This window comes from Pelmatolapia mariae, linkage group LG23, assembly GCF_036321145.2.
Source record: "Pelmatolapia mariae isolate MD_Pm_ZW linkage group LG23, Pm_UMD_F_2, whole genome shotgun sequence".
In the NCBI taxonomy this organism is placed as follows: Eukaryota; Metazoa; Chordata; class Actinopteri; order Cichliformes; family Cichlidae; genus Pelmatolapia; species Pelmatolapia mariae.
The window spans coordinates 41,078,212-41,208,731 of record NC_086246.1 but is presented as its reverse complement, the minus strand read 5'-3'; the positions used below and the strand labels follow the sequence as shown (position 1 = coordinate 41,208,731).

The following is a 130,520-nucleotide window of genomic DNA, read 5'->3' as shown; positions in this document are numbered from 1 at the left end:
CCCCAAATTACTATCCAAAATATACAGAATGCTTTCTAAAATAGATGAATCAATATCACTTCCTATTGCAAAATGGGAAGCGGATTTATCAGTTAACTTAGACCAAAACTTCTGGTCTCAGATTTGCTTAAAAACCTTTCATCTAATTAGAAATCCCAGTCTTCAATTAATTCAATACAAAATACTACATAGAGTGCACTATACAGGTCATCGGATGTTCAAGATGGGCTTTACGTCTACCAACAACTGCTCACACTGCCAAACCAATTCACCGGACAATTATATCCACGCTCTTTGGTTCTGTCCACCAGTTCAGAAGTTTTGGCGTGAGATATGTGAAGACTTATCGAAGTGTCTGAAATGTAACATTCCAACTTCTCCTTTAGTGTGTTTGTTGGGCAGCTTAGATAATGTCACTTCAGAAAAGAATATAGCCCACATGGTTTTCACTGCCCTATGCATAGCCAAGAAAACAGTCCTCATGAACTGGAAAAATAAAAATAATCTTAATTCTAACCAGTATAGAAATTATCTATTAGATTACATTAGTCTTGATACAGCCTCTGCCACCACATCAGATCAATTGCTCTGGGCTCCTTTGATCAGCTCCATCACCTAGCGGGGGTGGGGGGTCATAGTTTGGTCCCACCTTCACTGTTGTGATTGGTGTGGGGGTAGGGACAGGCTTAGGGCGTCGGGGGGTTCCCCAGGAGCATCTTCCTTGGGGGGCTCAACCCGGGGTAGCGGTCATGGCCAATTAAGGGCTCTGTTGGCTCTTAGGTGACGGTTTCCTCGTGGCTGCGTGCAGCGGGGCTAGGGGAGGGTCTGTGCTGACGGACGTGGGTTACTGACCTGGTAGCCTGGCTACCCCTGGGTGGGTCCGGGACGGGCGTGAGGTTCTGGGGGCGCTCCGTCTCTGGGCTGGGGCCCTGGCCGGGCCTCGGGGGCTCGGGTCCTGGTTGGTGTGTTGCTGGGGTTGTGGGTGGGTGGGTATATGGGGGCCCAGTCCTGGCGCAGGGCGCCGCCAGTGCATCGAGCCACCTGGGGGACTCTTCAACTGGTGGGGGAGGTTGTCACATCTTGCAGGAGCTTTCCTCTCCTCAGGAATTCTCTCTGCAGGAGGGGGAGATATAGGAGAGGTGGAGGAAGATCTCAGCCTGGGCGTCTATTGTCTTGTGTAGTCTGGAAGATGAGTGGATGATGGGGTGGGTGCAGTTTTCTCTGTAGTGGGGTCGGGTGGGCTGTCCCGGGCTCTGTGGGGCCGGGCGGCGCTGCTGCACTGGGCCCTGGTCCGGATGGGCCTGGGCCCCCTTTCCCTGGCGGGTTGCAGAGCATGGGGGTGCCTACTGGGGTCAGCGGGGGAGCTGGCCCCAGGGAGGGGTCACTTGCCCCTCCCTTTCTTCCCTCCCCATCTCCAGCTGCCTCCCTCTTCCCGCTCCACCACAATCACCCACACATGCAGGGCCTTGGGGTAGGGGTGTGTCACCAGGGTGCAGAGGAGGCATCCCCCCCCTCTGTCCCCTTCTGGCTGCCTCTGCCTCAATTTTATCTCACAACTTAGACATTCACATTACTCACACTCTCATAACACATACATATAGGATCTTGGGGGTGGGCTCACAACACGGACTCCAAATTACCATCAGGGTGTACACCTCACCCCTGGCGTCGTTGCCCACCTCTCAATTTTAAATACACGTAGACATTGAGGGCTATCAGGAGGGGCTATGCGCTTACCTGCTGCTCTCTGGCAGGTAGCTCCATGCCCTCCTGGGTTTTAATTGCACCTTAGAACACATATACATCAACACTACATATGAGCGGGTAGAGGGAGGTTTGGAGTCTTCTCACACCCCCGGTCTCTGCGGCCTGCTGGAGCGGGGGGGCTAGGAGGAGGAGTTGGCCGTCCGACTGGGGTCTGGTGTGTGGGGCCTCCCTGCTGCTGCGGAGTCGGGGCAGTCTGCTTCTCCCCACTGCAGGGAAAAGGGTAACACCACCTGGGTCTGGGTGCAGTTTCCCCCTCCGGGGGCAAGGGTACCTAGACCCGGTTCTTAGAGTACGCTTGGGGAGTGTGATTGTGTGTACAGCGTCTCTTTATGTCTGTCTCCACGTTGGTTGAGTGTGGAGTAATTGCCTATGAGAGCATGAGGGTGGGAATGGATGTTTGTATTTGAGTGTGCCTGTATGTCTGTGTCTATATGTCATGTTGGGTATCAGACGCCACCTCTCTGGGGACATCTCAGGCCCTCCAAGGTTTGGAGGCCTATCTCCCCCCACCACTTCCCCTGCCGGTGGCAGACGCCCTCAGACATCGATGCGTTGGTGGTTCTTTGTGTCCGGGGGTGGGCGTCCGGGTACACACCGGCTCACTCCTTGGTGGCTGCTTATCGGGGCCTGGAACCTGGGGCTCGCTCGGGCCACTTCGGGGGTGGGGTGCCCTCGGCCTCTCAGCCTGGGGCTCGGTCACTCAGGCACAGCTGGCTGCCGGCGGAGCTCACGGGCACGTCACTGCAACCCCCCCTGGCTTCTGCTCCGCGGCTGCTGAGTGATCCCTCATCTGGGACTCTCCTCAGCTCTTTCTGGGACAGTGGCGCGGCTGCCCCTCTGTTGGTCTTCCTTGGTCTCTTGTGTTCTGGGGGCCTCTGGATGTCTGGAGTTTTGATCTCCTCCATACCTGCTTCATGCCCTGGAGGATGGGACTGTGGCCCCCCACACCCTCTAGCAGATCATTACATTAAGGAACCTTTTAAATACAAGCGCGCTCATGCTCACAGGTGTACACACAGGTGATCACACACACAAACTACACCCTTTTTGGCTCCTACGTCAAAGCACACTGTGCGCTGTCGATCTTACGTGCTGCACAATAATGTTTAATATTAAGTATTTAGTGTTATATTCCCATATATCATTGTGATGTTGTTTATTCTATTACTCTCGTTTTCTTCTGCTTGTTTTCTTTTTTCTTTCCCAACAGGTGATCCAGGTGATCGATATATGTATTTTTTGTCTGCTTATTTTGTTGGTTTTTGTTTTTTGCCCTTTATCCCCGTCCCTCTTCTTCGCTGTTTTTTTTTCTTCCCCCTCTTTCTTTCTCCCTTTTCTTTTCCCCTGTCCCGTATCTAGCAAGTAAAAAAATAAATAAATAAATAAAATAAAATAAACAATAAAAGGTAAATCAAATGGACCATTACGGCAAGGCTTGGATGGTCCATTTGGTAAAGTAAATCCGTTGGGCATCTTTCTTCGCCTTTAGACAATAATTCTGATGGCAAAAGAACCAAACGGGACAGGTTTAAAAAAAAAAAAAAAAAAAAAATTAAATAATAATGATAATGATGAAATGATGCTATGAGTGCAGGAATGTTGTTGCTGAGGTCGAGGCTCTGTGTCTGCTCAGCCCTAACAGCATTAAAATCTTTAACTTAACAGATTTAATCTCAGAGTGCCCTCTTGACAGCAGCAGAAACAGAACGAATAAATCTTTAAAAATCAAACTAAGCCGTCACAGACCCGCTGAATGGTGTTCAGCCACGAGCAGATCAGCAGGTAAAGCAATTGTTCTTACCTGAGAGCAGCTCTTCAGGTGAAACTTTCTTACAGGAGCTTTTAAAAAACAAGCTCACTGCGGCGTGATGGGTTTGAACTCTGAGAAACAAGATTACAGCCAGTCTGAGTGATGACGAGTCTTGGTTTTCATCATTAATGCTCATAACGAAAACAGGAAGTCTGACCTGCTGCTGTGGCAGTGATGGTTTCCGCTGCAGATGCTCACTTTAAAACGACAGAGTGGAGGTCAGTCAGTAAAAACCAGGCCAAAACTCCCCGTCAGCAGGAAGAGGCCTCGAGCAGAACCTGAACTAAAAGTCAGAGACCACCACAACCCACACCAGCCTCTAGCAATCCCCCACTCACTCTTGAGAGACAGGATGTGAGGCGTGTACTCTGTGCAGCGAACCCCAGGAAGTCCGCAGGCCCCGATGGAGTACCTGGGAAGGTCCTCAAAGCATGTGCCGAGCAGCTAGCACAGGTCTTCACTGACATCTTCAACCTGTCTCTGGAACAAGCCGTCATTCCACCCTGCCTGAAATCTACCATAATCATCCCCATCTCCAAAAAGTCACCCATAACCAGTCTCAATGACTTCTGTCCAATTGCACTAAATATAGTTAAATTATTGTATAGTTTTTATAATGTGCTACAAGCAGGTGTGCACTTTTATAGAGCTGTTTCTAATCTCGTTATACTATGTATAATGACAATAAAGGCTTTCAATTCAATTCAAGATGGTCAGTAAAATCCCAGGAACCCCAAAAAGATCTAAACTCTGAGTCTAATCAGTCAGAGCCAATAAAGCCCTTTTAATCATTTCACTGCTCTGAGGGACTCACAGGGGTGAAAACAGACTGGAGCAAAACACTGAACTGAACAAGAGCCATGTTTGCTGTGTGTGATAAAGCTGAGGTAAGGATAAAACAGACTGAATAAAAGAACTATAAAACAAAGTTAAAATTTTCCAGTCAATGTGGAAATGAGCAAGTCAGTTAAGGCGCCGGTGACCCCTTTTACAAACTGATTTGGAATTCTCATCAAAGTTCAGTTTTTCATTGATTATGGTCCCAAGATATTTATATGATTGCACTTGCTCTCTTTTCTGATCTTTAATTAAAGTGAATCCCATTATGTCAATCTGAGTGATTTATGACCCCAATAAAATAATTTATGACCTAGGAAGTAATAAAGGAAATAATAAAACATATGGTAGCCATAAAATTATGATATTAATACAATTATTATATTAATAGAATTATCATATTTTATAACTCAATAATTTTCAATAATTCAAAAATTATTTGATTATTAAAAAATATACTATTTTTATCATCAATAGCATTTTCTCATTTTTAAGCCAAAAAAAAGTTCACTTTTTTTATGCGCCAAAATGCCATCTGTTCGCGGACCTGTCCGCGTACGCGCCTGTGTGTCTGTGCGCACCTGTGAGCGCGCCTGTGTCTCTTTGTGTGTGTGTGTGTGAAAAATCTGTTAAACCTTACTAATGTGCTCAGTTAAACTTGTAGGCTAGACATACAGGCTGCATGCCTCCTTGCAAAACTTTATTTCAATTTATTTGCGTTTGCATTTTGCGAACTAGGAAATTTAGAATCAAAGTCCGAGTCACAAACTCTCAAGATCGCCCCCAAAAAACCCGCATCTCCCCTCTATCCCCAAAACCTTAGATAAGATAACAGCAAAAACTTCTGAAAAACCCTCCGTCTTCGTCCCAACTCACACCACTCCTAACCCCCGTAGGGACTCCCCTCTATCCCTAAAACCTTAGAAAAGTTAACAGGGAAATCCTGTGAAAAAACCTTAGTCTTTTCTACACAGGACCCCTCTTCTCACATCCAGCGCACAGCCTAAATTGTCCGTCTTACTCGCCCCGTCTCTCATCCAGCGCACAGCCTAAATTGTCCATCTTACTCGCCCCATCTCAGCTCCCGAATGATTCTTGCCTATTTTTGAAACTTTGCGCCCGAGACCAACCCCGCCTCCGAGGCGTGCCTAACTTCGCCCGCTGCCAATCACACATCAAATGGGCGGGTCCCGCAGCACCCCGGATAGCGAAAAGGCTACAGGTCCGGTTTACCTTCTCTGCGATAGGTTCGCTGGCTGGCTCTCATTCAGGATAAATAATGGTAAATGACCTGTATTTGTATAGCGCTTTACTAGTCCCTATGGACCCCAAAGCGCTTTACGCATTCAGTCATCCACCCATTTACACACTGGTGATGGCAAGCTACATTGTAGCCACAGCCACCCTGAGGCGCACTGACAGAGGCAAGGCTGCCGAACACTGGCGCCACCGGGCCCTCTGACCACCACCAGTAGGCAACGGGTGAAGTGTCTTGCCCAAGGACACAACAACCGAGACTGTCCAAGCCGGGGCTCGAACCGGCAACCTTCCGATTACAAGGCGAACTCCCAACTCTTGAGCCACGATTGCCGCATAATCTAACATTTAGGCTTATATTTAACTCTTTTTTCCCCAAAAAGAAAAAAGACTTTCTCTCTTTTCTTACACAACATGGATGCAAGACCTGCCAACCTGACCCTGCTCGCCCAGACCCCTGTAACCAACTACAGAGCTTCCGCGACGCCAGTGCAAGTTACATGAATGCATCTTTGCAGGGTTCAGCCAGCACCTGTTAACCCCTTGGAAGAGAGATTCTGTCTCAGCTCCGGCGGATTTTGGGGCTACGCCTTCTGCCTCAGAGAGAGCGAGCTCTATTTTTACCAGCTGAAAGCCGGTGAAAGCCCTCCGGTGCATCTGACCACACCGCCTCCGACCACCCCACCACCAGATCTGGCCGCTATGCTTGCAGAGACTCCGCCGCCGTTATCCCCTCAAGGCTGGAACTCACCAAGCCACCTGCAACTCGCGACTCTCGGCTGGCAATCCCCAGACCAGATCCCTGGCGACTCTTCGGGGTCCGGCGCCTCGCTTAAGCCCAAGGAGCTCTGGGCTTTGGGGGATCCTGTCTTCCGAGCTCTTTTCCGAGAGCCCGAAGAGAACGCTCCCCAGCCCGGAGAGAGCCGTGGACAGCCTTCAACCGTGGACGACGACGAGGCGGCAAGCCTGCTCCCCACGGCTGTTTTGGAACTCACTAAACTAACGATAAAATACATAATTAATTTGCTAATCCAGAAACACCGTCAAGATGTCTGTCAAGGATGTGAGATCTCCCACCCCTCGCAGAGACGACATTCTTGTATTTTCCCATTAGAAAAATATTACTTTTTATACTAAAAAGTAATACATACTCTGTTCGTGTTCAATATGAGTCCTTCAGATGACAGCCAAGCGTTATCACTGATAATAAATGGCAACTTGAGACTTGAAATGCGCTTCAGAGTCCTGCTGCCTCACACAACAACGCTGATTGTTTATGCTTGTTACGATTCAATTCTCGAGATCAATTCAAAAAGACAAGTTTTGGTTGATTATTACTGATAGGTTTCTGTTTTTTCTTGAGTCATGAACAATCATCATTTGGAGAGTATCATGAGGCTGCTAGTCAGTGACAGATTCTACGGCGTTGGGTCGTCAGATGAGTTACTGATGTTACTCAAACGTTCATTTAAACGGCCTGCATATCTGATCATAAATACAGATCCAAGGAATAAACCTGGAACTCATTGGCTGGCGATTTCATTAGAAGAAGATGGAGGTGCCAGTTTTTATGATTCGTTCGAATTCCCACCATGGGATTTCCCTGTTAACTTTTCTAAGGTTTTAGGGATAGAGGGGAGTCCCTACGGGGGTTAGGAGTGGTGTGAGTTGGGACGAAGACGGAGGGTTTTTCAGGAGTTTTTGCTGTTATCTTATCTAAGGTTTTGGGGATAGAGGGGAGACGCGGGGGGTTTTGGGGGATCTTGAGAGTTTATGACTCGGACTTTGATTCTAAATTTCCTAGTTCGCAAAATGCAAACGCAAATAAATTGAAATAAAGTTTTGCAAGGAGGCATGCAGCCTGTATGTCTCGCCATACTGATCGTTACAAAAGCACAAGTTTAACTGAGCACATTAGTAAGGTTTAACAGATTTTTCACACAAACACACACACACACACACACACACACAAAGTGTCATGGTCAGGTTATGTACTTTTACTTTTGATAGTTTTTTATTATGACTGTTGTTTTGGGTTTCCTAGGGTTTAGTGTTGTTCCCTCTGTTTGGTGTCTTCCCTGCTTGTGCATCCCCTTAGTGTAGTAGGTCTCTGTGTTTAGTCTGCGTCTCTGAGTCTGTGTCTTTACGTGTATGTGTTTCCTGTTTTATTTTGAAGGCCTCTGTCTTATGTCAGTGTGTTCTGTTTACGTTTCCCCTGCCTCGTCAGCTGTGATGTCTTCCAGGTGTGTTCCCCTTCTGTTTCCCATCCCCTGATTCCTGGCGTGTGTGTTACCTCGTACTCGTGGCTGGTTCGTCTGTGTTATTCCCCTCGGTCTTCCTACGTCTCTCCGTCCATCTTCCTGTGGATTTTCCTGTGCCTCCCTGCATCTGCGTTTCTGGTTTGTTTTGTTAGTTTTGCCCAGTTTAGGTTTTCCTGTTTCCCTTTCACCCGCGCCTTTGCTGTTTGTATTTTCTTTTGTTTAATAAATACTCACCTGCACCAGAGCTGCCGCATTTTGGGTCCTTTCTACAAACTCCACACGTCTGCCACACCGGACGTCACACAAAGAGACACAGCGTGCACAGACACACAGGCATGCTCAAAGGCATGCACGCGGACAGGCCCGCGAACAGATGGCATTTTTGCCCATAAAAAAGTATACTTTTTTTTTGGCTTAAAAAATGAGAAAATGCTACTGATGATAAAAAAAAAATTATATTTTTTAATAATCAAATAATTTTTGAATTATTGAAAATTATTGAGTTATGAAATATGATAATTTATTAATATAATTTATAAATATAATTTTATGGCTACCATATGTTTTATTACTTCCTTTATTACTTCCTAGGTCATAAATCATTTTATTGGGGTCATACATCACTCGGTTTGACATAAGGGGTATCCCTCCTCCCATCATAAAGTTTGGCGTGTCAGGAAAGAGTGCCTGCAGCTTCTGCAGTACCTCTGAGATGATGCTGCAGGTGGAGATGGGGTGAGCCCTCAGGTGAACATAAACTATGGTAATAAAAGGTTGTGGAAACTCATGAGAGATAAAAAATCTGGTGTACAAATACACTCTCTAACAGTCACAGTGCTACAGTAACGTTTATTGGGATTTCCCTGTTACCCGTGTGTCCCGATTCCGGTGAAAATGAGCTCCAAAACCATCAATTGAAAAATCAACGTCCTGGTCCTGCTCTGTCAGCCATGTCTCAAAAAGCCATCACACAGCTGTCCCTGAAGTCTTTCTAGAATCTGACGTTCTCCTGGAGTTCATCCAGCTTGCTCCTAAGAGACTGACTATTTCCCAGGATAGGGGAAGCAGGGGTAGGGGAAACCAAATGACCTGTTGTCTCCTCACACGCAATTTGACACCTCTGCGTCTCCCTCTTTTTCTCTTCCTCTTGTCACTTGTTCTGTTAGAGTGTCTCGGTATAAAATCCGGCTTACATGAGGTGAGGTCCTTACCATCATATGGGAAGTTAAGTTGTAGCAGTTCCTCGCGGGAATAAACAATCCTCAGCTGACTCGCGGCCTCGCACTCATCATGGGAAACAAGCCAGGCCAGCACAGTAAAAATCCAACCGCAATGAAGAAGAAAGACTCCATGACGTTGTCTCACTGTTAGTGGAGCATATATCACTTAGTAAAAGCCATCACTTATTAACCAAATACATACCAAAAAAAACTTAGGATGTCAAGCTCTCATTCACTGCCGCTTGCATGTGCCCTGGCACTATTTGAAACCTGCTGGTCCGGGATCAGAGAAAACAGCTGAAGGGATTCTGCTGACCTGACATCAGGACATGTGACAGGAAGTGTGGATTTAAACACCTGAGATTGAATGCACCTCCAAACCTCACAACCTTTTCCTGATGAAGATGTCATAACACTCCAAAAGAAGTGGAAACTGATTAAAATAAAGGTTTTACAGCATCAGCTTTCATGGAGAGATCACAGCATGTGGAGGAGTCTGCAGAGTTGGAGGTATGCTCTGGAGAGTAGAGGAATGACAGAATATGTGTGTGTGCAAGGGAGGGAGGTAGGTGAAAATGTGAATGTGAGAGGATGGTGGTCAACCATCCACAGAGAGGTGAAGAAGAAAGAGCAGGCAGGGTGGAGTGGGTTTGCAGTGAGACCTGCTGTTATGGTTTGGAAGGCGCTCATCTTATTCACCATAAATTCATGGGGGGGGGGGTTTCTGTAACGTCAACAGATAGAAAAAAAAATTAAACGCAGAGGCGTCAAATTGTGTGTGAGGAGACAACAGGTCATTTGCTTTAAGAAAAAGTCTTTTATTTCAAGAAGGCATTTTAACCTGCAGATGTTATCGACATATAGATGTGAGGAACACCTGTGAGGTAATCCTGAGAACATCTGTCCTGAGTGGCACTCACAGCGTTAAAGAGGAGCCCATCTTCAGATTAAAGTCCATTCACTAATAATTCAAGAACTGAACCGAAGATCAAGTTTAGCTTCAACCGCAAAACCCCCCCCCAAAAAACAGCCCAGCTCGGAGGCAGAACAAATGTCGAATGCACGGCCCTTTATTTTAGTAAGCAACAATGATGTATTCAACCTGCACTTTATGATCAAATAATGCCAGCTGCTGTTGATAAACCTAGAGAACCAAAAGCATGTCTCAGTTTTTTCTCTTGGTAACTTCCTGCAGGGTTTGTGGTCCAACTAAAACCACTGAAGCTGCAACCAGATGTCATCAAAACAGGAAACCACCTGAAACCGAGCTGCTGTCAAAAATAACACTAGGTGGTCGAGGTGAAACATGACACTGGCAGCTCGGCCAGTTTCCTGTTGGACAAAAACAATTCAGCACCTTGGCAAGTTGGCTTTTATTTTGAAAGTATCCATGTATAATGACTTTTTTTCTTGAAAGATTTTACAGGTAATGAGAAATTTCACTTCCTGCTACTGGTGTACGTCATTTCAGAATAAAATCCCTGTGTGTGGATGGTGTGAAAGAAGGGAGGCATTCACACAATGGGTGGCGACCACTGCTTTTACTGGTTTTACTGGTCTGACAGGTAAATACAGTTTGATGATCAATAATGAGGCTACAGTCCTCAGCAGAGAGGCACGAAGAAGAACCCCCCACCCCCTTAGCCAGAGTCACGCTCAGGCTCAGTCTACTTCACAGCAACAAAAACAGACACTCAGAGATCAATTGTTTCTGATATCCAATCAATAATTGATGAAGTTCACCTGATGGGAGGGATCAGTTCCTTTCCCCTCCTTCAGATTTGTAGACCATCATTTATCCAAAGAACGCAAACAGGTGTTCACTTTCAAAAACTTGCCACTGTCCCGTTGAAGGGACTTTGACCAAAATGCTGCTTTTAAATCAGGCTTCCTGATCGGTTCAGAGCATCTCACGTGTCCCATTCCCCTAAAAATGTGTTTGGCAGATGTCTGATGGGAGCGGTCAGAGAAAACACGCTGCCATCAAACCCACCACATCATTCACCATTTTCATAGATGAACAGATGGAGGAGGCGGAGCGTGAGTGTGACAGTCAGTCATATTCCACAACCAATCAGCTCGCTCAGCTGCTGACAGTCTGAGGATTACTGATAAGGCATCCATTCCAATAGGAAGTCCTGAATGTTCAGTCTGGCGCCACAGTGCTCCAAACTTCCTGTTCAATTATTTCCCTCAAGACAAAAGCAAAGAAAGGAAAAAAAAAGCAACTTAAGTTGAGTTCGTGCTTCAGTCTGTCAGAATCAATAACTGATCAGCTGATCAATAACTGAAAGGTTGCATCAGACTTCTTGTCTGTAGCTCACTGGCTCCGCCCCCAGGCACACCAGAACTGCTTGGCTTCATTCTTTCAGCCAGCAGCAGAAACCTGATTTTTCTTTATTGAATATTATTGATAATCAGTTAATTATTTGATCAATGAAGTGAAACCACTCAGGCCTGGTGTGTACCATGTGGCAGCAGCTTCCTGCTGTCAGGGCTTATATTGTGAAGCTTTTTCCTCTATAGACAAACAGATTCAGTTTTTACATGAAGTCTGAATAAACTCATCACGTAACAACACGTTCATGTTAGAAGGGTTTTCAAGATAAATAAAACGTCTGTTAACGCCATGCATTTTATTTTGAAAATCCTCCGGTAACAGCAGAGCTCTGATGAGCCAATTGATCGATCAGCTTCGTTTGAAGAATCAAAGAAAAGGCTGATGTTTGAGAAAGAGACACTCGGGTTTATTGATTAGAGGGGGGGGAAAAAAGTTTAAAAAAAAAAAAGTTTGCTTCAAGCTTCATTCGTTCAGGGTGTTGCTTTCGGTTTCCATGGCGATGGACCTCCAACCTCCAACACCGTCTGAAGAAAAACCATCCATACTCCAAAACACAAAGAAAAAAAAAAAAAAGAAAAAAAAAAGAAAAAAAGAAAAGAGCAGAATAAATTATCGCATCCCCGCCCTCTGTTCATGTGACCTGCAGGGAGACGCCACCCTCAAGCTAATCAATGAGTTTAAAAATCAAATAAAACCTGTTCATTCGATCAATGAGCCGATCAGCTGTCTCACAGGTGAGGCGATGTCAGCAGCCTCAGGATGGCCGCTGCCGGCAGTCTGCGCTCTGTGAGGGGGGACAGTCTGTGTGGGAGGGGCATTCTTCTGAGGGCCCTGCCTCCTCCAAGGCACCCTCTGCCTGTGAGGGCCCCGCATCCTCTGAGGGCCCCGCCTCATGCTGCTCTGTGATTGGAGGAGCTGGTGCAGGTTTAAATTCTACAGAAATAGAGTTTGGATCTTGACCTCCAAAGGCTCCGCTCCCTCCTAAGGACCTTCCTCCTACTGCTCCCCCTCCCATCCAGAACTCGGCCACCACATTGATCTCAGCTGGCCCCTGACCGCTGCTGGCTCCCGCATCCACTGACGACGTCAGGGCTTCAGTGAGGATGGCAGCTGTGTGAGCGACCCAGTTCAGCTCCGCCCTCACCTCCCCGCTTCCTGAGGCTCCACCTTCCGCAGGGGACGGAAGGGAATCTGTCTGAGGCCCCGGCTCGGCTCCACTGGTCGGCCCTGGTTGTGGGGCATTGGCGGGTCCCATTCCAGCGGCGGCAGTGCCAATGTTGTTGTTGAGGTTATCCTGCAGAGCCGTCTGGTTCTGACCAGCCTGCTGGTTCTGCAGGAGCATCTCCTGGATCCGGATCTGCTGCAGGATGGCCGGAAGCTCGTAGTGATGAAAGAAGTAGATCATGGAGTGCTGCGAGAAGACAAAAATGTTAGATTTACTGTCTGAGGGGAGGGGCTTAGCACAGGCATGAGGATGACGACACTTACCTGGATGAAGAGCCAGGAAGTGACGAGGGCGAGGCTGCTGTACTGGCCATTGAAGCGGTAGTGGTAGGCGTAGAAGGCGAAATGGTAAAGGTAGAAGAACCTGCAGGGAGAACAGATCACATGATCAGTCTTGAAGGTCTGCAGGCTGACAAGAGACATTCACAATAAAAATGGCTAAAGCCCGATTGATCTGGTTATTGATCAAATGACCAGGAACCCCTTCAACTTAATTCTGTAACAATGACCTCACACACAGGAAGTGACCTCACCTGAGCCAGTGGCGTTTGCTGGTGTTTGTGTGGCAGCAGATGGCGTCGTACTGATCTGCCAACCACACGATGAGGATAATGTAGAATGCCGTTGTTGTGTCATTGAAGAACTCTGACATGATGGCCTCCATGCCTGAGACAGAAAGTGACATCACAGGTCAGCTTTAAATGTAAGCCGCACCCCCCAACCAAGGCTAACGTCCATCCAGTCTGTTTACAAACATTTTTTAATTTGACACTTGTTTTTATTGCCAGGAATCTTCAGCGCTTTGACTTTAATCTTTATTTAAACTGAACAAACAGGATCCCAAAAAACAACAACAACAAAAAAAACAAACAAACCCCAAAACAAAACATCAGGTCACCTGGAGGTCACTACAGAGTGTCGGTACAGCAGAGTCACGAGCTGCTCTGAGATCAGCCGACTGACAATCAGGCCTGAGCAATCTGTGATTGACAGACGCAGCTACACAAACAAGCTCAATAAAAGCTTTAAAAAAAAGAAAAAAAAGGAAAAAGAAATGCAGTCACACGACTCCAGTGTAAGGCTGCTAACACTGGAGTCATGTGACCTCTCACTTTTGTAAAGCGAGCAAGCTAGCTGCAGCGTTTTGGACTGACTGTAAACAGCATCACAGCAGACACGCAGGCCCTAACCCTAACCTGCACTGTACCTGCTCACCTTAGATCAGATTTCTATGTAGCCCTGAGCCTGTTTAAATTCAGTTATTTTTAATCTTTACTATCAAACCATAGTTTTTATTCTCTTGCTGCTTTCTATTTATTTTGTTTTATTTAGAAAGAGGGGCAATACATATTAATGAACATTTTAACAAATGTAAATATGCCAGATTATAGCCTTGGGCTAATTTCCATCTGCAGACCCTCTGGCAGGTTAGTGTTAAACACAAGTTAGTAAAAACATACAGAGACACTATTTACAGGTCATGTGACAAGGACAAAAACAGTGATCACATTATACTAGAACCAACAATGACAAGAAGAGTGGACACAGAGGGCAATATAGATAACAATAACGGAAACATCAATTATATTGCACAAACCCCAGTATTGCACATGCCCTGACTGTCCTGATATTGCACTGACCCATTACACTAAGTGTATTACAAAAAGGGAAACAACTATAACTCTTTTTCACATCCAATATAAAGCATGATTATTAAACATGATCACATGTTTGTGTGTCCCTCAGCCGCCCTTTTAACTGACTCTTAAAGATCGGTAGACTTGTACTTTCCCTCACTGACAGTGGAAGACTATTCCAGAAGCTCACTCCCTGATATGACAGAGCATTCTGTGAAAAGTAAACTAAAAAGTATTTACTCAGCCATAAAACTACTGACTGGAATTAAAATGCTTGTGTCCAGATTAACCTAAGATGTTTCTGAGGAATTTATCACATCATTTTCACAACAGTGTTGCATTTTACTGATATATTTTTATAAGCTTTAAAGATTTTTATAACATCTCTGGAGCAAGGGGAACACTTTTCTTTGGTAGAGGAGTCATATGAGCTATGAAATACCCCTCTATGATTTGGCAGATGCTGCCACCCTTTGATGTGAAGGGGCACGTGGGCCTGGGTTGATAACAGGCCCCACGCGACCGCTTATCCTGACTGCCAGTGTTAGGGTAAGGGAAGCCAGATAACGGAAAGAACTCGGCCACGCGTCAGGACCCAGGTGACAGAGCTTCAGAAGCATCCTCAAACAGAACGGGATCTGGACTCACCTACGAGGGCCAGGATGACGGTGAGCAGAGGGGCTGCTGGGAAGGCAATGGTCATGTTCATCTCCAACATCTGCAGGAGGTCAACTGTAGGGGGTGAGAGAGAGTCAGAATAGACCTGAGGCTCGGGGTCAAAGGTCAACACTGAATGGTATGAGGAACTGACCAATGAAGACGAAGATCTGGTGGTGAGAGTATCTGAGCAGCATGGACACCGACAGAGTCTGAAACAGAACACGAGACTCAGTCGTGACATCGTGCGACTGAACGAACCCGAATGATCAGTGTGGGTCATTTACTGTATTTGTACTTACAAATATGACCATAATGACAAAGGCGGCCAGGTAGGAGGTCCTGGCCATCCACATGCTGACAAAGCGGTAATGCTCACCGGAGACCACGTTCCTCAGGAATCCTGCAGAGAACCACATAAACACCCGAGCTGTGTCACATGACTGGAAGTAAACACCTGCTCTCTGAAGCCAATCAGTGAATGTAGCATCACACCAAAGTGCCCTGCCCCACCCTCCATTTACAGCGCCCACCCCACCTTTGTTCTCCTCATTCTCGGCGAGCGCTTTCACGCTCGACATCAGGATGTCATCGTAGCCCAAAAACTCATCGAGCAGGAAGCGACTGAAGCCATCTCCGAAACACTCGTCCTTCATCGGATCTGCGAACAGACACAGACGCGGTTAGGGAGTGCAAGTTGGCCAACACTGAGGTCATGTGACACGGCGGCTCAGAGTCTGACCAAGTGTGACGACCATGACAGGGATGTTGAGTCTCTGTCTGGTGCTCTGAGAGAGGCGCAGGAAGCCATACTCCAGCGAGTACTCCACGATGTACTCCTCCTGAGGCCACACTGCGACAATGAACAACAAAGTAAACAACCACATCAGAAAAAACACAAAAATAAATACATACAAGCTTAAATTGTGAAACATTAAACAGCTCAGCGGGTGTTTCTGGACTGCATAAGGAGGTGGAGTTAGAGGAGGTGAGGTGGCAGGGGTGGGGTGGAGAACGGTTTACCTGCTCGGGTCATCATCTCCAGCTCAGACACTGAGTCCTGCAGCGGCTGCATACCTTTAGTGGTCTGGCTGAACGAGACGTCCTGGCTGTCGTTGGCGCCTCCTCCTCCTGAAGCTCCTCCTCCTCCTGCACCAACCAGAGATGGCTTCAGGCGGGGCTCGATGTCCAACTCAAACTGCAGCAGGACAGCAGAAGGTTTTGAGGGTCATTTCTGCTTTTAATCTGAGAGTATCCAGAGAGTAATATGAATACTGGCGGTCATCACATTACTCTGGCTTGAGGGAGTCCACTCAATGGGACACTGAGCAATGCTAAAACCATCATGACCCCCAACTGTGGGTTCCATACGAAAGGCTCCCGGTACCCTGTTGTTGCTAAGGAAACGTGTATTCACCAACCAGTTTGCAACTACTTGCAAACTGGTTGGTGAATACACGTTTCCTTACACATTTTGTTCCACCAAAAACATCCCTTTGATTGCTGACCTCCGACAGAACACGGCGATGGGAGGAAGACAGGACGAAAGAGTCATTTGGAGGTTGTAGTATGATTGGTATGATGCCGACGTGTCTGCAAACACCCGCCAAGCGGCTCTATGTTGGCACGGTCAGAAATGTGCGTTTCTTCCAGCGATCGGGATCAGTGCAAGATCCCGACTCGGGGCCCATGTGCACAAGGCCTGAAGTAGCCAATAGCAGTTTAAAGTTCACCTGAGTCAGGTGTTCAGGGTAGTTAAGTCCCCAGATAAGTCCTCAGACTACTCTGAGCTTACACACCACCAGAGGGCACACCTGCCAACAAGTGTTTTACCGCCATCCTCTTATTACTACTTTCCGTTTCTACTGGAAACCCAAAATCTGTGCGACTCTCAAACTTTATGAAGACACACACAGAAAACAAGAAGTGACATAAGCAGAGGATTTAGAACTCGCTGTAGCTCTGCAGGACCAGGATGTGAACGTGATTCAGAATCCTGATGCTAAAGAGGAAGCGCTCTGTTAAGGTCTGTCACTTCCTTTCAGCTCACCTACTCCAAGCCAAGCTTGTTTACACCTGTGCAGGTGAGCTGGCTGTCTGATGCTGTGGTTTAACACTAGAATCACCAACACCAGTGATGGCAAAGACATCATTTCTGTTCATTTTCTTCTAAATTTAAGTAAAATTTGAAAAAAACAAGTATTTAAGGTTAATTTTAGGGCTTTTATTAGTTTTATAAATTTATAAAATCTGTATTGAAAATATATAAAGTTCAAATACAAAAAAGAATAAACAAAGAGTACAACAAATAACAACAGCTAACACATCTAAAAAAATCCAACTATTACAGAAGAACGTGTGTGCATGTGAGAGAGAGAGAGAGAGCGAGAGAGCGAGAGAGAGAGAGAGAGAGAGATCACCTGCACTGAGCTGTTGTCAAACATCTCCACAGTCATCTCCTCCTCTTCCACTTCTTCGTCGGGCAGCATCGCCAGGCTGAGCCCGCCCATCGCCAGCCCCCCTCCTTCCTCCTCGGCATCCAGCTCATCATGGAGGCTCGCCGAGTCGTAGTGCTGAAGGAAGATGGGTGCCCGGCTCGAGTTTCTCTGGATCTCAACCCGCAGGATGCCGTCACGGGGCCAGCGCTCCCTTACCACCTCTAGACAGTTGATGGGTGAGCGAGAGAAGGCAATGTGGATGTAGGCGAGGATGAAGAGGACGAAGAGTGCCTGAGGATGGGTTAGAGAGATGTCAGCGAGCGCTGGTTGTGTCACCGTAATCTCATTTCTGCATCACATTTTTCTCACAGCAACCACAGTTTATAAAACACGTCACCAATAAAATAAAAACAATAAAATATACAGATAAAAATCAATAAATGTCCTCTGATCAAAGAAAGTAAACATCTGGCACCTGTCTGCAGAGTTACCAAAGACCCTTCCTCTGTGGGTTAGCAATTGTTTCTGGTCTCTGTGTAAAGCAATTCTGCTGGCTCCTCACAGCTTCACCTACATCATTCGCAACATAAACCTGCCCACTGAGAATGCTCAAATGTCTGAGACAACGTTCTGTAAGGACACCGCCGACTCCACAGAGGAACCAGCTTGTATCAGGACCCTGTCCCCTTCCTCATTCACGCTACTAAAGGCTCAGGCTGCTGGGAGACTTCCCATAATACTCTAAGGGTTTCTTCTCCACTTCCTGCCACCCCCAGCCCACTGCCCTTGCTGAGCCTGGCTCTGTTGTAGGTAGAACTTCCTCCTAACAGGTTCTTCCTCTCCACTGTGCTGTTATACCACGTGCTGCTCAGACGGGTTCATCTGATCGTCTAGGTTTCCTCTTCTATATTGCGGACTTTACGTTGCAGAATAAAAGCATGTAAATAAAGTTTAACTGAATTATTTGTGGAGAGGAGTCACCTGAAACATCTGTGATCACCTGAAACACCTGACCATTACCAATACTGTGAAGTGTTCCTGAGATCACTATCCAGAAACAGTCTGACTGATCAGTAATGTGATTACATCCTGCTGACAGGTGAGCTGTGCCCCACCTTGAGCAGAACGAAGAACTCAAAGACCCTCCTGAAGGACGGAGGGAATAGGCGTGCGTAGGTGACGGCCATCTTGAAGAAGAGCGCATGGAAGAGGCGGTCGCGGACATTGATAAGGGGGTTCTGGTTCAGGTTGGGATTGCGGAGGCGGTTGGGTCCCATGTTGTTGTTGTTGTTGTTAAGCGGGACATTGTTGTTGTTCGCCTGGTTCTCCGACATGGCTGCGATTGCCCGTCGTTTCTGCTCGTGCTCAGAACTCACCACCGCCAATGACGACTCTAGGTCAACATGGCTGCTACTGCGTCCTCAGAGCGAAGGTCAAGACCTGAGAGCCGCACCTGGAACACACAGATGAACTCACTGATGACTGCAGTCAGGGGGCAGAGCCTCAACCACTTCTGAAAACAGATCATTAAGGGATTTAGGTTCTCAGCTCAGAGCTGCAAACAATCAGTCACCTTTATTCCGATCAATAACTTTACACTAAACACGAGTATTGATTAACATGGCTTGTTTAGATAAAGTCATCTCTGTAGTTCACTTGCAGACTTTTTACCCAGAGTTCAACGGGACCAGCAGGCATCACCAACAACCGATCCAACCTTTCATCCAATCAGATGACATGAGATCAATAACCTGCAGGTAATTTTTTTTAATCAGCAAAGAGAAACAGAGACACTGATGATCTAATCTCTGCACTTTAGGACCTGAACCTGCTTAACACCAGAAGTCATCAGAGGTGTCAGCATCTGACCAATCACAGTGTTGAGTGCGCTGTCAGCAGAGTGGCTGATTTTAGTACAGAGAAAGACTGAGCTGAAGAACTTAACCCTCACCTCCCCACGGCAGTACTTTATTTTTTCTCAGCACTGCAGAGTCTGTACCGAGCAAGGCTAGCAAAGAGAACTGATACCAAAAACTATAGATTACTTTCCTCTGCATCAACAGCAGCATCAGCCTCACCTTCTCGAGCTGACACAACTCCTCCCATCACTAGCAGCAGGTGGACAGTAGTAAACCCGTAGAAGCACCTCAGAGACTGTCAGTCCATCTTTAGGAGGAGTTTCATGAATTCAGAGAAGCTCCTATTTTATTAAACATTTACCTGCCTGCGACAGGTTAGTGTTAGGATTAGCTCTTCCCCCATCCTAACTGTTATGATTAAGCTAGCAGATGACAAGTGGGAGTGAGGCAGGAAACAGACAGGCTCAATTTAATGACCGCTAGGGATAAGAATTGTAAAGGTTCTTGTAAAAGGACCAGTTCCAGGTTGTCCAATTCCTTAGAATTCCAGGACCTATCGATTCCGCTTACGGATTCTTGTACTCACACTATGATCAGCTGATTTCAGTTCTTGTGTCATAGGAAAATAGCAGCGTGATACCTGCAGGTCTGACAGCAGCAGGTGTACCACTCCTGTTTCTACCTGGAGACAGCAGTCGTCTCATTGTTCTGACACACAACTATCCACAACACTACACACCAACTACACACTCCAAACATGCTAAACGTTACAAATCTCTCTCTCTCTCTCTCTCTCTCTCTCTCTCCTAAAACTTCCCCCTCTTCCTAAACAACCAAATGTCATGTTGCAAATATCATTTTTTGATTGGTTGACATGGTACATTCTTCCACCAAAACGAATGGGCTGTTTTTTGTTTTGGTTTTTTAAATTTTTTGGTCATAAGCAGAGAGTGCTTGCTAGCGCTGTCCTTAGACAGCAAACATGACAAAACTATTGAGGAAAAACACCGCGTATATATTGTTTATCATCACTCTGGTTTTACATGGCCTATCAACACAAAAACTGGTATATATCACCTTCAATCAATAAGTGATATCATTACTTATAAATGTTCATCCCTAGTAACAGCAATAGTAAATAGTGAATCAGCCCATCCTCAAAACACAAGCAGTGAAATGGCAGTGACAGGTAAGTAGGAAACAGGAAGTAGCAGAACTGCACCTGAGTGTGCACGTCAGGATCGCTTCTTCATTTCATATTCTCCCCTCCCAGCATCCAAAATCCGAGCTTCACATTGAGTCCAACCAGCATTTCTTACTACCGTGGTAAAGGGAGCTGTTTTTAGAGGTTTAGATGTTTTCTGAGGGAACACTTTTAAATTCCTTCATGAAGGAAACTCCTGGAGCTCAGGTGAGCTCCAGGAGACCAGCTTATCCCCCCCCCCCCAACAGGTACACGTAAATACTGATGACCTCAGGAAGAACATCTGAGACATGTGGTCCATCAGCATCGGGTCAGCTGACTCATGTCTCCATTAATCTCACCTGTGAGCCACACACCTGAGGCCGCGCTCAATGACAGGTGTGAGAGGCTGTTCTTAGTGCGGGAACCTCAGCAGCCGCCCCCTCCTGGACATCAGAGAGCATGCAGCTCTCCATCTTTATTTACAGTCTGTGAGGTCTCAGGTGAAACAGGAAGTGGCGTTTAGTGCTTTTTGCCATGAAGACAGCAGGATTGGCACCATAGGACCACCATAACAAGACTCTGAGGGTCTCAGGCTGTGACATGCGCGTTCACCACGTGGCCAGCTCATGATTGCAGGGGACTCCTGGACATTGAAGAACGTGCAGCTACCTGTGAGAGTGGGAGGAGCCTCTGAGCTCAGTCTGATCCTCACTAACTTCCTGTCTGAATAAAGTTTAACGAAAATAAATAAAGTTTCTCACTGCTCAACTTGCTGCACCTCAGGACAGGTGATGTGATCAGCTGATCGTCAGCCCGGAAATGTGGTGTGTGTGTGTGTGTGTGTGTGTGTGTGTGTGTGTGTGTGTATTCTGATCAGCTGATCCTGATTGGCAGGCTCAGGTGTGCGGTGGCTGCTTCAAGCAGATGTCCCCCGCCCCGCCACCCCGTGTGTGTAATCCATAGACACCCTCACCAGCGGCAGGTGACGCTGACTCACCTGTGCGCGGCCTCCTCGTTGTTTCTCTCGCTTACCCACGAACGCCACAGTTAGCCGTTAGCAGCGCTAGCAGCAGGGTTAGCTCTGCGGCTAAAGGCGGAGTCCGGAGGCAGCCGGATCGGACAGAACCGGGAGCCGTCTCGGTCCCAGCCGACAGGTGAAAGGACGGAGGGTCCGGGTACACGGAGCCGGGGCGCGAGGTGAGCTCAGAACCCGGAAACTGTGGCTAAACGGCGGCTAACACAAGCTAACAGAGGCTAAGAGTCTGACTACTGTCAGCGCGTCACTCAGACCGGAAATACACGTCCTAATACCGGAAGTAATGAATCCCGGCTGCAGGTTCTTATATCCCTGAGCGCTGCCTGGCAGGCGCCTCGTGCTGGGCGGAAGCTTCTGCACGTTTATTGACGGTGAACAGCTGATACGTCACTGGTTACAGAGTCCAAAAACTGGGATTGAGCTGATGGAGGAGCCTCGGATGAGAAGGTGGGGGAAGAATCACAGAAGTAAGTTAAATGATGTGAGGTTGTGATCAGCTGACCTGCTGTTCTCTGTGGATCTGAGACGTCACACTGAACAGCTGTTCTGCATCAGCCAATCACTGTAGACTAACCAGCACTGAGCTGCCAGTACGGCGTGTTCTTCATATAACAGATCTAATGTCTGATTAAGACCTCTGACAGCATATGGGAGCTTTTCGTCCTCTCAGAGATCCTGAGTGGGTGTAAATACAGCAGCTGGATTCTCAGACCTGATGTGTGGCAAACTGCACAGACACAGTTTGTGTTGCTCATATTTGCTGAGCTGACTGATAACCTCACACTTAAACATTACACAGCTTCAGCTCCTGTCACACGTTTCTGTGAATGTGAATGTTTCACAGGGACGAGATGAAGACGTGACGAAGCTGATGTCACACATCATCATTACTTAACACGCATATTACAATCTAATCAGATTTAACCGTTCATTAACTGACGGTGTTGGGTTGTTCCCACCCACTTTGACAAGGTGAACTCTGCCCATCAGGATGGAGGTCGCTTCATCAAGCAGAACAGTAAAACATCTTCATACTTCATACGATATGCATTTATATCGTTCAGCTGATTGAGCAGGTGGGGGAACCCTAAGATCTGTGTGGGGAAAATACTCCGCTCACAATCATTTCTATTGACAGCTCCAGCAGATTTTCTTAATGTTTGAATTGTTTTACATTTATTGATTTAAAAGGGACAGTGTGTATTAATGAACATATATCAATGCAAATATACCAAAATTAGCCAGAAGGCTACTTTTCATCTGTAGTCCCTGACAGGTCAGACAAAAACTATAAATAAGAAATTTAGCACACCTTCAGACAAAGTACAACAAAGTAGTGCTTACAACAAATCCGTAAAGTTATGTACAGGCTGTGATCAGCTGACCGGCTGCTCTTTGTGGATTTACACACCTGAATTCAACCAGATGTGAGCAGATGTTTTGCAGCTGTCTCGGCTGATTTCTACATTAACAATATACTGAATGTCGTCTTTATACCAGACAGTATAAAGTTGGTATAACAACTGAATTCAGTGAACGAATCTAAACATCATCATCCTAAATGTAAATTAATTTCCGCTGCTGAACACTGACCACCACAGCACCATAGCAAAGTGCATCACAGCAAAGTGCTTTACTGTGAATTCACCACAATACTGCAAAGTAACCTGTTTATTCTACACAAAACTCCCCAGAATTGTCAGACAACATTTGAATAACACAAAATTAGTATACTTAGTTTGTTTTGCAGGAAGTTTCACAAAATGAAAATACATAATTTATAAAAACACATCAAAAACAATATGTGATTAAACACGAGGACACCAGTACTTTTCTTTAAATCTAACCTCTCTTTCTCCTCTCCTCTTCTGTCCTGTCTCTTTTTTCTATCTTTCTCCATCCCTGAGTGAAGTTAGCTTTCTTTCTCTCCCTGTGAGATACAGAAGCTGGACCTTTAACTAGCAACATAGCTCAGAGTTTGAAAGCGTGGATCTATCCATTGGTGCCCAGGCTGCTGCTGGTGATGGTGTGAGGGCCACACTCCATCATCTCGTACCGGTCTGTTAAACATGATGATGAGTTAGCTGCACTGCCATAGTCACCAAACTCAGTCCAATAGAGCACTTTCGGGATGTGATGAAGTGGAAATTCCCATCATAGGTGTAACAGCTGTGTGATGATGATGTCATGTCAACATGGACCAAAATCTGTGAGGAACATTTCCAGCAGCTTCTTGAATCTGAGCCACAAAGAGTTAAAGCAGCTCTGAAGGAAAATAAGAGTCCAACCTGGTACTAGCGAGGTGTACTGATGCCAGGTCTCTCTTGGAAATTAGATTTTTAATCTCAATGAGATTTTTTACCTGAATAAATAAGGGACTAATAATACTTAATAATGTGACCAGTGTTTCATCAATTTTTCCTGAAATAGACTGAAGATGTGAAATCCTCAAACCTGAGGTACTCATTACTCTCGTCATCTTTCATCATCATCCTCAGAGATCAGAAACAGGGCGAGTGTTTAACTGTCAGAACGAAAATTCTTTTTTAACTTTATTCTAGGTCAGAAACTCTGAGTTTTCACATCAAAGTTTATTCAAATTTAAATTTTATTTTTCACATACACAATCATACACAGTACGACATGAAGTGAAATCCTTATTGCTGTGCAATTCCCGACCAAATAGAAGAACAAAACTAATGAAATTAAAATTGAAAAGGCATGCAAATCAGCAGTGTGCAGATAATTGAGGTATATTATTGAAGTGAATTATATTAATTCAGATGAAGCTTCACAATCAGGTGAGATTACCAGGAGGCAAAAAGACACAGGAACTGAAAGCTTCAGTCTCCAGATTCATCACAGTCAGTCCTGATCAGCAAACCTGATCTAGTTATGCTGCTGTAGACTCTCATCCTCTCTCTGTACCTTTCTGCAGGTGGACCTCATGGTTTCTGACTCCACCCCTTGTCCTTTACAGAGAGGGTGTCTGCTGTGAGCTGACAGTGTGTAAATGAAGTTTAATTGAATGACATCACAACATGTGCTCTTATCAGACTCAACTCATAGTGAATCACTGATCACTGATCGATTCCTCCCTGGACAGAAGCTGTGTTTCCACTGTAAGACTGAAGGGGGCGCCATATGTCAGCAGAAAACCTGATCAGGACACACACACACACATTTTCCCAGTCTCTGTTGCCTTGGTAACACCCTGGCTGCTGGATGGCCTCCAGGAAATGAAGAGTGAGACGAGATGAGTGGGAGGGATGTGTGTGTGTGTGTGTGTGTGTGTGTGTGTGTGTGTGTGTGTGTGTGTGTGTGTGTGTGTGTGTGTTCATCCTGGTTTGATTCTAGTCGGAGTTTTTGAACTGAGGTCCTGCAGAGACAAAATTTGTGATGAACGTCTGCATCCAGCAGGGGCGCCTAAGCCATCCACAGAGAGGTGAGGAAGTGCAAGCAGGGTTGAGCAGGTGGAGATTAGTGTCAGGGTGATTCATGATGGAAGGATAGTAGCAAGACTGAAAGGGAAGGTTTAAAGATGGCGGTGAGACCTGATGTGATGAACAGGATCAGAAATGAGTCCATCAGACGGACGGCTCAGAGTCAGAAAGACTGAGAGAGGCATGCATGTGCAGAGGAAGGAGGGTGGAGGATGAAGATGGAGCTTCAGGGAGGGGGAGAAGAGGAAGAGTTCAGAGGTTCATGGATGTAGTGAAGGACATGGAGAGGGTCGGTGTGACAGGAGGAGATGGAGGCATGAGCGACTATAGGGACTGCTAAAGGAGGGAGTGATGTGTGTGTTTGTGTGTTAGATCTTATCTCAACATCACTGTTGCCATGGAAACTGCATAATGAGCTGAAGGTGCAGGACATTAGGCAGATTGTTTGTATGTGTGATTGGTTCTGCTGTTGATCCTTGAAGCTCTGTGAGACAGATGAGGTCACCTGACTTACCTGAGCACGGACCTTGGTGTCTCCAGCCAGCTCAATCCTCATGAAGCTGTTGATAGGTGGAGGACTGACACCACCTGTAATTCCCCTGTAACCCTGAGGCCCCTCCCTGGGCAACTTAACCACCATCTGCGCCCTAACCTGTGTGATCTTAATGTCTCGTATGATGATGTGGTGGGGCAATGCCGGTATTCACCGACACAAATGTAACTGCATGCAATTCTCTAAAAACCAACAGCTGTTGGATTTTAAGAAAATTCCAGGTTTTCCAGGCCGGCCATGACGCTGCACTGTGGTGACAGGAAACAGCTGCCACATACAAAGCTGGAGGTTGAACACCCGCGATTCCCCATCAGCAATCTACCTCAGAAGAGCTGAAACATGTTTAAAAGCCCAGCTGCTTCAGCTCAGCACTTTAACTAATAATCATCAATAACTGATTGATACTCTGATCAGTGATGATGCAGTTTCATGTCTCTTTTCTTTCCCCCACACTGTAAATAAAGACGGATGCAGATCGACGTATTCTCTCTAACGCCCAACAGGGGGCGACTGCACTCCTGACCTCTGAGATCAGTTTCAGCTTTTTTGTTTGAGTATGAGGGTTTTCACCTATGTCACGTTCTGGGCGGTAACCTGCATGCGCGGCCATATTGGAGGCACTCGGAGGTAAACACTGCAATGGATCGATGTCTGAAACTACAGAAAAGCTCCTCAAAATGCGTCATAGATGCAAAGGCATACAGGGAAGCACTTGGTCCACAGGAAAGGGCACGATATTTGGAAAAGTTAAGGTTTATTGGTAGAGCAGATCCATACGAGTTGACTCCTTTGTCTTGGATCAATGACAACCCGGAGAGGCTTCCGTCTATTGCGTATCCTGATATCGTCAACTACCTGGTTTTGTCGCCGAGCCCATACACAGGGGAAGACTTTAAATCTTATAAAAGTTTGGAGGCTTATAACCAGATGGTGTGTGGATGGGTGAGGGAGATGCAGTATCAAGTCATCAGCGACAGATGTGTTGTGAATGCCAAAGTAAGTAATGCAATAACATCTTTAATCAACCAAACCTTAACTGTATGATATCATCCCTTACCAAAAAGTAGCATACTTCGAGTATATTTTATTAAGTATGCTTAACTATAAAAAAAGTATATTTCCCCAAGTATACTTCTGTTCTCCAAGTACACTGATAGAAATATACTGGCAGTTTACTAGTATCCTTTTGATAAGGGTCAGACCTTTTATCTGTAATACAAGTCAATAGCTTGATATGAATTATATTATCATCATCACACTAGAAAATTAGTTAAGAGCTGCTGCTATCAATAATTCACTTACCTGACAACAAATGAGCCGAACAAATTCGGATGTTGTCCAGATTTTTGCTTTGTAGATCCTGGTTTAGCTTCACTAGGGCTGGGCGATATGGCCTAAAATCAATATCACGATAAATTGAGCAGTTAACCTCGATAACGATAAATGGACGATAACCACCCCAAGTGCCAAAAAAACAAACGTTTTTGTTGTTTTTTTTCATTTGATGGGGCTGTGGCAGGCAGCATAGTTCCTCCAGTTATTTTGATAATATTATTCCCCCTAGACCTATTCATTGCAATTATATTATTACCACTTTAAAGGACTGTAAAATGTCACTGAAAATAAATGAAGACAATAGTAGTAACTACTTTTAGTGGTTAAGATTTATTAACTGAACAAAATAAAAAGTGTAGGATACAATATGTAACCATGCTCTCTAAAAAATGTGTATCCCTTGTAAACAAAATAGTTTAATAATAAATATGTTTCACATTGGCTATTCACAAAGTAAACAATGATTGTGCAAATGTAATGCCATCATGGACAAAGGCCTATCTCTGCTAAGGCCTTGAGGTACTATAACTTGTAAACAAATAATGTCACAAACACAAATGTCAATTGAACACAGAAAATCGAATTCGAATTGAATCTCATGGTTGTGCTGCAGGTGGTGGAAGAGGTTGGTTGTGTTACCTTGACTTGACGCAACAGTCTTTTTGCAGAGTTTACATTTAACAATTTTTTGATCAATATCATCCTTGTTGAATCCAAAATGTTGCCAAACGATTGATGATGCATTTTTTTTGTTAACAAGCGTCTCCTCTTCCTCCTCCACCAGCTCTACCTCCGTCGCTGCTGCTTCAACATTTAAATCGTCCTCCATTTGTTCACCCATGTCTCGTCTTGTTACAGGTAGTAGAGTCATGTGACTCCACCCCGTCAAGTCTGTAACGTAGCACAGCGTCTTAAAGGGACATGAACATCGCCAACCTGCACATGCCTTTTCTTTTTTTTTTAAAATACCGAATTTACCGACATGGGCAAAATGACGTCGATGAGAGTCATAAATTTCGGTAACGATAAATTTTTGATATATCGCCCAGCCCTAAGCTTCACTAACCACAACCGCGTCCTTTCCTCTGATAACTTTCGGCATTGTTCTCACTGATTTGTAATAACTTTTGGCAGTCTATAAAATTCCAAATGTTTTTCACGGTCTGACCGATTGGTATAGCCAAAAACACGGCAATAATTCACCATTTCCTTTCGTTTGACGTTTGGAGTCTGTTTGCGTGTGCGCTCTTTGTTTACCTCCAGTATCTCTAATATGGCGACTTCCAGTTGATGATTTTTTCATGGTGTGTGATGACACACCGTGAAAACCCACTATAGCATGAGCCGAGGTTCAAAACACCATCGTCCTGGACTTGCTGGTCAGGTGCTTTCACTGTGATGAAGGCTGAGAACCAGAGACGGCATCACATCCATCATGGGGTCAGCGTTTGTTTCCTTTTCTTGTCTAGGATTTGAAAACATGAAGTTCCTGCTGAGAGTCTGTGACAATTCGAAGGGTCGAGCCATGATGGCAGCTCTGAGCGCGCCATCATAATTTATGATGAACAACTCAGGAGCGCCATCACTGTGGGAAAACCAGCGTCATCCTTACGCTGATGCTGAAGATGTTCTGATAATAGTGAGATGTTGAATGAGCTGTCCGTCCCACCCAGTTGAGCTGAGATTGGCTGGACTGGGGGTTCTTAATAGTGTCTCAAGGCAGTGCTCTGGCCTGTAAATGCCTTGCTGGTCTCTCAGCACTAATTGGTCAGTTTAAGGAAACTCCCCATGGGACCAAAACCTCCAGGAAGCTCAAATGATGGAGAGACTGAGAGAGGATGAAAGAGGAAATTAACAAGTTGACAAAGAGTCTGAGAGATGTCTTCATCACATCGTCTGTGGAAAAGTTAGTGCAACACACAAACGGCTTCATCCTCTGCATACCAGGAAACAACCGGGATTAACAATTATTACTGAGAGCCAAGAAGGCATCATTGTAAGAAAAGAGGAAGACACAGTGATGAAGAACGAGCTTTAATTGGAACCACAGAGCATGCACCTGAAACAGCTTCTTCAGCTCTTTTTATAGCAGCACTTTATACACTCATATGATGCTTCATGGTTTGACATTCAGATGAGAGCGCGCCGATTTAGAAACATCACATGCAACAACACACGGACACGGGAACAGCAGGACGGACCGCCTCGTATTTACAGACCAATTGTTTCAGGATGTTATTCTTCTGAGCTCCTGTCGTCCTCAAACCAACATTTACATGATGGAACGAATGAGCATGCGTGATGTCATCAAGCAGCTCTTTGATTACACCCCACAGCAGAGGGGTGTTTCCTATAGACGGCGTTTCAGTCACAAGACATTAGCGTGCAAGCCACTGTCTAGGCCTGCCTGAAACTCGGGAAGTGATAAACACAGGTGTAATGCTGCCAGAGGATCACTCCATCACTTTTTTCCAAATGCAAAATAAAATATTCACTGTTAGTTTAATTAGGTGAAATTTAGTCATGGCTTTAAGTGGATCTGAGTGATCGTAGCTCAATTGGTCTGCACAAAAAAAAAAAAAATCAAGAAAAAGCAGCAGTCACAAGCATGTGTCCATCGAGTGGACTGATATCGTCACGGAATAATCCAGTGTAAGCTCAGGTTTTACCACAGAGATGTGTGCGGTGTGTATGGCCCTGGGAGAGAAAAAAGCTCTCTCTGTGTGCACACTGCTGAGAAAAGTCACGCAGACACATTTTAATTACAAACTAATTGTCATGCAGAGCAATGCATAACTGCAGTGTTTCAGCACAAGTGCAGTCATACAGCCATGGAATCTTGAGTTTAATAAATACTCAGCATCACAGGCCATAAAGCCAACATTTATGGACGTAACATGGTTACTATGTAACTCAGGTACGTGGACAGGTCGGATTTCACTGTTAATCATGTTCACGGTTTAGGTCAGCAGTTCTGCTCTCCTCTGGATCAATCCTGCCTCTGTCTAAGCTGCAGATGTATTTATAACCCTGACTTTAACTTTACTAAGAAAAATTTCTGAGTGAGAGAAGACACATCAGGGAGGACAGAGCTGCGAGCAGCATGGAAGAAGTGATGAAGACTTCATGTTCAGTTGGCCTCCGTGCTGAAACAGTGATAGAAGCAGAAAACGTGCGCATCGGGTGCACAGCGGTCATTAAACAGTACTACACCTGTGGTGATGAACCAGCTAAATGATGAGATAAACTTTAAAATGTGAGAGGAAAAACAACCACACCCCTCTGTGGTGATGTGGTTGTATGGCATCCAATATATCAGACAAGTCTTGAGCAATGTGCACATGATATCACACAAGAATCCTGAATACAACCAAAAGTTGGTTTTTTTTAAACCAAATGTATTGCCCTCTGGTGGTCATAAAAGCAGAATGCAACTTTAAAAAGGATATGAAACGTTACACATATAAAGCATAATTTACACCACTGAGCCCTGCTCTCAAAAACTAACAGATGTAACTCTGTCTGTGAAGCAGGATTTAAGAAATAAATGCTTAAAGTTAAAAGTTGTTTAGAGCCATCTTCTGTCAGTGATGTCATGTGGTTGTCATTTGTGTTGCCCCTGGCTGCAACAATGAGTTTATGTTAAACTGAGGATATACTGTCCACTTTCACTGTCTGTCTCTTTAGCAGCAGTCTTTGCTGTTTGGCTAGCTGCACTCAAATTGGAAAATCCAGCCATTAGCCATAATATTCAGGTTTGTGTGGAGGAGAGCCTGTTTGAGCCAGGTGACAGGTGTTTACTTGACCTACACGAACTGATTTTTCTTCCTCTGACCAAGTGTACCAAGCAGCAGAATCAGCTGATGCGATCAGCGTTAATTTATGCAACAAAATAATTTCTGTACCCAAAAGTATCCAGACAGTTTACAACATAACAGCCCACTACATGCACAACAAAGCACAAATGTAAATATTTTTCTTACTGAAGCACAACTGGGAATACCATCAGCACGTCTGCAGGGAAAACAGGTGGATGTGAAAAAAACCCAAGAAAGTGGAGCCTCTGAGGAAGAGATGCCACACTTTTTGGTGACCCTTTGTTTCTTCCTCACATCATCTCACTGACTGGATTGCTTCATATTAGAAGTTTGGAAAAGCGAAGCCCAAATACACTACCAGTTAAACGTTTGACACACCTTCTTATTTAATGTGTTTTCTTTATTTTTATTACTGTTGACACTGTAGATTCTCACTTAAGGCATCAAAACTATAAATAAACACATGGAATTATGTAGTAAACAAAAAAGCGCGAAATAACTCAAAAAATGTTTTATATTTTAGATTCTTCGTAATAGCCCCCCTTTGCTTTGATTACTGCTTTGCACACTCTTGCCATTCTCTCGATGATCTTCATGAGGTAGTCACCTGAAATGGTTTTCCAACAGTCTTGAAGGAGTTCCCAGAGATGCTGAGCACTTGTTGGTTCTTTTGCCTTTACTCTGCGGCCCATCTCATCCCAAACCATCTCCACTGGGTTTAGGTCAGGTGACTGTGGTGTCTGTGCGGGATTTATCTGGGCTGTAATCTGAGGTGCTGTTAACTTGTGATTTCTGAGCCTGGTGACTCGGGTGAATTTATCCTCAGCAGCAGAGATGACTCGTTTGTCTTCCTTTCCTGGGGCGGTCCTCATGTGAGCCAGTTTCATCGTAGTGCTTGGTGGTTTTTGCGACTGCTCTTGGGGACACTCAAAATTTTAGCAATTTTCCGGACTGACTGACCTTCAGTTCTTAAAGTAATGACGGACTGTTTCTCTTTACTTAGCTGATTGGTTCTTGCCATAATATGAATTCTAACAGTTGTCAAAGAGGGCTGTCAGCTGTATACCAACCTGACTTCTACACAACACAATTGATGGTCCCAAACCCATTAAGAAGGGTGAGACACAAATGAACCCTGACAAGGCACACCTGTGAAGTAAAAACCATTTCAGGTGTCACATCATGAAGCTCATTGAGAGAAGGCCAAGGGTTTGCAGCACTGTCAACAAAGTAAAGGGTGGCTTCTTTGGAGAATCTAAAATATAAAACATTTAAAGTTATTTATCAGTTTTGTTTTTGCTACATAATACCATATATCAGTATCTACAATGTAGCCAGCTGACTGCACGGCTTGGTACACCCAACCTGATGAGGAAAAGCTGGATTGTGAGACTCCAGCTTGTCACTCTGGTGGCTCAAACAGGCTCTCCTCCACACAAGTCTCATTTATAAAGTGCTTTACGAAACCAAATATGGATTTTTCCATTTGAGTGCAGCTAGCCAAACAACGTACAGCCACTTACTGCTAAAGAGACAGACAGTGAAAGTGGACAATATATCCTCAGTTTAACATAAACTCATTGTAACACAACAATTAGTTTTTAGTTTTAGGTTCCTTATTTTCCTCTGAGTTATCAGTTCTGTCCTAACCTAACCTAATGTCTATTACCTGAAACCAACCAACCACATGATGTCATGTTCCGTACTGACAGAAGATGGTGCTAAACATATTTTTAAAACGTTATATTTCATCACTTATTTCTTAAATCCAGCTTTACAGACAGAGTCACATCTATGTCAGTTTTTGAGAGCAGGTCTCCGTGATGGGAATTAGCCTATATATGTGTAACGCTTCATGTTCTCTTTAAGGTATTTCTTGATTCGTCCATGTCTGCTACAGACAGTGGATTTTAACAGCAAAAAAATGATCACGATGACCCTAATCCTGTCCTGTCAGAATATGTAATATTTTAAAAATTGTTCTCTTAAATCTCAGCAATCAGGGAACAACAAAAGTCTTTCTACCTCATACAGACTGAAAAGTCTTTTTAGAGATTAACTATCTGCTACAGATTGAATCATTTCATCTGTGGACGAGGCTTAAAACAAATGGTTAGGGGGTTGGGGTCATAACAGACGATGACCTCACAGAGTTAAACCAACCTGAATCACAAGGTGACCCTAAGCTGGATAAAAAGCTAAGAAGATGAATACTTGGATGGCAGAATATGCAGGTTTATCCAAGAAAATAGAAACGTCGATCTGGTATTAACTTTACGGTTATATATGTCATTTTAGCTGGTCAAAACACCACAAGTTGTCCATAATGTTGCTCTGAATCACTATCGCTGGGCTAAAAAAACTTTTTAGCAACGCTATGTTAATTATCATTGGTGTTTCAGATGTTTCATAGAGATGATGATCTCTGTGGACAATCAGGACATGCATAATCAATCAAATGAGTAATCTTGTTTAACTGAAACATAAACTTTCTGTAGACAGAAATAAATAGCTTTACTGTGAAACCATGGCTTTAACACCATTTTCCATTCCGATTATTTGAAGAAACACTTGATTAATATTCACGCACGTAAACTTTCAGCCGTCTTTCGCACTTATAAAGCTCTGAAACAAAATCACCTAGTTTCTTTTTAAACCTAAACGTCTGTGACGAGATTTAATCTCATGTCGGTCCATTAGTAATAAGTACTATCATTCACACACAAAAACAAAACGCTCACAACCTCCACCAATCAAACAGCAGCACACACAAACAAACAAACATGCTGAGAATCACTATAGCAACCGAACCATCACATCAGAGAGGCAAGAAATATACAATCTGAGTTCGACTGCCAACTAGGGCTGCCACGATTAGTCGACTAGTCACGATTACGTCGACTATCAAAATCGTCGACGACTGATTTAATAGTCGACGCGTCGTTTGAAGCTTTGTAAGACCACAAAAGACGCAGGAATAAGTAGTAGGATTTAAGAGTGTAATAACGGACTGAAACAGAAGATGGCAGCACTGCATGTACAAGGATGCCAGCTGCCGTTAAACCCCGAAGAAGAAGAAGAAGAAGTAGCTCTGTCCCAGAATTCATAGCCCAGCTCAGTTTCCAACAATGGCGGCAGCTAGTTAGTTTTAATATTACTCTTATTATTCTTTCTGGGTCACAAAATAAACGTTTAATATATTTTCAGGCGAGAATGTAACTGTGTAAACCTCAAATATCTGCTCAGTTTATCAAGACACCACATATTTTCAAAAGCGCTCCGACGTTTTCGGACACGTCTGTTACCCACTAGCTCGATAGCTAGAGCCGGGGGAAAGGCTCACTAGAGCCGCTGAGAACACCGGACTCCCGGCAAATCGTTTTCAAACCCACCGCCGTCTTTCGCTACTCAGTTTAAACATATATAAGTCACTTAGATAACTTAAAAATATTATTGTTTGGCTTTTTTTTAGTATTTTATTTGTTCCTGAGTAAACCGGTTTGGCTGAGATTAAAGTTATAGTTTTTACACAGCTGAATAAACGTCAAGCAGACAACTGATTATCAGAAGTGTGAGATGCTCGAGAATTTACTCCGGTGTCCTGTTATATTTTAGATAGCAAGGAGCAGACGGCTGAGTTTATTAAACTCCACGGAAACAATCTGCAAATTTCATTAAAATTTAATAAACTATCATCTTGTCTTTATTTTTAGTTAGCACATACTTTAAACACTTAAAGCTGTAAGCTAATGATAGTTATATAAGAGCAGATGCATGCTGGTGCAATAAGCTGTACGTTTTACGTCCAATGGATGCATGACCTGATTAGTCGACTAATCGCAAAAATAATCGGTGACTAGTCGACTATCAAAATAATCGTTTGTGGCAGCCCTACTGCCAACATGGCCGCCATCACAGAATCCATAACTGGAGGGGTTGGGTTTTGCTGCTGGGTTCTTATTTGTCGCAGGGTTATGGTTTGTCGCAGGGCTACGGTTTGTTGGAAGGTTAGGGTTTGTTGGAGAGTTCTTGTTTATTGGAAGATTTTTGTTTGTCAGAGGGTTAGGGTTTGTTGCTGGGTTCTTGTTTGATGGAGGGTTAGGGTTTGTCAGCAGGTTCAGGTTTATCAAAGGGTTCTTGTTTGTCGCAGGGTCCTTTGTTTGTCACAGGGTTCTTGTTTGTTGGAGGGTTCTTGTTTGTGACAGGGTCCTTGTCTGTCACAGGGTTCTTTGTTTGTCGCAGGTTTGTTGGAGGGTTCTTGTTTGTCATAGGGTTCTTGTTTGTTGCAGGGATTTTGTTTGCTGCAGGGTTAGGGTTTGTTCGGGTGTTTCAAAAATTTACTGTTTGAGTTTGTCTCTGTGCTTTGACTTTGAGCTGTTTATTGAATGAGTTCCTTTCTTCTTAGAGGCTCAACACAGTGGACAGCATCTCTTCGGCACAGATGGAGGTGTTCCTTTCTGGATCACAGAACAATTAGGTCAGTCTGTGTCAGTCTAAAGAAGTTTGTGATTGGATTCCTTCAGGATTAATACTGTCCTTTAGCCACAGCCTGAATCCTTTCTAAAGTTAAAGTCACTGAACAGGAAACTGAATGGGTGGAAGAGCAGAGGTACCTCAGCACCATCACTGACCAAAAACAGTGAGATCATCTGATAAATGTGAACAACACCTCTGTCTCTGTTTATAACCACTGAATCCATCCTTCTTGGGATGATTTCTTTGGATAGCAACTTATCTCAAGAATAATAATAATAATAATAATAATAATAATAATAATAATATGGTGCTCTGTGGTGGGTTCACTTGGAAAAATAAATAGTTGCAATAACGTTGATGTCCTCCTAGACTCTCTGAGAGGTAAGATGTCTTTTTGTGGAGAGAAACTGTCCAAGTGTTGAGCTCCTAAACCTTGAGCTCATCATCTCCTGGGTGGAAACCTCTTCTCACAGCTTTTTGCTTGCATAGCATCACGCTCCTTGTTGCCAACCAGGTTTTGTGCTGTTAGTGACCAGTTTCAGAGTAAGGCTTTTATTTTGAAAGGTAACAGACTAATCTTTGAACCTCCGTCCCTGCAGACTCTTATAATAGTTCTCCTGCTCAGTCTGGTTACGGATCTCTCGATCCAACAGAACCAGTGCTGTCTTGCGCCTCATGGCCATCTCCCTGCGCTGAGCATCTGATGACATCTCTACCTGCTGGTGAGGTGGGCTTGAGGATATGGTAGGGTCGACAGTGGCGCATGGTGAGGCAGAGCGGCGTGGGTGGAAGCTGCTGCTGCTGCGGCTGGCCGAATCTCCTCGATTCAGGTTAGAGAGGTTGTAGGTTTCTCGTGGGTCTCCCCCATTGGATGCCCCCACCCACTCCCATGGGTTACCATTACCTGATGGGGGCTGGGCCTGGGGAGGAAGCGGGACTTGGACAACAGGATAGTGGGGTGCATGGGCATCCACTGTGATGATACCTGGCCCGTCCCGTGGTTGCTCAAATGGGTGGCGGTAGTGTGGCGAGTCGGCAGCGGAGGAGATGGCAGAGCAGGTGGATGTGGTTTCAGAGGACTTCTCCCCAGAGGACAAGGATGGCAGGAGGCCCTGCTGCTTGGACATGGCAATGACTTGCATGAGTCGTGGCTGGTTGGCAGCACCACGCCCGGACCCCTCCCCGGTTGTCTTCTCCCGGATGGCGAGCCACTTGGCTCGGGTTAGGGCGCTTTTTGGAGAAACCGGTGGGGGTCCTGCTTCTGGGATCTGTGGGGGTCTGGGTGTTGCCACAGCTTTGGCCCCCCCTGGAGGTGGAGTGGGGTTGCGACTTGCGTTTGCCCTCCCGGCATGCACTGCAGGCTGGTAGATCGGGGCTTGAGAACCGCCATCGTCAGTCCCCACAGAGCCTACCTCAGAGCCGTCCTCACTGGCTTCGTGCTCTGCCTCGTCCCGAACACCCATACCTCGCATCTCCATCGACTTCTGCTTCCACTCCGACACCAGCTGCTGTGACCGCATAGGGTCCATGGGCACCTGAACAGCCTTCAGACGGCGCTGCACTGGCTGGACCGGCTGCACCAGCTCCTCAGAGGCATCGTTGGCCCCCAGTACACCATTTACATTCATGCTAGCTCTTGGCAGCGTGTTGCTGAAGGTCACCATGGTCTCCTTTCCCATGGGGCTTCGGGGAGCCAGCAGCTCTACATCCACACTGGCCCTCTTCAGACTTCCCATGGAGCCCTTCTCCCTCTGCAGGGGCCCCAGGCCATCCAGCCGGTCCATGGGAGCCGGAGCTGCCGCTATCTCATCGTTACTCTCTGAGGCAGAGGCAGGGCCTTTGTTATAGACCGACTCGTGTCCCCGCTCAGTCAGTGCTCGGAGAGGGTCCGCCTTTAGGGGTGGAGGAGGTGGGGGTGGAGTGATGTCATCAGATGATTTGAAGTTGGCGACAGCGTGAAGGGCCTGATGGAGGAGAATAAAATCTCATGAGTCTTTGGAGAGTCACAAACCTCAAAAATACTCTGAAACCTGATGTAATCGTCAGATCAAACCTCAGAGACCAGCACCAAGATCTGTTACATTATTACCTCCAACCTCTTCAAAAACAATCAAATCTCCCAGTTTCACCAACTGAGTCGGTGTCTTTGGATGATATTCTATTAAATCAGGCTTTAAATTATTTGAAAGTCTTAGCTGTGTTTTTCAGGCTGAATGATTAAAGCTGCCTCAGTGACCTTCTGTCTGTATTTTAGGTGCTGTTCAGATGTTTCTTTGTGCTGGCAGGTTTAATATTCTCTCATATTCAGTTGGATATTCAGCCCATCATCTCTTTGTGAAGCTCCTGGGCTGAAGTTTATTGGGTAAATCAAGGTTTGAGTCACTTGGAGCTGCAGAGCTGTTGGTTTTTGATCTACCATCAGCCTCCGGTTTAAACTGATGCAGTCGCCATGACAACACCAACACAAAGCCATGTCCATGACAACAGCTGCAGACTCTGCAGCTCCATCAGACAGAAACACACACTAGGTGTGTCTTTTATCTCACCAGGTAGGCGGCGATGAAGGCTCCGATGAGGAAGCCCACATAGACGTCGATGGGGTGGCTACGATGCTGTGTGATCTGAGTCAGGCCAGTCAGCGCCGCGGCAATGGCAAATGCAAACACCAGCACGGGTTTGAGCAGCTTGGTGCTGTCTGAGATGGTCGAATTAAAGTACATCTGACAGGAAACAGAAGCTAACATCAGAGAATGCCACGATACAGCAAATTCAATACATCTTTATCAAGACAAACAAAACTGAGCAGTACAAGCAGACCTGACACAATTTCCTAAAGACATTTTTTTAAATGTGAACATTGTTTATTCTTTTTTATTTTTGTATAAAATGAATTTATTCTGGGATGGAAAATTTAACTTTAATCCGAGTCTAAAATCAGCTTTTAATTTACATGCGTTTCTGGGCTGAACCTGAACTCTGACCACTGGACCTAAAATCACACGAGCGTGTTTCTGTGGGAAGGTTTTCTTTGTCGCACTTACAGAAACATAAACAGCAGCAAACGCTGACAGAGTTGCATGCTGGGAAGGAAACGTCTTTCTGTAAGAAGAGGAAGGAAAAAAAAACATGCCTCAATGATCAGTCTGAAAACTTCAAACAGCGACACAAACAGGAAGTACAGCAAGCACCTCGCAGCCATGATGGCGTGCTCATCCTGCCCAGAGCAGATGTCTGTGGTGATGTAGGCATTCTTGTCACATGACACACCCGCCAGAGTGTAGTTAGGTTTGCAGACAGTGAGGAAGAATGGTGCGTGGTAACCCGTGGACAGCTGGATGATGTCAGTGAGCAGCGCGGTCGCACACAGGCCGAACACGTGCACACCTGCAGGAACACTTCTGACATGTAAGACTGGTGGCAGGTCACAGGGTACAGACAGGTGGATGTTTAGCAGGTTCTGCAGACGCAGTCATACCTACGAAACGGACCGTCCTCCTCAGGAAGGAGTTGAAACTGCAGCCGCCGGCATTGATGCTTCCCTCAGCTCGGCGGAGTTTCAGACGGGACTGCAGGCAGTAGATTGCTCCTTCCACCAGCATAATCTGTGGCACAAAACAAATCCACCTCAGCAGCCTGAAGCAGGACAGGCTGACCCCGCCCACTTTCTACAAACCACCAAACATGAAACACTAGTTTATGCACAGGTGGAGATGTACATGTGAGGAAAGCAAAGACACCAAAGACTTCCAAATGTCTGAGGTATTTTCATTGTTCGTGAGGTCAGAATGGAGAGTCAGGGTACCCCATCAACCATCCAACCACACACCCACCCATCCACCAGCAACTAATCACTTACCAACTTACAAACACCTATTAAACCACTCAACAGTCATTGACCAACCACCAATCACCTATCCAACCAAACAACCAACCATCCACCAATCACTCATTCATCGACCAACCCTTCATTCAGCCACTCAAAAACTAAACCACCCAACCATCAATCACATATACCAACCATCACCTCCAGTCATCTTTTTAGCCTCCAATCTGACTAGGCAAGTGCGTCATCACTAAAAACATATTCCTACATAATCAATAAATTCTAATAAATTATGGTACCGAAGCAGCGGGTCCAGCGAAGGCGAGGCTTAGAAGCATCAACAGTGGGATCAGCTCATCTCCTCCATCCACGTACGGCATGCTCAAATCTCTGTCGTGGCACCGGAAACCCACTTGAGCCGGCTTCACCACATCGGTCAGCTCCAGGAAGTACAGTGACACCATAGAAGAAGCCACAATGGGCAGCTGCATGCAGAAAAACAGATAAACATCTGTTAGTGGGATCATCTGATCCTTGTCGACACGGCAGGAAGTGCTGCCAAAATGTAGCTCTGAGTTTACAGGTAGTGTAAACAGGAAGCAGAATCCTTTCATTGCTCTAGCCTCTGTAAGATAAGCTGACCTCTGTTAGTGAGTGTTCACCCAGTGTGATCGCAAGTTTCAAATACACTCGCATCTGAAAATCATGACTGAGCCCATAAACTCATGATGTCAGTGGGTTGTTGTTTTTTTTTTTACAGAGTTCCCAGCAGACACTGTCTCCCCATGCACGATCTGATATCGTCGTGTTGGTGTTGTTCCCAGATAATCATACTAAATGTTGTTCCAGGATCAACATTGCAAGTGACCAATGAGAATGTTGTGACGTCATACTTTTCGACTTCGGGAAAAACCGCCGTAAAACAAAAAACTGTACTTAAGCTGCGAGAAACCACCTCTGTCCGCCGATCAACGGACCCTGACCCTAACCCTTTAATAAACGGTAAGCAGAATTGATATTGTCCTTGCAACATTGGAATTTCATAAATGCACGAATGGCTTGGCGCGCAAAAGAATAACGTCACAACAATGTGATTGGTCACTTGCAATGTTGAACCTGGAACATCATTTTCATGATGATCTGGGAACAACACCAACACTACGATATCAGATCATCCCAGGAGCTGAGGTCAGCTGTTGCCCCCTGGTGGTCAGTAAAAAGAATACAAGTGTAAGAGACCTCGGATTTTACGATTCAGACCCAGAAGCTACATCTATGTTTAGACTGTCTGAGGATCTGAAGCATCAGCGTGTGGTCCATGGGCTCTTCAGATGGTCACTGAGGATTTTCATCAAATACTCGAATTCTATTGAAAATTATGTTAATTTGTTCAGGGTTTTTTTGATCCTCTAAATGAAAATAATTTCCAAACAGTTCATGCAGAACTTTTATTAAATGAGTTGAATTAAAGCGGAAAGTCTGAAATTCACATGCTGTTTGATTTGAAAAATAGCGCGGTGGACCTGACTGTCGGTACGGTCCTTGGTGTCATTTGACCATTTGTTTGTTTGTTGTTCATACCTCTACGAAGTAGAAACATGGCAGCAGAGTCAGACTGTCCTTTGGAGGTTTCTTCTTCATCTTCTCTGAGGGGGAGGATGTCATCATCATCATCATCATCCTCATCAACCTATACACGGACGCGCACACACACACACAGATAGAAGCATTATTTCCTGATTATGAAAAAACAAACATTTGAGGCTGAACTTGTCCAATCACAACAGAGCTGCAGGAGGGGCGGTTCCACAGACAGTAAAAACATGGGGCACTTTATGTCAGAGGTATTGATGCAGCCAGTGGGCAGGGGCGGATCTAGAAGGGTGGCATGGGGTGGCAAGCGCCACCCTAAAATGATCTCTTGCCACCCGAAGTGCCACCCCAGTTTTGCATATGACAGTGCTGTTTATTAAAATAAGATAGCATTAACAGTTTTAGCGTAGTTACAATCAACAGTGAATATAAATGCTAAAACTGAATATATTGCATAGTGTTCCCCCCCTCCACCATTAACAAATGGTTCAGCCCATAGCAGGACCGGCTTTTTTCTTGTTTTCAGTAGCAAGCGATGCTTATGATTGTGCCAGAGCACATTTTGAACAACACCATGGGATTTTCGGATTTTACACAGGTGATTGGATGTTACACTCTGGAAATGGAAGGAAGGTGAGTGTTATTAACCCTCTGTGGTCCAGGGACAGGCTGCACCCCCAAATCACATGACTAATTTAAGCTGACAAAGCAAAAAGCTGCAGCCACGCTGAGTCTCTATTTCAGCCCACATTGAAAGTTCGGACTGCAAAGTTTTTAAATTTTAATTACAGGCCAGTAAATCCAGAGTTATGATAATATATATAAGCCACGCTTTTTTCTAAATACTGTGGTCACGTTTTTGTGTGTGTGTGTGTTTTAAGCGTTTTCTAAGGACAGCGCGAAAACAGTAAAGAAAGGGAAAAAAAAGCCACCTCTTTCCTATCGGTGGAAAAATGTACCATGTCGACCAATTTTTAAAAAAAGTCAACATGTGGGATTTGGTTGTTTAGGAAGAGGGGAAAGTTTTGGGAGTGACGGTAACGGCAGCGAGACAGAGTGAGAGAGTAAGAGAGTTTTTAGATGTGGGAGATTTGTGACGTTTAGTGTGGAGTGTATAGCTAGTGTATTGTGTTGTCTTGTGTAGCTGTTCTGTTGTGTAGTCGTTTTGTTTTTTGTGTCAGTGAGGGCACTAATGAATGTCACAAAGGCACATTTGCAACGTAAACACTGTCACTAAGTAGAAAACCAGCGGAGTGATACACCTCCTTATTGGGCTACATATTTATTAGGGGTGCAACGATACTCGTATTGATATTGAACCGTTCGATACAGTGCTTTCGGTTCGGTACGCATGTGTATCGATCAATACAAAATTTTTAATTTATTTTATCAACTTTTCTTCTGACGATGCTGTCTGTGTTGAGAGCTCAGTGGATCTGCGTTTGACTACTCCGCCTAGGCTGCACTGTCGAGTGCAGATCCACTGAGCACAGCGCAAGCTAGCAAGACAGAAGCTAAGCTCGTTGCAACATGGCAAATTGAACCTCCCCCACCCTCATTCAGATCTGGCCTTTGGAACTATTTTGGTCTTCATGTGAAGTATGACCCTGAAGGTAAGCGCGTCATGGACAAAAGTTTTTTATTAGTTTGTCGTTTCAGCAACATTAAATTTAAAAACTGTACTTTTGAGTTAAAATATATATTTATAATTTTAATACATGACAAATTATAAAAGCATGAACATTTTTTTGTATCGAAAAAATATCGCACCGTGACACCAAAGTATCGAACCAAACCGAACCGTGAATTTTGTGTATCGTTGCACCCCTAACAGTGACAAGTTTAGATTTAGTTTACAGAAGCACTGAATGATGTTTCGCGTTTTATCACAATGATCGTTCTTATTAATATTTTCACCTTTTGTAACTTTCTCACTCAGTTAGTCATGGCTAAACATGGTGAACGGTATTGATGCTAAAAGGGCTGCTAGGTTTAAATGGGCCTGATAAAAGAGCCAGACTATTCAGTCGCCTTAAATACTTAAAATGTGAGATGGCATTCCTTCAGGAAACCCACCAACTGAATAAAAATGAAGACTTAAAGAAGGATGGGAGGGTAATATATTTCATTCCAATCTTAAGTCTAAGACATGTGGGACGGAATAATAAAAAAAATCAAGTTTACTGCGACCACTGTCATCTCAGATCCACGTGGAGGTCTCATAATTGTTGACAGGCTCCTTCACAACACGTCTAGCGTGGTTCTGGTCATGCCACAAACTGGGATGATAAGTTTATAGAGAAAATAATCTTGTTAATTCCAGATTTGAACTTGCAGGAATTGATCCTGGGGGAGATTTAAACTGTGTAATAATACTGGAGCAATCCAGTCATAAATCTATAAACCTAACAAAAAAGGCTAAGCTACTTTCAACTTTTATGGAGCAGGTTGGAAATGTTGACCCGTTTTTTTATTCCCACAAGGTAGGTCTTTTTATTTCTTCTCCTCATCATGCATCACTCATATGGCAGAATAAACTGTTTCTTTGTTGACCAGTCCCTTGGCACCTAACCAGACAGAAAACTTTCAGCTGGTAGGGGCTTTTGTGAAATGATATCCCTCAAAATTAATGATTTTTTTTTAGAATTCAATTAAAAAAAAAAAAAATCAAATCCGTCCTTCCCTTCTCTGGAAAGCACTAACAGCAGTAATCGGGAATTCTGCTAAAATAAGATGAAAAATACTAAACTGGAGGAGCTCATTAGATCAGTATCCATGGTGGATGGTCAGTACTCCATCTCTTCTTCCACTGAACCGTTTTAAAACAAGAAGAGCCTCAAACCTGAATTCTGTCTTGACGCCAATAGGGGGCAACAACTGTCAACTTCAGCTTCTTTTGAGGTTTTATAGACATGTGATGTTAGCTTGTTCATCATTTTGTACATGTGACGGCGCAGGATTGCAAAGGGATCGAGATGACCCGGCTGGCATTTGACACATGTTAGCAGCAGCGCTAAGGCGCAGCTTTTATTTTGAAGGTGAGCCCTATCCATTTCCTGTTTTTCCCACAGTTTTGACATCAAGTCGTTAGCAAACAAACATGAAAAACTAAAGGTAACCATGGCAACCAATGCAGTCACTCTGCAGCTTCTTTGCAGCTGATTTTCTTTTATGTTTCCATAGCAACCACTGCTGTCTTACTTTCAATATGGCTGACAGTTCTTAAGCTATAGGCGTACGACGTCCTGCGAAAACCCTCCCACCAAGTTTGCGCCTGAATGAAATGAGCTAGGTAATTTCAGTCACACTGTTTCAAAATGGAGGATTTTCTGTAGTAGGAAGCTGCACACTGATTGGCTCATGAGTTTTCAATCATAAGTCATTAGACAAGCAGATGCGCCCCATTCCCATGTCCACTTTTCTGCAACAGTGGAAACTGGACTTTAGAAAGTAGTGGGCGACACTGGTTTCTAAACCGATGCCATCCACGTTCCCAGCGGTTCCCGTGACCTTTAAAGAATTTGACCCACCAATCCTGAGCTAAAGATTCAAACACAACAACACAATGGCCAGTCAGCTTAAAGACGCTGACTGTCTGTCCTGCTCGCCGTTTACAGTCATTGTGAGGTCGTGGACGTGACCTCGCAGACGTGGCCTTGCAGACCAGCGGGAGAGCTGCAATCTGGACGAGAGGAGGAAACTTATCCATACAAACTTCTGATGAAAGAAGCGAGTGTTTCTGCCCCTGTGCTGTTGACTGCCAGCAGGGGGCAGTCAACAGCACAGCAGTCAAACTTCAAAAGAAGCTGAAGTTGACTGCTGTCGCCCCCTAGCGGCATGGTGTGGGCAGGGTTAGCGCCTCCTTTACACCTCCACCTCAGAGGTTGGAGTGATAAAATCCCAATCAGGGATCCATTCAAAAAATGAAACGTTAATGCTTCAGCATGTGGTGCCAGAACTCTGACACACCTGAGTTTACTAGAAGCAAGTGATCACATGACCACAGGAAGCAGCTGGACACCGGCCGCTCGGACCCTCCCCCTCACACCTCAGACGCCCTCACACCTGTGTTCAGTCATTTCAGAGAACTCCACTGAAAATCAGTCTGAAGACAATCAGCTGCACAAAGGAAGCTCTTCGTCATCATCACCCTGACACACGTCACATTAATGCCAATTAACAGCTGACCAATCAGTACACAGAGGTCCTCCACCCACTGATGGAGCCGCGCGGACAGATAGACAGGTGGAGGTGCAGCAGGACCGGAAACTGAACAAAGCAGTCCGGATTTTGCACCTCTGCAGCAAAACACACACACACACAGTCTCACCTCTGAGCATCCACCCGCTCTGGATCCCGTCAGCAGAACCGGAACCTCCGCGCAGACGCACAGCGGACACACCTGCCGGGTTGCTGCGGCTCGGTCTCAGTCCGGTTCCGGTGGGTTCCGTTTCCTGCAGAACAGCGCAGAGACGTCTGTGTGCTGGAGGAACCTGCTGCGGTGTGTGTGTGTGTGTGTTTCAGGGTGGGCGGGGCAGAGCGAGCTGTGAAACGTTCCTCGTGCGTGTTGCTGTCAGGTGATCGGAGCCTGAAGGGTTAAACTTTGGCGCTGTTTTTAACCCTTCACGCACCTGAAACGTCACAGAGACAAAAACACGTGATTCTGCCTTTTTTTTTTTTCCAATCGCTGGAAAAAGCAGCTGAGTGCAGGCTGTGGCGCCCCCTGCTGGGACAGGAGGGGGGAACATGCTGTTCTTCAGAGGAACCCGAGACAGTCACAGACAGGGAATACTGGGAGGGCTGAAGCTCACCTGCAGCAGGTGTTACTGGCTGAACGTTCTTCTGAAGGCTGGTGTTCTTTAGCTCATTCAGAATCATTTCCAGTTTATTAACATTAATCCTGAATTCAGACACTGTGACCTGAACAGAGAACATTTTCTTACAAACATCCATGTGGATGGAAGAGAGATAAGAATGTTTACCGACAGGCTTCTCTTCATCATTATATGTGATCACACACACAGAATTAAACCATTACCCCTCATCTGGGGCTCTCCTCAGCTCTTCTCAGGAGGGTGGCACGGATGCCCCACCGGTGGTCCTCCTTGGGCTCTCGCACTCTGGGGCCTCTGGATGTCTGGAGCCTGGATCTCCTCCATGCCTGCTTCATGCCCTGGGGGACGGGGCTATGGCTCTCTACATCCTCTAGCAGACCATTACATGGGGAAACCTTTTGAATACAAGCGCGCTGATCCACACAGGTGTGCACACGGGTGTTCACTGTTCATAGACATAAACTACACCTTTATTGGCTGCTATTTCCAAGCACATTGTGCGCTGTCGGTCCTGCTTGCTACACAACAACATTCAATATTTAGTATTTACTGCTGTTTACACTTAGCTAGATTAACGTGATTGTGTTGTGTTTAGTATGTTGCTCTGTTGTTGTTGTGTTTTTTTTTGCTTGTTTTCTCTTCTTTTTCTCTCAACAGGTGATCCAGGAGATTTTTTTTCTCTCTCTTCTTTCTCTTTCTAAGTGCCCTTTCTCACTGTCCCTCTTCCCTTCTGTTTTTCTTTTCCATCATCTTTCTTTCTCCCTTTCCTATCCCTCAGTCATGTCTGTCCCGTCTGTAACAACTGAAAATAAAATAAAATAAATAATAACAACAAAGGTTGATCAAATGGACCAGTACGGCAAGGGCGTGATGATCCATTTGGCAAAGTAAATCCATTGGGTATCCTTGTTGGTCTTCAGACAACAATTCTGACGGCTAAAGAACCAAATGGGACAGGCAAAAAAAAAGAAGAATTAAACCATTACTAAATATGTAGTTTTGTATTCAGGAAAAGGAGGTTGTCTGTGCTCCAGGTTCAACTTAACCCTTAAGCACCCACAGTGACACAGGTGTCACCGCCCCTTTACACATTGAGGACAGTTTCTGTTAATGTTTCAAAATTGACACTCCCATAGTTTGGGAGTCTGGGTCTGGGCTCGGGCTCTTAAGGGCTAAACAGACGAGCAGGTCCACCACAGGGGGGTGCTGTTTAAGATCTGCTGTCATGATGTGAAAACTGAACTTTGAGTCCTCAGAGCGGTGACTACATGTTTGCATTACCTTTCACTGTGTGTGTGAGAGAGAGTTGAGTGAGAGAGAGACTTTAAACTGTATTCTCCCATTTTTACCTGCAGCTGGAAATGAGCTGGATAAAAAAACATGACTGAAAGAATCTTTCTCTCTGGTTGATGCACCTCTACCAAGCAGAGTGATGGGCAGACGCAGGTGCTCAGTGCGTCATCTGACAGGTGGTTATGATCAGCTGAGAGAAACCGTGATCACAGGTGTCTGTAAAGTAATTTCTCCCTTAAAGACGTTGTGTACACAATGAACCCACCTGACACTTCCTGCAGCATCACTTCTGTTCCCATGGAAACACCCGATGACCCATTTGTTCCATCAGCGTGGTGTGACATGGATGAACCAGCGCTCTCAGGTGTTCAGACACAAAAACAGAAACACCTCGTTCAGTTTGGTTGGCTTTATTAGAAAAATGCTGTTTATGTACAAAGTGCAGCTCCAACGATCAATCGGAACTGGATTCAGTCCCTGTGCCTCACACAGAAACTGGTCTCATGAAGCCGGTTCTGAGCTGGATATTAAAGACCATTTTCAGGAACCTGATTGGTCAATAGGTTTGGGATGTGAATAAGCTCCACAACAACAGGTGGTGAAGTGTCACCACTTCAGGTGAACGTGGGCGGGATCCTCCTCCACAGACCGCCACACAGACAGTTCTTAATCCAGCGCTGCTCCCATTGCTTCATGGCGTTTGTCTTGTTGGGCGAACGGAGCATTGTCACGCAGCCGCACCTGAAAGAGGCGGAGCTTAGTGATGTCATTATGAAAGTGGAACATGTGACATCACTTCCCACGGACTCACCTGGTGCAGGCTTTGCTCTCCTCGGTGGGACAGACGCCCATGTGAACACAACGCAGGTTATCCATCCTCTGGGAGCCAGGAGTCCTGCGAGCACACACAGAAACACACAAGTTAACGTCAGCACAGTCACTGGTACCTTTTCCACTCAACCTGGTTTTGTTTGTTTTCCATTAGAATCCAGTACCAAAAAATGTGTGTGGGGTTATAGGAACTCGGCTGAAAGTCCTGTGACATCATTCGCATGTGACACAAACAGAGGAAGACGTGGAGGCAATGATGTATCTGCTGCTAGGTCTGTTGCGTTGTTCTTTGTGCAGCCGTGTTCCTCATTGCCGGGTTTCAAAAACGGCGGTTTTGATTTTCATGAAGGAGACGCCCTCATGACTCAGCGAGTGACGCCACTGACTAGCCAATTGGTGGCATGCAGGCTGCTGACACCTGAGATCGCTTGGAACCCTGGCCAGTGGGTACTAAATTAGTACCTAGTACCAGGTACTATCACCTAATGGAAAAATCGTAAAAACCGAGCCGACCCGAGTAGGTTCTAAGGGAAACGGCAGTTATGGAAAGCTGCAGGCTCAGGTGTGCATTACCTGTTGAACACCTCCAGAGGTGTGGGCGGGGTGTTGCTGGGCAGGGACGAGGCCTTGCCAAACTGCAGCCTGAGTGGGTGCTTGCCCTGGAGCTTCACCATCACGCCGTCGTTGACGGGCAGCCAGTCCATGCTGGGCACCAGCAGCTGGCTCGGCAGCAGGCAGCACTCGTCGATCAGACTGTCGTCGGGGTCCTGGGGGGCGCCATCATCCCGTGCTGAGTGACAGAAAATGGGAAACCGTTTAGTAGTGGTGACAGCTGAAAACTGCTTCAGCCTCTCTTTGACCCGAGTTCAAGCTTCTCTCGTGCTGAGCTCAGCAGGAGAATTGTTTTCAGGGCTCAGGTGAAGTTGATGGTGACAAAGAGCACACGCCACACGTCTGTGGTTCTGGTCATGCCTCAAACTGGGATGATAAGTTTATAGAGAAAATCTTGTTGATTACAGATTTGAAATCACAGAAATTGATCCTGGGGGAGATTTAAATCAATGCAGTCATAAATCTACAAATTTACAAAAAAGGCTAAGCTACTTTCAGCTTCACTTGTATGGTCTAGATATTCATCCAAGTCTCAGGAGCAGCAGGGAGGATTTCATATTTCAGGAATCAGTGGAGCGATCTGAGGAATCCTTCCAGAGTGACGACTGACCTGTAGCAGCAGCTAGCTGTGAGTCTGAGCTCAGGATTATTTACAGTTTCCATCTTACTGTCAGTTTTACCTACAGAACACCTGTTGCCAAATGCATTGATCCGATTGGTCAGATCTGTTTATTTCCACCTGAAAAGAACCCAACAAAAACAAACAGTAAATTAATTAAGAACAATTTGCACGTGGCGGTGAGTGACGGCCCGTGCCATTCTAGTCTGATCTCCTCTGAGGCTGATGGAGGTTTTCATCAAGTTCTCTCTAACTACACATGGACGATTAGATGTTTTCCTCTCTTTGCTGGACGCTTCCTTCTCCTCAAAACTGCTGATGGAACTGCATGGTGTTTGCAGTCGAGGACTTCCTGTTTCACTCACGGCTCCTTCAACAACACCTGGAATCACCTGCACACCTTTGACCTGATTCACTTTAAACAACCATGATTGAGGGAAGACTAACCCGAAACCTCAGATTAAAGCTGATAAACTTTGACTGAACGTGAGAGGACCTGAGGTCAGATAAAGTGAGTGTGTTGCTTACAGCAGAGCCACAGCTTGGTGAGCAGCCTGAACAGCAGCAGCATGCTGTCCTGGTTGTCCGACGTGGCAGTGAAGGTGGGCAGACAGCCAGGCTTCAGCAGACCCCAGATCCGGATCATCACCAGCATCTCCCTCAGCATCCCCAGAGACGCCCCGTCCCGCATGAAGCCAAACCCGGGCCGGACCATAGAGCCCTATGAGAGCAGCATACATAAACCCGGGGTCAGAGGTCATCAGCCAAACATGATGAGTTCTACTGAGTTCTGCTTCCTGGAGACGAATTGATTGATCAACATCTGCTTACAGCTTCTGTTTCATTGGAATGGTTCCGAGTCACTCCTCCTAACCTGGAATAAGGTGTGTACATCGCCACCCGACTTCACTTACCTGGTTGGGCAGGTTGGCGAGCAGGTACAGGACGAAGTCTCCCACCCACTGGATGAGCTGCTGCAGAGACTGCAGAGGAGGACCATCCAGTACAAACTCCTCCGTCTTCAGGTTGATCATCACCTTATCGATATCTGAGGAGACATGGAGCCATCAGCCACCACCCACACATGATGGGTCACCCCCACCACCTGCGGTCTCACCTGTGTCTGTGTTTTTGGCGCAGATCTCTGTCAGTCGGTCTCCAGGACTCTTGTCCGGGGTGTTGAGGACATGAGGCCTCAGCAGAGACTTGAGGGTGGAGCTGATAGCGATAAGCAGCAGCTTGGCATGGAAGTCACACGCTCGAGCCGCTGTCGCCGTGGAGAGTTTACAGAGAGAAGCCTTCACTGCCACAATGCGTGTCGCCAGAACCTGAAGCAGAGAATGGCAGAGGGGAAGTCCTCAAGCCAGAAACATCAGAAACACCCCTCCTGCGTTCTGCTGACTTTCATCATCTCACCTGTCCTGCATTTTCAAATTAATGGTAAATAATTACTGGGACATTTAATAACGCTGAAAGCATTCTCACAGCACCCTGTCTAGGTGCAGAGGAAGAAAACACACGGTTGGGTTTCTAAAGAGTGTGAGCGCAAATTGCCTCCTCTTCATGTTCCTCCATCTACAAACGTTTCACTGCTCATCCAGACCAAATTTAAGACTTTTTTTTTTTTTTATATAAACACATGTGCCACCTGGTCCTAACCACAGGGACTACTTCCTGTAGTCTGATAAAAACCTGCTACTCATCAGCCTGTGTGAAGCTGATGAGTGCTAACAGCTTCAGCCCCGTTCAGTCACTGAATTTTCCTGATTCATGAAGCAGAACATGAAGAACAAGACAGAAAACTAAACAGCAGTGACGTTTGTAGGGTTAGTGAGGTTGGGCTAGTTGGTATATAATGATGTGCTACATAGTGGCTAGTAGGGATGGGTATCGTTTAGGTTTTATCCGATACCGGTGCCAAACCAGTACTTTTGAAACGGTGCTTAAACGGTGCTCGAACCGGTGCTTAAAGAATGGAGAACACAAACTTTGTCCAAAAACCTCTCATGTTTAGCTGTTTTTTTGTAAAAAGATAACAATGTTAGCCTTTTCTGCAGCTATAGGGCATATATGGTATCATTCTTGGCTGGAAGCAGTGCTTAAACAATGGGAAAAAAACCACAAACTTTGTCCAAAAACCTCTGTTTAGCTGTTTTCCACTTTTTCTTTGGCCATTTTAACCTTTTTGGCCAGGGTGAAGGGAGCATCTGCCATCAAACAAGAAGACAGCCGCATGTAACTACGACGGTGTTTGCTAGTTCACTATACATGCATTAATTTAATAACGTGGTTAGCATACTCAACGTAAATTACACACGAACATTAAGCTACTCTCCCAGAGAAGAACGGCGGCTGCTGCCATCATCATCATCCGTCATCATTTCTGCTACACTGGCAGGGCTAGGGGCCAGGACTCTACTCTTCGGGTTCTTGGGGGATGTTGCTAACTCCGGTCCGATAACAGGCACCACACCCGCAGTATATGTGCTAGGTGTGAGGTCTTGCAGCAAGCTATCAAATACGGTGCATTTCTCGGCTTTTAAAAAAAACGCTATGCGTCGCCAGGTGTTTCATCAGATTCGAGGTGTTACCTCCTTTGCACAGTATCACCTTAAAGCACTTGTCGCAGGCTGCTGAGTTTGCATCTTTTGCTGTGAAGTACAGCCAGACTCTTGACCGCTTCGCCTTGGGCATTTTTAATCTGTAGCTCTGCTCTAAAAGAACGTACGTACCTGGGCCCGCCTACTATCCTTGGAAAGGTAAAATGATTGGCTAGAATCCAAAGTGTATGACATCTCAGGAAAAAAAGCCCCAAAATAAAGCACCAAAATGTGCGCTGCTTTTCGGTCTGGTTACTACCGTTTATGTCAGAACCGGTACCCATCCCTAGTGGCTAGCTACACAGCTACAGTTAGCGTAATATAAACAAATTAGCAGAGTGAAGCTGGAGGATGAATGCTAACTTTTTTTTCTCCACTTGATAAAAGTTAACCCACGGCTTCCCAATGGTTAGGGACAAATGCAATCAAATGGCAGAAAAAAGATGCTGTAAACGGACCAAACTTCAGTCAGGAGAACAACTAAGATAATCCATCCACAATACGAGGTTAGTCATTTACATACTGCTGCAGGGGCTGGACTGTAGTTACATAGTAAGGTTTTAAAAACTGAGCTTTAAAATGAATAGTGGTAATAAAAACCGAGAGAGGCCGACAGTGATCACTGACTGTTTTTAGGGTCTTGTTGAGATTAAATAGAAATAAAACATGTTAAAAACACAGCAGCCTTAATAAACAGAGCAGTTTGGACCCAGAATCAGGGTTAATATCTCATCGCTTAAAGACCTGGCCTTGTGGTTTTCTCCCAGCATGCTTTGCTGACCTGCTGCAGCGCCTGGTTCTGCCTCATGTACTCTTCATGCAGCTTCTCCACCAGGTTGTGCACCATGCTGGGCTGCACATGCAGCAGCACGTCCCACCAGTCGTAACCCGTCACCATGCAGTACTCCAGCAGGAACAGCAGGTGACGCAGCGTCGTGTTCATCTCCAGCACCTGGCCCATAGAGGGCGACACACGCAGCATGTGGAGCTGACGAGAGAACAAACAAACAAACAGATTAGAATTAGATTTCAGAATGACTCAAAGCGGCAACTGTCCAGATGTCCACTGACTCGTCCTCGGCTCACTCTCTGGAGACCTTATTTGGTTGTTTTGTTTTCAAATTTCTTATTTCACATTTCTCATCAACCCGATTGAGTTACTTCACACAGAAGTCATGTAGGTTACGGAGATGTCAGGATTCCCGAGGAAACAGTTTCTCTGCTAAATTAATCGATTGATAAGAAACCAATCGATCTGATCTCTGATTGTTAACGTGTGGCGTTTTATTGATCTGGGCTGAACCAGAACACAGCTGTGTGTCCTCACCTTGCCGTGGTTGTCAACTCCAGCCAGAGCCAATGAGGTCCAGGAGAACTGCAGGGCCTTGAAGTGGACGGCGGGGCCGGTGGTTCTCTGGCGCTTGATGGCCGACTCATCTCCAGGGCGCTGTGCCGAGGAGGCGCCGTAGAACACGCCCATGGTGTGGAGGGAGAGGCGGTGCAGGATCTGGATGCTGCCATCATGAAACGCCAGAGCCAGACCTGAAACCACAATGACATGAGACGGTTACAACAAAGTCCTGCCACCATCTTTAAAGGAAGCCAGATCAAACTTTAACTTCAGGGGTCAGCAGGGTGTCAGACCTGACAGTCCAGAACAAGCATCGCAGTTTAAGATTTGGTAATGGCCCAAAATAAAGTTCACCAGGTAAACGAAACACAGTGACATTACAGTGAGGTCACTGTCTGAGGCTCCTCCCACCAGTGCTGTGAGCAAACACTATGTCGTAACAGACACCGATGCCATGCCCACAATGACTGTGATTGGCCCGTTTAGTACTCTGATTTCCTCCTACACATTTCTTCTTCTACCGCCATTTTTTCAAATCAACACGAGAACGATCACCCCGAACACAGAAACTCTGAGCTTGTTGAAGGTGCTTCGCAGCACGCATGTACACCTCCCTGAAGAACAACCAGCCATTTCCAGCTCTGAGGCTCACCGAGTCCGGGGCAGAACTTGGTGTCTGACGCCACCTTCAGGTCAGTGTTGGAGATGGAGATGGGCAGCTTGGGCAGAGCGACAGCCGACACACGCTCCAGGTCGCTGGTGGTCGTCAGGATCCGCCATTTTAGGATGGTCGGCTGCTTCTCTCCCACTGTCAGAAGAGGTCAAATAAAGAAAGTCAGGGCATTAAATACAAAAGGTCAGTGGTCATGAACTCACACACACACACACAAAGTCTGATTCTTAAAGCCTCTTGTTACTATGTCAACCATTAGCTGGCTGTTACATCACTTCCTGCCTGGTGCTGGGTCTTCTTACCCACTGGCGAACGGTGCTGGAAGATATTATTAACAGGAAGTCCCTCCTTCCTCAGAGACCAGCACTCCACGATGCTGCCGTTCTGATTGGACGCACACAGCAGAACCTGTAAAGCACACACTTCCTCTGAGTTCTGAAGGTCCCGGTGGTCTCGGGTTTAACGGTCACACTTGTCTTATTGATCTGACTGTGCATACTGGTCTTAGCAATTTGACTGGTCACACTGGTCTTACTTGCTCAGAGTTCTCCCGGGTCAGGAACTTGAGGTGGGTGACAGCGGGGTACTTCTCCCTCCTCAGCGGGTCGGTGGTGCAGCGCAGGAAAAGTGAGGGCAGCAGCTCAGTGTCAATGCGACATTTCTCACTCACCACACTGACCACCACCTGAAAAAACCAAAGGTAAAATGTCAGGTTAGCATAAGAGGTGAAAGCCCCTTGGTAACGCCAGCATCTTTCGTCCTTACCTTGTAGAACTGCACAGGCGAAGAGCTGCTGCCATCTGTGGCAGCCACCACAATGTTCCCTCCTCCGGTGAAGGCGATATCGGCCAACGCCACGCGCCCTCTCAGCCGGCACAGGCTCTCGCTCGCCGTCAGCAGAGCGCCGCCCGGCTTCAGCAGCGACACAGTCACCAAACCACTCACCGTCACCGCCAGCCAGCCCTCCATTGGCTTACCGCCAAACAGCGTTAGGGACGGTGAAAATTTCACCCGTGAGAACTTCTCCCCGAAGTTTGTGGAGCCAGACTGAAGGAAGAGGAGAAGAGGAGGCAGGGCTTACTCAACTGGTCTCAGTGAGTGTTAAGACACAGAGCTATCACTACAACGAGCCAGCAGGTGTGTGCACATGTGTGGGCAGCTATTACCATCTCCACGTGCAGTGCCAGCTTGACACCATTGTGCAGCCAGCTGAGAGCGATGATGGGGTCTCCGTCTAGCGAGCTCGACAGGACGCTCTCCCAGCTATTCACCAGGTGATCCGACATCGACCAGCATTTGATCTGCCCGTCGCCGTCTGCAGACAGCAGCCGTGAGCCTGCAGCACGCGCAAACACACAGACACACACGTCACTTCCTGTCTCTCTCAGCAGAACGTGACACTGCAGCATGTACTTACATAAAGCAGGAGAACAGCAGCTTCTCCTGCTGGCACAATCTGAACAGCATATAGCCAATCAGATTCCAGACCAATAACAGTCAATCAGCTGAGCTCATCTCCAAAACATTTAACTGAAGTCTCACCTGATTGGTCCCACTCCAGACAGGAAATGACCTCAGTGTGTCCAGAGTTGATGGAGAAAACATCCCAGGGGTGCTCAGTGTCGATGATATGGATCATGTGACTCACATCTGGAAAACAGAACATCAAGTTCAGCGTGTGTTTGTGTGTTCGCCTGTTTGTGTGTGTGTGTGCGCGTGTGTGTTTGTGTACTCTTGTCGTCGTCCTCGCTCTTCAGGTCTGTGGTGAAGGCCACGAGGTTCCTGCAGGACCAGGAGCAGACCAGCGGGATGGAAGGGCAGTGCGTGCTCTTCGGACGCTTCTCCCACTCACACACATAGGCCAGTTCCATGATTCCACCACAGAAGAAGAATCTGGATCCCAGGTGGATGCGTCACCTAAAAAACAGACCAGTCAGAGGGATTTAATCTTGTCAGCTGCTCTAATCACTTAAACACCGATTACTGACCTGTTTGTGTGGATAGAGCAGAGATGAACATGAGTGATCAGACCTCTGCCTTACCACTACATGTGTACAGATGCATGAGCCACGGGCTCCCCAGTGCCACCTTTACCTGAAGTAGTGGAAAGTAAAACTTTCAAAGGGGACAGCACTTAGCCACTGGTACAGATATGTGAAAAAACAAAGTGCAAGTAGAAGGACAAAAGAAAGAAAAGGAACACACATGCAAAGAAGAAAGCTCTTAAAACATGTGGTTGTCCCCACTGGGCTTTCATCAAATCAGCAAAGACGCACAGAAAAGAAGGTCAGACACCAACTAGGCAGAATAAGAAGGACAAAGGGGAACAACACTGTAATCCCGTATGTAGCAGGTTTATCATAGAAGCATCCCAGTGTACTTCAGACCCAGCCACACACTCAGACACAAACTGGTTCATCCCAAACACAAACTAAACAACAGTGTATGCTGTGCAGTGCTGTGCTGCAAGGAAAGCTCAAACCTGTACACAGAAGAGGGACTCAGCTGTACATCTGCATCTAAAAGTCAAAGGTCACTCTTTTGAGGATGCCAATGTTCACATTTCGGACAGAGAGGACTGATGGTTAGTGGAAGAAGCATCTATGTCCACTGTGAACGAACATTTTTGAACAGAGGGCGGGGTTTACAAAACCGACTATTTCCACCCAGATTCACACCTTGGCTCAGGTGTCCTCAACAGGTCACACGATGGGCTGGGGCAACATCTCACAGTGGTTTCACCATTAAACCCCATTGATGGTAATGAGCCCCACCTTCTTTCATACCTTGGTTGTTGTGTTGACTCACATGATCAATAGTGGGTAAATGACCCAGGATCACCTCTAATGGGGATTAAACACCTGGGACCCTCCACCTTAATTTGTAGAACTGAAGAAGCCTGTTGCATGAAACGTCTTTACAAACTTAAAGCATTTCAGCTGCTTCTTTTTCAAATTGAACTGAAACTGTTCACCCAGGCCGTGCCAAATAACACCATAGTCACAGTACTCAAAGTACTCAGTCACAACAGTGAATGAGCAGCTGCACTAGCCGCTAGCGTTAGCTCACCTGACGGTTTTCCGCTTCTGTCACGCAGATGAGAATGAAAATTAGCCGTTTTCCTTTTCCTATTTTTAAGGCTGTTTAAAATTAACTTAAAGTAATTAAAACACCAAAACATCGAAACACCAGACTTGAGTTAAACTCAGCGCTTTTTGCTTGCTGCTGTTAAAAACAAACCGCTCTCCGTTAAAAGGATGTGGGGACCCCGTGGCTGCCTCTACAGCTGCCTGACTACAAAACACTGACGGCACCCCGAAGCTCTACTCAAACAGCGTCACGGCGAGACGTTTGAGCCGCGTGTCATATAAACGTGTTTGTCTGTGAGATGACTGATATAACCTCTGTGATCAGTTTGATATCGCCCCTGTGCGACGAACCGGCTGTTTATCTGACGGGCGCCGCGGACACCCTCCTCTATCCCCGGTAACATTCTTCCCTGAGCGAAGTCTTCTAGACGGAAAAACAATTAAAAGATACCTGCACCCGATTTTAGTTTATTGTGGTTTCCTTTACTAGTATTTACTGGTTGTTGTTTTTAATAATGGAAACTAAAGCTGAAAAAAAATATCCAACCTCGATGCATTGTCATCTTGTTCATCTTTCCAGAAACATATTTTAAATCTGGTGTCAGGTGACTTTTTCTTTAGCTGTGAGTTCACACCATTGACTGTAATGGTTCACACTGACAGGGTGCACAGCTAGATTATGGTCTGATCCAATGATCTGCTGTATGAGTGAGTTCGAGCCTCTGTTTTTTGATCACCTTTTGTGTTGTATCATGAGCAGGATGCTGTCCATGTGGTTGGTTTTTGTGTGGACTGAAGTAAAGAAAGACTTTATTGAGAAACATCACGTCCTCTTTTCCTGTCTCCTCCTCCCTGATCCTGGTTTTCTTCCCGATTAAAGAGAGTTCTTCCTCTCTGCTGTCACCAGGTACCCTCTGATGTTGTTGGTTACACTCACCTCATCGTTTGTATAATGATGAGGTGAGTGTAATCAAACAATGTGTTTGTTTATTGTGTTTATGTTTTGTGCTGTGTCGGTGTGTTTAAGTGGGTAAATGTATTTGTGTAGCACATGTCGGGATACAACAGGTGTTACAAAGGTGCTTTACATCAAATCAAAACACGAAACAAAAAAACAAAAAAAGAAATGCAGGTAAATTACAAATAAACTAGAATGAAACGTCAGTTTAACCTCCTAGGACATGGTTACCACATATGTGGACATCACATTTTGGGTTGTCTAGACCAAAATACAAAATTTTGCTCTAAAACTGCTGTAATTAAACCTATACTGAAAAAGGACAATCTTGACAAGACACAAATGAATAACTACAGGCCGATCTCAAACCTCCCATTTTTAAGTAAGATCATTGAAAAAGCAGTTTCTCAACAGCTCAATTACTTCTTAACACAGAATAACTGCTATGATGCCTTCCAGTCAGGTTTTAGACAGAACCACAGCACTGAAACCGCTCTGACCAAAGTGTTTAATGACATATGTCTGAATACAGACAGTGGAAAAATGTCAGTCTTAGTTTTACTGGATCTCAGTGCAGCATTTGATACAGTTGACCACAACATATTACTCAAACGACTGGAGAACTGGGCAGGTCTTTCAGGAACTGTACTAAACTGGTTCAAAACATACTTAGAAAACAGGAAATACTTTGTATCAATAGGTAACTTCACATCTGAGCAGACAAGTATCACATGTGGAGTTCCCCAAGGTTCCATCTTGGGACCCCTTCTGTTTAACATCTACATGCTCCCACTGGCACAGATTATAAAGAACAACAAAATAAACTATCATAGCTATGCAGATGACACACAAATATATATCACTATGTCACCAGGAGACCAAGGCCCTGTACAGGCTCTTGGTAAATGCATTGAGGAAACTAATGACTGGTTGTGCCACAATTTTCTCCAGCTAAACAAAAACAAAACTGAAGTAATAGTCTTTGGTGCCAAAGAAAAACGATTACAGGTCACCAGAGAACTTCAATCTATACACCTAAAAACCACCAACCAGGCGAGAAATTTGGGTGTAGTGATGGATGCAGACCTAAACTTAGAAAAACACATTAAGACAATAACAAAATCGGCTTACTATCACCTCAAGAATATTTCAAGGATAAAAGATCTGATGTCTCAACACGACCTGGAAAAACTAGTCCATGCATTCATCTTTAGCAGGCTTGATTACTGTAACAGCATCTTTACAGGTCTACCTAAAAAATCAGTCAGACAACTACAGCTCATTCAGAACTCTGCTGCTAGAGTCCTCACTAAGACCAAAAAAGTGGACCACATCAGTCCAGCTCTGAGGTCTTTACACTGGCTGCCTGTCCGTCAGAGGATAGACTTTAAAGTTCTGATGCTGGTTTATAAAGCTCTGAATGGTTTAGGACCAAAATACATCAGTGACCTCCTGACCCAGTATGAACCTTCCAGATCCCTCAGGTCATCTGGATCCGGTTTTTTATCAGTTCCCAGAGTCAGAACCAGACACGGAGAAGCTGCATTCAGCTTTTATGCTCCATATATCTGGAACAAACTCCCAGAAAGCCTCAGATCAGCTGAAACACTCAGTTTATTTAAATCCAGGTTGAAGACTCACCTATTCTCAGCTGCTTTTGAATAAAGCACCAAATCCACACTTTTAAGCTTAAATTTCAAAACTTACATTTTAACTACTGACTTTATCTACTGTTCTGATTTTATCTACTGTTCTGATTTTATCTACTGTTTTGATTTTTGATTTTAAATACTGTTTTGTTTGTTTGTTTGTTTGTTTGTTTGTTTGCTTGTCTTAATCAATTTTAAATCGTGCTTTTTATTTGTTTTTGTTTTTAATGTCTCTGTAAAGCACTTTGAATCACCTTGTTGTTGAATTGTGCTATATAAATAAACTTGCCTTGCCTTGCCTTGCCTTACAGGTGCCTGATATCCACTTACGAGGACATTATACTGCCACTGTTCTATCAAAATTTAAAACGAATGTCCTCATATGTGGATCTCATTTTTCTCATAAACAAAAATCAGGTAAAAAAAATAATGAATAAATCTGGTAATTCTTTGTTTTTACATTCATCAGGTCACAATCAGCCCAGATAGCAAAGAGAAATTAAAAATGCATGCAATGAAAGAGTTTGGGTCTTAGAGAGTTAAAGCAATGAGAATCACTGTTTAATTTTGTGTGGAAGGTTTTCTGATAATGCTGCTAAAAACACATTGTAAACCTTTGTTTCAGAGATGGGTTTGGCGTGCTCTGTTTGGCTACACTTCCTGTTTCTGGATCTTTTGGAGAAAGTTAGAACCCTCTGTTCAGGTGTTTTTCAGAAAGCAGGTAAAACTGAGCTTCCTGTCGCTGGGATTCTGCTATAATGCTGCAGCTGTCGGCAGATGTTTGTGTCTTGCAGTGAACCATCTGAATGTCTGAGGACTAAAAATCATTTTTTATTTTTGATGCATCATGAAAACAATCAGAAACTTCCCGTGCTGCTGTGTCAGATTAAAAGTCTGCAGATAAACACTGGAACTCTTTTTTTTTTCTCTAGATGAATCAGACATGTTGTCTCTGTTTTAGGCTCTAACCAACGGACTGCTGATTAGACAAGGGGAACTGCTGTCATCTTCAAGGACCAATCAGCAACAGCCATTTCTGTTGGAGCGTCTTTAGAAACCACTGCATCCCAGCTTGAGGAGAGAAACTCAGTCCCGTATTTCAGGATCTCCTGCCCTGCTGCTTGAGGTCGAGTCCTGTTTCGGAGTCAGGCACACTCACTGGTTCTCCTGGTTGGCAAATCGTCTGGCCTCCCAGAGCAGAGCTCCCTGGTTCTTATGTCGATTGACTCGAGTCGACTCCACAACCTGAAAACAGGCCAAGACGACAAGGAGTTAAGGAGACAAGGAGTAAAGGGGTTAAGGTTACAGGAGAAGCCCATACCTCGTTGTTGATCTCATCAACTGGCTGGATTCCTGCGTACTGTAAAGAAACAAACATATAAAAAATAGACTCTGTTATTATTGTGCAGTTTTAAAACCTCAGTTCCAACAGTCAGGACGCTGGTTGAACTGCAAATAAAAACAGAATGCAATGATCTGCAAATCCCATAAACTCACATTTTATCCACAATAGAGCACAAAAACACAGTAAATACTCAAAATGAGACATTTTACTGTTTCATGACAAATCTGAGCTAATGTGGAATTTGGCAGCAGCGACTTGACCTAAAAGTTGCGACGGAGCAGCAAAAGTGTGTCAAAGTCCGGCAGTGCAAAAGAAAAGATCAAAGGGAGCTGGCAGCAGGTCGGTCACGTGATCAGGTGGAAAAAGATCCTCTCAGAGAGGTGGCGCTTCTCAGAGGTTCACCAACCTGTTTCAGAATCACAGTCCTTGCTGTGAACATTTCATCAACTACACAACATGGCATCATCAGCATATTCAGTGGATCTGAGCGCAGGGATGAGGCTGTAAATCAGTATTGGATTTCTGTGATCTCCAGCTGTTCTCCTCAGCTCACAGACTGATGTTACGGAAGAGGAAACATGGACCTGTCCAGATGTGTTGCTGCCATCATATTCAACACAAGCTCATATTTTTATTCAAACATTTACCATGGTTAAACATTTTATGTGTTTTCTGTGTTCTATAGTAAATAATATATTAGTTTAATAGATTTACAGATTGTTGCATTCTGGCCTGTTTTACAGTTCACACAGACCCAGCTTTGTTGGACCTTGGTTTTTATTTTATTCACTTCCATTTTATTTGTGCAGCATCATTTCATTGACAACTTCTAAATGATCATCTTCATCATCTCCTGAAGCAGGAAGAGGCTGAAAAAACAGAAAGAGCAAAACTACTTACTGCACTCTCCTCCAGCTTCAGTTTGGCTCGATACTCCTCAAAGTCCTGTAGCAGAGTCTCCGTCAGACCTCGCACTGTTTGGGAGGGGGAGGAGGGAGAGGGAGAGGAGGAGGTCCAGGGCCGAGCCGTGATGAAGGAGACGGAGGGCAGACGGAGGGAGGGGCGAGGAGAAGACACGCTGGCTGGTTTCTCTGAAACACCGTGGAGGAAATCATGAATGACGTCATATGTGACACGCTCTGATGTCATCAGTGTTTGAACAGCAGCTGTTTCCTCCAATCATGTTTTTTTTTAATTATTTAAATGGAAACAGAACTTTAACCAGGAAACACATTTAAGGTGGAGCTTTCCAGTTTTCAGTTATATTCAGTGGAATCATTTTAATGTGGAGCTGTGGTTGTTCCTCTAACGGCCAGCAGAGGGAGCAGTAAGTAAGTCCTTTAAAGACTTCCATGTGTCTGTAGCTACTAGCTGCCTGGTAGTGTGATATCCACTAAAATGTGATCACATTTATGTGAATTCATTTATATTTAAGCTATTTTACTTTCAATGTAAGTGATATTTTCATTTGAAAATGCCCTAAATTAACTAGTGTTAACTATAGACCTGGGAACTAGTCCAGGATATTTGTAGCTGGCACTCAATTTTTGTACCAGTAGGTGGCAGTGTGAGACCATGGTTTGGCCTGTTGTTAGCAGTCAGAAGCCCATGCTCTGCGCTGTTTTATCATATTGGCAGAAGGAACGACAAACTACGTCTCCTTGTCAAATCATTTCTTTCCTGCTTGCAGGACACACATATAGCTGTCTACAGGTGCTGCCACATGGTACCTGTAACACTAGCTTCACTGTGTTTGTGCAGTTGGAGATTTTGGAGCATTTTTAATGACATCATCTGACCAATTGTATGGCTGCTGAGAGGTTACTGTACCAGCACACAGTCCAACAGGTCTAAGCTCCAGTTTGGGTGTGCAGTGAGATTTGAGGATTATAATTGGATGTTACTGAGCACTGGTTAGCAGATATCTGTGTCTGTGTGATACACCTGTACAGTCTGAGGATGCACACTGATGATGATCATGCAGCGAAACTGTTAAAACCAGGGGTTCATAAACCAATGAGTAACATCACAGAGGTTGGGTCCATCTTTTATCTACAGTCTGCTCATCATGTCTGCTGTGAGGCAGGGTTTCTTAAGATTGCGCTGCTGCAATGTTTCCCAGCGTGGATTCTCTGGATAACAGAATGTGCTGATTGGTCATCTGCTCTGATGAGCGAGTGTGTGGCTTTGGAGCAGCTGTTACTGATTGACTGAAGTGGATTTCGGTGCTCCGCTGGACTTTGATCATTTCTTTCGTTGAGTTACTCATTCTCTGATTTTATATAACAAGTTTACCTTCCTTCCTGCAGATCATTTTCACACTCCTTCAGTGGATTCCACAGACATTTAAACCTTCAGCAGCACTCTGTCTCTCTGCTCTGATCTCTGGGTCTTTTATTTTGAAGGTTTCCCCCTCAGCATCACCTGTTGTTGGTCACTTAAGTCAGAACATCACAAACTGGGTGTTTATAAACAAAAAAACCCCTGTTAGTAAAAGTTGCTTGTGAAAATCTGATCACAGCAGCAGTATGGCGTTATTTTTGTGCCACTATTCTGAGCGCACGTAAAAACAAAAAAAGTTGTTGCATCGCATTTTGAGGAGAAATTTATTTTGAGCAAAGAAAAACTAAATTTGAGTGAACAAAGAGAGACCAAAGAGAGACCAAAACAGGCAATCAGTTTTTGCATCCAAGTCTGTGATTGGTTGGTTTTGTGGCACAAATATAACAGTCTACAGAAAGAGTTGAACGCGCAGGGAGCAGAGATGTTGAGAGTGCAAGCGACACACTGCGAACAGGTCCGCAGAGATCTGAGCAAGAACAAATGCAAAAAACTGAGCAAGAGGGGCTGTTACTGTGTGTTTCTATGGATAATAGCAAACACTGAAATAAATTTTTTGCACGCAGCAATGAATGAATTTTGTTCGCTCAAAATGTAGCTTTTCTTTGGTCAAAATAAATTTCTCCTCAAAATACAACACTTGTAAAGAAAATGTTTACATGCGCTCAAATTTTTTTTACGTGCACTCAGAATAGTGGCACAAAAATAACGCCATACAGCACCAGGTGGACAGAGGAACGGCAGACTGAAACAAACCCTGAAAACTACAAACTAATGATAGTGATGAGCTGGAGGAAACTGTATAACATCCTGCTTGTCCTGAGTATGGATACATGTGAGCCTCACAGCTTTTCTTTGTGTTTTGTTTTTTTACTACTTCATTTGTTGTCTTTGCTCTGTTTGAATAAAGCTTTAAATAGTTCTTTTGAAGAACATCTGAGAATAGCTAAGCGCAAATATGGTTATAGGTTACTGTTTGGCTTTCTGGACATTTCCACATATTTGACTTTTAAACCTGCTGATTAATTTAAACTAACAGTGATGAGATGTGTTTAATCTTCAGTCAGTCACTGTGACCGCTGCTCCACACATCGTCCCGAAACATAATCATTAAAGCAACAGAGCAGGGTTACTGTGAAACAGCATATTTCAACCCAAACCATCTTTTCCTAAACCTAACCGAGCGCATTTTAGAGCCTTGAGCTGAACGTGAAGCACAGCAGGGGTCAATGTGGGCCTCCTGGGAGGTTTTACTACTGCACCTGATGCGTCACTCAGACACCATTGGACCAACAACAGTGTTACATGGGTTTAATAAGGCCGGTGAAGGTTAGAGTCTGACCATACATGGCCACCATCTCATGTCAGAGTTTTAATGATGTCATAGTGTGATGAGTTTTTCCTTCAGACCGAGTGCTGGTGTGGACTCTGAGGAGGAACCGGGTTTGAGTCCAGGCCTGCTGGGGGGTGCCTCTGTTCAGACTCATAAACACCTCTGAAACACTGAGTCAGCAAATTCTCCCATGAGCCACTCTGATGTGATTGGGTAGGTTCAGTCCTCTTTCTAATATTTGGTGAACATTGGGCCTCGGAGAGGTGTGTTAGTGTTACCGCTGGACAATAAACTCACAAACCAAAGCACAGGCTCTGTTTAAGGCAGCAGCCAATCTCCCTGAGAGGAAACACTCTTTCAATCGTGGTTTGGTATGGGTCGAGTTAACATGGACTCTTTCAGGGCCCAAAGCTTCTCTTCCATCGTCTAAACCTAGCTAACATACCATTGGTTGTTTTGACAGTGAATGACAGGCGGAAGATATGTGGTTGGTTACAAACAGGTGAAAATAGTTTTCCTTCAAAGATTATTGAGTAACAGCTAAGTCCTGTTCCTGCCGGAGTGGTGAACTTTGACCTGAAAACAGCCTCGAAAGTCATATTTGGTCCTAAGCTGAAATTTATGTGGAGTCTTTCCTGAGATATCGAAGGACTAAAATCTAATGAGGTCTGGAAACATCAAAGAACGTTTAGATGTGATTGGACTGTCAGAACAAACTGACATTGAGAGTTATGGGGCACTTTGAGTTTGCTGTGATCGGGTCAACAGTACGTACCTGTTTTTATCGGCGGGTAGAACTGACTGACGGCCTTCTGGGTCGCTTGTTCCACCAGAGGAGCTGGAGAGAACAGCTGCTGTTTGGCTTCCTCCCTGGACTCCCTCAGCTCCTGCTCCCTTCTCAGAGCCTCCTCAATTTCCTTCTCAATGAAGTCTGGAGCTCCTCTTCCTCTACACTGCAGGCCAGTGGACTTCAAGCTCTCCCTCCAGGACTGAAGGGCTGTTTCACTTTGAGGTGTCAATGCTGGGGAGGCAGTAGAGGAAAAGGAAAACACTTGATCCTGGTCAAGACGTCTTCTGTCCTGGACCCCAGAGTCTATCTCGATCAAGGAAGAGGGAACCGGGCTCATCTGTTTTCGTTCTTCAGGGTGTCGATGAGGACAGCAAGGAGATGGAAAGACTTCACTTGTTTCAGACTCAGGCTGGCTGCTCTCCTCTGTCAACCTGTCCTTGTTTCGTGGCTCCGACTGACTTCTAGTCTCTTCGATATTCTGAGAAGGATCAAGCTTATTCTGGTTCTCGTTTTTGACCTCTCCCTGGACGATGAAGCTCACTCGAGTCTTCTCTTTCATTTTGATCGGTGCTGGTCGTGGTTGTAAGCGTTTGGTTTTGATCTCAACCATCTGTCCCCAACTGTCACTAAGCTTCAGGCCTCGAGAGCGGCGCAGGTTCTCCTCACGTTCCTGGATTAACCGAATCTCCCGTTCAATTGGGGTCTCACAAGCACTAGTGGACTTGATGGGTCTGTTCAGCTGCTGTACGTTATCGTTGAACACCCCATCATCGCTGACATAGCCACCACCCACCTCCCCTGATAGCTCCTCCAGTCCAGAATCCAGGTCATCAAACACGCTGCTTTGTCTGCTCAAACGTTCCTCAGTCTGGAACACTATCACCTTCTTCTGTCGATATGCTTCATCTTCTTCAGGTGCTTTAAACTGTGCTGCGTTGTTACTTGTCTCCACCTTCTTTGGTGTGGTTACATCAAGATCTGGCCACAAATATGACTTCAGGTGTGTTCTTGGGGACTTCAGAGGACTGGACGGAGCCTTCAGCCGGTCCTGCTCCAACTTCAGAAACTGTTGTCGGACTGTGTTGAAGTTGATCTGCTCCTTGTCGATGGTTCCGGGCTCAGCAGGACGAGGCGGTTCTGGTCTGGAACTGACTGGCTTGTAGCTTAAACTGAAACCTTCTATCAGTTTGTTTGTAGACTGGCTCAGGTCCTCCTGGGAGCTCAGCTGGTCCTGAAACCCAGCACTCTTCTTGGGAGCTTGGGTACGAATGATCTCTTTGCGAAACTCCTTCTCCTCTTCCTCACCAACCACTCTGATTCCGTTGTTTGCATCGACCTTGTACTGCAGGTCTCCGTTGCTCTCTGAGAATAGACTCTCGGGCTTCTTGCTGCTTGTGTAGGTCTGTAGTTTGAAGCCCTTCTCTTGCTTCAGGGTGGCCAGCATAGCCTGGCGCTGTGGTGAGACCATCCAGGCTTCATTCAGCTCAGCCTCAGGGCTTGCTGGATCTTCCACAAAGGAGTAAAACCCACAATGAGAGCCTGAGCTGCTGCCAGGGCTGCTGGGACTGCTGGGTTGCCACTCGTCACTGGAGTTTCCCCCATCAGGCGACACGGCAATCTGCCGGGCCTGAACCACAACATCCTGAAACTCGTCACCCTGCTGGGAGGAGACGACTACGCAAGGCTGACTGTGTGAAACTGAGATGCTCCTAAAGGCGGTGTCCAGGTCATTTGGACCTGGGGCCGGTACAGCAATGGTGCGTAGGTCTGATGGTTGGAGCGTGGGGGACAGAGGCTTTAAAACCCAATTCTTTGGAGTGCTGTCCATGGCTGCAGGTGGTGTGGCAGAGCCAGCGGGTGACAGAGGTTCTGACAGATGGTGATGAACAGAACTCGACTGAGAAGATGGAAAAGTCAAAACATCCTGATGGTTGCCCGCCGAAAGTCTCTGAAACAACAGGGAGAAAATAATGGTTACTGTGGCAACCACAGAGGACAGCAATAGGGACAGGACAGTTTCTCTAGTAACAGGAATCAATATGGAGGGCTGATTGGTTGCATTGGAAACATCCAGTTCAACTCAGTTTTATCTATATAGTGCCAAAGCACAACAATGGTTTCCTCAGTGCACTTTACGTTGTAAAGTACAAAACCCGCAGTGAACATAAGGGGTGAAAAGACTCAGATCCATCCAAACATGGAGCAGGAAGCTGAGACAGGAGGTCACAGCAGACCGTTTATCATTAGCTTAGCGAAAACTATGGGGTCAGACTGGAACATATTCTTGAACAGAAGAGATTTAGAAAATCTCAAACCTGATGGAGCAGGTGGGTGGAGCTGCTGTGACCACTTAAAGAAGTTTATCAAATCCATAAACCTCAGAGCAAACCCTGAGCTTTGGAGCCACAGGGACTCATTGACCTCATCATTAGGAATGTGTTTTATATGAACGTTGTCACTAAACACGAGACACAGACAGGAAATGAGGAGAAGCAGAACTGATCCACTAATCACTTCCTGTACTTTTCTCTGTACATTCACTAAGTGTGCCGGATTTATCCAGCTGGGGGGCTGGTTCAGGGCCCTGGGGCACATGTTTGACTGTGGCATGTCTGACCTGAACTGGGATCAGCAGCTGAGTTTTTATGGAGGAAATTTAACTGAATCCAAGGAATGATGGATCAGTGATAACGTTTACAGCGACTCTCGTAAAAGACAGACTGAAGTCATGTGACCGTTTACGGGAAGGCAGCTCGTCTGTTGTCATGAACTCTAATAATTAATCCACCATGGGATATAAAACAGATAAAGTTCAGTGGCGTGTAGAAATCAGAGCTGCTCGGATAAAGGTGGAGGTCAGAGGGTTATAAACCTGCAGCAGTTCAAAGTTCAAAAGCTGACAAAGATGTAAAAAGACCTGTTAGCACGGAGAACTGCGGCTCAGAGCTGTCAGCTGAGCGTGCCAGGGTTACAGGTACACACACACCTGAGTGCAGGACATCAGGTCAGGTGTGCTCCTCACCTGTCACAGAAATGCAGCTCTGTGTCTCTGAGCTGAGTCGGGACTCAGACCAGCAGTGACGGCCATCTATAATCTTTAGTCCGTGCAGGCTGGGAATGCTATGAGGTGCTCAGAGACAACATTTCTTCTTATTCTTTGTCATTCCAGCGTTTCCTGCTGTCAGGGACTCTTTATGCTACCATCTCCTCACACCTGAGTGCCCCTGAAAGAGCTTAAGAAATCACTTCAGCACTCAGTAGCTGCTCTGATACCCCTGTGGGCAGTTATGTGGGCATCTGCAAACTTTTACTCCGTCACGCCACTGGAACAGACCGGCCTTTCAGAGGGCCTCTTCTGGTCCCTGGGCCTGTTATTTTATTCCCTGGTATAAAGTCTTCTTTCACCTGTTTGTGCAGAAATTCACCAGCCAAACACGAGCCCCAGATGACACTCGACTGATTCCTGGAGTGTTCCAGACAGCGGTGGCCTCAGAGCACCCTCCTGTCTGAGCATGCCTGATAAGCGGCTCCTCCTGCAGACAAGCCGCTGCTGTCACCTGATAACATGTCCGACTGTTTGGAGACCACCCATAGACACAGAAACTGATCCTCGGGGGGCAGGGCTGTAAAACTTTGTGTTTCGGGTGCTTTCAAGAAGTAACCGAGTCCTGGTCATGTGACGATCAATAACTAATAATAAGGCAGCAGCAGTATTCAATAAAAACTCTCCTTCACACCTTGGATTCAGAAAAGTGGCGCTCCCAGTCTCATCACTAGTCAATGATTATAAATATCATTAATTAAAGATGTTATTGATTACAGTTGTTACTGATTAAAGATCCGATTGATCGTGTAAAGGTAGATCTGAGCTGATTTCTTACCTCTGATCAGTTTTCTGCCTGCTGCACAGCCTGAAGAACAACTGACTGATGTGCCAAAGGTCACTGAATGCCCACTCACAGGCCCCGCCCCTAAAGCAATGCCCCGCCCCCCCAGAGACCAGTCTATAATGATATTCCTAACAGGCAGTAGCAGCCTGTGAGTGTTTTATGGTAAGACGTAGAGACGCTGACGGACAGGAGAGTGGCCGCAGCTCGTGATCCACGCTGGATCATCAAACTGAAGGCTTCACTCCTGCTCGTAAGAGCACTCCCTGCTGCCCCCCTCAGCTGAACAGCAGCTTCTGTAACACAACAAGAAGTAATGCAATCACACCACTCTGACCTCTGACCCTGGGGACAGAAAGTGCATGTCTCACCTTCGTCTCCTGGTCCAGACTGTGACACAGAACCTGCCAGGGAGGTGTGTACCTGAACATCCTGCCGGTCTGAACTGGATCTGACCAGTTCTGGTTTTGGATGATGATGTTAGTCAGACTCACCTGGTCAGCAGGAACCAATCACCACAAGCCCTGAAGCAACAGTAATATAAATAGGAAGTTACTAAGGAGCTGTACCTTTTCAAAATAAAGCGATCAGAAAATTATGGATTTGTTTATGTTCTTAATTGCAAAAATATAAAAATATAAGAAACAGATTTGTCAAACAGATCATCTATTTTGTTTTGTGGTGATAAATCTGTAGATGTTGCTGTACTAACTGCTTAGATACCAGGTTATTTTATATAGTTTTAAATTATGATTGGCGTATATGATTTTTGATCTTGTCCATAAGCGTATGACTACATGTCCAGTCTAATCGGTCTAATTATGGCTGATTTTATTCTTTTCTTTGTTCAGACTGTTCTGAATAATCATTCATATATTTGCTGTAATGTGTGGGGGTCTTTGCCTTTTGATGACATCACCCTGCAGGTGTTACACAGCTTCCCTCAGGTGTTGATTGATTTAAACCTTGGGATGGTTTGTAATCCTGATGCTTACTGGAGTTTTATTTTTTTGAAATGTAAAAAATGTTTCTCAAATTTTACTAATACCAATATTTTTAACTTATAAGGGCACCTTATGTAAGTGAGAGCAGCATTTCATGACTCATGAGATTAATCATCATCAATTTCACTGTAATTTTTCTTTTCCACAATAATTAGTTAACACAATAAAACATACCTTTCAGCATTTCATGCATTTTTAAACTGTGTTTGTTGAGACCTGGAATGTCTTTAAGGCACTTTGGATCACCACCTGTAGTTTAAATGTGCTACAGGCTGTAAATAAAATAAATGTGAAGGTTCAGCTGTTTATCATAGTGCATGTTTGAAGTATATCTTCTCATTTCCAAAAATGAGAAATGTGAATGGGAGGCAGAGGACAGGACTAAAGATGCACCTGTGTGGCACACCTGTGCTCCGGATTAGGGTTAATAAGGTGTGGCCTCCCATCCTGGCATTCTGGGCCTATATATGATCCATGTGCTCAGTAAAGAGTTCAAGCGGTCACCTTATTAACCAGTTTGTTGGGCTGAACACAGAGCTCAAATCAACAAACAGCATCCGTACAGGTGTGCTGATACAGGTGTGTAAGGACTGTGTCTTGTCTCTCACAGATGTTTTGTAGACCAGCTGGACAACAGTCGTTTGGACAGGTGACAACTGGTGAGCTGGCACAATGATGGCTGACTTGAGGTTTTCAAACCAGACATAACAGCAAAAACAACAGCAGCAGCTTGAAGACAGCTGGACGCAATCGGTCATGTGATCAGCTGGGCAGTCAATAAGAAGCTGCAGTATTTATCAGATGTTAAAATCCGTTTTTATTACTAAGACACACAGAGATTAACTCAGAACTGAAAAACATGTTTCTGTTCTTTCTTCTTGACAGGAAATTGTAAACATACGAGTGATATCATGAGTAAATATCATTTGTTTGTTTTCTGTTTGTGTAAACAGCTTTAACCAGTCATATTGTCTGACTGCCAGAGGAGGGCGGGCTAATACTATTTACATTTCACAACATCATCAAACCCGCTAATAAATTAAACCCGTCATCAGTCACATGATTAGAGATTGGACACACAGGTAGATGATGTCATCATGATGTCACACAAGTAAGAATAAAGAGAGGAAAACAGAATGTGGACTCACCCTGCAGTCGCCGACAGACAACTGATCCACGCCAACGCTGTGTGTGAGAGAGTGTGTGAGTGTGTGTGTGTGTGTGTGTGTGTGTGTGTGTGCTGGTCTCTATGACTCTGTGAGGACATGCCGCCTGGTCCTTACTTCATGTCAGACCTTCAGAGGACTGAGTTCAGGATCAGGCTTAGGTTTAGGTTTGGGCTCAGGTTCCAGGTGGTTTATTCTTCGAGTCTGTTTAATATTCAGAGTTTGGAGGTTTTTCAGTCATTCAATTTTAACATCAGGAGCTTCTGAATAAATTCTGTTCAGATCAAAAAGTTTAAAAATAAAAAGCAGGTTGTGTTGTTTTTACTGTGAATCAGATGTGTAACAGGAGCTCTAAAGATGTGTTCAGCTGCGATTCCCAGACAAAAGCTGACTTTTGAAAATAACTTTTAAAATAAATTCGACATCAACCCTCTGGTGGGTCAAACTGATACTGCACTGTGGGAGTCAGAAGGGTAAGGTCATCAAAATGTTAACCACTGGATTTAAGATATATTTCTGAAATTTCTAAATTAGCTGCTTCCTTCCTCCTTCAATCAGATAAAAAAAAAAAATAGCAGATTTGAGAGTTTGAGGAAAGTTTCTAAGAGCAAGTGTGCAAAAAAAAGGAGCCAACAAAGCTCCAAGCAGCAGAAACAGACGTAGAAGAGATAAGGAGCTTCTACAGTCATAATTCATCCACATCAGTCGCACTTCAAGATGCAGCTGGTATCAGAACAAGTCAATGTTAGTTTGTTTTAAAATTATTATTCTGAAGATAAATCAGCCTCTTTGGAAAATGGAGGGACCCAACTGTCATATCTACAGATCTGCCGCCTCTCTCCACAGAAAGACACAGTAACAGTAGTCACAACAACACAAACAGGCAAAGCTTAGTCATTCATTTTTATCGTATTTTTAATTTGGTAGTTGTTTTGATCTGTGTTGTTCAGCACTTTGGTCTGCCTGGTGTGTTCTTAAAGTGCTATACAAATAAACGATGATGATGATGATTCATGTACTTATATTCACAGAGTCTAGATGGCGAGGTTTCAATAACCTAGATGGCGAGGTTATTTAAACCTCACCATCTAGACTCTCACAGAGAAGATCAGCTGATGAATTTCACAGATTTCCTGAACTTTTTATCTGTTCAAGTTTGTTGGATATTCTTTATTTAACCAGTTCTTAGCCATTGCTTCCTCACTTGCAGGTTGTATTTTTAAGAAGTATTGATCTTGTTTTTTGAGTTCATTCGAGTGGCGATATAAAAAAGACTAAAATCAGGTTAACCTGTGGGCTGATTATTGAAATCATCAGTGTTGCCAAGAAGAACCCACAGGACAGTTCCAGAAAGCATGAAATTCGTCAGCAAACATGTTCTCTAACAGTGACCAGACTCAGGTATTTCATGCTGTTTTATTCTTACAGTAATTAAAAACCCGAAAGAGTCACGTTTGTTAACAAGGACCCCAAATGCAGACACACAGTAAGCCACAATAAACTAATCAGGATGCAAGAGTGGACGACAGTATAACAAGGCGACGAGGACACACAAATTGAGGGTATAAATGCAGGCAGAGGTATTCAGGGAAAGTAAAACTGAATACTAGATACATGTGAGGTTATGGTTAAATCAGCTGTAGAGAAATATTAGCCTTATCCTCCCTCGGGGATTACTAACTGCACAGTTCAAAGAATAAATGTTTTAATTGTGCAGGAACTGTATTTGTGTGTTTGCATTCACATGGACCAGTTTAAAACGGTCCTGGCAACGCAGTGTGTCCCAGGACCTCACTCAGCCACAAAAACCAACGTGTGTGTGTTTCAGTGTTGCTGAGCAGCAGAATTTATCAGGAATGCTGCTGACCAACAGAAACACACACACACACACAGAGTGAACACATGGAATTTGGAGTTATTTTACTTTGTTTTTTGTGAGTTTTTTTGGTTTTAAATCTTTCCTTAAAGTCAAGTTTGTAGTTGTCATTGTCTGAAAATTAGTGTTTAATCAGTTAGTTTAAGCGGTTCATCACAATAACAATAAAACACCAATTCAGACACTCAGGCTGCCACACACATTCGACTAAATACAGTGAAACTGCAGAGACTGTAGGTCCATAAAGTCTGACCCCATCCTGCACATTCTTAAAGTGCATCTTTAAAAAACTAATTTCTGTTATTTGGCTTTAAATAACAGAAACCCAGAGTCACAGTTGCTGCTATATATTGTCTCTGATATTTGTGTGTGTGTGTGCAGCCCGCATGCACAGGGTCAAACTTCACTTGTGAACTAATCAGGGAATAACGGGGTGAAAACACAACCTGCTTCACTGTCAGCAGGTACTGTCTCCTGCAGTGGGCGACACTGAGCCTCATTCTGCAGGTTACTAAGACAACAGCAGGAGGCTGCAGAGCATGCAGACGCTGCTGAGTGAAATAAATCCCTCCGTTCTCCATCTGAGCTTGTTTTTATCTTCCTCAGAGTCTCAAACACAGCACTCTGCTGGAAAACCTCTGTGAAGTCACAGACCCACCAAGACAAACCCTCGATCTTCCACTCGGCTCCAGAAATGCTCAAAAGATCAAATAAAAACAGAAAAAGCAGCAACGTGTTCAACCCCGCCCTAAATCCTTCCTGCTTCCTGCTCCTCTCTGACCTTAACGGGAACATTATCTCCAAAACAAACATGTTTTATTTAGTCTTGAGACCATAAACTCACCAGGAAAGAGTTCACTGAGCTCAAAGATCATCTGATGAGGAGACTCATTTCCTCACAGACTTCTATCCAATCAGAGCAGAGTCGTTGCCCCCAGGACGTCAGACAGACCCACACTCTGTGTGTGAAACATGACGACCTGATGAATTTCAGACACAAGCTGATGATCTGATAATGTTTCAATACTGATCTGTAGCAGCAGATATGAACCTGGTTTTAACCCTGACCCTGTTTCAAGAGCTTTCTCTATCAGACATCGAATCGCTGAAATCATGATCAGCTGTGAGGAGTCTGAAGAAAGAATGAGGGCATGTTTTCAGGCTATAAATAAAACTGGATGTAAGGTCCATCCTTGTGTGTGAACTTCTCAAGTCAAGTGGCTTTATTGTCATTCCCACCATGTGCAGTGGTACAGTACACAGTGAAAGGAGACAACATTCCTCCAAGACCATGGTGCTACATATAACAGACACTCAACACAGGACTACATAAAGTGCAAGTGTGCAAAAAAAACTAAACAAAGACAGAAACTATACAGACACAGCAGTGCAATAGAAAAGTGCAACAATGACAGTGGGTTGTGCAAAAACTAACTTGATGTATTGAGGGGTGTGTGTGTGTGTGTATGAGATTGTGCAAATAAGTGTTTGTGTAGCTGAGATATAGTCACAGTGAACTTTTTTCAAACTGCATTGTATATATTTTATTTTTCATTACTTAAATGGAATTTTTGTAATACCAAGGTTCCACTGTTGTAGTGGGACTTTAATCAGTGGGACACTGCTAGGAAACATGTTGCATGTGTGGTGGGTTCCCAGCCAGAGTCGCATGGACTCCACACTGGTAAGGCACATTCTCTGTAGCTTGTCTCCCTGTACTAAATTATAAATTTAAGTTCGGTGTATTTTGCTTTACTAAGTATTAGTTCTTAGGGCTAAAAGTCCCCAAAGTACCAAAGTGATGGAAACTGCCTTTTATCATTATACCACCTATTTATGTGTTTTTCACTTGTGCTAAACAGGGAGGTCTGCTGCTGCATTTTGTCTTTTAGGCATATGTAAATAGCCCCCCCCCCCCACCCCACCCCAAGCAGTCTGGCTCCTGAGGACCACACTGCCCTCCTCGACACTGGACTCTCTTCTCCACACACTTCTTGGACTACATAACACTGTCCTCTCACTCCCGATACTTGCACTATGCTGTATTGCACTGTTTGACTCTGTCTGTGTACTATTGTACTTATTTATTCTTGTTCTTTTCTGTTCCTATTCTATTACTATTCAAGTACAACACTGTTGTACTTCTAATTATTATTTTATCTTATTCCTGTATAGTTGTGTATATATTTATATTTTATTTTTTTCAGTTTATTTTTACAGTTTGCACCTTTGATCTAGGAGGATGATATTTCGTCCCACTGTGTACTTGAGTCTATATTGTTGGGTTGACAATAAAACTCTACTTGACTTGACTTAAATGTTAGAGTCATGTATAGATTTTGTTTTATGTGTATAATGAGTTTGTCATATAAGGCTGCACGCTAAATAGTATTTTCAGTCATGTTGGGAAAATTTACTTTTGTATGAATATGTGTTTTGTAATTGATCCATCTTAGTGGGGATTTAAATATTATAAGTGATTATCAGTAGTTTATTTTGAAGTATACTTTGCTTCATATTTGTCTCAGTTTTACCCCGCTATTACACTTGATTTTGAAGTGGCTGTTGAGAGAAACCATTGTTTTGATATTTTTATGTTTTTAAATATTGTGGGCCAAAGTTGCATGGACTCCACATTGGGATTAAGAAACGCCTGCTGCTGTGAAAATGCTTAGAAAATAAAGCCATTTTTGCATCCAGTCCCTGTTTGTCGTCATAAAACAGTCTACCATTTGAAATCTGCTACACTTGGCAGTGACGTGTATGAGGGTGTGTGTGTGGCAGTCCAGTCACTGAGCTGTGAGAGTTGGATCCTCTTGGTGAGCGTCGCTGACTCAGCGGGTGGATCCAAAAACAGCTGATGGGATTGTGAGTGCAGTTTGATGGAGCCCAGTGTGAGTGAATCCTCTGAGGTTATGTCAGACTTTCAATGCAGCACGCTTCAAAAGATTTCCACAGAGATGAAGATCAGCGAATGCTTTTCAAACTTTCAGAGGTCAAAGAAGCAATCAACAATTAAAACGTTTAATTTTATTCAATAAAGACGACAGCAGCTTCGAGCTCTCATCTGTTTCCTGTAAAGATCATTGGTTTGAGTAGCGCTGGATTAAAACCTCTCAGACTGACCTGATCACACAGAGCCATGCACGAGTCTGCAGGATAAGACCTCATTCAAGGACAGGTGAACAGACCTGTCAGGTATAAGACTCCAAACATGCATTTCTGTATTAAACCTTCATGTAGCTGTTTATCAGATTTATAGTGTACACATTAATTAATGCTATAATTTGCACAATCTTTTACTCTGCCCAGTTTTATTGTCTTTGTTTGTTTTCACTGCCATATATGTAACATTTTACACAGCCTTCAGTGCCCGTGGCACTTTTACTGTGTTTATTTATTGTAGACTGGACCGTCTTTATCCTGCTGCTCGAACACAATCATTTCCCTTGAGGGATAGAGAGGTACTTGTTGGTCCATATAGAAGGTGGAGGTGAAGAATTTAGGCTGCGGCACAAAAGCAGACTAGTTTCTGCTCATTTTATTTCTTCTTTTAAAAACTCAGACAGCTTCTAATAAATATAATAATACATTCACAGAAAGGAGGGGGAGGAGCTACAAACATCCTGGCACAGCGAAGGCGGAGGCTAACACTGAGGCTATGCTAACACTGAGACATGTAAGTACAGACGTGCAGAGTAAAAAAGTAAAAAGGCTTCAAGAAAATAGAAAAAGTAAAGAGAGGCTTTATACACCTGAAGAAAGAAACAGGAAGTGATGTTGGGGGGGCTGTGAGCAATGGGAGGAGTTTTCAGTCCTTTTTATTTTTGTATTTGCGTGCTAAGTTTCAAGGCGGCACCCCCCCACAGGTCACCAGGTCACATGATGCTACAGCACTTACACGGCTTCTTCTCCTTCTCCTTCCCTGCCGTCTCCCCATTGCTTGCCACTGGTATCGCCATTGGAGGTTTAGTGGAGGTTGGTGGGGCCTTGGAGGTGGGCAGAGGTGGATCCGCCTCCTTTTCTCCCCCTGATGTCTTCCCGTTTGGGTCATCAATGTGCACCAGCTCGGCCTTCACCGTGCCCTGCAGCCCCAGCACCTTCTTGGTCTCGTCTTCATCCTCTACGCTCTGGTATCCCATGAACACCATGGTAACCGGGTTCTCAGTGCTCGCCTCAGCCACGCTCGGCTCACCACCCACTTTGGCCTCTAGCCCTGTGATCTCCACTGGAACCTGAGGTAGCGGCGACTTGGACCGCATCAGCCCCAACTCCTCCCGAACCTCTGCTGTCGGGAGGGATGTCACAGTGGTGACAGTCTGTGACATCATCGACGCCTCATCAGCTTTGTGGATGAGCTCTTCAACCTCAGAGGAGCTGAGCAGGTGGACATCCTCACCATTCAGCTCATGGACCACTGGGAGACAGGAAGACACAGGTGAGGGTCAGAGTGCGACATCTGAATGCTCTCCAGCTGAAGGACCAATAAAGACTCACTGAGTGATGTCACAGAGTACACCTGTGCATCAGCTTCCTTCAGCTGGAGCTGAAAGTGATGAGGTGTGACCACCTGACTGTCAGGTGAGTGTTGATCATGCAGGCAGGCTGAGGCCGCTGTGGCTTTAGGAGAAGGAAAACTGCTGCTGTGAAAACCTGCAAACCTCCAGCAGGAGGCGCTGCAACAACCAGACACGTGGATCTGCTCCTCACACTGTGCTATAAAATGTCCACTGCAGGAACTCAGCAGGAATGACCCTCAGATCTGAAACTCTCAGGATACAACAGCCTGTCACAGGTGTGTAACGCAGGTGTGTAATGCTATGAAAATACCTGGTGGAACATCTGGCAGGTAATGAGTGGAGTTCAGAGGTCCTCCCAGAGATGCTGAGAGTTTCAGAATTGAAGATGTGGAGGTGTTCAGCAAAGACTGTGAGGGCAAATAGTTCAATAATTTAAGAAAAAAAGAATGAGTGATTCATCATCTACAGTCCATGAGCTTGTGAAGAGATTCAGATAAATGCGCGCACAGCAGAGCTGAAATCAGCCCTTTGAGAGTCAGTTATTGCATCAGCAGGTCCCTTCTCGTAAAGCCGGCTTTGTTTTTATTTATTTTTTCTTGTTTACTTGCTAACATCACCTTTCTGCTCATCTTCGTAAACTTTGACCCCTTGGTCAGAGAGGTCAACAGGAAGTTTGGTGTTACTGGACAGAACCCTGGTTTCCCCCGTCACTCTGTCCCGCTCTACTTTAATCTCCACCGAGTACATCGCTGGATTGGGAGGGGTTAGAAGGGATCACATGGGGTTACACAGGGTCAGAGAGGGTCAACACAACAGACACAATGAGCTGCTGTGGATCTAAAGATGAAGGCAGCAGACAGAAGGTTAGATCACAGAAGAGAAGAGTCAGGACACAGAAAGCAGCAGGTCATAAACAAGCAGCCCAGGTGAGGGTAACCGTCCAATAGCAAAAGTACAGCTCTATTAGTGTGACATGACATAACCATGCAGAACAAAGAAGGGTCTGATGACCAGAAGGAATATGTGAGGCTCTGCTTGCATCATCCAGACTGACTTTGGTACAGTGTGTATATCCTCTCCTGCTGCCTCAAATAACTGAACTACCAAAACATTTCAGCTGCAAACAACCACAACTTAGATAAGTCCCAAGGATCAGATACACTAAATGGACACCAGCACCCACACATTACCCTGAGAGGAGCTGCTCAGCCATGAAGCTCCTGGTGCACAGTGTCTGCTGATGTTAATGCCAGGGATGGATGGATGAATGAATGGATGAATAGATGGATGAATGGAGGATGGATGGATGGATGGATGGATGGATAGATAAAGGGGAGAATAGACTAATGGATGGACGGATGATGGATGGATGGATGAATGGATGATGGATGGATGGATGGGAGAATAGACTAATGGATGGACGGACGGACGGATGGATTGATAAATGGGAGAACAGATGGTTAGGCGGATGGAAGAATTCTCCTGAACTGACTTTTGTAACAGTGGCGTCCTGTTAGCACCACAGATAAAGGCAGGTCACAGGTGCTGGATTAATACACCTGTGGCACTGATTCACAGATTAACAGGTGTAACTCAGGACTTTTGTCCATAAGTGTACATGGGAGACGTTTTCCATCAGATTTTGAGGGACACTGTGAGGAGGTGGAGGAAGAGGAGCTTGGATGCAGCTCAGGTTATTGCGAGAGTTTATTCCTGAAACTTGAAATCTGTGACCAGCAGCCGAGTTGCTGACGTTCGTACGGTCAGAGTCTGCCTCCTCTGTTGCTGCGTTGTTTGAGTACATGTGCATCACTCTGATTTTCTCTCTGCATGTTGAGTGAGGCTGCATGTATTTATTAAAGTCAAGGGAAAGAATGTGAAAGCTCTACTGATGTTTCTAATCTAACACGCTTCAAGCTTCACTTAATATGTGCATGTTGACAGTTGCTGTGAGGACTCGACCTTCAGGATGGACTGAGTGCTGACACAGCGGTCACACTCTGGCTCCGACATCGTCTTTTTCCAAATACCTTCACATCTCCCGTGGAAACCCCTGCAGTCATGCCAGGGGTAGATTCAGACCTGCTTCTGTTCAGCCTTAAATACCAGCAAAGTGCCAGGAAACTCCCACAGCTTCATACATTCATTTAGCCCATGATTCATTTCAATAGCCTCCCGCAGATCCTACACTATGAGGGAAACAACACAATAACACACACACACACACACACACACCCATCACACCAGCCAACACACAAATTCACTGTTAACGTGCCCCTAAAACGGATTTACAGATAGAGACAGGAAGACAGCTGTTAGAGACACATTAAGGTCGATGTCCCCTCTCCTCCCACGTGTCTACACTCTATGACCTCTGACCTTACACATTTGCAGGGTGAATGATAACAGACTCATTAAAATCACTGAAAGCTGCGATTAATCATATTTTACTGATTCTTCGAACCTCATCACGGAGCACCAAACGCAAACTCTTAAAGTCAGGAAACAACATGGCTGATCTCATCTGTACTTTATTCTTTTACTGGCTTTATTAGACAGTGCATCAAAGACAGACAGGAAAGCAGGGGAAGACCTCCGTCAACCCTCCGGCTGCTCTCAGCCATAGGGCCTATGGCCATCTCCTCCTCCCAGTGAGCTAATCTTTAGCCATGGAAATATTCTGGATCTATTTCCTGACTTGGTGACTTCCAGGTGAGCTTCATGTCCCACCTGAGGAAAACTAGCTCAATTCACCAGTTTAAGACGACCCCCGTCAGGTCGGTGCAGAGTGGGTGTGGTCACTTCTGACTCACCTTTCTTCATCTCCTCGGTCGCCTCTCTGGGTTTGTTCAGTCGAGGACTTTTGTTAACTTTGACCTCTGCAGGGGCTCGTGGGTAAAAATGGGCCAGGCACAAAGACAGAGCAGAGAAAGAACTAACAGTGAGGTTATCACAACAACTTACCTCCACCATCACTGTAATCTGATTACTGAGATCTGATTACAGTTATAGCACAGTCTCACCTTGGATCACCTGAGTTGCCAGTGGAGCCCTGTCCTGCTGATGCCTTTCGTGATCTTTGACCTCTACAGCTGATCAGAGACAAACATGAGACAAAGGCTTCACGAATAAAAACAGACAGAGAAATTTAGAAATTTACCTGAAGCTGGTCCTGATGACACCTGGAGACACAAACAGAGAAAGGAAGTTTATCTTCACAATAAGAGTCTTAACAGGAATCCTCCATCAATAAGTAGAAGGAAACAGGAAACAGAAACATGAAAAAACCTCCAAAGTAAGCCAGTCCTGCCAGCGAACCCCCCTCCCAACAGGCTCACCCATGTAATCCAACCTAATTTGGTTCAAATGATCTATTAACCCTATGAGGACAGCAGAAAAGCTGATTTTAGAAAGGAAAAAAAGTGATATTAGAAAACGTGTGCGTGCGTGCGTGCGTGCGTGCGTGCGTGCGTGCGTGCGCGCGCGTGTACACTCACCTTAATGTTAGTTATGGTCTGACAGACAGATCCAGTCTCAAGGCCGACAAGTTCCTGCTGCAGCCTACAGCACACACACACACACACACACACAGTTGATGGTTTTAATCCCACAGTGAATAAGGCCACCCTTCCTGGATGTTCGGGCTCAGACCTGTCGATGGTCTCCTCCAGGCTCCGGGTCCGGGCCTCGTCCTGCTCCAGCTGTCTACGGACTTCGTTCTGCTCGGGTCCAGCAGAGGCTCCCTCCAGCAGCCAGCGGTCCCTCAGAGCCTTTGACTGAAGCACAGGTCACACAGATGACAGCTTCCTTCTAACACGTGAGGAGCCACGTATCAAATTCATATTTGTTCATGAATGTTTATGAAAAGAAGAGCTGCAGAAACATGTGCTTAAAGTTCACTCATGATCTGCTCACTATGAAGCCCACCACCGAAGCCGTCGTCACTCCTTCATCATTTCTTTGTAAAGGAGGCAGGTCGAAGGTGTGCAGGTGAGTCCAGCTGTTCGATTGGAAGCTGTGAGTGAGACAGGAAGTCCTCTGACTGCAAACAGCTGACAGATCATCAGGAGAGGACAGACTGGCACTCTGATCCACTCAGAAAACAATTAAGATAAAGGCCTGAAAGTCCACAGGAGACACATGGGGATCCTGTTCTTCATCACAACTTCCAGCTAAGTGAGGAAGACTCTCTAGCAGGAAGATGTGTCATCATCCACAGAGCATGAAGAGAATAATCAAAGCAGATCAGAGGGTTCAAAGCATCTGTCAGCCTCGGGAATTGAAAGCTTTAACGTTAAAAAGTGTCAGAAAGGCTGAGCAGCTCCAGACTAAATAAATCAGCCAGCAAGACGAAGATCAGAGCAGCACGAGGAAGGAAACCTGGACATCAGACTTCAGTCTGCAAAAAATCCCCATGCATGGTTAAAACTAAACCAGCGGATTCATCAGAGATTTTTACATATTTAACCTGAACTCTGGTTTCATTCTGAGTGTCTCATTCTGAGCGTCTCATTCTGAGCGTCTCATTCTGAGCGTCTCATTAAACCCTTGCAGCTGACAGCAGCAGACACTCAGCTGCACGGCTCTGAGTGGGATTCATCCTCGCCGGGTCGTCTTTCAAACTCTCAACGATTTTAATCAGCACCTTAAAAAGCTGCTCGTTTCACACACTTGCTCATATGCTGGCAGAAAAAAAATCTTTATCGATTTATTGTTTTGTGGTTTTGGCTACACAACACTAGAAATTGGAGAGCATCAGCATCGTGTCCTCAAAGGAGAAAACACAGTGAAAATGGAATAAAAACATTTTAGTATCTAATTATCGAAAGCAGGCGTGCACAGACAGCAGGGGGTGCTCATGGACCAACGTCCATCAGGAGGACGTCTGAGTGTCCCTTTAATAAACGCGTGAAGCCTGAATGGATCCTTTTAGTTGAATAAAACTATCTGGATGAGCTCGGGCTCTCTGAACTTGCGGCCTCCTCCTCATCAGGAAAACAGTTGCTACTATTTCACATAGCCCTGGCGGTTCTGTCCTACCTGCGTGCTGATTGGCTGATCTCAGATATTTTTACCTTGCAGCTGTTCTCAGTTTGTGCATCTTGAATCTCTGAATACCTGAACGACTCGACACACAGTGAGCCAGCAGGAGTAGGAGCCAGAGAGAGTTACTCTTTATTTTTTCTGGTGAAAGACAAACTGATAAGAGTCATTAATGAAATATGATCTCATATCAAAGATCAATAATAGATGAGAGAATTTACTGGCAGAAATACATTTTCCAGAGCACTTCAGTCTGGAATATTCAACAACTGAACGACAGGTTTCTGTTTCTGAGTCTCTTTGAAGCAGAAGACCAGCGATGGTTCTGAGAGTTTTCATTATGACTCTGTGAGCTCAACTTATTTTAGACTCCTGAACATCACCACAGCTCAACTACATGACTGCTTTGGTCCACATTCCTGAAGCACTCTAACCTGTCACCCGGGCCACCATCTACAAATGTTGGAGGGACGGATGGTGCTGCAGCTTTGATAGTAAGAAGCGATTTAAAACAGCATCGTGTTTCCAGGAACACAGACTGATTTATCCAATAAAAGTGCACAGTTCTTCTCTGGAAGACCCGCTCTGAATAGTGTTGAATATTACAAATTTTACAAAAATGTGCAAAACAAAGTCTAGAATAACCAGGACTGTGAAAAGTGTGCTGACCCAGGAACAGTGCAAGGACATCATCAGCAGACAGGAAGTAGGAACGCAAAAGAGAACTCAACAGAGCCTATCAGAATAAAACAGGAAATGACCACTGACCATCTGAAACAAGGACATGAATAAAAACATCAGTGTGAAAGAGATGGACCCCCCAGAGCATTCAGGTTTTGGTTTCTTTTATTTAGTGCACAAAAATGTTCCTTTGTGGTTTGGCATCAATGTCAGCTTTGTAGCCAACTCCACACCGACTCGTCTCAGGTCCCGGCGTGGGACCTGAGGGAGGGAGGGAGACCTCGTTAACACAATCATCTCCACCTGCCCATCAGACGTCCTGGCAAAGCCCCTTGAGTGCACTGCAACACCCCTCCACTGCAGCGGAGCCAGAGACCACGCCCCTGCCATAATCAGGCCTGGATCAGACCCGGATCAAACCTGGATCAGGCCTGGATCCGATCTGGATCTGGCTGAGTCATATCTGGATCACACCTTGATCAGACCTGGATCGGACCTGGATCAGACCTGGATCTCTGCAGCAGTCTGTTTACGTGCTTGAACAGACTCAGAGCTCAGAGACATGAGGTCTGAGTCTGACTCGTGTTTCTGCGTCTTCACGCCTCCTAGCGGCACAATTTAGAACGATACGAAGGCTTCAGCATCTTGCTCACCTCTGAGTGCACCTGACCTTTACACAGAACAGGAAACAGGAAGTGGTGGGCTCACCTTCAGGTGCTGTAGCGCCCTCCTGTCGTCCTCCAACTGACGCTTCTTGTTCTCGATCTCCGTCTGCCACTTCCTTTTCTCCTGCGGCATTACGGAAAACAGAACCAGCTGCTGATTGGGATCAATAATCCAATCACACTTCTGCTCTGAAGTAATCCACTGAGGTAACCTGATTACTGACTGCACTCTCTTAGCGTGGGCTTTTATTTTGAAATAAAATAAAAGCGTGTTTGTTTAAATAAAGTTTAAAATTCAGAGTCAACATTGATAACTTCGAGCAATAAAACTTACTGGGGGGGGGGGGGGGGTGTCTCTGTCTCACACACACATCTGAATCATTGATACTAGGTGTGTTGGAGATGCTGCATTCACTGACTGTAAGTAAACTCACCACAATGAGCTGCAGTCGATCCTGCTGATAGAGAACCTCGCTCACCCTGAGGGAGAGACAGACAGACAGGTTAATGATGTCACTGTGACATCACTGTGACATCACTGTGACATCACTGAATCATAGATGCTTAATACATAGATGCTCGATGCACAGCTCTGTTTACACTTTAGCCTCACACACTCATTCATACACTGACTAGCTATCTCACACATACACACGCACACACACACACACACACACACACTCCAGCAGAGTCTTGAAGCGATCAGCTAACAAGCGCTCGACAGCGGTGAGTCATCAGTTCTTGGCTGTAAAGATGGCTGCCCTCTCTTCAGTTTGCTGGAGCTGAAGGCAGTGCGAGGCCTCAGGCGGCGGCTGGTTGGTCTAGCTTCAGCAAACCAGAGTTCACCAAACAAGGAGCAGCCAGACGCAGACGCGGTGTTAGTCCCGCCCTGATTCCTCCCTGAGTCTAATGGGAGCATCACACCCAAAGTAGACTTCATGTTTTATTCAGTGAGACTTCGACTGGAGGCTGAGACCATGAACTCATCGGGACAGAGGTCACTGGGTTCAGAGGTCAGCTCGATCCAGCTCTCCTCTCTGGAGGACACACAGTATGCTTTACACTTTAAACTTTTCCTCTCAGACACCTCAAAAAAGCTTCACTTTAAGGTCTCCATGGAGACCACAGTCCACTGCAAGGACCGACAACACCAGCAGCTAGAACCCGGCCCACTGGGAACCAGTTCAGACACAGCGCCCTGACGAGGAGGAGGTGCTTTAAAGGCTCAAACTGAAGCTCAGGCTCTTTCTGTTTTTTTGTCCATGCCTGCTCAGCAGCAGTGAGATGTATTATAGAGAGGGGCATGGCAGGTAATGGGACAGGAGCTCAGACTGATGATTGGATGATATTAATTATTGATCAGTTTGCAATCCGTCTGAGAGGAAAGGGTTCCGGTCAGTCAGCAGGTGTGTGACTTTTAATTGAAACGCCGCATTAGAGGCAGACAGGAAGTCCATGTACTGCAGTGATGAAGTACTTGCAGTAAAAACAGAAGAGTACAAATACTCAGTTACATGTTAGAGTAAAAGTACTCTCAGCTTAGCCTTTTAAAGTAAAGATAAGAGATCAGATAAACCTTTATTAGTCCCACATATGGCACTAACACGTGGTTCTGATCTGGGCCGTGTCCTTGTCCAGACACCACATCCTACTACTGCCTCTGAGCCTCCACCAGGCTGCAGCAGCTCCATCAATCTCACAGGCACACCAAACAAGCACACAGGAAGTGCACGTCAAAATAAAACAGCTGCTGGGATGAAACTCAACCAGCTCCCAGATTCTGATTGGCAGTCTTTTCTAAAGTCTGTGTTTATTAAGTGGCTGTGAGGAAGGCAGGAGGAAATAATGAAGAAGTCACAAAGAAAACAGATTTCTGCAGAACATGATGGAAAATAATACAGATAAAAAAATTCCCAAAACACAAAGTGGTAAGAAACCAATGATTTACCTGCAGCTTCCTGTTTACCTGCATCAGGTAAAATCTGATTATCTGATGAACCTCAAACCTGATGTACAAAAACATCAGAACTCATCTCAGCACCAACTGACACCTGGATCTGCTCCCAGGTGTGACTCTTCCTGTGGGAATCATCCATCAGGTGCGTCTCTGCAGGTGTATGGTAACTCCATAGTGAGTGAGACTTTGTGCAGGTATGTCAGTGCTTGTTTTATGCTATAGTTTCTGAAAATTCACACTTTGTGGTAATTCTTGTAATTCTGTAAGTGACATCGTGACATCATTAAAGAGCCTGTCTTGCTGAATTTAGAAAACGGAACCAATCGGACAGGGGCTTAAACCTTATATTGTGAAGAATCCCGCCGGAAGTCACCCTCTCCTCACACGTCCAACTTGACGGAAGTGACTGAGCTCAAATGAGGAACATAGAAACTGATCAATATGTAATCACAGACGCTCTTGCTGATTATTGATCAGAGCTGGTGCTGCTTCCGCAGGGGAAAGTAGAGCACAGAGAGGTTTGATCACTCCGCGGGTCTGCACGCCCTTTAACCCATCACCTGCCGCTGCGGTGACTCGGACACCCCCACCCCACCCCCCAAATTCTCCAGTTTGGTGCAGTTAGCCCCCCACCCACCCCTCGGTCCTGACTCAGCGCCCTGATGCCGCACGATGACGACACGAGTCTCAGATACGTCACAAACACAGAAAAACAACCAGAAGAAGAAAAAAGAAGAAGGGAAAGAAAGAAGAGAGAGAAGAAATAAAGTGTACTCACTCCTCCATGTCCGATGGCAGATCAGTCCGCAGCAAAACCAAACATCTGATCCACATCCGAGAGAGAAAACAAACCCGCCCACCGGGGAGGACGGAGGACAGGAGGGAGGGGGGAGGAAAGGAGAGGAGGGTAGGAAAGGAGAAAAGGGTAGGAGAAGTTTTGAATGTTGAACCTTTTTTGGTCAGATTTTGACGTCACAGTTGAACGTGTGCTTGCAGATTCATAATCAAGAGATCAGAGTGAGGAAGACTTTTACTTTGAAATCAGTCCAACATGCAAAAACGCTGTTATTGATTCCCAAAAGGTTGATTCTGTTCATCTGGACGTTTTCAGTGGGAGAAACGTTTCGTCATCATCCAGGTGACTTCTTCAGTTTCAGCTTACAGCAGGTCTCAGACCTTATAAACGGTTCCTCTGCACAATGACTGAAACTAGCCAGACAGAATCAACCTTTTGGGATTTACTTACCTGGATGACTGGTTGGCTGTTATTGATTGATTGACTGATGGATGGAGGATCGATTTTAAGAGCTGTGAGGTGGACGGAATGAAGATGTGGAGCTCCTGGTCTCCATGATGACTTATTATTTTTATTACTGCAGCTGTCACGGGGACAGACTGGGACGTCAGACCGGGATGAGACTCGGTAACAAAGCCTTCTGCTTCACACGAGTACTTCCTTCTGCACTCTCCATGTTTGCTCCTCGTCCTTCATATCATTTATCGTACATATGAATCCATTTTTCATGCGCTTAAGTTTCATGAAGCTTCCTGCAAGTCATTCACATCATGAAAGTGATAAACACACGAATGAATCCAGAATTATCATCCAGTACCAGTAAGTACTCATACTTTAGTTACTCTCAGTGTAGTTGGAGTGCTTTTTAAATTCTGTGTTTCACGTGAAGCGCCAGGATGAGGCCGCAGGCCCAAACAGGAGCCAAAACCCGACCGTGTTAGCTGGATTTATTTCTCGCCCCGGCCCTCCTCATGAATCAGAGTTACTCATTTCCATCCGTGAAAAGAGACACGAGAGGAGACGACATCACTGTGACTCTGCAGCCAGAAAGCGACATGATGATGAGAAGGAGCGCAGCTTCTCACTGCAGCCGGTGTCGGTGCAGAAAGTGATTTCCGATGGTTTTTGGGTTTTGTTTTGTTTTTTTGGTTTTTTTTTACAGATGTAATATCTGTGCTGATATCAGTAAGCAGCCTGAACAGGATTTATGAAGGGGTTACATATAAAAAAGGAATGACCTGGGTTTTTTGTACCCATATGTCACTTAAAATATGTTTATAGAGCTGTGATGTTTTGTTGCTTAGAGTTTCTGCTGCCCTCTCGGCTTGATCTCGCTTGAAAAACACATTTCTAAACTCACAGGGAGTTTTTACCTGGATAGAAAAATAAGCAATATATAAAAGTGACTTTATCAAAAACTGAGACAGGACAGGAATGTTGTTTCTGGCTAGGTCAAAAAGTCATTTATGACCATTTAAATTCCCACCATCACGTTTTGGCAACACACTGGAAACAGACACGACAAGGGTGGAGTAACCACACCGTGATGTCAGCAGATTAATACGATATGCTTTATTCCATCACCATTTTGAATATAATGTCATATTTATGTCGACACTCCAGATATTTGGTAATGAACGTGTGAAAGTTTTGTTTTTTGTACAGTTTAAAGACACAGACATTTATCCCGAGGACAGTTTGTCTCATTTTCTCTTCATTTAACGCGGAAGGTGAAGCAGTGATCCTGCAGCAACACCTAGTGGTGGTTGGAAAGAGTTGGGGGGGGGGGGGGGGGGGGGGGGGGGTTTAAAAGCGGAAACTTCCTGCAGACCACGCTTCTTACTGTACTGACAGTTTTACTACTCTCATCACTTCAGTGTGAGGAGTGGAGGTTCAGGCGGAGCTTGAAGATTGCTCAGGTCACTCTGAAGTCTGACAGGTGCTGGAGACAGCTGAGGCTGCAGAAGGTTTTATTCTGAGTAGAGGAGGTAGAATGTGAGTGGAAACAATGGTTTGGTTTCACTTGATCAGATCTGAGGGCGTCTCTGATGGAAGCAGACGTTTCACGCATGGTAGGAAAGTTCACGAAAACCTCTGGACGGTGTTCCCTGCTGAACTTCTGACGCACCACAACCAACACAGGCCACCAGGGGAGCGCTACATCAATATGAGCATACAGGCTGTGTTTTAATGTGTTGTAATATAAGCGAGCCCCTAAGAATCATCAGTAGCCGTTGTTGGCCTCTCTGGCTTTTTATTAGCACGTGTTTCCTGTTGCACTCTTCTCAGGGTCTGTCCTGAGTGCTGCTTCCTTCCAATCTGTTGGAATTTCACAGTAATGTTAAAGCCACCTTGCTTCCATCAGTACCACTCTGCATGCAGAACTTTTTCTGCTAATAACTTGAAGAGAAAAATCAGCGGTTTTGTGGAGGACTCTCCTTTGACTATCACCGTTGAGCTTCTGTCACGCTTCCACGGTGATCATTGATGTTGTCATTTCTTTAACCTCCTTTTTCTTCATTTGTTCTGCAGGTTTGTTCTGGCCCTGCTGGGATTGGTGTGCTCACATCCTGTTTTATATCACGTTGTATCATGTTTTTGTTCCTGTTGGACGATTGATAAAGGCTGATAGTCAGCTGATATCACCACGTCACCAGTTGGAAGCAGCTCTGCTCCAACACTGTGACCGTGCGCAGATTGTGAACTTTTAACTTAGTTTTGCAAGTTTTCCTGTTAATAAAGAGCCCGCCTCATTCATACAGCACCAAAGGAATTAAGTCACAGATAAACAATTAAATGGGGGAAATCTTCTTTTTTTCACTTTTACAGTGAGTTCATAGAAAAAAGGACATTTTCTTTGAATAAGAACATTATATTTTATAATTACAGGACAGTGTGGGCAGTGAATTGCCAGAACTTCTTCTGTAATTTTACACATTTATCGTGTGATAAATGATACACGAGTGCCTTAAAGACCTGGATCACCTCTCATTTCTACAAAAGCGGATTAGGAACGCTAAAAAAAAACAAACAAACTTTTTCACAATTCTTAAATAATAAAATAAAAAATACAAAAGCCCCCCGCCCACTTTTTTCCAGTTGTCTCAGATAAAACTAAGCTTATCATATTTGGCCCTACAAATCTTAGAAAGATGATGTCTGTGAGGACTCCTGGAGCTGTTTCTGACCAGGATAGGTCTTTCTATGCGCATATTAAACATGCAGGACTGCTTTCTTTCTTTCTAACAACTTCCTGTTTTTGCACTCGCTGCCTCTCCTCCATCCTCACTGATGCATCTTTAAATTTGTCTTCTCTCTTTTTCTCCTCATCTCTGTGTTCCCCTTCCTGGGCCTCGTTTCCTGTTAAAAGGGACTTCTTCGTCCCCACTGTTGCCAGGTGTTGATATCGTCCAATCATTCCTCTAAGCAGCTTGAAGCTGTGTATTGGTGCTAACCAGTGACTTTAGAAAAGATGGCGAACCTGGCTGCACTTCCTCCCATTGTACAAAAATGAAGCCCGCTTGAAGGAGCTGCCATGCTGCACTTTTGGAGCCAGTCTGCGCGGTTGTGACTTGAGGTAGAGCATCAGCATCATACACCCACTGGATGTGACTGTTAACACGCCTCCCTACACTTTTTTCATAGCCTGGCTGCTCCGGTCCATCTGCTGATGGGTTTACAGTGACTCGTTAAATACAACCACATCACTATAATGAAAAAGACACAACTTATCATCTCATAGTTCTACAAGTTTTCTACAGTTATCGGTGCTAAATGAATAAAACTGAAGTGAATATAAAGCAATGACCATGACTTCAGAGTGGATGTGAACTCACTGGCACACAATCAAACTTTTACGAGACCTTGCTCTTTAACAGAAAGCTTAAGTTTAATTGAGTTTAGTGTCAGCAGTGATTGATTTAAACTCAGATCAATGTCACTGATTTTCACAATAAAACACTGCATACACTGTGTGAAAGGGACATTTATTTTGAAAGACAATCGTTGCAGTTAGTGTTTCAATGCACAAATGGTGTGTGTGTGTGTGTGTGTGTGTGTGTGTGTGTGTGTGTGTGTCTGAGATTATCAGTACATTTTTTTCAGCTCTCATGATTTCCAGCTCATTGATTGGTTGGATTAAAAAATTGTCTGCAGGCACAAAGAAGAAAATCTGAAGAAAACAAACAAACAAAAGCTGAAAATCACTTCCTGGGTAAAAAAAAAAGAAGATAAATTTAAAGCTTTGCGAATAAAAGTTAAAAGCTAAATGTTCACTGTAAAGATAAAATAACAGAAGGATTTGAACTTCATCTGTTTGTTCTTCAGTCGCTCCTCTGGGTGGGACGAACACAGCGGGCTGCTCCTTTAACGGTCGATCAGCTCCATGCTGATTGGGTAGAGACGGACGGCAAGCAGCTCGTACCAAACGTCACGTTTGAGGATTTATTTGTAAAAATGTTAAATTAAATAAATAAATTACCGATGAAATGTTTTGACTTTCAAAAATCAGTCAGAGAGAAAATCCATCGGTTCTCGAAGGACTACACTTCCCAGAGCGCACTGCAGCACGTCAGCCTATCAGCTGGTAGCAGTCTGACCCACAATTCTCTTCACGGTGGGAGAAACACCCGAGGAAGGGGATCAAAGGTCAAACTGATCACAGACTGTATTGAGACATGTCTTCTGAGGCTCGTGGGTAGTGTAGTACTTGGAGCACACCAAGGAAGAACGGGGGAAGATCTGTGCTGAGGTCAAAGCAGGAAATAGAACCGGACCAGAACCTTCAGGACAGGAAGTTGAACTACCGTCATCAGGGAAACCAGAGACACTACATCTCCGGTTTCTCTGACAATCTTCTGAAGATTATCGGGAACGAAACGCCACTACTTAATCACACGCTCACAGTCCTGTGACCTCTGTGTGCTTTACTGTAACTGAGGGACAGGAAAGTTCCCACTGAGATAATCGGATGACATCACAAGGTCTGTCTTAAATCACCGCTGAGGTTAAAGGTCAGACGAGTCACGGAGTGGAGCACATCCACAAGCTAACCAACTCTCATCCTAACATCAGACAGAACCAATCAGAGATGTGAACAATTGATTTTACAACTACAATAAAAAAGGCTGTTTGTTTAATGTGAGATACTATTTGAGGGTGACTTCAGTGTCCGTGACCCGAGTTTGATTACGGTTCGTTGCCCCGATGATGCCGACGGTGGCCAGGAGGTGGAGCTTAAGTTAATACAGTTTCATTTATACAGCACCAAATCACACCAGTCGCCCTTAGGCTCTTTAATGACATCAGCCTTACTGATGTCACCTGAACGTTGACGTTATGTCTGTTTGATTGAGTACTTTTATGTAAAATTATAATCTGTTGTTGTTGTTGACCGAAAATAAATTTCATTTCATATCCGTCACAGCCTCACACTCTTTGTCGCTGACAGAATCAACCTTTGGATCTCGTGCTTGAATCTTCAAATGTTCTCTGACTGACCCGCGTCCACCATCACACCGGACTGCTTAACGGGCCTTGCACAGCCCAGGATCAGATGATGGAGACATGAGCAGGTGTTTATACGACCTGCATTAAAATGCAATAAAACTTTAATATCTCAACAAAGAAGCCTCCACTGAAGGGGCGTCGGTTCATTTTCTCCGCAGTGTATAAGCTTCTGATCCAGTCGCCATTTTACCTGCCCCTATATGCCACGCACCCTAAATCGCCTAGTTTTCAGTGTGTTCACGTAGCTCTTATATTTACAAAGTTTTCACTGCTTTACCTGGAACCGTGACTGTGTGCAAGACTCCATTTGCAAAAACAGGAAGATTACCTCACAGAAAAGGAGAGCAGATTGTCTGATTGATTCGTTAGTCCTGTGGTCTTTTCATGTCTTCATTTGTAAGCTCACGAGTTTAGAGATAAACCCCACCTAGCGTGCTTCCTGTGAGGTAAAAATCTAATTGGCGGCTCTGAAAACAGCGAGTTATTGTCAGGTCGGTCTCCTCCACCCTGCCTCGAGATAAGCTTAAAACGAAGAGGCAAGTGGGGGAAGGGGCTAAACAGAGAATAGTAAATCATAAGACACTGACACAACCTAACTGAACAGACACATCATGCCAGCGTCACGCTCCTTTGATAAAAATCTTTCTAAAACACTGATTCATTTTAACCTCTGTGCCTCGCCCAAGCCATTGTGTTTACTTGTCACACGGTTTTTCAAATTTCTGTCATGCTACGTGCTAATGTTTGCTCTTAGGTGAGATGAAGGTGCTGATCCAGCAGGTGAGAAAATGTCGTCACACAGGTGAGAGAAAGTGTTTCTAACTGAGCATGCTCACAGCCAGCCTCCTCATCACGCTGGTCTGGGTGCAACCGTGGCAAAGGGGAAGGGGCTTCGACCTCAGAACTCGACCTTGCAGGCGGGGAAGGTTTCCTCCTGCATGGCGACGGTGCTGTTGCTGCCCAGCACGGTGACTGACAGCTCCCGCTGCCTGTCGTGGGTCTGCTGGTACCACTCGTGCATCGCCAGCGAATCGAACGTTGGAATCAGCGTCACCTGAGAAAAGCCCAGAGAAACACCAATCACAGAGCAGCTCGTGAGCAGATGGGAAGGTGAAGAAAGTGTCACAAACCTGGATGTCCGGCCAGCTGCTCTTTCCCTCCAGCAGTGCATCCAGGATGCTCCTCATCGCCGCCTCCTTCACCGGATCGTCTCCACTCACAATGTAATATGAGGAGCGGAGGCGCCTGAAGAAGTCCAAGTCCACAGTGGAGGAGGCAGTCCCGGACGGCAGGTAGGCCAGATCCACATAGACCGCAGAACCCTCAGTCCCGGAGGAACCCGAAGCTCTGGAACCTGGATCCAAAAGAAGAAACAAAAAGAACCATGATCATAAACCAGGGTTTTATGATCTGCTATCTTTATTTAACTCTGAGTGAGGCAGTTTGTGACAAGCACAATAAATCAGTGGCCATGTTTTTTGATTTCCTGGTTAAGCCTCAGTGACTTCATGCAGCAGGTCACTGTGTGGGTTAAAATCTGAAGGCATACCTGAGGATGGAGGTTTTGCAGCTCCAATTCTAGATCCACCCAGTGAACTCCGGGATGAGGGCTTGGCATCGAGGCTGGACGCCATCTTTAAGGACCCTGTGGAGCTGCCGACCTTCGACCTTCCATTCTGGGCCACTGTGCTCCCTGACGACATTCTCTGCAGCGGTTTCTTTGTCTTTCCGGCTGAGCTCTTCTTGTCAGGCTCTGAGTCAGCCATACAGGCTCCAGGCTGTGGCGGTAGAGGAGGGAGGTCCTTGACCGGCGCTGGCGGTGGGTCGTGCTGCCCTGCCCTGTGGGTAAAGTGTGATGTAGGATGTTCCTGTGGTTGGGTGGGTGGAAAGAAGCCGCTGGAATCATCTTCAGAATCAATGTCAGCTGTGATGGAAGGACAGTCCTCTGTGCTGGGGGGGATATCAGAATCAGTGGTGGTGGGCAGGGTGCCGCTTACTGATGTGGGCGGAGTCTCCTGACTGTAGGCTGAGGCGTGGTCGCTGCTGCTCGCATCCTGAGAGTGGTTGTTATTATCAGAGACGTCTGGAGAGGTTCCCGTGGCGAACCCGGGGCTCACGTGCTGCTGATGGTTCTCCGAGGTTCTGGGATGCTGGAACTCACATGGGGAAACCAAGCAGAGGTCAACGTCGTGAGGAACATCCGAGATGACCTCTGACATCCCATGGATGTGGTCCTCTGATCGGTTTCCACAGCACCCGTTATGGGCAGACCTCAAGGCTATCCCAGAACTGGAGTCCAAGTCAATAACGTGGCCGTTGGCGCAGACTTTGGGGGAGGCAACAGGGGGGGGCAGAACCTGCTCTAAAGACACTGAAAGTGATTCATCAACCTCTGTAGAGTGAGGTGAGCCAACCTCAGCCGGCATGGAGGTCATGGTTGGGGAGGAGTCCGGCATGATGTCCTTAAAAGGACTGAGGGTCAGAAGGCTGGACTGTTTATCTTGAGAGGATATGGAGTTTTCCAGACCTTCAGGCAGGGAGCTGAGGTCAGAGGTCCTACATGAACTTCCCTGATTGTAGTCCTCAAAGCCTAGACTAGACCCTCTTGCCTCAAGGCCACTGTCCTCGCCCAAGCCACGAATGTCCTCTTCGAGGGACTGGTAGAAAGGGGTATGTCCAGCACTGTTTGGGGCAGAATCTGCAGGAGAGACCAGCTCCAGGGTCTTTTCCTCCATGCAGACATCGGGTCCATTTTTCAAGGATCTGTCCACTGGCTCATATGTGGTCTGGGTGAGATCAAAGTTCACACTAAGATCACCTTTTGGAGTTTTAGCGACCAGTGAGGAGGCAGTGACCATGTCATGATCGGTCTCCGAGCAGCGAAACTTCTCTGGACTCTCTACTGCGGAAGTCGGGTTCCCGTTGGACTTTACTTCGTCAGGATTCAACCCCCTGGACTTTGCACTTTTACCACTATTCCCATTCTCATCTTCCAATCGAAGTCTTTCAAATTCAGCCGTCATGTCCTCAGGTGTGGACACCTTAGAGCGAGCCACCTCCTTCTGGGTCTCCTGCTCCTTTGAGACTGGTTTGCCTTTCGTCCCTTTGTTCAAAGTATCTTTCTTGGGAAGAGTCCCATCCTTCTTCAGAGTGCTGCTCTTCCCAGAAGGTTTTCTTATTTCTGCACTTGCTGTTGAAGCTGCACTTGTGGTTTTCTTCACTTCTTTAATGGCTGGCTTTGCTGCCTTCTTCTCATCGCTCTTCACGTCCCTCTTCACGTCTTTTTTTGGTTCAGATTTGAGGTCTTTCTTTGGCTTCATACTTGGGATTTCTTTCTTTGTTGCTTCTTTCTTTTTCTCTCCACTCTCTTCCTTCTTGTCTTTCTTCTTCACTTCCTTCTTCTCTTCTTTTAAAACCTCTTTCTTTGGAATGAGCTTTTCAGCAGATTTCGCTGGCTTCGATTTAGCCTCTGGTTCCTTTGTTTTGGGCTTTTCTTCGGGATCCTTTCTGTCTTTAGGTACAGAGTCAGCTGCTACCCTAGGCTTGGTTTTCATCTCTTGTTTTTTGGCATCCACTCGTCCAAGTTTATCTTTCTGTAAGGCACTACTGGGTCTGACGTCCTTAGACTGGGACTTAAGGCTTTCTCGACTGTCTGCTCGTTTTGGTTGCTTTTCGATTTTGGATGTTTCCAGGTCCTTCAAACACACTGCTGGTAGTTTCAGGAAATCCAGATGTTTGAGTTTCTCAAGTCCATCCAGAATTTTGGTCTGAGGCGTGCACCCTGGGAAGAGCACACGGATGATTTTCTCCTGAGGGCTGGACGGGTGCCAGACCAACAAAGCACAAATGGAAACAAGGCACGGCAGTGGAAGATCTGAGCGCTTCACATTCGATCCATTGTTTGGCCAAGTCTGCATCAAAGCTTCGAGCTCTTTGCTACCGCTGACCGGATTCAGAGTGTAAAGCTCCAGACGACCAACTCCCATCTTTTGGAACAAGATAACGGGTTCTATGCTAGGTCCATTAGGCCGGTTCAGGGGTTCTGGTCTGATCGCCAGTCTCTGCAGGTGCTGCAGAGCAAGTGCTGCCTGATCGCAGCTCCGCAGCTTGCTCGGATCTTCCTGGACGAACTTCAGCCTGTCGGGAACATTGAGAAAAACCACCCCGATCTCAGGGGAGATGAGGTTTTTCATCCAGTCCTCTTCGGGATGGGATCCGGCAGCCTCGTCGTCCTGCTCGGAAACTTTCCTCAGCAGCAGACTGTTCACGCCCGGCAGATTGTCCACGCCGATGTGTGTCAACAGTACAGCGTCAATCCTGTCCAAGTGTCGAACCAGTTTCCAAAAGCTGGAGCGTGAGTCAGAGCCGCCGTTCACCAAGACATTAAAACCGTTAACAGCGAAGAAGGCAGAGTCACCCCTCCCGCCAGGGAAGATGTAGCAGCAGGGTCGAGACAGCTTCAGGAAGCCCACGGTGCTTGGGGGCTCCAGTAGGTCGAAGGGAGACTCGGGCTCCAGAGACTCCGAAAGGTACTCTATGAACTCTTGCAAACCCTCCATCTCGGGCAGGACTGGGGGAGGGTTGATCCGGATGTTTATGAAGTCTTGCAGATTGTGTTTCTCCAGTGCCGGCTCCTTCCAAAGGCCAGAGTCTGGACAGCTGAGGGTGAGGCTAGGCTTCACCGCTGGGCCTGCCGAGCTCAGCAGTTCACCGACCTGTCGACACAGAGTCAAGCAACTCGAACATCAGCGAGTACTTAAACCTGGTGTGTAAACAAAACCAACAAAGACACAGTTTTCTTACCTCCTCGTCAGAAAAAATCTGGATGAGGTTGCTGAGGGAGAAGCAGCCTTTCTGCAGTACAATGTCGCCGCTGCCCTCAACACACTGACCGGCGAGAATCAGCAGTTTGCGGCGCGATGGGTTGCAGACGAGCCGCCGCACCTGAAACAGGAAATGCATCATCGGTGCAGCTCAGAGGAAATAAAAACATACTCAGACACACACCTAGCAAACTGAGCCAGGAAGTATTCTCAGATATACGAGCTGATCTCCGTGTATGCGAGAGATCGCCAACAGCTGAGAAAACATCTGTAAAGGTTCACGTCTGACTCACCTCTGAGGAAACAAACTCTGAGCCTGGATTCACCACGACTTGCGTGTCCAGGACGTCCCCGCTGTGCTGCAGAGTCCGCTGACCTGAAACACACAAACAGGAAAAACGAGTGTCAGGGGGAGATCTTCCCTCAGGTTTGCCGTCATTCCTGCTCACTCTCCTGTTCTCTCCATGAGCGCTGCAGCTGCTCATTCATTGGCGGGACATCGCTCAAGACCACATCCACCCACCACACTGCCTGCCAGGTTCCACTGAAAATACATCCATTGAAACTAAAGCTCATCATCTGTGTGCATGCGTGTCTGTGTGTTTGTGTCTGTCTGTCTGTCTGGGTGTGTGTGCGCGCGCGCGTATGTCTTCGGGCGGCTCAGCAGAGTCTCAGCTGACTGTGTTTGTGTTTGGATGGAACAACCAATTATCTGTCTCTGTTTAAAGCCCCTCAGACTGATGACTTCACTTCGTCCTGTTGGATCAACTGTGCCACAGTCTGATTTACCCTCTGTCCGGTCATTGCCTTTAAGTCGCTGACCTGTCCCAGGTCAACTTTCCTCTTAGGTGAGGCAGAGGGTAAACACCTGGGCCATCAGCTGTTAGTCTTTCAGATGCACTGAAATGCCTCAGAGGAGCTGAGCAGAATTTGAGGAGCCTTCAACTCCTCAGTTTAGACCCAGTGTTAAGATTGGGAGGGTCAAATTAAAGGAAAACACAGCAAAGTCATAAAATGTCAACTTTAAACCCTCAAAACTTCATCATTATTATGACCACTGAATTTTGACGACACTCAACCTCCCCATCACCGCTCTGCTCTGGACTCCCCATCAGAGAGCTGCCCCTCACCTTGCATTCATATTCATCATCTCTGTGTCACGGTGAGTGTCAGGAAGCTCGGCATCACGCATCACAGTGGAAGGGGAGCTCAGTTTGGATACCCCATCAGTAAGGTCACCAGAAGTACTTTCTATCTGTGGTTATCTCAAACAGACTCTGAGGTCCACGTATCTGTGTCTATGTGTTAGCCCTGTGACAGACTGGCCACCTGTTCAGGGTGTACCCTGCCTCTTGCCCTAAGACATCTGGGATAGGCTCCAGCCCCCGCAACCCAAAAAAGAATAGGAGGAAGAGAATGGATGGATGGATCTTTGTTTATCCATGTTAGCAGGACCTGTCAGTGACAAAGATATCTCCCAGTCACAGGTGATATGTGACTGGTTCTCGATCGTTTCAGAACGACACACGTGGAACATTCTGTAACCAGCATCCACAGAAACCTGTTCATTCTGAAGAAAACTCCACTCGGATCTTTCAGTGAATGAAGCTGGAAGAACGTCTGCAGAGGAAATTGACAACTGCTGCACGTGAAACTGCATCGCTCAGACTGAGACGGTCAGGTGTTTTTAAACTGTTATGACCTGATATGGACCCACATCCCACCCCGAACATTAATAATTTAAACTCAGCAGCTAATGTCTGATCACTGTCCCGTTACAGAGCTTCCTGTGAGCTGACGGTGAGGTTTTCCCGCTTTAACGTTTCAGCTAAAAGGGAACAAAAACATGAAGTACGGTTTCTTTCAGAGGTTCAGGGAACACACACAGTCTGAGACTTGTGCGAACCTTCATCCGTTTGGTCACCCTCACAATCCTGCACACATCTAAAAGTCCTTGTGATTTTCTTTCAGACTCCAGGTCATGTGACACAAGCGGCCGTGTTTGAGGACTCGCGGTTCTTCACGCCTCCTGCAGAGTCCTGAGCTGCTGACAGTTTCTGTAAAGCTGTCCTTGCCGCCTCAGTCAGAGGTCCCGTTTACAAAAAAAGAAGCGCTGCCTCACGCCATCAGCTTGTGGCTATGAGCACAAGTCACAGGACAAAACTGCTTTTCATTTGATCTAAAACACCCCATCACAGTGTGCCATCATCCTGCTGAACAGAAATTAATGATGCTATTGATAAAGGCATCAGCGGGACTTTCCTCTGCTGATCGAAAGCATTTTATGCATCTTAAAATCCTCCGAGGCCGCCAGGCTCAGCATCAGAGAACACATCAAACATGGAGGTCCACAGGGTACTGGCTTAAGAGGCCCGGGTACAAATCCACCCCGAGTGTCTGACCACTCCTCTTTCCTCCAATCAATCCCAATACAGGCTTACCTCGCACTTCTTCTGACAGGAAGGCTGAATGTCTCGACACAAAGAGCTTCAGCTGTTGATCCAGAACGGAGACGTCCAGATCCACCGCCCAGCAGCGCACACCTGGACATTAATAAGAAACAAACAAAGAGCTGAACATTTTCATTTTAATGACATTATCAAACATGGCTGCTGTGAGGTTACTGTACTAACAGGCCATCCAGGAAATCTGAGCTCCAGTTAATAAGTTAATAAGTGCTATTAAAGGATTTTGATTGGCTGTCACTAATTAGCAGGTAACTAAGTCTGTACAGAGTCCACGAAGCAGTGGGTGAAATCACCGCGGTTACATCTTTCATATACAGCTTGTTGTTGGCGTGCTATGGCTGTGAAACCTCAGATATCAGCCCCACATCACTGTCAGATAGACCATTTCCTCTGCAAACAGGAAGTCAGTGATATTTAGTAACACAACTTCCTCTTTTTGTGCGAGTGGACAGAGAGTGAGGTTGTACACGCACACTCATCATAAAACAGCTGTAATAAACAGGCTGAGAGACAAGTGTAAGTGTGTGTGTGTGTGTGGACTGTGATCAGTCTGAAGGTTAGACAGTGAATCAGCTCAGCGTGTTTCAGAACTCAAAACTCTTTCAGATGAATCAGAGATCGCATTAATCATATTGAACAGATATCGAATTGTCCTCCTGATCAGTTGCTCTGTTCGTTTTCTGTGAACCTACTTTTACAGAAAGTCCGGAAAATTAAGAAACACAATTGCCCACTTCCGGCGAGACGCATTTTCAAAAAATAAAATAATGACTCAGTAGTATGCATTTTATTTTTCCGGGTAAAATCCGGAAATAAAAAGCTTAGACCTCGTCACAGAGCTCAGTGTGAATCAGTCTCAGTTTCTGAGAGTCTCTAAAGTGACCCGAAAAAGAAACCTGCACATTGGACTCGTTAAACAGCTGCACCCGAACCGGAAAAGGTTTCATAAATGTTAAATAAAACGAGGTGTTAGTTACTCTTTACAATTATGTTCAAAGTTTCTCTGCATCAAAGCGATAAAGTCTCTAAAACTTCGGACCGGGCACAGCTCATTCTAACAACAGCAGCCTCCCGGACTTTTATTGTGAAGGGCTGTGGGGACCTCCGGCCCCGCAGCTCTATTCTCCTGAACTTCCAGAACTCACCTGTTTCTATTTGCCGCAGTACCCGCTCCAGCAGCTCCGCGGGCCGCAGCGTTCCCACCACCACTAGGACCGAGTGATCCGCCGCAGTCCGGGAGGCGCCGGCAGGAGATCCGGGAGGAGAGCCGGGACCGCCGCCCCGCTCCGCCGCCATCATGGCATGGACTGTCCACCGCTGACGTCACAGCATCCTCAGCCACAGCCCCACCCCGCCGCTACTAGAGGCGGGAAAATGATTTAAATGGCACATCAGTCGGCCAATGAGAATGGACGGCCAGGTAGCTGTCCAATCAGAAGTCAGAGGTGTTTTCAGGGGCAGCTCGGGAAAAACGAGTTTTATAGTTTCGTAAACCTAAAGAATAAAGATCAAAACGTCGAATAGTCTTCGCCAAACTGAAGCCTGCTCAGAAAAAGTAAATTCTTAAAGTATAAGGACACGTTTCTGCGGATTAAAATTAACTTTCGACTTTAGTGAAAAAACCTTAAGAGCTGGATCATCAGATTGGTAATTTTAAGTTGTTCTTTAAGTTGACGCTGAGAAACACAAACGGGATCGAGAACCATACAGGTAAAACTACAGTAAAATCATTTCAGTGATTTATAAAAATACCATCCATTAGACAGCCGTCATGTTTTTACGCAGTAAACCATGTGGTGTTCCTTCTTCGGTGGTATTTCCCACACTCCATCGGGCTCCTGAAGGCAGCTGCTTTCGTGTCCTACAACATGGCGGCCCCGGAGCCCGGCCGCTGCTGTTTCTTCGTGCAGAAGAAGAAGCGTTTCTGTAAGATGGTGGCGGGAAAAGGCAGGAAGTACTGCGGGGAGCACGCGACCATGGTGAGTTCACGGATACAGTCACTTGCTCAGGTGTGATCTAGCTCCAGGTGGACCGGTCAGGAACAAGAAGGGGCCATCCCCAAAGTATGCCCACAAAGTCGCGAAGATGAAAGTGTCCAAAGTGTGTCGGTCTGCTGAAGCATGATGAGTTTCTTTCACTGGAACTAAGGGGTGGAGCCCGACTCCTGGAAAACACCCCACACTATAATCCCCCCTCCACCAAACTTTACGCTTGGCACAGTGAAGTCAGAGAAGTACCGTTGTCCTGGCAACCACAAACCTAGACTCATCCATCGGAGACGCGTGATTGGTCACTCCAGAGAACACGTCTCCACGGCTCTAGAGTCCAGTGGCATGTGCTTTGCTATTAGTTTGGTGATGTAAGGCTTGGATGCAGCTGCTTGCCATGGAAACCCATTCCACGCATTGTTCTTAAGATAATCTATAGGCCATGTGAAGTTTGGACGTCTGTAAAGGTTGACTCTGCAGAAAGTCTGTGCACCATGATCCTCAGCATCCTCTGAGCCCAGTCTGTGATTTGCATGGCCGACCACTTCATGGCTGGGTTGGTGTCATTCCCAGTCGTTTCCACTTGGTTATAATCCCACTGACAGCTGGCTGTGGATATCGCAAGGACACTTCTAGCGTCCTATCACAGCACGATGCTGGAGCTCACTCAGCTCCCGAGAGCGAGCCATTCTTTACAAATGTGTATAGAAGCGGTCTGCATGCCCAGATGCTGATTTTATACACCCGTGGACATGGAAGTGATGGAACACCTGAATTCAAGGATTTGGATGGGGGAGTGATTACAATATAGTCTTAATATCTCACTGTCTGGAATGAAGTCGGATATCTTATTACAGATCAAACCACAGATCATGATGACGTGTGCACTACATTAATGTAATGCATGCACACACAGAATGAAGATCTCTTTATTCAGACTATACTGTACACCTGTGTATACGACACACATGTGGACATACCATAGGAATCATATAGCTTGCAATGGCATGATGACGATCACAAGGTTATGCCTGAAGAGTCTGCAGTGGCTCAGTGCAGGTGAGCCGTTTGTAGCTGCTAGAGTTGGAACATTTGAAGCTGTATGAAGAAATCTGATGCATTAATTTATTTGCAGGCTCAGTGCTCGTGATTGTGAGGTAATGGGGTTCTGTCTGAGGTTTAACAGCATGGGTCAGTCTGCGCTCTGGACTCACTGCTGCAGATGTCTTTGTGGGGATTTGGCACTGGGCTTGCCACCGTACTAGAATACAATGGTCGATGCCACGGAGAAGACTTTGATCCCATCCTGTAAGAATAGAAGTGATGAAGAAGAAGTCGTCATTTTTCCTGAATTTTTCCAGATCCGAACTTGCCATGTACACCGGACAACGTCCTGAAAAAAACTCACCATGGAAAGCTTCGAGCATACATGAAGCGATGACGAGTTCGTCCAGATTTCAGAAATCAGTGGGGCAGTCTGAGCTCACATCTGAGCAGGCAGACTCAGCGAGTTTGAGAAGATCAATGATGTCGATCAGCTGTGATGTCATGAGCCTGTGATGTGTTTCCTGTTTCCAGGAGGAGGACAGGGGTGGCAGCAGGAGGATCGTCTGTCCTCTGGACCCCAAACAGTGAGTGACAACACATCAGTCATCAATCAGGTCATTGATCGGCTGACAGGAAGCTGATCACTGGTAGCTATTGATCCTACTCTGCTTGTTTATGTGTTTCAGCACTGTGAGTGAAGACAAACTTCAGAAACACTTGAAGAAATGCAACTCCAGAGAGAAAGCCAAACCGGTGAGACGCTATTGATCCATCAGTTGATCAGCGATTGATTAAGGAGCGGTGGTCGGTGTCTGCGTGTTTATCCAAGTGTTTCCACAGAGATGAACGTTTGATCTCCTGCAGGTTTACTTTGTCGAAAACATCAACGCTGGATCAGCTGATGGAGATGAGACGCTTCGAGAGGTAACGACTCACCTGCCCCGTGGCTATTTAACACGGAGTCTCAGCTTACAGAAAGCTGATTCGTGGTTTTACGCTGGTGTTTTGTGGTCCAATGCTGATTGATCAAAGAAGAACTGGTAAAGTAAAAGATCTGCAGACACTTTGATTCACAGTGCCTCATCCAGGCAGACATTCACTGATGTCTAAACACCAACAGGAGCTCATTCACACACACGCACACTGTCAGGAAACAGTTTGTTTCACAGCAGAGGAAGCACCGAGGATGGACAGCAGCGTCTACACACACAATCACACACTTCTTCATTACACACAAACCAGCACAGTAAATACTTTAATAACCATACATGATCATGAGATCAAGACAATGATGACAGTGATGGTGACATCACTGTCAGGAAACAGTTTGTTTCACAGCAGAGGAAGCACCGAGGATGGACAGCAGCGTCTACACACACAATCACACACTTCTTCATTACACACAAACCAGCACAGTAAATACTTTAATAACCATACATGATCATGAGATCAAGACAATGATGACAGTGATGGTGACATCATGATAGTGACATCATAATGGTGATGTGTTTCAGGTGAGTCTGTCTGAGCTCAGCAGGACTGAGTTGGAAACTCTGGTGGATAAACTGAAGACAGCGTTCAAAGGTGAGCTACTGAGATCCGGTGATCAGTGATGGCTGAAGTACTCGCAATCTCACACGACTGCTTCAGTTTGGCTGATGTGACACAAAACATCACAAAACTGACAGTCTTTTCACTGAGTAGGTTAGGATTGGGATTAGATTCAGTTTATAACTGGGTGTAAATTAAGTTTAGATCAGGGTTGGTTTTAGTTTTTGCGTAGGTCAGGGTTAAGTCAGCTTTAATTTGGGTTCAGATCAGCTTTAGTTTTGATTTATTTGGGGTTAGGTCTCATTTCGGTTTAGTTTCAGGTTAAGGTTTAGTTTGAATTTAGGTCAGTTTTAGTTTTGGTTCAGGTCAGGTTTAGCTTTGGTTTAGTTTCAGTTCAGGTCATGTTTAGTTCGGGTTTAATTTGGGTTGGGGTTAAGTGTGACTCTTAAAGTTTTTGGACATTTTGTAAATCAGCGGATGTTCTCCTGGTGTCCCTGCTGTTGTTGTAGGACTGCAGTGCGACCTGGAGGACAGCGTCCAGTCTCACCCCGCCCTCCACGACGAACTCCACAACCCAAAGAATGGAGACTCCGCCCACAAACACCTGAAGCAGCAGGTAGACTAGGTGACAGCACCATTAGTCTGTGTATTCATCTCATTTCCATGGTGAAGAATTAAACTGAGAAGTAAAACTAATCTCCGTCTGACCTGCCGGGTGTGCTCAGTCTTCCATCTTAGGTCACCTGGAGGAGCTGGGGCTGCTGGGAAGGGGGCGGTGCTTTGTGGAGTTTGGAGCGGGTCGAGGGAAGCTGTCCCACTGGATCCACGAGGCCCTGAAGACTTGCGAGCATCTGAAGACCTGTGAAGACCTGCAGCTGCTGCTGGTGGAGCGCTGCAGCACCCGGTTCAAGGTACAGCCCTGATTCTGAAATCCACTTCACCCTAAACTCAAACCCAAACCCAAAACCCAGACAACCCAAGTACCTTCAGAACCCCGCCTGCTCACCTGCTGCTTTCCATATTTTCATTTCTGGCTTTGAAATTAAAAGTGGAAGCGTCGCTGTCGCATGTCGGTGTTCCTCTGATTCACACCTCACACACTGATGGTGACATCACCGTGTCAAGTCCATCTTTTATGTACAGACTGTGATTAAGACCAAGAGCAGTTGATCAGTTTGATTGATTGATAGGTGAAACAGGTGCGTTCTGTTGCAGGTGGACGGGAAACATCAGGATGCTGGAGTTCAGTTTGAGAGGCTGCAGGTGGACATTCAGCATCTGGATCTGAGTAAGACAGGAACATCTGGACACTGTGGTGCTCTGACCTCTCCTGACCTGTTTCTGTGATGCTTTCAGGTAAAGTCCCTCTGCTCTGCGAGAAGAAACTGCCTCTGGTCGGAGTTGGTAAACACCTGTGTGGAGCGGCGACAGGTGAGAACAGCCAAAAAACTGTCAGCTCTGATTGGTGGTAAGCAACATCCGGCTCATAATTCCGCAGTAACTGCTGCTCTACGCTGGTTCCTGCAAGCTCCATCCTGCTCTCTGATGGCGGTACACCTCCACCTGTGCTGAAGCATGATGGGTTTGGTTTTACCTGGCAGGGCAAAACCTGGAGCTCAGTTTATGTTTTTCTCAAAACTTCAGCTGAAGTACACCAACATCCACCTGGAAACTAGCATTTCTGTAGTACTTGTCTAGTCTCATCATATTCTGGTTCCGTTCTCAGATCTGGCTCTGCGCTGTTTGCTGGAAACTGCAGGACAGTCGGAGGAAGAAGAACCGCCCCATAAACGCCTCAGACCATCAGAACCATCTGAGCCAAGGTCAGGAGGGGGTCTTGGATCAGCACCAACAGGCTGTGGTCCTGGCCCAGTGCTGGGCCTGACAGTGGCACTGTGCTGCCACCATCGCTGTGATTGGCGTCACTACGTCGGGCAGCAGTTCTTTCTGCAGAGAGGACTCGGAGTGCGGGAGTTCTCTGCTTTCTGTCGGATGTCCAGCTGGGCCACGTGTGGACTCAGACCGACCAATCAGAGAGGAGATGGCGAAGAGCACGAACCAGCAGAAGAGACGGACGCTGTGAATGGGTAAATATTTGACCTCTGACCCTGAAACCTGTCACCGATGGTTGTATGGACCCAGCTCGAAATATAAAGTTTCTGTAGTTCAGAAAAAAAAATCAGATTTACTCAATGAAGATTTGAAGAAGTCTTCGTTCCTCTGGTTTTATTTTAGAGCAGCTTTGCATGATCCACAGTTAAGAATAATCCTTCTTTACTGATTCACATCAGCACCTTCAAACACCACATCCAGCGGCTTGTGCTGGGCTTTAAGGAGGTTTAACCAACCAATCAGCACAAGTCAGCAGCATGTCAGTGTTTTATGTTCAGAATCAGCTGCAGAGACAAAGTGAAGGACAGGAGAGTGGCTTTATTTCAGCTCACACATGTGATCCATAGATTCATGAAGCAGCTGGAAATCCTTTTTCTAAATATTTATTAGCTCTATTCAGTGTAAGGTGGTCTGTGACGAGCTGATGCCAGCGTGTCACACAGGCTAAACACGGAGAGGGACTGACACTGCACATACTCTGATCTCATCAGTGCACAAGTGATGAACACGAAAATCAAGCTCCAGAGCAGGAGGGTCTACAGGAAGAGAAGGAGGGGCTATAGGACAAGATGGCGGGGCTACAGGAAGAAAAGGAGGGGCTAGAGTTTAATGTTCCTACTGTATAATAATCAGGACTGTCTGCATGTTTACACTGAACTAACACACTATGTGTGTGTGTGTCTATGTGTGTGTGCGTGACAGGTTTCTGTCAGCTTCTGAACGTGAGCAGCTCGGCCGTCTATGCAAACAGCTGATCGACCACGGCAGGTGTCACTTCCTGCAGATGAAAGGATTCAGCAGCAAACTGACTCGTTACATCAGCAGTGATGTCACGCTGGAGAACGTCCTGCTGACTGCCGTACCCTTCACCCCCCACTCCTCCTGATTGGTTGATTATCAGTTCATTGCTGTTTGATTGTAAGCTTCAATTTTGAGTTTTAAGTTACAGGAAGTCAGACTGAACATCCTCAGGTGTTTTCTGTTTGTATTAAAGCATTTTTTTCCACATGTACATAAAACGTTTGCAGTCTTTCAACAAGCGGCGCTCTGAGCATGCTCACTAAAATCTGCCTGTCACATGGCACAATCGTGGATTTTTCCATAGCTGGACAAACTTCTGGAGTCTGACTCGTCCTGCTCGTCCACCCAAAGTCTTTCAAAATAAAAACACAAGTGTGGCTTTGTGGAAGTGTCTTTACGAGGGAGAAGCTCAGAAGAAGAAAAAAGACATGGTGCCGTATTTCATGCTGAGGACTCGTCATTGGACTCACCATCGGACTCTGAAACATTCAAAGAGAAAATCGTGTCAGCTGAAACCAACAAAACGTTCAAATGATGTCGGGTTGTTCCTCGTATACGGTGCCATTTCAGCCCCAAAGACAGAAATGAGGGTTTGATATAAACACGGGCCAAATATTCTGAATGCCTCCATTAGTTTTGGCCTAAAGTGAGTCAGTGATCTGAGTTCTAGAAATCCAGACAAGCCCAACTTAGAATATTCTACACCACATTTTTGTATGAAAACACTTAATGATTAAAGTCTTTGTGTCGTGTCCCTGAATTGTTATGGAGATCCCTCTGAAGGTGTCCCCTGATTGGTCCTCTGGGACAGTTTCCCTCAATTACAGTGTAAACATGTTGAGGTGTGAAGACCACACCAAGTGCTGATTTAAGCATGAAACGTCCTGCTTGTTATTTTTTCTCACAGTAAAAGGCAGGTTATGCATAGTTTTAATGAAAGCATGAGATGTGCGCTGTAATCTCTGAAACATTCTTTATATTCTAAACATGTCAAGCAGCAATGAAACTATTAAAAACTAAATGTTAATTATTTTAAATTCAAAATGAACTGACATTTTCTGTCGTTCACGTGAAATGCTGAAGTGTCACTTTTTTCCACGTTATCACCCTGAAATGGTGCCGAATGGCAGGAACAACGCAGTGGTTATTGTTGACATCACTCTTTAATAACCTGAGGTCAGAGGGGTCAGTCGGGGTTTAGCTTCCTGTTTGTTGACATCGTTGAGGGTCACTGCCCCCATGAGATGCTTGGCGCACACACACAGGTTAGCCTGTTAGCGCACGCAGGTCAGTGAGCATGCTCAGTACTAACGGTTGACGCAGTGCATGTTGAGCACGGCGTATGCTCTCTTTCGGGCCTCCTGGATGTACATGAGCATGAACTCTTTCCCGAACATCTCCCTGTCATCTTCCTCCTCTTCATCCTCAGCCACCGCCTTCCTGCTCGGCAGCGTCACGTCTAGAGTCAGGGGGTTATCCCGGAAGTTCACAAACCTGCTCCGAGGAAGTGAAGAAGAAGTGAGTGAGGCCAGACAGACGGGGGGCAGGTGCGTGAGGATGGCCGGACTCACCTGAGGTTGGACATGCCCTCCATGAGCGGTGGGATGTCTCTCAGCCTGTTGCTGCTGAGCACCAGCGTGTCCAGGCTCCTCATTCTGGCGATGTTCTCCGGAAGCTTCTCCAGCTCGTTCCTCTGCAGCCACAGAGTGTGTAGCACCTCCATCCTGAGGACAAACACATAATCACTGGCTGTTGACAGAAAGGGGGTGGAGCTTAGGCCATGTCCCAGCTCCTACCTGTGTATGTCTTCAGGTAAGTGATGCAGGCGGTTTCCTCCCATGTCGAGCCACTCGAGCGCCGGCAGGGCGAGCAGGCAAGCAGGCAGGCAGCTGAAGTCGTTCATGGAAAGATCAACATGCTGCAGCCGCGACAGCGTCCCGAGCTGAAGGTCAGAGAGAGAAGCACACCTGAGCTCAGACTGGACCAGAACCAGGCCTTACCTTTCAGGTGTACGGTAACGAGGCAGTGTTGGTTCAGGAGAAGCTGTCTGCTGGGTTCTTTGCTCTCCTAAATCACTTCCTGCTTCCTCTAACAGCTGAAGACAGGAGTCAGCTCATAAACACCCCTGGTACAGCCGGGTCCAAGTGTGCAGACGGTTCAGGCACTCACCTGGTCCGGTAGCTCATTTAGGTCCCGGTTCATTGCCAGCTCCAGCCTCTCCAGGCTCTCACACCCGCTCAGCTCTGCCGGGACAAACGGGATTCTGTTGTAGCTCAGCAGCAGCTCTCTGAGCCGAGTCAGCTTTCCTGAGACCAAAACCAGGTGAGGTCACAGCACACAAAATCAGAAAACGTGGCTCACAGGCAGATTAAATCGAGGTGAGCTCACCGATCTGTTTGGGGATCTCAGCGACTCCGTTCCGGGATAGATCGAGCACCAGAAGGTTCTGGAAGCTGGAGATGAAGTGAGGGATCTTCAATAGTCCGGTCCGGTGGATCTGCCACTCCTGGACCTGACTGAGCTGGATCAGGCAGCCTGGCAGAACCTGGAAACCAGAGCAGCGAGCTCAAAATGCACTGAAGTGACAGTTTAGTGTGCTTCCTGCGAGGGGGCGTTACCTTCCACTCCTCCTGCTCGATCCGGAGGACCAGCCGGCCGTCCTCAGTCTCCAGCTTCTGCTTTAGCCGGGCCAGCGCCGCCCGGTCTTCCCAAAGCCCGACTCCAAGTCTGGACCAAAATCACCAAGTGATGAAACCTCTTCGGTCTGACTTGGGACATCACTTCAGTTACCTTTTTTCCAAACTTTATTATTTCGTTTTGTTTAGTTTTATTTTCTCATGTTTTTCTCTTTAATGTGTTTGATCTGCACAACTCTGTTGCTTGTGAAGCTCGCACACAAGAATTTCACTCACATGTACTGTACCAGTGTACCTGCACATGTGACGTGACAATAAAAGTGATTTGATTTTGATTTGATTTATGACTTTATTTTTACACTTTTTTGTTTTAAATAATTTCAGATGTCTTCTCCTTGACTGGCTGAAACATTCTGTCCTGATACAGTTTGACTGATGCAAAGATTCAACATGGCTGCTTTCAGCCAGACCATAGACTGTATGTAAGAGATGGACATAACCACTGGGTTCATCCCCCCTCTGAAACGAACTCATCTTTTTTCAGGTTCACCAAATTTTCATTTACTCTATGGTAGAAACACTGCGAGAGAAACAGGAAGTAGGTGGGACTAGAGGTCCCAACATTGAATATGAACCAGTTCAAAGGATTATGGGTAATTTTTATAAGGTTCATAGAGCGTTTTTTGCAGATCCCCACTTTGACCAGCACTGTATACCAATAGAAAGTGTGCTCAAGTGACTGGGTGTGGTCTGACCTTCCTGTGGCCCCGCCCCTCGTGGTCCTCCTCTTGTGCTCCTCCTCATGCTCCTCCCTCCTCCTCCTGATCCTGGTCTCCCACAGTGCTTTGATGGAGCTCACCGAGCTGCATGCTACCACCACGCCCACCATCATCACCACTTCCTGTCAGCCTTGTGATGTTACAGCACACAGGTGGACATGTAGGATAACCTATCTGAGCTGTAGCCCCATCCCCACGCTGACCATCTTGTGACACTGATTGTTGATCTCCAGCAGAAATCATGTTTCAGATCAATTTACTGACCATTAATTAAAAACCCAACAAATTCACTCTGCACAAACATCAAAAACAACCAGAGACAGTTTCCAGCTACTGAAACGTCTCTGTTTCAGTCCTGCAGTAGGAGCAGTACCAGTACAACAACAGTATTAGTACTGTAGCAATATATGAAGTATTACCTGTTGAAGTACACGGATATTATTCGTCACCTTGTGGCCGAGCTGCAGCTCTCCTCCATGCTGTGTCCTTTCTGCTGAAATCTGACCTGGGCTCTCCTCGATAATTATAGCCTTCAGGCGACACATCACCTGACACATTACAGACATGCAGTCATATGACCAGCTGTTACTGCAGCTGAGGACAGACCCACACTAAAAATACCATCAGCTGATCGGGACCAGAGCTGCAGGTTACTGAGGGTAACCCCACCCCCAAACATAGGCTTACACTCACTCTTACATATTCACACACTCTTTCACACACACACACACACACACACAGAGCGAGTCGTGTTCAGCTTTATTCAGAGGTTTTATTCAGTTTCACACATTTTAAACCCGACCAACTCCCAAACATACAAAACACTTTTTACACGTTTACATTTCATCTGTCGCTAAAACCGACGACGCAAACAAAAAGAAGACGACGTGACACCAACATAACCCGACACCGTGCTCTTTACCCAGCAGCCACCAGGACAGCGAGGAAGTCCAGGAGGACCGACCTACAGCTCTGCAGCGCTACATCATGGCTCCATCACCTCAGCTATAGTTATCGGTTTATAACAGAGGTTTAACTGAGACCAGCTTCCTGCTCTGACGTCCAGAGTCGGTGTGCTTCTGCCCGAGACACATAATGAAGGTCCGGACTGGCGTTACCGAGAGAATTTAACCTAATTCAACCTTATAAAGCTGATATAACAAAAGAAATTCTTACTATTTTTGAAAGCACAAAGAACTTTTAAAATAAAAGATCCAGTGCAGTGTGAAGCTGTGCAGGGGGAGGGCAAAGAAAATCCCACATAACACCATTTACATTTAAAACTAACCTTAATCCTGAATTTCAGCTCTAATCTCAGATTATCGGCTGTGTCCAAGCTCCAGATGCTGAGAAGATGGAGTTTAACAGCTGGCAGACTCTCAGTGCGGTCTGCAGTAACAGTCACTAATAAATACGACGAGCAAAAATAACGGAGTCAGGTCAACAGGAAGAGCTTCACAGCAGCAGCTCTCCCCCCCCCCACTGCTAAAAACTGTCATTCCCATTTGTGCGCTTGCATGATACCAACAGTTTCCTGCACTGGTCACAATTCAAACGTGGTCAAGGCTCATGAGCGGGACTGTGAGGAGGATTTTAAGATGAAACAGGAACAGATTGACAAAACAAACTATAAACACCATGGCACTGCTCACAAACTGCCACGATGATGTGAGCACACCACGGATTGCTCAGCAGCAGAGAAAACCGCCATCACCATCCGAACGACAGGGCCTGCATTTGTTTCAAACTGCGTTCATGTGAAAAATAATGACTACCTGGATCCACGGATTGAGAACAGCAAGGAGTTCGTCTGTCTGTTCCGACTGACACGAGCACGATCCGATCCAGCAACATTTGCTTTGATCACGGTTGGTCACATGACTTCACAATACATGAATATGTGGAGTTTAATGCTCAGGATTTTAGTTTCAGGGCAGCTACAAACCATCGAGTCACCTCCTCCGAGGGTAAACATACGTGCGGACGCAGTCTGCAGGTTTAACCTGAACCCGGTGGGTCGGGCTTCGTGTGGGCAAGATGGAACAGCCCGTGTTAAAACTGGGCCTCGGCAGAGGAAATTTAGACAGAGTGAAAATAAATATTATTATATTACAGTGACAGGACATCAGGTGTCTGCAGGTGATATTCCGTGGATGACATCACGATCACAAGAGTTTTTTTGAAATCTGGTCTTGACTCTGAGTGAAACCATCTGACACGCTCACTGTGCAGCTACAGGAGCATGTCTCATCTTCCAGCTCATCTCAGACTTGAGCATCTCACCTGGACACCTGACAACAACTGCTCTGCAGCGTCTGACTGTATATAAAAGATGGACAGAGAATTCAAACCTGTATTCTCTCTAACATGCAGCAGGTCTATGAGAGTATGATCTCTCAGCTCACGGTCCTGGTGTGTTTTGGTGAAGAAAACAGGAAGTTAATTTCGGAGGAGATGGTCTAATTAGAGTAGCAAAGGAGCAGGAAGCAGGTAAGGATATAGGGCGGGGCTTCATGTGAATGATGGTGATCGTTAAAAACCCAATTTAAGGTGTCACTAACCACTGGGTGATAGCATGGTAGCCATCTTTTATATACAGTCTGTGATTTTAATGCATTAAAACACTGTAGACTGCATTAATTTAAAAAAAAAAAAAAAAAAAGGGCGAATTGTCTCGATTTATTTCCTGAGGCTCCAGAGCAGGAACAGGAACTCGGCAGGAACTCACTTCCTGTTTCTGGTCATTTCCACCAGACTGGACCTGCAGAACCCACAATCATGACCGCAGTTCACACTGTGTGTGTGTGCCCTCTGATAGGCTGACCCCTTCTCCTCTCCTCACAGTGCCTTGCTTAAAGGCAACAAGGAAATGACAGTTGGTATTAAGGCCTCAAACAGAAACAGGAAGTGAAGGCAGGGAGAGGAGAAGGAGGCGGAGCAGCGAGGTCTGTTAGCGTGGTGTCCCGCCCTCCCCGGGGCTGATTGGGAAACTGTTTATTTGAGGTCCAGCACCATGCTGGCCGGGTTCTCCAGGTACTCCCTCCACAGGTTGGAGAAGCGACACATGGTGGCGCCGTCGATAATGCGGTGATCTGCTGACCAACTGACCTTCATGATGTGAGCACGGACCACCTGACCGGCAGCGTCGAACCTCGGCAGCACCTGGACAGACAGACAGGAAGTCAGCAAGCCGTGTTAAAAAACAAACAGCTGCTCTGTAATGCCATATCCTCAGCAGCAGGTAACAGTGTAGCTGAATGGATAAACTCCTGAATTATGGTCTATCCGCCACCTCCTGTGGTTTCACAGAAGAAAGAGGAACATCAGGTGGGTATCTGAGCATGCTCAGAGCCTGCCAGCTGATTGAACAGTCACCTGATAGTCAGACGGTCTGGTTTAACTTCCTGCTGTGATTCACAAAGAAACCACAGACACACCTTAGTAAGCTTTCCTTCCTCTGAACAAATTAAGTTTATTTTTCAGTGTGAGGAACAAAACCCTCCTCCAAAAGGCCAGAGAACATCATTCTCCTGAAGACACTGATTTCCAATAAATTCATATTTAATATTTTACAAACCAGGTCAAATGTTTTATATTCTTGAAGATATTGAAATAGAACAGGTAATCAGAGTCAAGGTGAGGTACACTTTAGACCATCTTCTTGTTCTTTATTGCGATCCTTGATATCTTGTGCTAGTCACCCTTTTTCCTCTCATAGTAAACTAAAACACACCTGAGTCTGTCTGTGCTGTGTGTTCGGTCTGACCACGGCTCACCTGGATCTTTCCTAGCGCTCCGATGGCGACCTCAGGTGGGAGGATCACGGGCTTGGCGTACGTGCCTCCGATCTGGTTCGAACACAGCAAGCAGCGTGAGGTCAGTGTGGCTTCTCTCAGCACTGTTGTGATATTTTTGTGTTGCTGTTGCTGTCAGACTCACAGATCCAATGTTGGACAACGTGAAAGTGCCCCCCATCAGGTCGGCAGTGCCCAGCTGACCCGATACTCCGAGCACCTGTAGGCGGTTCAACTCAAGGGCAATCTCGAACACGCTGAGCAGCTGGACATTCTTCACGTTGGGAACCAGCAGACCCTGACTCGTGTCCATTGCCAGGCCGATGTTGTGGGACGCCTGAATCACATGAAACACCACCGTCAGCACTAATGACGCCACTGAGCAGCCAGGGAAGCAAAGCCGGCTCGGAGCATGCTCTTACCTTGTAGGTGATGTTCTGGCAGTCCTCATCCACCGAGGCGTTGAGGATCGGGAAGTGGTGGAGACCGAGGGAGGCAGCCTGAGCCAATGAGAGCACAGCATTAACTTCAATACCAAACATGGGATCGATCAGCAGCTCGTGCATGGCGCCTTAACCCCCAACCTTGATGAAGAAGGGCATGTAGCTCAGTCTGACGCCACGACTCTCGGCGAGAGGTTTCAGCTCTGACCTCAAAGCCACCAGGCGACTCAGATCAACCTCGTCACAGTAACCGAAGTGAGGAATCTTCAGTGCCACAGTCATCGTCTTCACCATCGCTTTCTGGAAACCTGAAGAGCCAATCAGAATGTTTACAGAGAAAAGAGATGACATGCAAGGCTCGCAGTGAACAGCGCGACACTTAGGCGTGACAGCAATCTCTGACCTTTGAGGGGCTCAGTCACGTCCTTGCCAGTGAAGACAGGTTTAGGAGTAGCAGGTGGAGGTTTCACAGCCGCCTTAGTGCTCACAGGCTTGGCAGCAGCAGGAGCAGCAGCAGGGGCCGGGGGCGGAGTCTGGATCTCCTGGAAAGGTGTCGGAGGCAAGATGGCTCCTGTTTGCTTCGCCAGGAAGTTCAGGATGTCCTCCTTCAGGATCCGCCCATCTTTGCCAGTCCCCACCACCTCACTGAGCTTTATCTGAGGACAAAGCGACACCTCAACTGGGAACACAGTGGGACAGACTGGGACAACCCGATGGGGACAAATAGGAATCACACTTACATTGTTCTCCATGGCGAGGCGTCTGACTGCAGGGGTGGCCTGTGTCTTGTGACCTTTGATCTCCTGGTGGGTGTGTTCTTCTCGAGCCATGGCAGGCGTCTCTACCACGTCCTCCTCCTGGATCACCTCTGAAGAATAACAGCAGTGAGACTTTCAGCCGTGAACTTGGACGGGCAGACGAGCGAAGATCTGCTGATGTCTCACCTGAGCCAGACTCTGTCTCGATATCCACCAGCGGTTTTCCCACAAAGGCCGTGGCATCTACATCGTAGTAGAGCTTTTTGATGACCCCATCGTAGCGGCTGGTAATGGTGACCGATGCCTTGTCGCTCTGAACCTCACAGATGCTGTCAAACTGAGACACTTTGTCTCCTTCCTTTACGTACCTGCCAGAGGAATCCAGTTTTATTTATGCACTTGTAAATGACAAGAACAGAATATGCACGAGGACATATCTTGGTCAAAAATGACTCCAAGGTTCCTCACAGTGTTATTGGAGGCCATATTTCTAAGATTTTCCTTCCCAAGTACAATAACCTCAGTTTTATCTGAATTCAGAAAATTAGAGGTCATCCAGGGCTTTAGGTCTTCCTGACATTCCTGCAGTTTAATTAATTGGTGTGTGTTATCTGGCCTAATGGATAGATAAAGTTGGGTGTCATCTGCATAGCAGTGAAAATGGATGCTATGCCTTCTGATGATACTACCTAAGGGAAGCATGTATAATGTAAACAGAACTGGTCCTAGCACTGAACCCTGTTGAACTCCATTTTTAACTTTAGTGTGTGAAGAGGACTCTCTATTCACATGAACAAACTGGAGAGTACCGAGTTAACAAGCTATCCTTCATCACAGGTTACAAGTGGTACATCCTAATCGTTTCATATGTTCACCTGTCTGTTCTTTTACAAACTCTGGGGTTTCAGGTTTGCTTCATTTTAAAAACAAAATAATACCAAAATTTTGTCATGACAATAAAAACAGGTGCTTGAGAGGTTGGACTCTTATTTTTTTTTGGTCACGTACCACTCCTTGACGGTCACCTCCATGATTCCCTCACCGATGTCAGACAGTTTGAACTGCACGATAGGTCCTTGATTCACTGCCGGACAAAACAAAACAGTGACATTATCAGAGAGGGACAAAACAATCTGCTGATGGAGGTCAGCGTACACCACCATGGGCGATCTGCCTCAATTCTCCCAGAGTCCATCAAACAGCTGAAAACCCAGAACAGTTCACCATGATACAGATCTCCATGGCAATAGTAGAGAGATCAGAGGAGGCCAGGACTCAGGTGCTGCTGGTCTGGACTTACCCAGAGCGACATGCAGCCCTCTGCAGCTGAACACCTGGAGCTTCCTGTCACACCTGAAGGTTATTGGCTGCAGAGTCCTGTCACATCTGAAGCTCTGCAGCTGGAAACATCTGCGGCTCTGCTGACTCAGCTGATGGGAAAAGAGCAGATAACAGAGGTCACCTGGACCAGCCAACCCACAGGTGCTTCAAAGCCACGCTCCCTGATATTCAGGGCCTGATGGTTCTTCCTTCAGGTCCTAAATGTCAGACCAGCACCAGCACTCTGAAACTCGAACATGAAACTCCTTCAGCTTCTAATAAAGATGCATACAGGCATTCTTTTAAACAAGGTGGTGATGTAACCCTAAAAGAGAAGAAATGCCAGCCAATAAAAACACCACACATGCCTCTGACACCGTGGCACCAGATCTATGTTTCTCATCTGCATGAAAATGAGGAAACAGAGTGCGTTTACACTGATTTAGTCACTGAAAATAATGCTGAGCTTGACTTTGACACTTTCAGGAAGTGGGGGATGATGGGAAATGACCTACAGGCTGTCACTCGCTGACAGAAACCCTGCTCTGGTGTTTTTTCTTATTGCAGGTTTCCTCTGAATTTCTCGAAGCTGTCTCACTCCCATGTCACTTCTCACTAAATAAGTTCGCTTTGAAAGTTATCCCCATCATTGGAGGACCACCTGTCAATCACGTCGTTTCCGTCGTTTGAAACCACATCTGCTCCTGACGTCTGGAACAAACACCTGTCTTGGCGGCAGCAGGTGAAGCAAGTTTCACCTGCAGGACAAACCCTGAAAATTACTGAGCTCAGACCCTGACCAGGAAACAGCTCCTAACCGTCAGGAAGCAGTCGCAGCTGTTAGATGTTAGCCACAGCATGCTAGCTTAGAGGCTGTCTCATTCCATTAGGGTTAGCATCAGCCAGCCCATTGGCTAGCTATGCTAACGCACTGAGCTTGGTGACGTTGCGCACACTCTCCGTTAGCATTAGCCGCAGGTCAGCATTAAGCACTTTCAGAGCCTTTGAGGAGAACACGAAGCTTGTATTTGCTCACCAGCAGCCGCCTGAACGCGCCGAGAGAGCCTCTGGTCACCGCCGCCATCTCTGCGCTCCGCCGCACGCCCCCCTCTGCAGCCAATCAGCGCGCAGCGCCGGCCTCTCTTCTTCTGCTGCTTCCCGCAGGGCTCGCAGACGTCACACAGGTGTGATGGCGCCGCGATCAGGAGAGCTAATGAACAACAAATTGATTTATCAAATCTTTTCTGGTTTTTACAGCCTTAGACGTTCCACAGTTTTTATCCATTATTAATATTAAAAATGATTTGTTGTTTATTTAAAGACAGGTCAGCATCATGACATCAGCAAGCTGCCGTTTGTGCACTTGACCAGATAAGATAAGTTAAGACTTTATTGATCCCATGGCAGGGAAATTTGTGCGTTACCACAGCTCAGGTACAGATAGTAGAAGAATACAAAGAGTATACCAGAATATAAAGTCAAGAAATACAAAATAAATTAAAGCTGCAAGCAGTGTTATGAGGGCACTCGCACCCCGGCGCATCACGCCATGCCCAACACCTACACCCAGCATTTTCGATCTGATGTCACATTGATGGAATTCATGCGTAAAACCACCAGCTAAAATTTCATCTCGTTCAATGATGAGTATAGTCGTCCCACTAGGTGGGACATGACAAATGCCATTAGTAATTATCACCTAGTTTACCAGTAAGCTGATGTTCCTGTCTTATCCAGGTCTCAAACCAGGGAGCAGACACAAATGTGTCAACTCTACACTATGAAGCCACGAGAAACGCCCCAGAAAACAATCTTCCTAAAAATAAAAATGTATTATATACATTATAGTCTTTTATTCTTCTTCCAAGGCACAGCAGTTGTTTTGGCAGGGCTAGAAGCTATCAGACTACATTCGGGGTGTGAATGAACACATCAAGTACAAACGCGGACCTACACTGTGTCGCTCTCAGTGAATAGTCAGTGCTGCTACATACTCAGTAGGCCCGAGCAAAAGTGAAAATGCAGTTAACATCAATGTTCCCCCTAATTTTTCATGTGTCTGAGCAAACACACACAGCGGTCCCTTGGACCACTGTGTGCAACAGCAGACGTGTGCACTGTGGTCACGCCAGCATCAAATCCTTCCAAGTTACATGGTTTATTAAAATAATCAATTTACAGCATTTACATTTATGTTAGAGTACTTTTAATTAACTGCTTTAGTCTACTTACAATGAAAATTTAAATAAATCTTGTTCATGACCTGTGTAGTATGTTAACACTACTGGAAGTAAAAGATAACTTGAACTCCAAGTTTGAAAACACAACTTTATTTATTTATTTATTATAAAGCTCTGACTTGTATTATGAGTATGAGTCTGGTCTGGGAGAGAGACATGTAACTCTCTGTCTGCAAAATACAGCATATAATGACCAATGTTGGGCAAGTAATTATATAGTTCCTTCTTCAAAAAAGTTACTGAGTTTTGCAAACAACAAAGTTTTTTTGCAGCTGTTTACCTAAAAATGCTGCCAAGGTGTTTATTTAAACAAACATTTCAAAATATTTACAGAACAATCAGGTGTTCTGCATCAAATTTGATGCCACACAAATTTTTTGTGCCACTCCAAAAAATAATTTCTCTCCACTATGAGATTGTCACGGTCTGCCGGGGCAAGCCGTGTGGGAGTTATTTAGGACCAGGAAGCGGCAGCTCAGGTGCACGTGAGTTTAATGACAACAGAAAATACAAACAGCCAGCTGTGCGGGTGGACATAAAACAGGAAAACCTAAACTGGGCAAAACTACAAAACAAACCAGAAACGAAGATGCAGGGAGGTCCGGGGAAATACACAGGGAGACCGAGGGAATCAACACAGACGAACCAGCAACGAGGACGAGGTAACACACACTATAAATACACATGCCAGGAATCAGGGGATGGGAAACAGGAGGGGAACACACCTGGAAGACATCACAGCTGACGAAGCAGGGGAAACGTAAATAGAACACACTCACATAAGACGCAGACCTTCACAATAAAACAGGAACGTCTTGATGCATTCTCAATCATCCAGGAAAGTAAATCTCCAAAAGTTGAATGTGTTAATCTGGACGGACTACAGGAACCACCTGAGATTCAGCCTCAGATGCCGACAAAACAGGATTACTCCTAAAAGTCTGCAAATGAGCTCTTCAGTTAAAGGCTTCCGGGCAACAAAAATCCTCCAGAAGGCACAGCATCAGTTGCTTAATGAACGGGTGAGGCAGACAAATTTTACCATCGACATGCTAAAATCTCAAGAGGAGCAGATCCGACGGAGACTGACAATGCTTTTAGATGAGAATACTCTTAAAAAGGTGTTTGACTTCACTGAGAAGGCTCGTCTAGCACAGCACAAGAAGTCTAAGACCAGGCAACAAAGGAAGTTTGACTTACTTGTTGTACGTCGGAAACCACCGCAAAATACGGACAGTGTCCTCAGCGGCCAGAAGAGAGAAGGATGCGACACGGAGGATGTGGACAAGTGGGTGAAGAATTTGTCTGACAGACAGCTCACCCAAACAGAGAAAAACATCCTTGCTAAAGGGTTGAATTTTGCCGTCACACCGAGACAAATCCCGCTAGTGGAGCTGATCACAGCCACAGAAACAGCAATTTGTAACAACAATATTGCAGAAGTGGAAGCAGAGCAACTACGGACGAAAGTTTCGGCCTATCTCAGCAATGCAAAGCCCGCAGCATCCAACATCACCATGGAGGAGAGGAAGGCACTCACATCACTTAGTGATGACAACAACATTATCATCCTTCTGGCAGACAAGGGTAGGTGCACAGTATTGCTAAACCAGAAAGACTATCATGAGAAGAGTTTGTCACTACTCAGTGATGAAAATACTTATGAGCCCCTGAAACGAGACCCAGGAAGTGGCTACAGGAAGAGGGTGATAGACTGTCTGAAGCAGTTAGAACAAGACAAGGCTATTGACCGGACCTCATACCACAGGCTGTACCCAGGGGAGTCTACACCAAGTCTGTATGGTTTACCGAAGATACATAAACAGGGTGCACCTTTAAGACCAATTGTCTGCATGATCAACTCTGTCACCTATAACATCTCCAAGTTTCTGGCTTCGATCCTCAACCCGCTGGTGGGCAGCTCTGAACACCACATCCAGAACACCCTGGATTTTGTTGAGAAGGTGAGAGATGTCATTATGGAGGCAGATGAAACCATGGTCTCGTACGACGTTACATCTCTCTTTACTTGCATCCCAGTCACGGAAGCGTTGGAGGTAGTCCGTAAGAGATTACAGGATGACACCAACCTCAGCAACAGGAACACTCTCAGCATCGACCAAGTGTGTTTGCTTTTGGAACTGTGTCTTCATTCCACCTACTTCACATACAAGGGTCAGTTCTACAGGCAGAAACATGGGTGTGCCATGGGCTCCCCAGTTTCACCCATCGTGGCCAATTTGTACATGGAAGAAGTGGAAAAGAGGGCTTTGCTGTCCTACCCTGGAACACCACCAAGCCATTGGTTCAGGTATGTGGATGACACCTGGGTGAAAATCAAATCTCAGGACGTACTACATTTCACGGATCACATTAACTCGGTGGACCGACACATCAAATTCACCAGGGAGGATATGAAAAGTGGCAGGTTAGCCTTCTTAGACTGTGAGATTTCCATCAGTAATGGGGGACATCTAAAAGCTGACGTGTACCGTAAACCTACACATACGGATCAGTATCTAAGGTTTGACTCTCATCATCCACTGGAGCACAAACTGGGTGTCATCAGGACGCTACAACACAGAGCGAACACCATCCCCACTGACACAGCGGCCAGGGAGGCAGAAGAACAGCACATCAAGAAGGCCCTGAGTAAATGTGGTGTTACGACCCGGCTCAAAAGCCGCAACATAAAAAAGGAGACGAATAGCAGAGTGTAGGTGAGAAGAGGTTTTATCTTAAAATGGAATACCAGGTTGGCTAAAATGGCCGGTACCACCAAGGCAAAAGCAAGTGAGCTCTCCGGAAGCTTGCCTCAGTTATGCTTTTATCCACACTTGACTAGGTGTGGCCAATTAGCACCAGCTGAACACAGTAAGATGATTAGGGGCTGCAGAGGGACGTAACAGTGGTTATCCCAGCTGGACTTTTGTCAAAGCTGGAAAGACACCTAAAGAAAGCTCCAGCCGATCCAGGAGAGAAGGACAACCGCTGCCCAGGCGAAAACCTGTAGTGATCCCATATGTGTCAGGAGTATCGGAGCAGTTGAGACACATTTTTTCTAAACACCGGGTCTCTGTGGCTTTTAAACCCCAAAATACGCTGCGCCAAAAACTGGTCCACCCCAAGGATCGGGTCCCCCGACACAAACAGAGTAACATAGTGTACGTTGTTAAGTGCCAGGAGGATTGCCAGGATTTATACATCGGGGAAACCAAACAACCTCTGGCGAAGCGGATGGCACAACACAGAAGAGCTACCTCGTCAGGCCAGGACTCTGCAGTCTATTTACACCTACAGGCCAGTGGACACTCTTTCAATGATGAGGATGTACACATCCTGGACAGGGAGGAACGCTGGTTTGAGCGCGGAGTCAAGGAGGCCATTTACGTGAAAAGGGAAAGACCATCTCTGAATCGAGGAGGGGGTCTAAGGGTACATCTTTCGCCATCTTTCCAATGCTGTGATTACAGCCATTCCCCAACTCTCTGTGAATGGTACTCATGGCCATTGATCAGTGTTCTTTGATCAGTGGGTTTTGGTCAGTGATTGTTGATCAATGGTCATGGGAATTTGCATAATTATGATTAAGGAACTGACCTCACAGCCTATTGTTCCTTCAGTGGGCTGGTTTCAGTCATTATGCAAATGTACTGTTTATAAGGTTTGGGGAAACCTGCAGTCAGCTGAGACTGAAGAAGTCACTTGGATGAGTGACGAAACGTTTCTCCCACAAAACGCTACGTCCAGATGAACAGATTCAACTTTTGGAAATAAAACAGGAACTTACACATGCAAGGACACAGACTAAGAAACGCGGACTTAACAAAGGGAAACATGGCAGAACACTAAGCAGACTAAACAGAGGAAGAACAGCACCAAAATCACAATAAAAGAAAACACAAAACGCTGGGTCAAAAGGACCCAGGATCATGACAGAGATAAAGGAGAACAACAGCCTGATACCTGCAGGCCTGACAGCAGGAGATGTATCACTCCTGTAACACCTGTAACATTCAGCAGTCGCTTCATTGTTCTAAAACACACAACAAAACTATTGACTACACTACACACTAACTACACAAGATTTGCGCTAAACGTCACAAATCTCTCACATCTCAAAACACCGCAGTCACTCCTAAAACTTCCCCCTTCCTGGGGAGGCACCAAGATGGCGGCTTGAACAGTCATGTTTTTTCAGGAGCTCCAAAAGACTGCAAAATTTTCTAAGTAACTTTATTCTCCTTCCACTCAAATTATAACTATTTATGCCCAAAAGGTTATTAAGAATGCAAAGCTGCAATTTGTGCCGTCAAACCCCAATGTTAAGACGTCTTCGCATGCTAAAGTCAGTGACTATGGCTATGCTAGCACTGAAGCTGCTAACGTGGGCCTAAACAAGCGAGAACGGGGAGCAGACTCGGCACCGCCAACTCCATCAAAACAACCGCCAGAGGAGAAAAGAACAAAATCTTCAGAGAAGGAAGATGATATCTCCAATAAAACTATTTTTGAAGCCATTCTGGGACTTGACAAGAAATTTGAAGTACAACTGGAAGATATCAAGGAACAAAACAGACAAAGTGCAGCTATGGTTGCCAGCTTGGCTAAGGCTGTAGAGTTTAATGCTGCAGAGATAGTCGATTGCAAACTGAAAGCTGTTAAACTGGCAAATGCGAATGAACAGCTGAGTGAGAGAACAAGAGCGCTACCGAATGAGGTGGTGCTTAAAGCTGAAAGGGGTGAAGGAAGACAAAGACGAAAACATTAGAGTGAAGGTTTTGCAACTATTCAGAAGATTGCCCCTGACTTGAACTTAGAAGAGGCCGTTGATATTGTCCATTGCTTAGGGAAATGAGTTGATGGCAGAAACAGAACCATCATTATTCTATTCACACAAAGGCGAATCAAAGAAGAATTGTGGAGGCGCACCAAAGATTCTTCAACCTGCAAGCAAGAAGGCATCAGCTTCGCAGAGATGTTACCGCAGGAGGACATACAAGATCGACAGCGCCTATGGCCTCTGGTAGAGGAGGCAAGACGTGCGGGTAAACGAGCCTACTTTTGTGGTCCACATGCCTTAATTGATGGACACAAATTTGAGGAAAGACAGGAGAACTAAAAATGACAATAACTGAAATAGTGGAAAGTTGTTCGCGGTCTGAGGAGCTCAGCATTTAGTACTTTTTTCTTTTTTGTTTTTTTCACGTGGTGTGTGATATTCTGTCTATAGTTCATGTTGAATGTTAACATTTGTTTTGGTTCTTTAAATGTTAGGGGTTTAAGAGAATCTGTTAAAAGAAAAGCCTTATTTTTGTACTGCAAAGGTAAAAAATCAAACTGTATTTTTTCTACAAGAGACTCATTCATCTGATAGTGATGTATCTTTTTGGTCAAACCAATGGGGTAGCAAAATCCTGTTTAGCCATGGCTCAATGAGGTCGGGGGTTGTAGCAATTTTATTCAATAACTTTCCTGGGGATTTTGTAATACAACGGACTGACTTGAATGGTCATTGGTTGATTGCTGTAATGAGATTTGAAAGTTTGTTTTTCATTTTAGTCAGCGTTTATGGATATAATAATGAAAGTCAGAATAAAATTATGCCAGAAGATATAACTTTAAATATTTTTGAACTTAAAGGTCGATACCCTACGGAATACATTTTAATGGGTGGTGATTGGAATATGACTCCTGATGAATGGACTGATAGATGGCCCTCAAGGACAGGTAGACCACAAAAAAATAACCTAATTATAGATTTTTTGATAAACAACAATTTGACGGATATTTGGAGAGTAAGAAATCCAGGAATTAAGAGCTTTTCCTGGTTTAAACCAAATGGAGCTTGTAAATCTAGAATAGACTATTGGCTAGGAAGTGACAACATTCTTAACCACACTGTAAAAGTTGTGATGTCAAATGCACCTCTTTCTGATCATTGCTTTATTGAACTATGCTTAGAATCCGAAATTAGACAATCAAATAAAATAACTTATTGGAAGTTCAATGCCAAACTTTTACAAAATGAAGATTACTGCAACATAGTCAAAAAATTATAAAAGATATTATGGCTGATCATTTAATTGTAGGATATATCAGTAAATGGGAATTCATTACATTCAAAATGAGAGAATTTAGTATTCAATTCAGTAAAAACATAAGTCGAAAGCAAAGAGAATATGAATGTAAATTATTCCAAGAAATTACTTATTGCTGTAGTAAAGATGATCTAAATAGCCAAGAAAGGAGTAAACTTATGGAGTTGCAAACTAAATTAGATCAGCTCTACCTAAATAAAGCAGAAGGAGCTTTTGTGCGTTCACGGGCCAAGTGGATTGAGGAGGGGGAAAGAAATTCCTCATATTTTTTTAATTTAGAAAAGAGCAGACAGAAAAGAAATTTTATATCTTCCCTGTTAATTGATGGCATTGAATGTGACGACCCTAAAATTTTGGAGAATGAAATTTATACATTCTATTCCAATTTATACTCCTCACAGTTCTCCCAAGCAGATTGTGATGTATTTTTTGATCAAATAGATAATCTGATCCCTAAAATTGATGAATCATTTAAGGAATTTTGTGAATCTGACTTTAGAATTGAAGAGTTAGATGCATCTGTTAAGAAAATGGCGCTTAATAAATCCCCTGGTCCAGATGGGCTTACAGTTAATTTCTTCCAATTTTTTGGGGAAGACTTAAGGGAAATTTTATTCAAAGCTATACTGGCAAATATTGAAAAGGGAGAATTGATGTCTAGCATGAAACAAGGATTAATTACATTAATTCCTAAACCAAATAAAGATAAACGACAATTGGATAACTTAAGGCCCATAACTTTATTAAATACAGATTATAACATTTTCTCTAGCTCAATTGCAACAAGGGGTTTCAAGTTTAATTAGTGAGACACAATCAGGGTTTTTAAAAGACAGGAACATTCATAATAATATCAGATTGGTTTTAGACTTACTGGACTACAATGATCTAATTAGTGATGACAGTTTTATTCTTTTCTTGGACTTTTATAAAACTTTCGATTCAGTAGAACATCCTTTTATTTTAGAAACACTAACTCGATTTGGATTTGGATATAAATTTAGGAAGATAATAGATATACTGTATAATGATATAAATAGCTCTGTGTCGTTAGGCTATGGCACTTGTAAAAGATTTAGCGTCAAAAGAGGAATTAGGCAAGGGTGTGGAAGCTCTCCGTTGTTATTCATAATGGTTGTGGAGATGCTCGCAATTCTAATTAAGAACAGCAGTGTTGCTGGAATTGAGATTATGGATAATTTTTTAATAATTAGTCAACTTGCGGATGACACTACTCTTTTCTTAAAAAATGAACATCAGATTCCCCTGGTAAAACAAATAATCACTACATTCTCAAAAGCTTCAGGCTTAAAGTTAAATTTAAATAAATGTGAACTATTGGCGTTAAAGGAGTGTCATTCACAATTACTGTACGATATAAAGATGAAGAAGGAGGTAAAATATTTGGGCATCACAATTTCAAAAGATCACAAAGTCTTAGAAAAAGTAAATATTTCAGATAATGTTGACAAATGTAAGACAATCTTAAATAAGTGGTTACAAAGAGACGTCATAAGTTTTGGAAGAATATTATTAACCAAAATGGATAGTTTATCTAGATTTATATAGCCAGCTTACTCTTTATCAATATCAAATAGAGTTATTAAAACAATTATTAGCTTGAATTTTAATTTTATTTGGAGGAATAAGTGCCATTATATATCTAAAGATGATTTGGTTAAACCATACATTGAAGGTGGTGGAAACGCAATTGACTTTGATATAATGAATTGTGTTTTGAAACTTAAATGGTTAAAATCCTTCTTAAATAATCCACACTCCATTTGGTTTTTTATACCAAGTAAGGTCTTTAACACACTGGGGGGTATCGATTTTCTCCTAAAGTGTGACTTTGAAATTACTAAGCTACCTGTTAAACTCTCTGAATTCCATAAACAGGTCCTTCTTTATTGGAAAATGTTATTTAAGCATAATTTCACTCCACATAATAGCCCAATTTGGAACAATAGATATATACTGACAAATAGAAAATCTATTTTTATTCAAGATTGGTTATCAAAAGGTGTTTGGGCAATTGCCCATTTTGTAGATGAGGAGGGACATGTTCTCGGACATCAAGATTTTTGCCAAAAATTTAATATCCAATGTTCTAAAAGTAAATTTAATCGAGTTATAAAATCCATTCCATTGTCACTTAAAAACATAGTTGTAAATGATATAATATATTCTGACATCTCCCCCAAGTTAAGGCAACTATATATAGATGGTATTCAGTTTTGTGATGCTAAATGCAATAATAAGTTTCTAAGATCTTCATTAAGGAGTCTTTATTCTCCAAATTTACTTAGACGTAATTACATATTAAAAGATTTCCAAAGGGAAGAAATTGAAAGAATAAGAACTAATTATATCACCTTCCCTATCCCACCTAAAGGGAAAGAAGTCCAATTTAAAATTCTGAATAAAATTTACCCGACAAATAGACTCCTTGGTGATAGATTCAAAATAGAAACTGGTAATTGTGTATTTTGTGAAATTTTATACAAATATTTTGGTTGGATTTTCATACCTGGCTTTATTCCAGTGGGATTCAAATTACCCCATTTACCTTAAATATGATATTGTTTGGAGTGTTTTTGAAAGAAAAGAAAGCTAATTATGGTGTTAATGTGTTATTAATCTTGTGCAAGCAATTTATACATAAATGTCGTTTTTTTAAGACCAAACCAACATTAGCTTACTGGAAAAGGACTACAAAATGCCAGCAAAAAAAAAAGAATACCCTGTATCGAGAATTCATCAATAAAAGAACCATAGAAACTGAAAGAAGGTATAAAACCTATAAAAATAAATTAACAAATATAATGAGAACCTGTAAAAGAGAATATTTTAATAAAAGGTTAGAACAGAATAAAGATAACACAAGAGGTATATGGAATGTATTAAACAGTATAATCAAAAATGAATCAAAGAAAAATGATTATCCGAGGTACTTTATAGAAGGGACAAGAAGCATTAACCAAATGAATGACGTAGTAAATGGTTTCAATGAATTCTTCATAAACATAGGGCCAAAACTGGCGGAGGAAACAAAGGTTGATGGAATAGAAAGGGACACTGGTGAAGATATTGAAAGGAATAGAAGCTCAATGTTTTTAAGAGCAGTGGAAGAGAAAGAGATTTATGATATTGTTAGAGGACTTAAAAACAAAACCAGTACAGATTGGAATGATATTGATATGGTAACAGTAAAGAGAGTTATTGATGGTATAGTAAAACCATTAAAATATATATTCAACTTGTCTTTTCAAAAAGGGGTTTTTCCACAAAAAATGAAAGTTGCTAAAGTTATTCCAATTTACAAAACAGGTGAAAAGTATCATTTTACAAATTATAGACCAGTGTCAATACTCTCCCAGTTCTCTAAGATACTGGAAAAACTTTTCATAAAAAGATTTGACAGTTTTGTGGAAAAACATGAATTACTGACAGATAGTCAGTATGGGTTCAGAAACAACAGATCAACAACTTTGGCATTGATAGACTTAATGGAAGAGATAACAGAATGTATGGATAATAAGAGGTACGCACTCGGAGTTTTCTTAGATCTAAAGAAGGCGTTTGATACTGTTAATCATGAAATTCTATAAAAAAAAACTGGAAAGGTACGGGTTTAGGGGAGTGGTTTTGGACTGGTTAAAAAGCTATATAGGCAACAATATGTACAAATAAATGAATATAAATCTAATTTGATGCATATTGCTTGTGGAGTACCTCAAGGTTCAGTATTGGGTCCAAAAATGTTTATTATGTACATAAATGATATTTGCAGAGTCTCGCAGAATTTAAAGTTTGTAATATTTGCAGATGACACAAACATATTTTGTTCAGGTGTGGAATTGCCACAGGTTTTGGAGATGATCACACAGGAGTTAACGATATTAAAGAAGTGGTTTGATATAAATAAATTATCATTAAATCTAGATAAAACCAAATTTATGTTGTTTGGAAACCAAAAGAAAAATATCAAAGTAGAAATATGTGTTGACAATGTATATTTAGAAAGAGTAAATGAAATAAAATTTCTTGGTGTGATCATTGACCACAAGGTCTGTTGGAAACCACATATTACTTATGTTCGAGGGAAACTGGCACGGGGCATTGCCGTCCTGGGGAAAGCAAAGCAAATATTGGATCAGAAAGCACTGCATATATTATACTGTGCTTTACTACTGCTGTATATGAGCTACTGTGTAGAGGTCTGGGGAAACACATACAAAAGTAATACACAAACAATAACTATAATACAGAAAAGGGCCATCAGATTAATAAATAATGCAGGGTACAGGGATCATACAAATGGACTATTTAGCTATTAAAAGCTATTAAATTCCAAGACTTGGGGAGTTTAAAACAGCGCAAATAACATATAAAGAAAGAAATCAAATGCTTCCAAAAGAAATCTGCAAATTGTTTATAGAAAGAGAAGGTGGGTATAACTTAAGAGGGAAATGGAATTTAAAAATACAAAGTGTTAGACATACTTTTTAAAGTTGTTCTATCTCTATAGCAGGAGTTAAATTATGGAACAGTCTAACAGAAGGAATTAAAGAAAGTAACAACATAAACCAGTTTAAAATGAAATATAAAAAACACATTTTTAACAAATATAAGAATGAAGAAAACAGGGTTAACCCAGGGCGGTAATGTTGTTCGTAATAGTGTTTTTGTTTGTTTATCTTATAATTTGTGAATCTGCAAACATTCCCACTCAGTCCTTATTTATATGAAAGTAGCTATATTATGGTGGGGCTTGTTTATTTGTTTTGTTTATTTGTTTGTTTTGTCTTTGCTTTACTTTTACTTTATATGTTGTTTGTTTAAATTAAGGCTAAAAGAAAATTAAATCAGTGAGAGGTAAAATTTGATAGGGACTAATAAGTGTATACTTCTGCCTACTCCTTTTCAAACAAAAGAATGGAATTATATTTTGTAATGATTGTGAATGCACATGTTTGAAATAAAAATGAACTGAACTGAACTGAAAAAAACGACTTAAACCTGTTGGTTAAATCTTTGACTTTAGTTAAAAAGAAAAAGGCTGCTTTTTTTGTTTCCTTTTTGGAAGATTTTGATTTAGTGAGTTAATAATCTGTTAAATTTTATGACCCCATCTTGATATCTTCTTTTTCCTATGTATGAAAGTTGCTAATATGTAAGGAATGTCTATTCTCTGAATGTGTAATATATGGTGCATTTTGTTTGTATGTTGATTTTGCTAATAAAAAAAAATATTAAAAACAAAACAAAACAAACCCTTCCCCCTTCCTAAACAACTAAATGCCATGTTTTGATTGGTCGACATGGTACATTTTTCGACCAATAGGAAAGGGTGGGGTTTTTTGGTTTTGTTTTGGCTCAAAGGTGGAGAGCGCTTTCGAGCGTTTTCCTTATAAAACGCCGTTTTTACCGTTTCTTCCCGCAGTAAATATAAACAACGATAGTATTCAGGAAGAAAACCAAACATTGCATATATTTTTTATCATAACTGTGGTTTTACCTGACCTATCAACACAAAATCAAAACTGGTATAAAGTCCACACTTTTTCCGTCAGTTGTTCCGTCTGTCCTGCTCACATCTCCAATGGTTGTACACGTTGTCATTAATGTGGCTTCACTCCACATCAGCCACGCCGCTTTGCTAGC

At 44.9% G+C, this 130,520-nt stretch overlaps 9 protein-coding genes across 21 annotated transcripts; 1 reads left to right on the top strand and 8 right to left on the bottom strand.

Annotated features, from left to right (window-relative positions):
• Positions 1-10,678: 10,678 nt before the first annotated feature.
• tmem259 (transmembrane protein 259) lies at positions 10,679-21,974 on the bottom strand. 2 transcript variants are annotated; one of them, XM_063467892.1, is made up of 12 exons: positions 21,492-21,974; positions 18,565-18,902; positions 17,432-17,740; positions 16,035-16,209; positions 15,754-15,864; positions 15,550-15,672; positions 15,314-15,414; positions 15,166-15,223; positions 15,003-15,086; positions 13,251-13,383; positions 12,982-13,081; positions 10,679-12,904 (listed from the first exon to the last, which is right to left on the bottom strand). In XM_063467892.1, the coding sequence occupies exons 2-12, from the start codon at positions 18,781-18,783 to the stop codon at positions 12,248-12,250; spliced, it is 2,070 nt and encodes a 689-aa protein (XP_063323962.1). In that variant the 5' UTR covers positions 18,784-18,902; positions 21,492-21,974; the 3' UTR covers positions 10,679-12,247. The 2 variants fall into 2 exon arrangements, with proteins under 2 accessions (XP_063323962.1, XP_063323963.1); XM_063467893.1 differs by having other exon boundaries at positions 16,089-16,209.
• A 6,920-nt stretch (positions 21,975-28,894) lies between these two features.
• On the bottom strand, positions 28,895-45,126 carry plppr3b (phospholipid phosphatase related 3b). The gene is made up of 8 exons (XM_063467137.1): positions 44,902-45,126; positions 40,560-40,668; positions 39,278-39,463; positions 38,631-38,757; positions 38,344-38,539; positions 38,197-38,254; positions 37,702-37,875; positions 28,895-37,119 (listed from the first exon to the last, which is right to left on the bottom strand). Exons 2-8 carry the CDS (start codon positions 40,662-40,664, stop codon positions 35,728-35,730), a joined length of 2,238 nt encoding a protein of 745 aa, XP_063323207.1. The 5' UTR covers positions 40,665-40,668; positions 44,902-45,126; the 3' UTR covers positions 28,895-35,727.
• A 1,967-nt stretch (positions 45,127-47,093) lies between these two features.
• Positions 47,094-57,722, bottom strand: med16 (mediator complex subunit 16). Of its 5 annotated transcripts, none has more exons than XM_063467889.1 (16): positions 56,455-57,722; positions 55,118-55,683; positions 54,928-55,035; positions 54,552-54,721; positions 54,151-54,432; positions 53,921-54,070; positions 53,688-53,793; positions 53,365-53,520; positions 52,689-52,903; positions 52,143-52,349; positions 49,879-50,089; positions 49,676-49,809; positions 49,290-49,482; positions 48,104-48,320; positions 47,511-47,594; positions 47,094-47,440 (listed from the first exon to the last, which is right to left on the bottom strand). In XM_063467889.1, the coding sequence occupies exons 2-16, from the start codon at positions 55,254-55,256 to the stop codon at positions 47,314-47,316; spliced, it is 2,499 nt and encodes an 832-aa protein (XP_063323959.1). In that variant the 5' UTR covers positions 55,257-55,683; positions 56,455-57,722; the 3' UTR covers positions 47,094-47,313. The 5 variants fall into 5 exon arrangements, with proteins under 5 accessions (XP_063323959.1, XP_063323961.1, XP_063323957.1 ...); XM_063467891.1 differs by having other exon boundaries at positions 55,118-55,479; XM_063467887.1 differs by having other exon boundaries at positions 55,118-55,302.
• A 1,898-nt stretch (positions 57,723-59,620) lies between these two features.
• misp (mitotic spindle positioning) lies at positions 59,621-70,966 on the bottom strand. 2 transcript variants are annotated; one of them, XM_063466322.1, is made up of 6 exons: positions 70,929-70,966; positions 69,148-69,300; positions 64,875-66,837; positions 61,327-61,517; positions 60,403-60,441; positions 59,621-60,326 (listed from the first exon to the last, which is right to left on the bottom strand). In XM_063466322.1, exons 2-6 carry the CDS (start codon positions 69,205-69,207, stop codon positions 60,237-60,239), a joined length of 2,343 nt encoding a protein of 780 aa, XP_063322392.1. In that variant the 5' UTR covers positions 69,208-69,300; positions 70,929-70,966; the 3' UTR covers positions 59,621-60,236. The 2 variants fall into 2 exon arrangements, with proteins under 2 accessions (XP_063322392.1, XP_063322393.1); XM_063466323.1 differs by lacking the exons at positions 69,148-69,300; positions 70,929-70,966 and adding an exon at positions 68,771-68,879.
• A 5,382-nt stretch (positions 70,967-76,348) lies between these two features.
• palm1a (paralemmin 1a) lies at positions 76,349-87,017 on the bottom strand. 7 transcript variants are annotated; one of them, XM_063466134.1, is made up of 11 exons: positions 86,935-87,017; positions 86,467-86,511; positions 84,166-84,211; positions 83,775-83,855; positions 80,994-81,118; positions 80,840-80,903; positions 80,503-80,524; positions 80,366-80,434; positions 80,156-80,230; positions 77,960-78,091; positions 76,349-77,239 (listed from the first exon to the last, which is right to left on the bottom strand). In XM_063466134.1, the coding sequence occupies exons 2-11, from the start codon at positions 86,472-86,474 to the stop codon at positions 76,701-76,703; spliced, it is 1,161 nt and encodes a 386-aa protein (XP_063322204.1). In that variant the 5' UTR covers positions 86,475-86,511; positions 86,935-87,017; the 3' UTR covers positions 76,349-76,700. The 7 variants fall into 7 exon arrangements, with proteins under 7 accessions (XP_063322204.1, XP_063322202.1, XP_063322203.1 ...); XM_063466132.1 differs by lacking the exon at positions 86,935-87,017 and having other exon boundaries at positions 86,467-86,571; XM_063466133.1 differs by lacking the exon at positions 86,935-87,017 and having other exon boundaries at positions 80,156-80,221; positions 86,467-86,570.
• A 3,434-nt stretch (positions 87,018-90,451) lies between these two features.
• map1sa (microtubule-associated protein 1Sa) lies at positions 90,452-100,693 on the bottom strand. The gene is made up of 7 exons (XM_063466130.1): positions 100,429-100,693; positions 99,257-99,358; positions 97,109-97,191; positions 96,796-96,936; positions 93,542-96,707; positions 93,123-93,346; positions 90,452-93,046 (listed from the first exon to the last, which is right to left on the bottom strand). Exons 1-7 carry the CDS (start codon positions 100,580-100,582, stop codon positions 92,891-92,893), a joined length of 4,026 nt encoding a protein of 1,341 aa, XP_063322200.1. The 5' UTR covers positions 100,583-100,693; the 3' UTR covers positions 90,452-92,890.
• A 434-nt stretch (positions 100,694-101,127) lies between these two features.
• Positions 101,128-107,899, top strand: trmt13 (tRNA methyltransferase 13 homolog). The gene is made up of 11 exons (XM_063466131.2): positions 101,128-101,262; positions 102,850-102,902; positions 103,005-103,071; positions 103,183-103,242; positions 103,833-103,902; positions 104,379-104,485; positions 104,595-104,780; positions 105,085-105,157; positions 105,226-105,300; positions 105,596-105,956; positions 106,684-107,899. The coding sequence occupies exons 1-11, from the start codon at positions 101,152-101,154 to the stop codon at positions 106,865-106,867; spliced, it is 1,347 nt and encodes a 448-aa protein (XP_063322201.1). The 5' UTR covers positions 101,128-101,151; the 3' UTR covers positions 106,868-107,899.
• On the bottom strand, positions 107,157-110,790 carry lrrc39 (leucine rich repeat containing 39). The gene is made up of 9 exons (XM_063466139.1): positions 110,617-110,790; positions 110,174-110,327; positions 109,401-109,509; positions 109,171-109,327; positions 108,952-109,088; positions 108,579-108,724; positions 108,354-108,506; positions 107,954-108,276; positions 107,157-107,261 (listed from the first exon to the last, which is right to left on the bottom strand). The coding sequence occupies exons 2-8, from the start codon at positions 110,308-110,310 to the stop codon at positions 108,090-108,092; spliced, it is 1,026 nt and encodes a 341-aa protein (XP_063322209.1). The 5' UTR covers positions 110,311-110,327; positions 110,617-110,790; the 3' UTR covers positions 107,157-107,261; positions 107,954-108,089.
• Positions 110,791-110,955: 165 nt separating this feature from the next.
• dbt (dihydrolipoamide branched chain transacylase E2) lies at positions 110,956-117,612 on the bottom strand. The gene is made up of 11 exons (XM_063467142.1): positions 117,549-117,612; positions 116,493-116,622; positions 116,201-116,276; positions 115,379-115,560; positions 115,175-115,302; positions 114,838-115,090; positions 114,576-114,742; positions 114,414-114,491; positions 114,137-114,328; positions 113,974-114,045; positions 110,956-113,359 (listed from the first exon to the last, which is right to left on the bottom strand). The coding sequence occupies exons 1-11, from the start codon at positions 117,594-117,596 to the stop codon at positions 113,192-113,194; spliced, it is 1,494 nt and encodes a 497-aa protein (XP_063323212.1). The 5' UTR covers positions 117,597-117,612; the 3' UTR covers positions 110,956-113,191.
• Positions 117,613-130,520: the final 12,908 nt, after the last annotated feature.

Bases quoted from the DNA above. Each gene is read 5' to 3' on its own strand.
- tmem259 (XM_063467892.1), bottom strand. From the start codon at position 18,783: ATGTCGGAGAACCAGGCGAACAACAACAATGTCCCGCTTAACAACAAC. The intron at 16,210-17,431 runs GTGATCTCTCTC...GTCCTGCTGCAG, and splicing joins TTGACAACAGCTCAGTGCAG to TTTGAGTTGGACATCGAGCC. The intron at 15,865-16,034 runs GTAAACCGTTCT...TCATTGTCGCAG, and splicing joins GGAGATGATGACCCGAGCAG to TGTGGCCTCAGGAGGAGTAC.
- plppr3b (XM_063467137.1), bottom strand. From the start codon at position 40,664: ATGAGGATGATGATGATGATGATGACATCCTCCCCCTCAGAGAAGATG. The intron at 38,758-39,277 runs GTACCATAATTT...TTTGTGCCACAG, and splicing joins TCGCTGGACCCGCTGCTTCG to ATTATGCTGGTGGAAGGAGC. The intron at 38,255-38,343 runs GTGCTTGCTGTA...CTCTTCTTACAG, and splicing joins CACGCCATCATGGCTGCGAG to AAAGACGTTTCCTTCCCAGC.
- med16 (XM_063467889.1), bottom strand. From the start codon at position 55,256: ATGGAACTGGCCTATGTGTGTGAGTGGGAGAAGCGTCCGAAGAGCACG. The intron at 54,071-54,150 runs GTAAGGACGAAA...TGGTTTTTTCAG, and splicing joins CGCCTGTGCAGTTCTACAAG to GTGGTGGTCAGTGTGGTGAG. The intron at 53,794-53,920 runs GTAAGACCAGTG...TGTGCTTTACAG, and splicing joins CCCGGGAGAACTCTGAGCAA to GTTCTGCTGTGTGCGTCCAA.
- misp (XM_063466322.1), bottom strand. From the start codon at position 69,207: ATGTTCAGGTACACACCTCCCTGGCAGGTTCTGTGTCACAGTCTGGAC. The intron at 66,838-69,147 runs GTGAGACATGCA...CTGTTGTTTCAG, and splicing joins GTCTGGACCAGGAGACGAAG to AGACTTTCGGCGGGCAACCA. The intron at 60,327-60,402 runs GTATGGGCTTCT...GCCTGTTTTCAG, and splicing joins TTGATGAGATCAACAACGAG to GTTGTGGAGTCGACTCGAGT.
- palm1a (XM_063466132.1), bottom strand. From the start codon at position 86,522: ATGTGGATCAGATGTTTGGTTTTGCTGCGGACTGATCTGCCATCGGAC. The intron at 80,904-80,993 runs GTCTGAGCCCGA...TGTGTGCTGTAG, and splicing joins CTGGAGGAGACCATCGACAG to GCTGCAGCAGGAACTTGTCG. The intron at 80,525-80,839 runs GTGAGTGTACAC...TTGTGTCTCCAG, and splicing joins AGACCATAACTAACATTAAG to GTGTCATCAGGACCAGCTTC.
- map1sa (XM_063466130.1), bottom strand. From the start codon at position 100,582: ATGATGGCGGCGGAGCGGGGCGGCGGTCCCGGCTCTCCTCCCGGATCT. The intron at 99,359-100,428 runs GTGAGTTCTGGA...ATTAATGTCCAG, and splicing joins ACTGCGGCAAATAGAAACAG to GTGTGCGCTGCTGGGCGGTG. The intron at 96,708-96,795 runs GTAAGAAAACTG...CTGTGTCGACAG, and splicing joins AGATTTTTTCTGACGAGGAG to GTCGGTGAACTGCTGAGCTC.
- trmt13 (XM_063466131.2), top strand. From the start codon at position 101,152: ATGGCGGCCCCGGAGCCCGGCCGCTGCTGTTTCTTCGTGCAGAAGAAG. The intron at 103,903-104,378 runs GTGAGCTACTGA...CTGTTGTTGTAG, and splicing joins ACTGAAGACAGCGTTCAAAG to GACTGCAGTGCGACCTGGAG. The intron at 104,781-105,084 runs GTACAGCCCTGA...GTTCTGTTGCAG, and splicing joins GCTGCAGCACCCGGTTCAAG to GTGGACGGGAAACATCAGGA.
- lrrc39 (XM_063466139.1), bottom strand. From the start codon at position 110,310: ATGATGGTGGGCGTGGTGGTAGCATGCAGCTCGGTGAGCTCCATCAAA. The intron at 108,725-108,951 runs GTGAGTGCCTGA...TCTGACCTTCAG, and splicing joins TAAATGAGCTACCGGACCAG to CTCGGGACGCTGTCGCGGCT. The intron at 108,277-108,353 runs GTGAGTCCGGCC...TCCTCGGAGCAG, and splicing joins GAGGGCATGTCCAACCTCAG to GTTTGTGAACTTCCGGGATA.
- dbt (XM_063467142.1), bottom strand. From the start codon at position 117,596: ATGGCGGCGGTGACCAGAGGCTCTCTCGGCGCGTTCAGGCGGCTGCTG. The intron at 114,743-114,837 runs GTCAGAGATTGC...TTGGCTCTTCAG, and splicing joins CGTGACTGAGCCCCTCAAAG to GTTTCCAGAAAGCGATGGTG. The intron at 114,046-114,136 runs GTGAGTCTGACA...TGTTCGAACCAG, and splicing joins CGTTGTCCAACATTGGATCT to ATCGGAGGCACGTACGCCAA.